At 41.1% G+C, this 137,246-nt stretch overlaps 3 protein-coding genes and 5 long non-coding RNA genes across 14 annotated transcripts; 3 read left to right on the top strand and 5 right to left on the bottom strand.

Moving 5' to 3' along the window:
- The first annotated feature begins 6,541 nt into the window (after window positions 1–6,541).
- Window positions 6,542–30,160, top strand: bend3 (BEN domain containing 3). Of its 2 annotated transcripts, XM_020700261.2 has the most exons (5): window positions 6,542–6,747; window positions 26,658–26,712; window positions 26,804–26,985; window positions 27,076–27,107; window positions 27,219–30,160. In XM_020700261.2, the coding sequence occupies exons 2-5, from the start codon at window positions 26,661–26,663 to the stop codon at window positions 29,284–29,286; spliced, it is 2,334 nt and encodes a 777-aa protein (XP_020555920.1). In that variant the 5' UTR covers window positions 6,542–6,747; window positions 26,658–26,660; the 3' UTR covers window positions 29,287–30,160. The 2 variants fall into 2 exon arrangements, with proteins under 2 accessions (XP_020555920.1, XP_020555919.1); XM_020700260.2 differs by having other exon boundaries at window positions 6,548–6,747; window positions 27,076–30,160.
- Window positions 30,161–38,657: 8,497 nt separating this feature from the next.
- On the bottom strand, window positions 38,658–40,652 carry c22h6orf203 (chromosome 22 C6orf203 homolog). The gene is made up of 4 exons (XM_004084824.4): window positions 40,546–40,652; window positions 39,435–39,879; window positions 39,148–39,220; window positions 38,658–39,061 (listed from the first exon to the last, which is right to left on the bottom strand). The coding sequence occupies exons 1-4, from the start codon at window positions 40,547–40,549 to the stop codon at window positions 38,879–38,881; spliced, it is 705 nt and encodes a 234-aa protein (XP_004084872.1). The 5' UTR covers window positions 40,550–40,652; the 3' UTR covers window positions 38,658–38,878.
- A 13,848-nt stretch (window positions 40,653–54,500) lies between these two features.
- Window positions 54,501–57,927, bottom strand: LOC101173529 (transmembrane protein 151B). Its single transcript, XM_011480691.3, has 2 exons — window positions 57,303–57,927; window positions 54,501–57,065 (listed from the first exon to the last, which is right to left on the bottom strand). Exons 1-2 carry the CDS (start codon window positions 57,378–57,380, stop codon window positions 55,656–55,658), a joined length of 1,488 nt encoding a protein of 495 aa, XP_011478993.1. The 5' UTR covers window positions 57,381–57,927; the 3' UTR covers window positions 54,501–55,655.
- An 8,892-nt stretch (window positions 57,928–66,819) lies between these two features.
- Window positions 66,820–68,967, top strand: LOC105357653. Of its 4 annotated transcripts, XR_002872684.1 has the most exons (4): window positions 66,820–67,017; window positions 67,535–67,641; window positions 67,737–67,835; window positions 68,579–68,967. It is a non-coding gene; the product is annotated as an uncharacterized LOC105357653 (long non-coding RNA). The 4 variants fall into 4 exon arrangements; XR_002872682.1 differs by having other exon boundaries at window positions 66,820–67,641; XR_002872683.1 differs by having other exon boundaries at window positions 66,820–67,641; window positions 67,764–67,835.
- Window positions 68,968–73,634: 4,667 nt separating this feature from the next.
- LOC110014764 lies at window positions 73,635–78,543 on the top strand. Of its 2 annotated transcripts, XR_002872681.1 has the most exons (5): window positions 73,635–75,273; window positions 75,346–75,434; window positions 76,625–76,703; window positions 76,773–76,872; window positions 78,243–78,543. It is a non-coding gene; the product is annotated as an uncharacterized LOC110014764 (long non-coding RNA). The 2 variants fall into 2 exon arrangements; XR_002872680.1 differs by having other exon boundaries at window positions 73,635–75,434.
- Window positions 75,474–76,913, bottom strand: LOC105353703. The gene is made up of 2 exons (XR_908423.3): window positions 76,804–76,913; window positions 75,474–76,726 (listed from the first exon to the last, which is right to left on the bottom strand). It is a non-coding gene; the product is annotated as an uncharacterized LOC105353703 (long non-coding RNA).
- An 8,537-nt stretch (window positions 78,544–87,080) lies between the features above and the next one.
- On the bottom strand, window positions 87,081–96,846 carry LOC105357949. 2 transcript variants are annotated; one of them, XR_002872670.1, is made up of 3 exons: window positions 96,733–96,846; window positions 88,090–88,176; window positions 87,081–87,305 (listed from the first exon to the last, which is right to left on the bottom strand). It is a non-coding gene; the product is annotated as an uncharacterized LOC105357949 (long non-coding RNA). The 2 variants fall into 2 exon arrangements; XR_911738.3 differs by lacking the exon at window positions 96,733–96,846 and having other exon boundaries at window positions 88,090–88,266.
- On the bottom strand, window positions 89,036–89,363 carry LOC110013884. The gene is made up of 2 exons (XR_002289026.1): window positions 89,284–89,363; window positions 89,036–89,176 (listed from the first exon to the last, which is right to left on the bottom strand). It is a non-coding gene; the product is annotated as an uncharacterized LOC110013884 (long non-coding RNA).
- Window positions 96,847–137,246: the final 40,400 nt, after the last annotated feature.

Genomic DNA, 137,246 nt, shown 5'->3' on the forward strand with positions numbered 1-137,246 from the left:
CATCCATTTTAGAAGAACATAAACACTCACCTGAGCACAGGTGTTAGCTCAACAGACTGAATGACTGAAATATTTCACACTAGTTGGTTTTAAGGCATAAGTATGCGTGTGAACACTATCTGTTTTGTGTACATGTCGACAGGTGGACATTTTTGCAACTAACAGGTGTGTTTATAACATTTGAGTGTGTGTGTGGACAGGCTCCGCCCTTTTTTTTTTTTGTTTTGTTTTTACATTTGAACCTTACCATAATGATTAACAACCAGTAAACTTGTTGCTTTATGCTGCTTCATGGTCTTATCCCCCTTCCCCTCCTATTATCACCCCCTACCCCCCCTCTCTCTAACGTCCCTCTCTCTTCTTCCCCTCTTTCCTTTTCCGTCCGGTCCAACACCAAAGATTTTCAGACATGATTGAAATTAATAAAGTTTGGCCTCAATTACAAAAGGGGTTTATTCAGACATACCTTTGGTTTGTCTGAAGATTAATAACCCCTCTTGTTAAAGTAAAATATGTCCAACCCAAGAGGCCCTCAGCTCTCATCTGTCTGCCTAGCTGTTGGACAGGACAAGTTAAAAAAAAAAAAAAAAAAAAAAAAAAATGAATGGGCCGAAAATCGCGTATGGGGCCGAACAAAATGTACGTCAAAACACAGCTGCGAAACCAAAACACACGTGTTGGGGATATCCCAAAGAAGTTTTCCCACGATATGGGAAAACAACACTTTTGTTTGAGCGATTTTCACGCAATTGCACACACTTGCTGCCAGCTCCAGTCTTCAAAGAGCACAGAAGTGTCGTTGACCTTTGACCTTGGGAAAAGGCCGCCATCCTGCATTTTTTTAAAAATGCCCCTTTAGCGCCACATACAAACGAAAACTCTTCCTAGGGATTTTTTGCCATTGTCTCGTAACCTCTCAGGCATCCCCAGCAAGGGGATGTGGACAAAATGTTGGAATTACAAGTTGTAGATTTTGAACGGCGTGCGCGTGACGAGCTAGCAACCGTTGCCATCTTAGCTAGCTTGCACATTTTTTTTCGGAATGTTGTGAAGAGGGAAAATGCGATTCCCTGGCCCACGCTGAACAAAACGATGTTACGCACGACAAGATCGATAAAGGAATGTGGATGTGGTAAGCAAAAAAAACACTTTTGCTAAGGACAAAAAAAGTTTACCATTTCCGATTAATCTGAAACTGACTTCGATCTATTCCTCCTCCTGAGGCAACCAAAACACAAAATGGTTGCTATGGAGATAAAATCAACAGAAAAACCGCCATTTTGAAAAAAGTGGTTTTTTTAGCTCTCACCAATGGAGCAATGTGTTTTTCTTAGTCAGTTGATTATGCCAGTGGCGGTTCTACCCTGAATTACTCCCCGGGCGAGACCCTCCTCTGCCCCCCCCCCAATAGAGTCACTTTGTCCATTTATTGTAACTGAAAATACAGTTAGGAAATATTTAATAAACACAAATAATCTGAAATAAATATTATAAACTACAAATCACACAAAATAAAATAAATGTAACTGCAGCACTAAGAACAGAAAACACTAACTAAAACCTAACCTTTGTGGCCTTCCTGATGCAAGCTTGTCAATAACGTCATCATATGAAATCTGCTCCCCCCCTGAATGATTGATACTAACAACAGCAGGTTAGTGAGTTGCTCCTGAGACATTGGTGATCTCAGGTATGACTTGATCAACTGGAGTTTTGAAAAGCTAACAGCAGCAGCAGCAGCAGCAGCAGCAGCAGCAGCAGCATGCTACCATCACAGCTTATTTAACATTATGAACTAATATACAACAATAAAACACAACAAAAACTTTTTGTTACAGCAGAGCAGACAGACACACGAATCATAACTAATGTTACAAGTTAAGGCAGAGCAAACATTTAAGAATAAATATCTTAAAAATGACGTTATTTGCAATATTTGGGCCTACTTCAGTTTTGGTCATGATAGACCAAACAAGAGATTTTTCCTCTGCAACGTTTTTGTTGTTGTAGGGCAGGTAGCATTCGAATTTAGAAAACGTGCATCTAGCTATGCGATAATACCCTTTTCTTTGTCTCTTTTCTCCTCTTCTTCTCTTTTCTTTCTAAATTGGGCACCAGCTTTGACCTTTTTTCTCCATATTTCAGATGTTTTTTGCATTTAGCATAAATGTCCTGACATAGGTATCAAGTCTGTCGACTAAACCAACTGTCATCTAAGTGAAGAATTTTTTTTGTTTTCCCATTTTTTATTTGGGCATTTCACACAAAAATAACCAAAAAAGCATGATTTTTTTATACCTTTTTTATACCCGCAGCCCCCCCCCCCCCGTTCGTCATACATTTCCAGAAGGAGCGCGTGCAGCTGCACCCAGGGGCGCCAATTCGCTACATGGCGGCGCAATTTTTATTTTTATTTTTTCATCAAGCACTGAGCCGCGGCCCGCGACCGTTGCCCCCCTGGAAGAAGATCCAGCCAGGTTTGCGCATGCGTTTTGCGCTCCGTGCTCACCTCTCAGCCTGCATCCTTCACCCCGCGCCCCCTCCCTTTTCCTTCTTCACCCCGCGCCCCCTCCCTTCTCCTTCTCACACACATTTGCGTCTACTTCTCAAAGACCGCAGGGAGCGCAGCTGCGGGGCGGGGGCGCCGCCAGGTTTCAGGCTGTTACAAACTCTGTGATATAAGTAAACCAATAGTGATGCATAAAGTATTTTACAAGAGCTGAGCCGCTGGCGCCGCCCCTCCGTCATTTTTCCGCCCCGGGCGATCGCCCGTATGGCCCGTGCCTAAAACCGCTACTGGATTATGCTGATAGCTAAGCTAGCACTTTTAGCTAATAGTTAGCATAACTAGGATAGTTAGCATAATTAGCATCTTAAACAATGTGTTTTTCTAAGTCAGTTGATGATGCTCATCGCTATGCTAGCACTTTTAGCCACATTAGCATAACTAGCATAGTTAGCATTATTAGCATTTTGAGCAATGTGTTTTTCTGAAAGAGTTAATGATGCTGAGCACAATGCTAGCACTTTTAGCCACATTAGCATAGCTAACATAGTTAGCATGATTAGCATTTTGAGCAATGCGTTTTTCTAAAAGAGTTAATGATGCTGATCGCAATAGTAGCATTTTTTGGCCAAATTAGCATAGCTAGCATAGTTATCATAATTAGCATTTTGAGCAATGTGTTTTTCTGAGAGTTGATGATGGTGATCGCAATGCTAGCACTTTTAGCCACATAAGCATAGTTAGCATAATTAGCAAATGCAGCGTTGACTAGCCTTGTTCAAAGTTGAACAGTGAGGGCGGTGAGGACGGCGGTGGTGCATAAAGTTGGGTGTGGAAGGCGGGTTGCGTCTGCGGGCCATACAACGCCGCTTGTGGCTTTAATTACTCTTTAATCCACACCCAGCAGCCAATCAAAAATCGAGTATTCACCCGAACATGGCATAAAAACAGTTAAAGTACAGTACATATCACTCTGCCTAGCTGCATACTATGGTAACCATTACGTCCCAAGAATCCATCAAGCGGTGCATCTCCATAGTTTACCAAAGTTGTATTAAAACATTTGGACAGATTTTTGAGCAGCGTGTACCACAGAAAACCAATTTGAAATAAGTAAGTGCAGCTAGAAATTATACTCAAAGTGCACCGGATTTTAAGGCGGAGTGTCTGTTTTTCTTTTTTTTTAATTCAAGGATTTTAAGGTATGGTCCAGAAAATCCAGTAAGGGTCACTTAAATTGCTCTTATTTGATTTAGTTTGTTACATTTATGATTTTTTGTCTAAGGTGCACAACAAACGGTTAAATAAACTGTATAATTTTTGTCGTCACTTCTGACATCACATCAGACTACCTAGTACTATAGTTTATGCATTGAAATGATCCGATGTAGCACAGGATGTTTTTTATTTGAAAAGGGAGTAAACTTCTCTAAAGTTATAAACAATTTAAAAATATTTTTAAAATGGTCTTTCTTCACTTATATGAAAAAAACAATACTTCATTTATATTTTTCATAATAGTAACAATAACATAAATACAAATAAGTGTATTTTTTTTTCCTAAAGGATGAATTAAGACTCTGTGGCTTCTACTGGGTTTGTTGTCAATGAGAAATCAAACCGACTGGCTCTTTAAGTGAATACATTTTAACATAAACTACATTTGTAAATGGTAGCTTAAAATTTAACAGAAAAACAATGGTTTGGTTGAATCTGAATAGTTTGCATTCCATAAAGATAGACCAAGGCTACATCACATGCAAAATTAAAAGTTAATAAAATTATGTTTATGAAAATTAACTTTTGATTTGAAGGCGTCAAAAACGCATGCTATTTGAACCTTTGTCCACTTGGGGACATTGTTGAACCTCCTTCATCTAGGGTGCATAAAGTTGAATATCTTTTTGTTTTTCCTAACTTTTTTATTCATTCGGGAATGGAATAAAAAAAAAGAAATGAAGAGAATCTATCATTTTATTATTTGGCAATAGATTAAAAAAAATAACAAATGAAGAGATTCTATTGTACGACGGAGTTTTAGGGCCACCAAAAAAAAAATTACGAGATTTTAAGTCGTAAATTTATGAGAAAAAAAATCATAAATTTACGACATTAAAGTTGAAGTGAGCATGTAACAGAGCGGCAGCAAGTGAACGCCGCGCAGCAGCAGAGCAGACCGACCAAACTTAGTTGATCAGGTGAGCTGCATATTTATTGATAACGTTCCAAATGTTTGGAAACTCATTAGTTTGATTTACAATTTATTTATTGATGGGTTGTTTCCAGGATCTCTGCAGGCCGATGAAGCCATCGGTATCCTTGCAGCTGTTCACTTGTATCATTTCTTCCTCCAAAAACAAGACCTCTACGTCTTTGTGATGCTTCCGTCTGAGGAGGAGCACTTTTTGGCATTTTCAACGGTCTAATGCTAATATAACACACTATTTTCATTCCTCTTTGTTGTTTTATGTTGAAACGGGACGTTTCCTCTGGAGGAGGCATATGTAACACTGTTTACTTCTGCATTGGTGTTCAGATGACACGCTGTGTCTGTCCATCATTCTTTGGCCATGAGGGCGGTTGATTACAGCAAAAGGCCCAACGTCTTCTACCTGCGGACTGCCGACTGGAGGGTCTTCCTGTTTCAGGCGCCGAACGCAGAGCAGATGCAGTCCTGGATTACACGCATCAACGTGGTGGCGGCCATGTTTTCAGCTCCCCCTTTCCGGCGGCGATCGGCTCTCAGAAGCGTTTCAGCCGCCCCCTGCTGCCGGGCTCCGGGACCAAACTATCTCAGGAGGAACAGGCGAAATTCCACGAGAACCGGTTTAGAGCGGTTTCATTCCGAATTCATGAAAGGTGACTGATGAACTTCATTCTTCATTCTTATGACCATTGTTCTTGTCATACATCTTCATTGTCTTTCGGCTTTTCCCATCAGGGGTCGCCACAGCGAATCATCCTTTTCCACCTCACTCTATCATGAACATCTTCTACCCTAACAGCCAACTTCATGTCCTCTTCCATCCATATATCTTCTCTTTGGCCGTCCTCTTGCCCTCCTGGAAGGGAGCTCCATCTCCAACATCCTTCTACCAATATATCCACTATCCCTCCTCTGAACATACATATTTATTCTATTTGTTTTGAACAATAAAGTTAAAAATAAAAAGTGAATGAAAAGGAAAATAAAGGCTGCAGCGGTCCTCTACACCCAAACGTGTCTCTGAGCTCCTTATTTTACATACCTTTACCGAACCCCGGAAAGCCTGCTCCACTGAAAATAATCTGATTTTGAGTCGCCAAAAGGTTCAGAATCTCTGTTTTTTAAACCTATCCAGAAATAATGCTTCACAAAAGGCTCCACATATTTCATCTTCTAGCTAGGCTCCGATCATGAACGGAAAACGTTGATGTTTCCTCTTTAATCTATGACTTTTTTATCGTAAATTTACGAGATTTATATATGAGATATAAATACATGAGATATAAACTTGTTAATTAATGAGTTTGTGAACTGGCCCTAAAACCCTGACCTACTATTGTTTTAATGTACAAGAAAAAATAAAATCTTGTCTGTTTAAAAATTCAGATTATGATAAAATTAAGAAAACAAATGGATAGGATGTAATTTAAAAAAACTCAGAAAATCTAGAATTTGGATTAGTCAAAAGAGAATAAAACAATCAGCTCTGTGTAAATATTATTTAAATAATCCTGCATAATTATTTGGGTTATTTTGTTCGCCGGTTCTTTTAATTTTTAAAGTAAATATATAAAGATTTATTTAGCTTTTAAATGCAACCCAATAAATCCTCTAGTATAATGGAAGTTTAGTAAAAGCTGAGTAAAAGCCAAAAGTCTTAATAAATCATTTTTATTACGACTTTTTAACCCACGTGACTTGTAATAACAGTTGACCAGGGTTAATATTTCATTAACTGGATATATGGAATATATACAAAATACAAAATATCGGTAGTAAACACAGACATTTACAATTTTTATTTAAACGTAACCTCCACCACCCCCGAGTTGTGCGGAAGTGACACAGCAGGCGCGCGCTTCGTCACGTCACGTCACGTCACGTCACGCGAGACACCAAAGAAGAGGAGCGAGAGGAAGAAAAAAGTAAAGGAGAAGAAAAACATCAGGCAGGTAACAGCTACCTCCAAACCACAGGCCGCAGACATGTACAGTGCCTCCCTGACGGTCCTGAAGGAGGACACAGACTCCTGAAGGTGAGCCTTGTGCGCTGGTCACGCGCGTTACCGTTAATTTGCCCTGTGTCATGGGGGGAGCTAGTCCACGCAAACATATCGCCTCAGTACAATACACAGTAAATAAGAATTTTTATTTTCCAAGTCACTCACAAGTTGTCAACATGCGGGGTAGTTCCGGGCTCTTTAACTAGCGACCCTCGGCGGGGTTTGCTGTTTCGGTTGAAGGGTTCAGGGGCGGAAGAATGAGGAAGTAGCCGTTCATGAGCGCTGGAGGGAGGGAGCTCGGAGGAAACTCGCAAACTACTGTCAGCGTCCGTGGAGAATCGATGTGCATCTTATTTATGCTGACAGATAAAAGTACAAGGCCATGAAGTACTATTTGCGTTTTTTAGCTGTTCTCAGGAACGTGTCTGAGCGCATGTTAGGTCAAAGGCAGAGCATCATCTGGTCACGTTGTGTTCACACTAGCTGTGACAGATAGGCAGTATGTTGACAGTAACTAACACATAAAGACATTAGCAGAAGTCACACTGATTCTTTTTTTTATAACCACATCAAAAGTACTTGTAGTATTGTGCTTTACATATAATAAATTAAGTATTGTTTCATCCACATTTCTTTTTTTTTTTTTTTTTTTTTTTTTTTTTTTTAACTTGTCCTGTCCAACAGCTAGGCAAACAGATGAGAGCTGAGGGCCTCTTGACATATTTTATTTTAACAAGAGGGGTTATTCATCTTCAGACAAACCAAAGGTATGTCTGAATAAACCCCTTTTGTAATTGAGGCCAAAATTTATTAATTTCAATCATGTTTGAAAATCTTTGGTGTTGGACCGGACGGAAAAGGAAAGAGGGGAAGAAGAGAGAGGGACGTTAGAGAGAGGGGGGGGTAGGAGGGTGATAATAGGAGGGGAAAGGGGGTAAGACCATGAAGCAGCATAGAGCAGACAGGTTTACTGGTTGTTTATCGTTACGGTACGGTTCAAATGTAGTACAAAAAGGGCGGGGCCTGTTCACACACACTCAAATATTATCAACACACCTGCTAGCCGCAAAAATGTCCACATGTCAACATGCACACAAAACAGATAGTGTTCACGAACGCATACCTATGCCTTTAAACCAACTAGTGTGAAATCTTTCATTCATTCAATCATGCAAACTATTAGTGCAAAGGTGAGCTAACACCTGTGCTCAGGTGAGTGTTTATGTTCTTCTAAAATGGATGGTGGAATGTGAAAAGAAGGAGGAGGAGCGCCCAGCCACCCCCACACCCATACCCCCGCCGCAGCAGCAGCGGCAGCCGGAATTCCCCCAACGCCACACGGGAACAGGCAGGGAACAACCGCCCCCCGGGCGACCAAGACCGCCACCCAGGCCAGGGCCAGCCGGACCGCCGCGAGGCCCCCAGAGCCAGAGAGCAGGGAGGCGCAGAGGGAAAGAGAGCGCCGCCCCAGCCCAGCCAGGAGAGCAGCCCCCCGCCGCGCCGGAAGAGCCCAACGCAGGGCCCCACCGGAGAGGGACGCCCACAGCCCCAGACGAGCACCCCACCACCACCCAGGAGTTCCGGGCATCCCCCCGCCCCGACCCCAGGTACGAGCCAGGACCCCCCAAGGGAGACCCGCTCCGCACTTTTCATCCACATTTCTACTTTTAAGGCCCGTTCACACCGGGACGAATTTCGCCGGCGATTTTCGCCGACATTTAACTGTTTCGTGACTAAACAAAGGGCACCAATGAGAGTGTGCACACCAACGCGAAAAAACGCCATACGTCAAAGCGTCAAAAAAAAAAACGCCTCGGGTTCGTTTATTTTTTTCGACGCGTCGAAATCTATTCGACCAATGAGAATGGCGCTTTTGCACACGTGTCTGGAGCTTCTGAAGTTACAGTAAAACACAACTTGGGGGTGCTCAAACACAAAACTGCCTTGCTGAGCACACATACCAGCGAAGAAGATAGACGCCAAGTAGCGTCTACACTGCCGCGAAGAAATAATGACGGACATTCTAAAATATCCCCGAACCAAGCACCAGTTGGAGCTACTGGTGCTTGAAATATTCATGTTTTCTTTGTATTATTCTGACAAGCGCGTAAATACTTGCTCTCTTCTTCTGAGTGAAAAGCGACTTTAAGAAGCGTAAAGTTGCGCAGCGCCACCTTGTGTACAGGAGTATTTCTGTTTACATTAAGCGCCATCTAATGTCAGGGAATGAAATTGCATGTTCGCTCGGCTCATCGTCAGCGAAAATCGCCTGGGTGTGAACACAAAAAACGCTGGCGAATAACGCCTGGCGAATATTCGTCCCGGTGTGTACGGGCCTTTAGGCTGCATTAAAAGGTTGTTAAATGAACAACTCAGATATGTTTAGTACAATGGCCCTGAAGTGCAAATCACACCAACAAATCACTCGATGCAGAAAAATTTTAAAGGTCACAATGACAATCAAAAAGCAAAACTACCGTAATAATAAAAAAAACACCATAGCATAGTAGAAATTGAAAGAAAAAAACAGAAACCAAACACAATTTTAAAAAAATGAAACAAAATTAAATAATATGTTTCAGAAATCATAAGTAATTCCAGAATTCAAAGTTATATGTTGTCCTTTTGTTTCATTTTATTTGTCTAAAACATTCTTTTGTTTTGCAAAAAAAATGTTTCTTTTTTATAAAAATCGGAAAATGTAGGTAATACGGCACATTGCTGATTGAATGATGACGTTTGTCTATCATTTCAACAGAAAATTATTTGGCATGAAGTAAAACTGAATATGCTCCGTACCAATCAGATGCAGTTGCAAAACCTCAAGTGTCATAAATAAAATGTCATTATCCATTCTGTGATGTCCTGTAGTACATACCTTTTCTGGTTTCTTATTGTTTTTTTCAGATTTCATTTGATTTCTGGAAATTACTTTTGTTTTCTGGAATCTTTAATTTTTGTTTTGTTTATTTTTTTGTAAATGCATTTTGGTTTCTGGAATTTTGTTTTAATTTCTAAAATGTATGTATATTAAAATTTGTTTTGCTTTTTTAATAATAATAATTGATACTTTATTGATCCCACAATGGAGATTCACCATCCCCTAGGGGAGCGGTGAGCTGCAGCATAACCGCGCCCCGGGAGGCAGTAGCGTTAAGGGCCTCGTCTAAGGGCCCTCACTGGGTGATGTTCATTCCTAGCCATTGATATGGTAATTGACCCAGTACCATTGTTTATCCCCCACCGGGAATCGAACCCTGGATTCCTGCATTGTAGCCTCTCACCTTACCAACCGAGCTACCCAGCCACTAACATATTATTTTATTGTCATGATCTTTTAAATTTTATTTTAATCTTTTAAGAGTACACAAAATATGATGCTAAAACAACATTTCTAGTCAGCCTATGTGAACATAATCCACAATTGGCATAAAAAGGAAGTGCAAACTAAAGTAAGGAGAAGAAGAAGAAAGCAACAAAAAAACGGAGGGAAAAAACATGAAAATAGGGGTAATATATACATTAAGGCATCTATATTTTATCTTGTAAAAGTTTATTTGTCTAGAAAAAAATGTAAGAATGGTTGCCAAATCTTTCTGAACAGTACTGGATTATTTTACCTATCAAATGGTATTTGCTATATTTTAGCCACAGACCCAGTTTCTTTGCAGCCAGGATACCTTTTATGAGTAGTTGTTTCTGGGAAAGGAATAAGATTTTAAATAAGCAGGTGATCCAAGTAGTGCCAGTGTGCTCTTCAGAGGCACATGGAGTGGGGACGACTGGGCACTCTCCCTCCTTCTTTTCACATTCCATCATCCACCTCAGAAGAACAGAAACCCTCACTGGAGCACAGGTGCTATCTCACCTTTGCACAAATAGTTTGCATGAATGAATTAGATGTTTCACGTGTTGGTCTGAACACATACATATGCGTGTGTGAATGTTAGTTGTTTTATGTCCATGTTTACTTGTTTGTATATGAACATTATTGGAGCCAAAAGGTAGGTTTGTAACACTGATATGTGTGGACAGGCCCCACCCCTTTGACATGTCTTCTACATCTAAACCTGACAGTAATGATTATAAACGTACAGTAACTTGTTGCCTTGTGATGCTTCAGTATTTACTTTTGTAATCACCCTCCTATCTCCCCTTCTCTAACAGTCCTTTCTCTTCTTCCCTTTTTTTTTCTAAATAGAGTTTAGTGTAAATTACAAAAGGGGTACAGCACGAAGAGATCATTTCTCATTAAAATGCAGGAAAAAAACTGTTTTTTCTTTAGAAATGCATTTAGCTTTTAGTTCACTCTGTGTTAATACAAAATGATTGAGAGACTTGCTGTCACATTTGAACGTTTATCAGAGTTATTGAAGCAGGAAGTCCGAATCTGTGAAGACTTTTCTAACTTTACCAAGTCCTGTAAGTGCTGCCCTCTGATTGGTTGACTCCGCCTCCTCTTACCCCCCCATGTCCATTTTCGGACCCAGATGAGTTTTGACACAAGTTTCTCGCAAGGAATGTGTGAGAATTCAGAGTGCAGTTGTAGCGCACTTGTGATTTGCGCCAGCAGATTCGAGCACACGCAGAAGCACATTTGAGCAGTTGGAATCACAGATTTGAAGTTGGAACTCTAAATGAACTCGTGCAAATGGAAATTTGTCAGTTCACAGCAGAAGATATTTACACACAGATGCAGATTTTTGATGCACAAGTATTCACATTCTATATTACAAGTTCTCGAATCAAATCTACAAGTGCGTTCTTGAACACAATTGTGTGATTGGGGTGATGAGCGGGTGGATAGACTCCAGAGCTCTGGAGCTCTGGGGTAGAAGTTGTTTCTCAGACTGTTCATGTGGGTTCTGATGCTCCTGTATCTCTTTCTAGAGGGAAGAGGTACAAACAGTTGGTGTCCCGGGTGGGCGGGGTCTGCAGCTATACCACCAGTCTTCTGTCGAACCCGGCTGTCGTACACTGAGTTGAGTTGTGGGAGACGTCCTCCCACAATCTCCTGTGCGGTTTTCGCCGCTCAGGCCAAGTCCTTCCTGTCTTGAGCGGTGCATTTCCCGTATTCCACTGTAGCACTCAGACAGAGGATGCTTTCTATGGTTGCTCTGTAGAAGTTCCCCAGAAGTTGAGATGAGAGTCCAGTCCTTTTTAGCTTCCTGAGGAAGAAGACATATTGACATATGTGACATATTTTCAGCTGTTTCACACTTTTTTGTTATGCATATGATTCCACATGTGTTAATTCATAGTTTTGATGCCTTCAGTGTGAATCTACAATTTTCATAATCATGAAAATAAAGAAAACTCTTTGAATGATAAGGTGTGTCCAAACTTTTGGTCTGCAGTGGTTTATTTTTTTGGTTTGTTACTCATTTTTTCAGATTGGAGTTTGACTGTATGAATGGTTTGTGTTGCTTGTTCACCTCAGTTGATTTGCTAATAGTTTTTTCGTTTTATCTCCAAAACAACTGAAAATATGTCATATTCTAGGTTCTTCAAAGTAGCCACCTTTTGCTTTGATTACTGCTTTGCACACTCTTGGCATTCTCTTGATGAGCTCCTAGAGGTAGTCACCTGAAATGACCTTCCAACAGTCTTGAAGGAGTTCCCAGAATGCTTAGCACTTGTTGGCCCTTTTGCTATTCACTCTGCGGTCCAGCTAGGGGTGTGACGATCACCACATCACTGCACTTTTCTTTTCTTTTGAAGTTCTGCATAATGTGCGTGATTAGAACTATAATAAACACATTAAACACATTCATCTTTTCTGATAATTTACTTTTTCTGCTAGTCCTGTGTTCAGACTTCAAGGGCTTTTGTGGGAAACATTTTATTACTGTACTCCTTCACTCCCTGCGCCGTGCCTCTCACTCCCTATTGCCCGCAGTTGTTACTGGTAGATGCGGTTTTCCTCCCACTTGGGTGGATTTGATGTTGATTTTGCGGAGAAATTTTGATTTGGGCAGTTTTTGCGTCAATTTGTCAGGTTTTAGTTAGCTTAGACTTGTAATATAACTGTCTTTTATTTTGAGAGATATTTTATTTGAAAAATTATCGGATCTTCTTGGTTACATTACTGTCACTTGGGTGTTAAATCAGTCCAGTGGTGAGTTTAACAGAGTAGGGGGAAAAAAACTATTTCTGATAGCCTGGCTTCGAGCCCAGCTTCCAGCTGTTGAAGGATCTTGAGCTTGTGCGCCTCCGTTTTTCCAGCCCACCCAGGGCTCGACATAGCCATTTGTCCGCTGGCCCGGTCCAGCTCGCTCGAGCAGTATGGACCACAAGACTTTATTTTTCACTTGTCTGCTCGGGCCACTAAAATATCTAACGGTTAATATATTTTTCACCTTTTTCAATAAAGTATATTTTGCGAAAACGTGTAGATCAGGGGTGCTCATTACGTCGATCGCGATCGACCGGTCGATCTCCAAGGACATGAGTGTAGATCGCGGGCCAGAAAAGATTAAAAAAATAAATAAAAGTACTTCTTAAAAATCCACCAGCCACTCAAAATCCTCACTGAGAAGTACGGGACTTGATTGACATGCAGAACGGCCAATCAGACATCCTCTTATACGTCATACGTCACTGCACACGCGTGTTTAAAAACACTGAGCGCAAACTCTGTCATCAGAAAGTCCCTTTCTGCCCTGCGGCACGTCAAATCCCCGGCAGAAGATCACTCCGGACAACCGGAGTGTTTTTTGAAGCCGCCCCGCGTTTCTCCTCTTGCTATCAGCTCTGCAGTTCTCGTCCGATAAATACGAGCTCATTAAGGAAGCTGTTTTTTCCGTGGCATGCGCGAACGGCGCCAGCAGCGCCTTTGAAATGCCATGATGCTCCCCGCATTGCACGGTTTACAGCAGAGCATGACATACGATGGTTGCTGCTTTCTGTCTTGGTAATAAAACGCCTCATCTGTTAATACAAAAGTATCTCTGTGTAATCTTACTGTGTAGTTCTTAATCATCAGTATATAAACAAGAATGTTCAAATAAACATGTAACTAATAAATATAACTAACATTTACTAATGGTATTTAATATATATATATATATATATATATATATATATATATATATATATATATATATATATATATATATTTTATAGGTAGATCTTTAAGACATTGTCCATTCAAAAGTAGCTCACACGCCAAAAAAGTGTGAGCACCCCTGCACTAAGCTTTAAGCTTAATTTCAAAGAATCAAATCAAAATTTTTCAATTATTTAATTTAATTAAGTAACTAAAGTAACTAAAAAGTAAATGTAACTTTGCAACTTTAAACAAGTAACTCTGCAAATTTGAACAACATAACATCCTTAATTATAAAGATCTAATAAGTAAATGTAACTTTGCAACAGTAACAAAAAGCAGAACCTCAAGGCAGTCAGAGGAAAAAAGTAAATAAAACATGCGGTGCTTGCTGCGTCCGCCTGCGGCGTCCGTCGTTTGGGGTCGCGCTGTGCGCGGTGTCGGGCCAGTAACTTTCAAAAACTACTGGCCCTCAGGGCCAGTGCAAATTTCTGGGCTATGTCAACCCCTGCCACCTGTGTTTGACGTTTTATTTTACTGAATCTTTACTTAACGTGTTTAATGTGGTGTTAAAAGGAGGTTCATGGAATTATTTAATAGTTTTAATAGTGTTTTTGTCTTTTTGTTTCTCCTGTTCCTCATGGTGTCTACTTGATCGAGCAGAATACAATTCCATTTCAAACGGACTCTTATTTGAAATGAATAATTTTGTGTTTTAGTGGTTAAATGGGGCATTTGTTCTGCAGAACTGTCAAACTTAAAAGAACTTCCCCAATGATGGTGCATTAGAGAGCGAGACATGGGATTGAGGAACTACAATGACAAATATTGTGTTTACATGAAATTTAATAAGTATATCAGCAGAGTTTCTCAAAACTTGGTTGCCTGCAATGATGTTTTTGGTTCAGCAGAAGTCAGTATCAAGTGACACAGTATCGACACAGTATCAATACAGTTTGGACAATGTGCCGAAATGATTCACGAGGCCTCATCTACCCATCTCTAGCAAATACTGACAGATACCTACAGCGCCCTATAGCGGTTGTTACTATTTATTTTAAAAAATTCAGTTATAAATCTCGCGTTAGTATAGATCAAAACGCCTCCAAACTAAGCAAAAAACGTGACAGTAGTTGGAAAGTGTGGGATCAAATAGGAGTGTGACCATCACCGCATCCCACTGCCGTGGAGGGACGAAGGAGAGATCCTCTCCAGGGCCGTTGGGGGATCTTCTTTCAGTGTTCATTTCCCCGTTCGGACCCTCAGAGCCTCCACAGCGGGTTAATAAAAAATCAATCACCGTTCTTCTGGGGAAACCTTACTGTTCTAACTTATATCAGTAATACCAAACATGAACGCGCACCCCCAACAGTCTTGTGCTGCACACGCTCCCTCCTCCTTCCTATACACACACGTTCTGAAACACTGGTTTCAGCACATACACATAGACATTCTACAACACCTAAATAGTTAGTTAGTTAGTTGTTACTGTTATTTGTTTATGTGTTAATAAAGAAAACTGTGTTCTAATTTTTCATTTCCATTGTATTCATTTCTGTTACAAACTGCATGCGTTCTTGAGTGTGCCACTCGGCCGCTGGGGGATTTTGGGTTTAGCGGGGGGTCATAACTGCGACACCGTTTCACCGTTAAAAAAAAGAAAATATATATTTAAAACATAAAATGTAATAATTAAAAAAAGGGGCTTATACAAATATACACCCTGGCAATCCGAAGACACATAAACCCTTATTATAATAGGTAAACCTGTCCAACACAAAAGGCCTTCAGCTCTCATCTGTTTGCTCAGTTGTTGGACAGGAAAAATTAAAATAAATAAATAAAGAACTAACAAGATGAGTTTTAAGTATTTTCTTTAAAACCTCCACAGCTGATGAAGCCCTCATGTCCACAAGCGAGGCTCACAGTGCTGAAATATGGCCTCGCCGTTGGTTTTTGCACTGACTTTTGGGACCACCAGCAGACCTGCACCTGAGGGCTGTGGGATGGTCATAAACTAAGTAAATTTGATAAAAATGAAGTACCAATTCCATTTAAACTTTTATAAAATAACAATAGAACCTTAAAATCAATCATAAAGCTGAGCAAAGATTTCAAATATGGAGTAATGTGCTCCTTCTTCCTGGTCCTTGTATTTTTTACGAATCAGTTTCCTCAATAAAAGTAGCGTAGAACATTAAAAGATTCTCCAAAGCCCGCTTTCAGTGGAAGGCAGTGGCGGACCATGCATTACTGTTATGGCCCATTTGATGTCTAGGGGTACATAGAAAATGGCCGTTCACCCCTACAGCTTCTCTTGAACAAAACTACACAAAAACCACAAACAACTACAAAGTGCCACACAACAAAACAAATGATAACAACAAATGATTTAATGGAGTATACATGGACAAAACATACAAATGAACACATGATTCAGATATTTTTTTAGGCGTTCAGAGAAAGGCCTTGAAGGCCCTGACGCCCCACCACTGGTGGAAGGGGTGTGGGCTTCTAATGAGCCCACTCCTAATTGGAGAGAGCGGTTGCTATAGAAAGATAGATGGGCCAATCACAGCTTACTGAGGACATCTGGTTCCATGAAGGACATATTGCGGAAAAATGGCAAATTAATTCATTTTCTATAGGTGACTTCACATGGGATTCGCATTTTTATATCTTATACGGTCAATGGTCTTAACAGAGACTAGGACCTACAAAGGCATTTCAAAGGAAAAAAGATCAGGCTTTTGTTTTTTTGTTTTTTTTATTGAGGGTGGCTCTATCCGACAATGAGAGCCGGCAGGGAGGCAGTTGCCAAGGGACGGTCTACAAAGCGCAAGCTCCGGGGAAAAGTTATCAAAAAAATCCATAGTCTTTCAAGTAGGCCTGCGCAATATACCGCAAATTTATCGTTATCGCGACATTAAGCTGTGCAATATGCATACCGCAAAAGACGGCGAAAATCGCAATAAATGGTTACCTTAAATCTGCTATAACAATCTCATGGCAGCTTGAAATATTGAACAAATGAAATAAATCCCTTTATGCATTTAACCAATCAAAAGGACCCGTTTACGTTGTTGATCAATCAGATGAGCCCTTTTATGTTTGATATTTGCCTCCTACGTCGACGAGGGTCATTTGGAGTATCATTTTTAAACTGTTGCAGTGAAATGGAGATGATGTTTTTGGTTGTTTTGCTGTTTGTTTATATACCGCGAATTATATCGTTATCGCAATATTAATCACCAATATCGCATATCGCGAGTTTTCCTCATATTGTGCAGCCCTACTTTCAAGGAAACTAAATTAATAATGTTACATTGTTACAACTCTTCTTCATATTGATGCTACAATAATTTTAACATTTTTTAAAAGAAAGTTATTTTCTACAAATTTTTAATGGAGACATGAATTACATCTGATCAAAAAGGTTCTGAAGATCCTAAAGCTACAGTCACATGACTAAGTATCACCTATTTTTACTAGTTAATAGTTGACTATTTTTACTAGTCAATAGTTGCACTATTTTTACTTGAATCTTCAAGCTACTTCACAGAAGTGCTCCTTTTTTCAATTTCATTTATGTATTTGTTCCTTTAAATGAAAATTATTGATTGTCCAAAAGGTTTTTATGTTTGTCTTACAATATTGAAAATGTTCATGATTGGAAAGGAGCATAATTGAATAATACAATTCTTATAATTGTCTGCTCCCTTTTAAACATTGCATCATATTTATATTTCTCACACCATCACCTGTACTCAGATTTTACCATATGCAGTTATAAACACAGTAAATACATTCCATTCATTTAGTACATACAGTCAGGACCATAAATATTTGGACAGAGACAAATTCTTTCTAATTTAGTTTCTGAACATTACCACAGTGTATTTTAAATAAAACAACTCAGATGCCATTGAAGTGCAGACTTTCAGCTTTTATTCCATGGGTTGAACAAAAAGATTGCATAAAAATGTGAAAAGCTAAAGAATTTTTTAAACACAATCCGTTCATTTCATGGGCTCCTAAGTAATTGGACTAATGAAATAACTGAAAACAAAATGGTCATTCCTAATATTTGGTTGAAAAGCCTTTGTTGGCAATGACAGCCTGAAGTCTTGAACTCATGGACATCAGCAGATGCTGGGTTTTCTCCTTCTGAATGCTCTGCCAGGCCTTTACTGCAGCGGCTTTCAGTTGCTGTTTGTTTGTGGGCCTTTGTGTCTGAAGTTTAGTCTTCAACAAGTGAAATGAGGCTCAATTGGGTTAAGATCAGGTGACTGACTTGGCCATTCAAAAATATTCCACTTCTTTGCTTTAATAAACTCCTGAGTTGCTTTGGCTCTATGTTTTGGGTCATTGTCCATCTGTATTATGAAACGCCGTCCACTCAGTTTGGCTGCATTCACCTGGATCTGCACAGACAGTATGTCTCTGAACACCTCATTGATGTGTCACATCATCAATAAACACTAGTGTCCCAGTGCCACTAGCAGCCATGCATGCCCAGACCATCACACTGCCTCCACAGTGTTTTACTGATGATGTAGTGTGCTTTGGATCAGGAGCTTCTCCACGCCTTCTCCAGACTTTTCTCTTGCCATCATTCTGGTAGAGGTTGATTTTGGTTTAATCTGTCCAAAGAATGTTTTTCCAGAACTGTGCTGGCTTTTTTAGATGCTTTTTAGCAAAGTCCAATCTAACCTTCCTATTATTGAGGCTTATGAGTGGCTTTCATCTTGCAGTGTACCCTCTGTATTTACTTTCATGCAGTCTTATTTTTATGGTAGACTTGGATATTGATATACCTACCTCCTGTAGAGTGTTGTCCACTTGGCTGGCTGTTGTAAACGGGTTCCTCTTCACCATGGAAATGATTCTGCTATCATCCAAAATTTAAATTCAGACACCTGTTCTATGTTTTTGTTGTTAATTGGACAAAATCACTTCAATGTTAAATACCATTAACTTTGTTTTTGTTAGATTCAAAGGTAATTTGTTGTAATCAAACCACATTTTAATTCTTGTCATTATCTTTTCATTATTTACAACCTAGGTTTTCAGATTATCCCCAGAACAGAATAAGTTAGTATCATCAGCAAGTAAAACAAACTGTAACAACTTGGAAATATCACAAATATCATTTAAATATAAAATAAAAAGTTTAGGTCCTAAAATTGAGCCTTGTGGAAATCCACAAATAATATTCATGAGATCAGACTTATTCCCTCCAAACTGCACGTATTGTTGTCTGTTTTGTAAACAACATATGCATATAATGTATATTTTGATTGATTGATTTATTTATTTAAGTGTCATGCACTAATGTGCCCAGCACACACGGGCTTATATGACACTGAAAAACAAAACAAAATACACAATGCATAAAGATACATCCCCATCACAAAAAGAAAAAGGAATCCAATAACCAATAACCCCCCTAATCAGAGTCTAACAGAATACATAGTGTCCATTCTTATTGTCCATGCTTTTGACACAACATTTGCCAAACGAAAGATTTCATTTTCAAAAAGCCAACGTAAAATTTTGTCTTCAGATAACCAAAACAAATCTGGACATTTCTTTTCTATGACGTCATACATACAAAGTCTCTGTTTCTCATACAAAGGGCAATAAAACAAAAAATGAAATTCATCCACCACCACTAGCAGCTCACAGACCTCACAGAGTCTTTCCTCCTCAGGAATGCCTTTAAAACGCCCTACTTCCACCTGTAGGGGGAGCACTCCTGCTCTCAGTTGAGCACATAAGGATCTTTGTCCTCTTTTTAAGTTATATATAACATATGGCTCAGCAGAAAATGTGTCCTTAATTTGCAAATAAGTTCGTAATTTTGGTTTTTGAAGCAGTTTCATTTTCCAGTCTTTTTCATAATAACCAACTAAAGTTTCCTTAACATTATCTATCTTACATTTCAAACAATTAAAAAATAATGATTGTAGGTTCACAGACGACAGAATGTTCAACACATCTTTACACCAGGGATAAATATGAGCTCTATCCCAATCAAATACTTTACGTGCAAGTCTCTCTGCAGGTAAAGTCACCAGCCGGTTCCATAATCTGAGAACTTCTGCTCTTTGTTTGATCACACAAGGTTCCCACCCCATGTCCCCCTCAATGGCGGCTTTAGTGGTGAACCTGTGTACACCCAGAAAATATCTCATTGTATTGAACCTTATCACACTCAGGAGCGTCTTCATAACCCCAGACTCCTGGAGAATAAAATAACACAGATCCCACCATGGCATCGTACAATTTACCAAACGTGTCAAAACTCAACTCAGGACAAACCTTCATCTTATTTATCACTGCACCAAGCGCCCTCCCAGCAGAATCTGATAACCGCTGCTTCCCTTCTGAGAACATCATATTTTTATGAAAAACAAAACCAAGATATTTATAGGTATCAGTAAACATGAGAGTAGTTTTACCAAAATAAAACAGAAAATTACTTTGAGGTACTAAAGGCTTTCTAAAATGAACGATTTGTGTTTTATCACTATTGATAGTGAGTCTCCATTTGTTACACCAGTTATTCATTGTATTTAACATTCCTTGTAATTTTATTTCCTCATCCGCTATCAAAATAATATCATCAGCATAAAGTAATATGCTCAAGTTCCAGTTATTGATATCAATACCCAAGTTAGTTTTCTTAATTTCTTGAGCTAAATCGTTGACATAGATAGAAAAAAGAGTTGGTGAAAGAACATCTCCTTGTTTAACTCCAAATGGTGTGGAAAACCATCCTGTTTTTAGGTCATTCACCTGCACACAGGCTAATGGAGCCTTATACAGAGCTTTAATTGCTTTATAAAATTGACCATTAATACCATACATAAGTAATTTATATTGAAGAAGATCTCTGTCTATCGAGTCAAATGCTTTTTTTAAATCCACAAAACAAACAAAGGTACTTTTACTTTCTTGCAATCTAGCTCTCACCACCGAGGACAGAACATAAATATAGTCAATACACGCTCTATTTCTCCTGAATCCATTCTGCTCCTCTACAAGGACTTCGTTTGTTTCTAGGTATTCAGATAACCGATTATTTATAACACTAGAAAACACTTTATACACGGTACTCAGTAGGCTAATGCCTCTATAATTCAGAGGGACTCTTGGGTCTGCTTGAGGGGATTTTGGAATCGGCTTGATGATCGATTTATACCAAATAGATGGTATAAAGCCATTCTTAAAACAGAATCTAAAGAGAAAATGTAAAGTAGTTAACAATTTGGGACACTTAAGAACCTCGTTTGATAGTTCATCCACACCAGCAGCTTTATGAAGTTTAGTTTTCTCAATGACTTTTAGAACTTCCTCAATTGTAATATCTTGATTTATTTTGTCAGAGTAGTTCAGAGAAATTTTTAAACTATTGTCTTTTTGGATTTGCACATATTCAGAAAAAACTGGTCATCAAACAAGTGGGAACTACTATTACAGGTAAACAAGTTCTTATAATCTGACTCCCACTTGTTTAACACTTGCTCTGCTAGAAAAACAGATTCTCCAGAGTCTGTTAAAATCTCATGCGGAATTGGCCTTCTACTTTTAGGTCCTAGTTTATTTATTTCCCTCCAAAATAACTGTGATTTATTATTTTGCAAATGCAGTTGTAGTTGAAGAGCTTTACCCCCTCCTGAAACGTCTTTTAAATAATTTTAACTTCTTATCAAAATGACTCTGACAGTTTTTAAACACAGAAAGAAGCTCTCTTTTCAGAACCATTTCTTTGCATTTTAAATACTTTTTCTCTGATAAACACAGTTGTTCCCATAGACTCTGCAGTTCATTGTTCCAGTAAGGTTGATTTCTTTTACATATTCCTTTATTGCTTTTATATTTCTGTTTTGGTCTATTTTTATCCAATTCTTTACACAAAACATCACAAAACCAGCCATAGCAATGGTTTAGATTTTCCTGTGTTTGTCTACCTTCCCTCAGCTGAAGACCAATTTCACATAGAGACTCACAACAGACTTCTGACTCCAGAAAGTGAACAGGCAGTTTTCTGATTGGCTTTTTATTTTGTAAACCAGCTTGCATATTATTTGAAAAATTTGTTTCAATAGTTTTAAAACGCAAATAGAGAACTGAATGATCGGGGAGTTTACTTCTGTCATCAATGAGGTTCATCAGATCAGACTTGTTGCTTTTTATCAGCTCCAGAGGGGTGAGAACTTTAAATTCAACACACTCGTTTAAACCAGTGTGCGGGGTGACAATGTAATCCACCACAGCTTTACCCTTAAAAGACACAGAGGTGAAGCAATCATTCTCTGGATTTACCCTCCCATTCAAAACACAACATTTAGAGTCTTTAAGAAATTCAACAAAAGCGTGTCCATGATTGTTTAATATCGTGTCTAACACAACTCTTGAGGGAATATCATCCTCATCCACAAAATCTTTTAAGCATCCTATACGACTGTTCAAGTCTCCACATATATAAACAGAATCAGCATCAGATGCATAAATTAGTGAAAGTAAATGGGCAAAAAAAAAGATCAGCATTGCGCCCCCAAGTAGAGGTTTCAGGGGACAAGTAGCATGAGATTACTTTAAACGAAAATTGTGACAAACCATGTTCAAAACGTAAAGACAGAATCCCATCATAGGTTTTATCAATCCTCAAAGAAAAACTGTCCAAGAGAGTATTTTTCACAAATATTCCCACACCCCCAGATGCTTTAACAGCTTTTCTGTGCACAATCCGATTGTGTCCAATCCAAGTAAAGCCATCCAGCTCCGGTATCAAATTGGATAGATGAGTCTCATTTAAAGAAATAATATCAGGCTCTAGCGACATGAGAATATGCGCTCTTAGTTCACAGTTATTCAGCGTCCAGCCGTTCACATTCCAGTGAACTAAAACAAATTCAGTACTTACAGGCTGAGCACTGTCTCGTCACACTCCTGCCCCACGCTGCACTGGACTGCTTGACGTTTGGGCCCGTTTAATCAATCGCCCATTTCCAGCCACATAGTAGTCTTTAGCCATCGGGATTTCGCGCAAAAGGGTGCGCAAATTTGTTTCCATGAGTCTCTCCGCGTGAGACTTTGCAGATGACACATAAACTCTCCTGTAGTTTCCATGATCTTTTAGCTTTGACTTCAAACGAAGAACAGCCACTTTATCCTCCACCGATGCGAGCTCCACTTTCACCAGGCCTGGTTGCCGTCCTCTCTGCCTTACGCGCTCCGTGGCTACCAGCGTTGGCACCGGGTCACAGTGCAATCCATCCTGCAGCAGCTCCTTCACTTTAGCCTCGAGATTTTCTCCATCCGCTTGAGGCAGCCCGACAATAATCAGTGACACGTCTGGGTCAAAAGATTTTCCCCGCACTTCTCTGTTCCTCATTTTAGTTTCAATATCGTCCATTCTGGAACTCATAATTGAAACTTCCAGATCCAGATTATTGCGCACTTCCTTCACCCCCTTCTCCAGCTCACTTTTAAATGCAGCTTGTCCGTCAAAAATGATTTTTTCCAAGCTTCCCCGGAGGGTGTTCATTTTTATATCCATCTGTGTTTCAATATTGCTTTGCATATTGTCCATTTTTGTCTGCATTTTATCCATTTTGTCATTGAGTGCTCTCAGTTCATTCATTAAGGCGTGCTCACCGTCGGCGTCTTTCTTACGATGACGTGTGTTATCTGCCATTTGGGCTTCAGTCGTCCACAAATTATTGCATCCAAATTAAGACTTTTTGAACAGAGCGACAAAGTTCTGTTCAAAGTTCAAAGTAATCTTTCAAACCCAAAATCAATCTCCTCGCTGCAGCACCCACCCACAGGCCCCAGCGCTCCAACTCCTCATTTGCCTTCCTGCTCCTGTGGCAGTCCTGGAGCTGCTGTGATCAGTCATGTATAAATCAGGATAGAATGATTTATCGTGTCAAAAGCCTTCTTTAAATCAATGAAAAAATCTATTGTGTATTTCTTTTTGTCAATTGCTTTTGATATTTCTTCAACTATTTTCATTACAGCCAAACCTGTAGACCTATTAGAATGAAACCCAAACTTATTCTCACTTAACAAATTTTTTTTTAATAAAGCTGTCTAGTTTGTTCACAAACAACTTTTTTAAAACTTTTGAAAATTTGGAAAGTAATGATTCTGGTCTGTAATTATTAAAAGTATGTCTGTCTCCATTTAAAAAAAAAAAGGAATACCTTTAGCTATTTTCATCCTCTCTGGAAAAATTCCCAATTTCAGTGAAAGATTAATGATATGATGTAGTGGTTTGACAATACAATATATTGTCATTTTTATTATTTTCATATCAATCCCATTACTGTCCTTTTGAGGTCTTGTTTTTCAGTTTGTATACTGTAGTCAAAATGTCATTTTCAGTCACATTGGATAAATACATAGATTGGGAAATTTTCAGTCATTCCTTCATTTCATTCAGTCAAACAAACCATTTAGATGTTGAAAAATAGGGGAATGATCCCTGGATTTTGCCCCTGGTTGGATCTCCCAGTGTTGGAGTTAAACCCGGTGGACGAGAGGGTTGTGTCCCTTCGCCTTCTGGTGGGGGACAGGCCTCTGGCAAACAGCACTTTGAAGTACCCGTCCTTCTTGGTGTCTCTCGAAGGGGTATAGGAAAGTGCCCTAATGAGGAACTCACTTGTCTTCCTGGGGGATTTCTATGCCCGTGTGACCAAGGAGGGGCGGGATTGGTAGTAATGGCCTTCCAGATCTGAACCTGAGCCACCGCTCACCGCTTTTGTTGTTGAACTTCTGTGCTCGTCATAGTTTGTCCATAACAAACACCATGTTCAAACACAAAGGTGTCCATCAATTCATGTGGCATAAGGACACCCTAGTTTGTAGTCGTTTCAGGTGACCTTTGGCCATGTATCTTGAACACTCTGGTAAAAAGAGGGGCAAAGCTGTCCACCAATCACTACCTGTTGGCGAGTTGGATTTGCTGACAGAGGAGGCCGGAAAGACTTGGCAAACCTAAATGTACTGTGAGGGTGTGCTGGGAACGTCTGACTGAGCTCTCTGTCAGGGACGTCTTTAACTCCCACATCCGGGAGAGCTGTGGCCCGGGCTTTTGTGAAGGCAAAAACTAAGTCCTGGGAGGAGTTCGGTGAGGCCATGGAGAGGACTAACTGTTGGCCTCGAGGAAATTCTGACAAACTGTCTGGTGTCTCAGGAGGGGAAGCAGTCTTCTGCTGGCCCTGTTATTAGTGCAGGTGGGGAGCTGTTGACTTTGACTTGGGACATTGTGGGGTGGTGGAAGAAATACAATGAGGGTCTCCTCAACCCTGCTGACACATCTTCTCTCGAGGTAGGAGAGGCTGAAGACTTTAGGGTGGGGCTGTCTATTACCCGAGCTGAGGTCACTGAGGTAGTCCACAAGCTCTTTGGTGGCAAGGCTACTGAATAGATGAAGTTCGCCCAGAGTACCTCAAGTCTCTGGATGCTGTAAGAGTGTCTTGGCTGACATATCTCTGCAGCACTGTGAGGCAGTCGGAACTGTACCACTGAACTGGCAGACGGGTGGTTGTTCCAGGGAATCACTCCTCAGCCTCCCTGAAAAAGTCTATGCCAGGGTACTGGAGAGGAAAGTCCATCCGATAGTCGAACCTCAGATCCAGGAACAACAGTGCTGTTTCCGCCCTGGTCATGGAACAGTGGAACAGCTCTACACCCTCTTTGGGGTGCTGGAGTGGGAGTTTGCTTATCCAGTTTATATGTTTTGTGGATTTGGAGATGGCTTTCGAACATGTCCCCAGTGGTGTCATGTGGGGGGGCTCTGGGAGTATGGGGTCCATGGAGCCTTACTAAGGGCTGTCCTGTCTCTGTATAGCCGGAGCAGGCGCTTGGTTCACATCGCTGGTGGTAAGTCACACTTGTTCCTGGTACATGTTGGACTCCAGAAGGGCTGCCCTTTTAGGTTCTGTTCATAATCTTTATAGACAGAATTTCTAGGCACAGCCAGGGGGCGGAGGGGGTGTGGTTTGGGAACCACAGGATTTCCTCGATGCAGAAGAGTGAAGATTAATGGAAAATTAGTGAAGATTGGAGTTTAAGATTGACAGGCGAATTAGAGCGCCGTTTGTGTAACGGCCCTTGTAGTAAAGAGAGGGCTGAGCCAGAAAGCAAAGCTCTTGATTTGCTGGTCGATCTTCGTTTCGAGTACTGATGGCGTACCATGGGCTCTTGGTCGTAACAGAAAAAACAGGTACTAAATACAAGCAGCAGAAATTAGCTTCCTCCATAGGGTGGCTGGGCGCTCCCTTAGAGATGGGGTGAGAAGCTCAACCACCCAAAGAAACCTCAGAGTAGAGCCGCTGCTCCTCCACATCGAGAGGAGCCTGTTGACGTGGCTCAGGCATCTATTCCAAATGCCTCCAGGAGGCATGGCACTGGCTGAAGGCCCAGGATCCGCTGGAGAGACTACGTCTCTCGGCTGGCCTGGGAACTTGTTGGGGTCTTCAGAGGAGCTGAAGGAAGTGGCAGGGGAGAGGGGAAGTCTGGACATCTTTGCTTATATACCTTTGCTGCCCCAGCGACCCTGTCCCGGATAAGCGGAGCAGGATGGCTGGATAGATGACTGAGACAGTCTGGATGTACTTATTAAATGTGTTCATTTTTTAATGTGTTAAAGAAGTATCGGGTCGGGGCTATCTATCGGCAAATACTCAAAATCCAATGACTCGGAACTTGATCAGGGCCACCCAAAAAACCTGATTGGGACATCCCTGATCATGCAGTCAGACTTTAAACTTTTTTTTTCCTTTGAGGGGGTGGGGTGAGGGTCTCCTTGTGTGTGTTTGGTTTTTAGTTCCTTTTGTTTTACCTACAGAGATTTCACACATTTCTCATTGACTTTTAGGCTATGAATTCCTGTGAACATGGGGAAATTTCCGATGAAGCCATGCTTGATAAAGGTGAGTTAATCTCATTGATGAAATTGTTGTTGCCAGGGCAGTTATTTATAGTAAAAATAAAAAAATAATACAAATATATCATGATTTCCAGAAAAAAACAATGTTCAAGAGGTTAAGGAGGAGATGGAAGATGTTGCGGTTTGTGGACAATCACAAGATGATAAAGAAGAAGGAGCTCCTGCTACTACAGAGGTCAATAAAAGGTCATCTGCTGAATTTTGCTCTGATACACATCAGTCCACCAGCAGCAAAAGACCTAGAGTCTCTAGTGAGGTAAAACGAAGCCAGTTTACAACATTTAAATTCTTATATTGATATGTGTTTAGTAATATTTGCATAATTTAATTCTTTTTGTTTTCTTAGTCGAGGAAACGCTTTATAGGTGATGGCAGCAGGTACGAACCCCTTTGCCTTACCACAAGTGCAGACAAGGAGGGTATCCAGGAGAAATCCAGCATTTCATACAAAAAGCCTCTTTTTAGCATCTTGCATAAAATTTCTGACAGGAGGAACACGCCGAGTCTGGAGCAGCAGGTCAGTCACGGAAACCTGAATCAACTCAACCTAAGCAGCAGCATCCTGTCGTCCAACCTACAAACTCCAGAGCAAAACTGCTCAGAGGAGACCTTCCCAAACACACAGTCAACTAGCCACACCTCAAAAACAGACTCCAGCCTTTACCCGCTGATTGAGAAAATGTTTTTCATTCTCAATAGCTTGAATTCAAGCATGACTCAGCTGCATAGTAAAGTGGACTTGTTAACCCTTGAAGTCATGCGGATAAAGAAGCAGATCAAACAGACAGAGATGGTGACAGAGTTCCAGCCTCCCCTTGAGTATCAGCTGACGCATAATGAATTGAATCAGCTGATGGAGCAGACAGCCAGTCCAGGAGAGCTCAGCTGTCAGCTGCTCGTCCATCTTTTCCCAGAGTTGTTCAAAGCCAGGGAGTGCTCTCATGAGTGCATGGCAGGCAAGAGAACCCTGGAATCTCTCCATCTGCAGCTGATTCGTAACTATGTGGAGGTATGCTACCCCTCTGTCAAAAACAACAACATTTGGCAGGAAGAATGTCTTCTCCAGATTAACGACTTTTTTAATCGCTTCTGGGCGCAGAGGGACATGGAGAGCGCCCGGCTGCTCAGGAAGCATACAGAATTGGGCGCTGGGACAAAGGCAGACCATCCTCAATCTCATAGTATCAATGAGCAGGATCAGGGGGAGCATGGGTCTGTGGACAACCAGCAGGACTCCCTTGGGAGGTCTGACATTGGATTTAGCACAGAAGAACTGGACGAGCTCTCCTCCCCTGATGACTTTGTCATCCTACTCGTGCACCGTCTTTTCCCTGAGGTTTTTGAAGAGGCAAAAATACCAGAAGGCTGTAGTAGTTTGACCAACATGGGACAAGTGATTCTGGAGTCTGATAAGATGGAGATTTTAAGAAAGTACATGGAAACCTATTTTCCTGATGTGCCTGAGGAAAGCTGGCTTCAGGTGTGCATTCAACATGTAGAGTATGCTCTGGAGGGTCCCCATAGCAATGGTAATGGGAGTGAAACGGACAACATGAATGATGAAGGCTATGATTTAGCCAGCCTTCCCGATGAAGATTCTATTCTAAAGGTTCCAGAATATGACAGGCCCAGTCGCAAATCCAAAAAGTCGCTTCTTCCACTAGTGGATTTTGACAGTTTGGAAATTCCCTCGCCTGATTTCCCGGCGCCACAGGAGTACATGTTGACAAGAGAGCAACTTAAGAGCAACTATGAATGTAGCTTGTCCATTGGTAACTTTGCATCCAGACTACTTGTACTCATGTTTCCTGAACTTTTTACCCACGAAAATACTAGAAAACAGTACAACTGCAGTGGCTCTCTGGGAAAAAAGCAGCTCGACCCGGTCCGTGTAAGTCTGATCCGTCACTACGTGCAGTTAGTCTACCCACAAGCAAAGAATAACAGAGTGTGGATGCTGGAGTTTGTGGGTAAGTTGGATGAAAGGTGCAGGAGGCGTGACACAGAGCAGAGGAGGTCGTACCTGCAGCAGCGTAAAGTTTACAGTCACGAATCAGAGCAGGACTTTCTCTGTCAAATGAGCCGCCTCCATCCAGACAACCCGAAAGAGGATCCCGACATTCACTCCTTACCCCCTGAGAAAAGCAGCAAAGACTTTTGTAAGATTCCCCTGGAGGAGCTGACTGTGTCCAAACCAGACTTCCCTGTTCCGTCCACATACCTGCTGTCAGACACAGAGATACGAGAGATTGTTCAGCAGAGTCTCTCTGTGGGTAACTTTGCCGCCCGCCTGTTGGTGCGCCTTTTCCCTGAGCTCTTCACCCAGGAGAACCTGCGCCTACAGTACAATCACTCAGGAGCTTGCAACAAAAAGCAGCTTGACCCTGTCCGACTGAGGCTCATCCGTCACTATGTGGAGGCAGTGTATCCCGTGGATAAGATGGAGGAGGTGTGGCACTACGAATGCGTGCCGAGCATTGATGAACGCTGCCGGCGCCCCAATCGCAAAAAGTGCGACATTCTTAAAAAGGCCAAACGGTCCAGCACCATGTCTTAGTTCCAGGACGTTACACTCTTTGTCATGAAGCAACTAAACAGAAGCTGAAGCTTTTTTCTTTGATCCTACCTTTGATTTTATTCACTGGCTGCAGCAGCAGATGTTTTACATTAGGTAGTCTTGTTAACGTTAGACCTAAAACTCGTCTTATTTATAAGTCAAACTATCCTAGCTCGTCTAACTAATTTTGTTCGTAAATGTTGCAGCCTTGAAAATAACAATAGTAGCTAAAAGCATAGGTCACACAGTTTTCTATATTAACAGAGTTTAGCCACAATGTGAAATATTCCCATTGCAGTTATCAATGTAGCATTGTGCCACTTGTGTTGATGCTATTGTACTTCCAGCTGAGTCCCTGATTATTTGTACAGGAACATTTTAAATGTTCTTTCTGTCACAAGGGGTTTAAAATGACAAGTTTATGTTAAAGAACTTTCAAACAAATCTTTAAGACACAAGTGTTTTTTCCACCTTACTTTAAATATGAATTGATTCAAAAGTAATAGTATTTTAAAAGAATTTATTGAAAAAAATAAAGCATTTCCTTTTGTAATTCCCGAAAGCTTTCCTGTTTTTCTAGGATTTTTCTAATTCTGAGTCAAACACCATAAAAATATTAGCAGTTTGACTCTTCATATTATTTTCTGTTAAAAAATTTTAAGTAAAATAGAAAAAATATTCACATAAGTCATATCTTAATTGGCAGATTAAAAATCCAATATGGTGGCATATAAAGGCAAAACTAAACATTGTCCTAGTCCGGATGTTTATGGACCACTGTATGTTAAGCCTTCTTATAGAAGTTTGTAATATAATTTAACATGACAGTTGATCATGGTAGCATTTTTCTAATAAACCACATTTGTGTAAATGGTATGTGTGGGATTTGTTCTGCCTGATCTGACATTTGTGGTTGAAGATTTATGATTTGGACCTAATTTATGACTCCTAAATAGGCAGCAGGTAGACTTTCTTCTGAATCTAAATGGTTTAAAGGAAAAGATAATGAGGTGCAACATGAGATGAGAAATACAAAACTTTGGTTTTTTTTCTTTTAAAGCCACAAAGATGTAAAGATGTGAAAAATATGTATGTATTTTTGCAAATATGCATCCTGTAATCACGACCTTTATGGCAAAAAAGTCTATGCTCTGTCACAAATTCTGCAAGTTTTCTCACCTAAAAAGATTAGAGGTTAATAACATTTACTGGGAGAGACAATGCAAGAAAAGAATCCTGAAAATCACACTGTATGCTTTTAAATCATTTATTTGTATAATGGTGCAGAAAACAAGCTTTAATTTTCTACCAACAACAAGATTTCTATTCCTCACAGACCTGCTACTACTTCTTTAAGAAGTTCTTTTATCCTGCACTGGTCACCTGTAATTTGAATTAGTTATCTGTATGAAAGACACCAGTCCACACCCCCTAAACAATCAGACTGTAACTGTTCCACCATAACCAAGACCAAAGAGCTGAAAGGACACCTGACAAGATACAAGACTTGAACAAAAATGAGATAAATCAAACTACAGTTAAACAGCTTCATGAAAAAGAACCAACAGGTGAAGCAATTATTAGAAAATAGAACATATATAGACCCGTTTAAATATCATAGAAAACTTTATTCATTTTCATAATTCCAGTAATGTAGACACGAGTGGGTCCAAGCCAAGGTATCATTGCCGGTCCCAAGACTGGATAAATACAGAGGGTTGTGTCAGGAAGGGCATTTCATGTAAAATCTTTGCCCATCCAAATATGCGAATCAGACTTATGATATCCGTACAGCATCTGTCGAGGCCCGGGTTAGCAACGCCTGCCATCGATGCTGTTTATTGACAGGGTGCTGGTGAATGAGTGTATGTGGAAACATAAATAAACTGTTAGAGCCATTTAAACATTCTACAACGTTTGTACTGGATTTTGTAAAAGAATAGGTCAACTCGGGAGCCCAGCAGTTCTATTGGCTGAGAGAAACAACATTGTTGATGTGCCTTGTTCTTGTTAGCTTAGTGAAGCTATAGAGCTAAGAGAGCTCAGTAGTTTTTGACCAAACTTTAACGTTTATATGTTTTGTACCATAATTTGTTTTTTGTCACAATGCATTTGGAAAGTAAACATCTAAACATGAAGATCTTGAACTGTGGAAGCTCATTTACAAAAGAAGCGTCATCTATAGGCTCTGACTCTACAGCTTAAGTGTGCCTTTCAGAAATTACACGTAGCCACACTTACACAAACGACTCAAATCATTACAACCAGAAGGTATACAAAGAAATCCAAATCCTTTTGACTTCCTATGCCCAACTCCTAAACAGAAAGTTAAGGCCTTGGCCACCATTTTGTTCTTTGGGCACCAGGAAGAGAAGGTGGGGAAACATGACTAAATTAAACGAGTGTAAACATTTGATGGTTGTGTTTTAGATACATGATGTGTCTAAAAGTGATGAGCAATTACAGAGAAGTGACAAATAGATACAACTACTTTGTCCCCCTTTTAAAAGTCGTTATTCATCCAAGTCACGGGACAAAAAGTCTGTCACTATGTTCTGGTGTCCCGACTTGTACTTTACTTGAAAACAAAATGGCTGGAGACATAAATACCATCCGATGATTCTAGCATTAGTGTCCTTCGTCATGTTGTTTTTGCTTTTCAAAAATAAGCTGGACACCTGGGGGGTATTCCAGGAAGCTGGTTATGCTAGCTCCCACGGTAAGTTTGAGGCTAAGGAAGTTGATAACCTCAGTTTTCGGTTCCAGAAATGGAGGTATGTTTCAGAGTATGTCAAGTTGCCTGGTCGGGAGCAGGTTTAGTTGAAGGTTAGTTTGTTTACATAGAGGTGAAGCAGCATGGCGTGTCCATTTGAAGATGATTTAGTGGATGAAGAAACTCAGATAATACTTTTTCCACCGTGAGAGGGTGATAAGACCACATATGAATGCTGGAAAATTAAACTTTTTTACTTTGATCTAACTTAGTTATTTGCTTCAGTTAAGATAAATATTTTTTTTAAGTCAGTTTAAAAATAACACGTAGTTATCAGACAGTTATTTTACTTTCATTCAAATTAATTCAATTAAGTAGGTGTAGCTTTGGTGCTGCTGTTAGGTCGGCACCGCAAGGGATTGTGGGATACCATTTCCTTTGCCTGTCTGGACGGATTTTGGTTTAAGTGTGGCTTTTTGACCAAATGTGTTTAGTTGTTTAGCTGTTTTACTGTGTTTTGCCGTGTTTTGCTGAGTTATTTTGTCCTACTGTGCTTATGTCTCTGCACCATGAGTGAGAGTGAAGGAGAGGATGATGAGTTTATATAGCACCCCTACCGCTTATTGCTGTAATGACAATGACGGAGAGTTCTTTAATGAATTTGTGCGCATCTTGCATTTTTTTTCCGTCCTTTTGATTGAGCATATCTGCCGGCTCATACTTAGACATATGAAAGATCAAGAAATATAATTAATTAAGATGGAAAAAATATTAATTGAATTGGAGTAATATGACATTTAGTTAGATAAACACATAAATTTGAGTTGTATAAACAATTATTGAGTTTTATAGACGTAAGAAATTAGGTTGATTAAATTTAACTCAATTATTTGTCACCAATAGAAGTAGTTCATTCAACGTGGCAAAATTGGATAAGTTATATATATGTATGCGTCACAAGGAAAATGGAAATAAGATCAGAAACTCGTGCGTTTACTTTGTCTGTTGTTCTACTACAAGCAGAAACTCTTTCTTTTGATGATGCAGCCGTGTTACTTTTTTGATGGATGTATAATCTTCATATGCCGTCATCAAAATCTCAGACTCCGTCTCACTAAAGTATAGCGCTCTCTTTGGTTCACCACGCGTTTCCATGGTGACTCTGGAAATCGGCGATCTATTGAGAATGTCTTTATGTACTTGACATGCACGTGCATTAACCCAGGGTTACTAAGTCGAGCGTAATTACGCCAACTCGTATCCGGTCTTTTGGAACCGACATACCCAGAGTAAGCAAGTTCAGGCGGATTTCAGCCAGAGTTCAGGCTTAAGGTCAGGCTAGTTTAAACATGCTTCCTGGAATATCCCCCTGGGATCATTTTTTGTCAACAAGTTTGTTTGTGTTTGGTTTGAGGTCCTGTGATGTAGAAATTCACAGTCTAGGTGCTCATCAGTGTATTTTGTTGGGCAGCTGAAGCGCTGCAGTATGGGATCTCTAGTGAATGTGAATATCAGCGCTACACTTCGACGGGCTATTGATAACTATAATATAAAATGATCTCGCGGGCTGGATTTAATTACATGGCTGGCCGAATGTGGCCCTTGGGCCTCGGATTTGACACGTGATCTAATGTAAGGACAAAATGGGGCAGGAGAAGATGTCTTCAGCCAGTGACGTGCATACAATAAAAAAGATGTATATACTTTTTTAACCCTTGTGCTATCCTAGGCACTTTAACATTGGGAGTTGGGTCATCTAGACCCACTAAACAGTGCTCTGAACCTTTTTTCTTCAATGATTTGTGATCTTCACTGGTGTCCATGGATTCCATGAAGTCTTTCTACCTTTATCTACCTTTGCCATGGTAGGGAGAACACGTCAATGGAAGGGTGGGGTCATCTAGGATAGCACAAGGGTCATGCATATCCTGACTAAGCTGCAGCTGATGCACGTGCTTTGCTGATTCAGTTTTTCTATTATCATAAAATATGCTTTATTTTTAATTACTTTGGGGGTTTTTTCTCGTCAACCGTCTGGTTACATTGGTGCATGTTTGTGACCCATTTATTTCGTCTTTTTTTTTATCCAGTATAATGAGCATTAGAAATACACTAGGTGAGGCACGCAGCACGCGCTCCTCATGGCAGAGGGCACAGGTGATCCCAAAAAATATGACAATAATAGGGGTAGCAAGTCAAGTGCAGCCGTCCAGGGGCCTCATTTATAAAGGATTTGCGTCAGAAGTGGTGTACGGATGAAACATGCGAACGCACAGAAATATTCGGATTTATAAAACCGTGCGCACGCACATCCTACGCATCTTTCCCTTAATAAATCACAACCAATTCTAAATGTAGCGCAGCTTTTGCGGCTTCATGACACGCCTATAGTTGCCCATAAATAGTCCGTGAAACGCCCAAGAAATTAATATTCATTGATTGCGAAACCATGGCAAACACAGAGAGGAAATCAAAAAAACGTAACTTCACTCAATGTGAAGTAGAAGTTATCGTTGGCGAGGTGGAAAAGAGGAGAAAAATGTTGTTTGGAGGGCACAGTGTGGGCATTACTAATGCCAAAAAGGCACTTGAGTGGCAAACGGTGGCAGACGCCGTAAATGCTGTAGCCTCACAACCTCGGACCGTGGCCGAAATAAAAAAGAAATGAAAGAAATGGTCGGACATTAAAGTCGAGGCGAAAAGACGTCTAGTGCTCCATCGCCAGGGTGTGTCTGCCACGGGGGGGGGGGGACCTCTTGATGAGAGACTGGCGGCTATTAATGGGGAATCCCTTTTAAGTGGAGTGGTGACTGAGGCGGAGGGGGACACCGACGCGCCAGATGCACCGGGTGACACAGGTAAGAGAAAATAATAAAATGAATGCAGTCAAGTCACATGCAGGCTACACAATTACAGTTTATTAATATAGAACAATTTTATTTTAGTTGCTGGGTGTTCCAGCGGGGCCAGTGGTTACGATGTTGCAGCTGAGCAGCCGTCTGGCCCCAGCGTCTCCAAGGCACGCGGCTCTCAACCCTCCAGCAGTGGACGTGTCCTCACCGATGCAGTCCTTGAAATGCAGAGGGAAGTCATTAGTTCAATCAGAGAGGTGGCCAAGGAGTTGGGGCGAAATCAAGACTGCCCTGACTGAAATAAACTGCACGATCAGGGAATCTTGAATAAATAATATTTTCCACACCTTTTGTTGTTCTTTACAAGCGACGCATCACTTCCAAACGCTGGCGCACAGCAGCAGCATTTGGGTCAAAATGGTGGGGATGGGGTTCAGGGTCGGGGCCAACACAGCAATCGGCACCAGGGGGTAGAGGCACGTTATTAAGCTGTGCCACATTGTGTATCACAGCACATGCCAGCACGATTTGGCACACACTGTCACTTTCACTTGTTTCTTCCATCTGCTGACGGTTTCGCCATTTCTCATTTTACCCGTTTTTGTGCGTACGCCTGGGTCAGAGCTTGCGTGAAGGACCGCACATTTTCCCGTCAAGTTTGCTTTTTATAAATATCAACTATTGCGTAGAGAGTGGCGTACGCCTTCTTTTGTGCGTACGCAACGTTTATAAATGAGGCCCCAGTTCATTCATTTTCTACCATTTCATCCCTTTAGGGGTCACGGGGCTGCTGGAGCCTAAGCCGGCCACTTGTGGGCGGAGGCAGGGGGCACCCTGGACAGGTCACCGGTCTGTCGCAGGGATAGCCGTCCAGTTATTTTTTAATATTGTTTAGCATAATTTTAGAAATGGAGGACTGAGATTTTTAGACACGTCATTGGCAGTGATTTTAATTGAAAGACTTAAAACTGAAAAAGTAAATGAACACTTTTACAAACAGGTTGTCCATGTGTTTCTTCAGAAGGAACTGCAAATGAATTTCATTTATGAGTAAAAGTAAGTCAATAAAAACAATTTTGGTGATATTTTTCTATGCTACAGTTTGAAAATAAAAAAATGTTGAAATGAAAATTTAAACAACACACTTAACCCTTGTGCTATCTTAGATGACCCCCCCTTACATTGACGTGTTCTCCCTACCATGACAAAGGTGGATAAAGGTGGAAAGATTTCATGGACACCAGTGAAGATCACAAATCATTAAAGAAAAAAGGTTCAGAGCACTGTCTAGTGGGTCTAGATCAGTGTTTTTCAACCAGTGTGCCGCGGCACACTAGTGTGCCGTGGGAGATGGTCAAGTGTGCCGTGGAAAATTGCCCTCATTAATTGATCTAAAAACATTTCCCATCTCCAGGAAATCAGCTCTTTGTTCATCCAAACAGGTCCTGATAAAACACTGAGTAGTTAGGAATATGAAAGATCATAAAATACTTTTTACTTTGTGTTTATTTGATTCTATTAAAGACATTTTTATAAGAATGACGGTAACGCGATTTAGCTGCAGCTATAACTGTTATCTGAAAAGTCCCGCAGCTTTTACTGTTTCCACGACTCCACCAATCATTCTTGAAGGCTTAATCACATGTCATCAGTCTGACCAATCAGAAGTGTTTAAAGTATTCACTTCCTTGTTCCAATTTAGCTCATAACTCACTCAGTTCCAACAAAAACACCAGCTAAAGCTCGTCTTTAGCGGTGTAGCTTTCCACAGAATCCGGTATCAGACCGTGGAACAAGTGAACAAAACCATGAAGCTCAGAGACGCGAGACTTTCTGCCGTTTTCTGGCAGTTTTCACACTACATCTCCCATGATGCATTGGCTTAAAGGGACAGCGCCTCAGCGTACAATGAGTCGTCCTTGTTACACGTCTTGAAACCACAACGAACATACAGTATACATACATGTATGTAACTTAAGTTTTATTACATCTTTTAGAAAAAAACGTCTGCAACTTCCTGCTTTTTCTGCCACAATTATTAAATGCACGTCAGATTGCCGGGGGGGGGGGGCACTGTAGATCAAAACAGACTGTGAGTTTCTGCTTTTTTTTTTTTCTTTTTTTTTTGGAATGCTGGTGTGCCGCGGGATTTTTGTCAAGGTTAAAGTGTGCCGTGGCTCAAAAAAGGTTGAAAAACACTGGTCTAGCTGACCCAACTCCCAATGGTAAAGTGCCTAGGATAGCACAAGGGTTAACTGTTGCCAATCAAATGGTCAATAAGCTACCCTGTAGGGTTGATTTGTTTGTAAATCTGACTGATGATGTCGGTGCCTCACTAGCCATGCACCTCACCGCACGTCACTGGCTTTACCGGATTATCAAAATATCAAGATTCAAGAACCTAGCAGACATTAAGAAAGAGTGGAATGAGGTGGAGAAAAAGCTACAAAAACCACCACATGCACATTTGGGAGGTGGACTACAACTGTCAGGCTCCTTAGGTCAAGCCACTTCTAAATCTGGGTCGACGGAGGAAACGTCTCAACTGTTTCTTGATAAGAAGGACTGGACTGTTAGCCAGTGGTCCAATGTCCAATATTCTGATAAAAGTAAAGTGTGGCTTTCATTTGGGAATCAAGGTCCAAGGGTTTGGAGGAAGACTGGTGAAGAATAGAACCAGTGGTCCAGAGTGAAATCTCCACAGTCAGTCATCATTTGGGCAGCAATGTCCAAACTCTGCTTTGTTCAATCCAAAATCACTGCAACAGTCTAGCACAGGAGTGGGCAAACATTTTGAAAGAAGGGCTGAACCAGGTGCAGACACATGAAGTGTTTTGGTAATCCACCTCAGAAGGGAAATACGTTACATGGAATCTAGATGAAAACATGTTTTAATTTTGATTGAAAATTTATACATACTTTAATACAGAGGACATTTTTAAGTTTTTATTACCAAATGTGTGCTTTTTGTTTTCATTTTAGTGCCAATTGCACCAATGGCTTAATGTCTCTCAGGGAAAATGCAGATTTAGAGAAATGCTGCATTCATGGAATGATCAGAATAATGACTGCCTGCATCTTTCTGCACGAAAACAAAGATCAAAATATTTGTTATCTACCATCTATGAGAAGACACCAGAAATACATGAAAAATTAAATATTAAGGATTAGCAATATCATTTATTAAAGTTTTGCGGGCCAGATTAAATTGTTTAACGGGCCACATTTGGCTGTAGTAAACCACCCCTGGTCTGGCAGAATGTTTTAGAGGAATGCACGATTCCTTCTGAAGGATCTTACTGGAGATGCAGATTAAATCTTCCAGCAGGACCTGGCCCCTCTGCATACTGTTGAAGGTGGATATATCATTTTTTAAATATTCTTGTTTTGATCAATTTGATCTGTCTTTATTTCTTTTTTGTAAACTATGATTTCTTCAACATTTTTGTAATTTTCTTAAAACCTGTTTTATTGGTTATATAAGCTTTAATGCAAAAATAAACAAATACTTGAAATAAATTCAACAGTGGGCCCTGAATTTGTAAAGAAATAAATACATTATTCCATGTTATAGTTTTTGGAAAGGGTCTGTATGTTGTAAGACCAGTTTTTTAATGTTTAATTGATTAAGTTAAAGTTTTAAGATAACTTTCTGTTGAGTTCTTTTTCTTGGGCCCAGTTTGTATATTTTATTTCATATTTTCATTTTTAAGAATTTATTTTTTCTCATTTGACTACCCTGTCCCTGACACACCATGGTTAAGTTACTTTGTAAATAAAACCTCTCTAATTAAATTAAATTAAAACATGATTCAAAATGAACCTTTATTGAGACAATGTCATAAACCAAAAGTAACCACCACAAGATCTAGTCCCCACCACTTTTCTTAAACTCTGATCATCAAGATATCCAATAGTTACTGGAAGTCTACTTGCAAAGAGATAAGAACATTTAATATTGCTTGGTGATTAACTAGAAATACACTTTTTTTCCACCCAGATAAACTCCCCTATTCTCTGATAAAGTTTACTGCTTAAAAGCATCATTTTTGGAAAGCTCAAGATGTTTCCAGCGCCTAATGGAAACTTTATACTTTTCATTATTAATGCTTTCATCAACAACCTTAAGAAGAACAACTCTCATGAGCATAACCATGTTTGTTTGTTGGTTCTCTGACAGCACAAGGTCCAAGGAGTCCCCAGCTTTAACCTTAAAATAAAAACAACAAAACACATTGCAATAAATCAAAGCAAAAACTATTAAATTATAAATATTTTACAGTAAGGAGTACATACCATTTTACTTTTCTTCATGAGTTTATGACCATTTAATCTGAGCTTGTTGTTGTAGAAGGCATCTTCAATTTTGCTGTGACAACAAAAAGAGGATTGAAAAGACAGTTTCAAAGACAAAGATGTTTTCTGCTAAATCTTTGTGTTTACATGAAAAATCCTGGCAATAATACACTGCTAACTTTGGATTTCTACACCACCACTTGGCTCAACATTTACTGTTTTAGAAACTTTATATTTTTGCGAAGAAACTTTGATAGTGAGATCTCTGCACTGACTCATTTACTCACTTGCGCGCTATGTCCAGGCCAGCTTTCATGATAACATCAAAACGGAAAGATCGAACATGTTTTTCTACATCCTTAAAGTCTTTTGGTAGATTTGGGTCAACGTTGTCATAATCTCTGTCCTCCTGGTCATCCTCGTCTTCCTCCTCATCTTCATCCTGTGCAGCTGCAGAGGAAGCTTTCTTTTTGTTGCTTTTAAACCTCAGATGTTGAACCGACGAGCTCCTGTCAGCATCTCTGAGGTGAAAGACGAGTTGGTGACCACTGTGTATGAAGGGGGCTCCTCGGGAGCCCCACAGCTGCAGAGTGTGGATGGCCCTGGGACACCAGTGAGTCTGCCTCAGCCCATATCCTGCCGCCACCAGGTGGCGAGGGTTGAACCTTCCCAACTGCCTCATGACAAGTACCTGTGCCACCAGGCTTTGCATTCTGGCGCTCCACCTAGTCACTGTAAAAATGCAGCGATAAACATTTTTTTATACATCTATAAACAGCAATAGGTGTATTCAGCCCAAACCTGACCCAAACCTGATTTGAGTTATAAAGACTATGACGTAAAACAACAAAGTATGTTAAAGTAGATTCAACTTTATCAACATAATCCAAAATAAAAGACAACATATTTAGGCTGACCGTCAAAATAAAAGCTTACATTTTATTTAAAGCTCAACAAACAATTGTCCAGTTTTAAAACTTTTTAAAAACAATTATTACACCATTATTTAAAAAAAACAACGTCAAGAAAATAGACATTTTAAAATTTCTATTATGTAGCTAAAATTGATTTCTAATTATTATTAACAGGCTAAACTGGACAACAAAAGACTGACATCAGCTTGTGACATATGACATTTATCATTAGTTCCAGTTCTTGGCGGTTTTTTTGTTTTTTGATCTGATGCATTTTATTAAAAAACGAATTCTGTGTCAATTAGAAGAGGGTCCAACAACAGGAGGAGCTAATATGCGCGAATACGTAGCATAACTTTAGTCAGTGCGCTCGTGAGTCGAAGCAGATCAAACGTCCTGAGCTGAAAACAAAGCGCAGCCACTGTATCCGCCTTTCAACGGACCAAATGCCTTAAATGTGTTGTTTAAGAAGTTCCGGACCTACCCATTGATAACCTTTCATAGCTTCCCTGCACTCCGCAGGCACCTCAGTCTTCTTCTCGAGTTATTGTGCGGAGCAGTCGTGAATATACTGCCCCTACTGGATTGGAGGGGAATTTTGTCAACATATCTTCATGGATATAATAATTACCAAAAAAAGGAATACAGTTTTTTGAAACTAATAAACGATTGAGGTCAGATTCTCCAAAGCCCGCTTTCAGTAGATAGGGTGTGGCCTTTTAATATGTTCATTCCTGATTAGAGAGAGTGGTTGCCATAACCCTTGTGCTATCCTAGGCACTTTAACATTGGGAGCTGGGTCATCTAGACCAGTGTTTTTCAACCTTGTCTGAGCCACGGCACACTTTAACCTTAAAAAAAATCCCGCGGCACACCAGCATCCAAAAATTTAAAAAAAAGTCTGTATTGATCTACAGCCCCTCCGCAATCTCACATGCATTTTTGAGATAATTGTTGCAGAAAAGCTGGAAACTGCAGCTGTTTTTTTCTAAAAGATGCAATAAAAGATAAGTTAGAAGATTTAAAAACAGTTTGATGTGTGTTCGTTGGTTTCAAGACGTTTAACAACAGATCTCTGTATGCGCCGTCACTCTCACAACCCAATGCATCATGGGAGATGTAGTGCATAAAACGGCCGGAGATCGGTTTTCGGAGCTTCATTGTTTTGTTCACTTGTTCCACGGTCTGATACCGGATTCTGTGGGAAGCTACACCGCTAAAGACGAGCTTTAGCTGCTATTTTTTTTTAGAACTGAGCGACTTTACGAGCTAAATCGGGACAAGGAAGTGAAGACTTTAACCACTTCTGATTGGTCAGACTGATGACATGTGATTAAGCCTTTAAGAATGATTGGTGGAGAGAGATAAAGGGACGGGACGTTTCCAAAATACAGCCGAAGGTGCAGCTGAATCGCGGTACCTTATCAAAATGTCTTTAATAAAATAAAATAAACGCAAAGAAAAAGTAATTTATGATCTTTTATATTCCTAACACCTCAGTGTTTTATCAGGGCCTGTTTGGATGAACAGAGAGCTGAAATCATGGAGATGGGAAATGTTTTTAGATCAGTTAATGAGGGCAATTTCCCACGGCACACTTGACCATCTCTCACGGTGTGGGTACCGGATGTTCTCGGGTTGCCGGATGTTCTCGGGGTCCTTCGGGGTCCTTCGACCAATGATGACGTCACACTATTTGATTGGCTGTAAGTTGCCACGACCAATGAGTTAACGTCGCTAAGTTTTTTAAAAAACTTTATTGACAATTGCGGTATCATACATTAACAATGACATTAACGTTAACAACGAACAATTACGATGTAATCAATATTGCCTCGAAGATCAGTCACCATTGCCAAATATAAAATATTGACATAGAAAATAAAGAATAGAGGGGAAAAAAAGAAACAATGAACATAACACACAAATAAATAAAAACATAAGTAAAATAAAATAAAGGAACATAGAAAAAAATCTAAGTAGTCTAATACTAGTTAAGTTAGGGGTACTCGTGAAGTTTGTATTTCTGAACAAAACTAAGCAATTTCAAGCCATTCTTCTTTTTCATATAATGAAGTGATTGAAAACAAAAACAGAGCTCTTTATTAAATGTTATAAAAGTGATTTGGTCTTCAAAACTTGACCTCACCAAGATGGCGGTGCTCTCCTCCCATGAGGAACCACGTGATGTCTCCTCTAGTGATATAACTCATTTGAAGGACCCTGAAGGACCCCGAGAACATCCGGCAACCCGAGAACATCCGGTACCTACAACGGCACACTAGTGTGCCGCGGCACACTGGTTGAAAAACACTGATCTAGACCCACTAGACAGTGCGCTGAACCTTTTTTTTCTTCAATGATTTGTGATCTTCACTGGTGTCTATGGATTACATGAAATCTTTCCACCTTTATCCACCTTTGTCATGGTAGGGAAAACACGTCAATGTCAATGGGGTCATCTAAGATAGCACAAGGGCTAAAAATGTAGACGGAAAATTCACAACTTATCGAGGATGTCTGGTTCCAACATGGATATATTGCGGGAAAATGGTGACTGAATTGACTTCAATTTGGTGGAACTGTAAGCAAGGCATTTTCTATAGATAATAACATTACACACAATTCATCCAGTTATATATTTACTATACATTTAGCGTGTAGAAGGAAGTATCTGCTGGCTTCAAGAAGCCAAAATCATATAGACTTCTACTGATAAATAGACAGTCATGAATTATTCATTCTATTTGTCAGAATAACCATTCTTGTCTCTCATAACTTTTTATTAACATCTTCTTGCTAATTCTAATTTTTAATAATTTTTCCTTATCAAAAGTGATTCAACTCAGTAAAAGCAGGTGGGCCCCACTGGCCCCCATCTCGAACATTTGATTGACAGTTTCTCCTGAGAAGGTATTAGTAGAAGGGGTGTGGACTTTGAACGAGCTTGCTTATGATTGGCAACAGAAGTTTGATTTTTTTTTAGAAAAAAAAGTCCATGTGGAGAAACTCTCTCCCCGCGAGACGAGTGTGGTGAGTCGACTTGGCGGCGCGTAAGCACTTGAACAAACATTTTCGATCTTGCTTCATTTTTCCGCCATATTAAAATATTTCCAGCAAACTAACATAACCTGTTGAGAGTATTAGGCTTCTGTCAGCCTGGAGGACCTGGAGAAACTCATTGACGAGTTTTACTATACCTGCGTCATGGTGAAACCCAAAACTGCCACCACCACCCCCTGCCCCACCAAGCGTGGATGGCCTGAGGACTCTCCCAGGGCTGCAGCAACTGCAGCAATTCATCCTCGGTAAGTATTTATGTATGCACGGAACGGGCGCGCGCGCACACAAGCGCACATGGGCGTGCACATGCAATACCGCACACACACGCCGACATACTGCAAACACCTCACACAGGCTCTCATTAGACGCATGCGACACGCACCTCACATAGCCAGAAAACGTTCACGCGCACACATGCACAGCGCTTCTCTGTCACGTGCAGCGGGTTTGCAATGCGGGCACGCGCACAAGGACTGGCACACACGCATTACTTAGCTTTACACCTTTTCAGTCAGAGCAGTTATGAACAGTCTAAATCGTTAGCTGGAATGTGCGTGGACTTGGCTCTGGGCCAAAGAGATTGAAAGTGTTAAATCACCTGGATGGTCTAAAAGCAGATATAGCTCTACTGCAGGAGACCCATTTATCGGATTCATTGAATCACCTCCTGTGCTGCTTACAATTTCCAGTCATATATTCTGCCAGTTACAACTCCAAACAACGAGGAGTTGCTGTTTTAATTAATAAAAATCTAAATTTTACTCATAAGGATACAGTTACTGACCCAGAAGGCAGATTTGTAATCATCAATATATCCATTCAGAATAAGGACTTTTGTATAGCGAGTGTTTACGGTCCTAATGTTGACGACTCTTCCTTATTTCACAGATTTTTCACCTCACTCTCAGTTCACTCTGACTCCACAATCATTATCGGAGGAGACGTCAACCTTGTTTTGGACCCTGATCTTGACAGACTCAGCACAGCAGCAAACCAGCGTACATGGCGGTCTGCAAGTATTCTAAAGCAGTACATGAATGATCTGGTTCTCTGTGACACGTGGCGCTCATGTCATCCAAGCACTAAAGGGTTCACCTTTTTCTCTCCAGTTCACCACTCACACTCCCGTTTAGACTATTTATTAATCAGTAACTTTCTTTTAAAAAAATATTCAAAGCTCCAATATCCATCCAATTATTATCAGTGATCATGCACCAGTCTCTGTAAATATCTCTAGGGAAAAATCCACACCCTCTGGTACAACCTGGAGGTTTAATACGTCTCTGTTAAAGGACCAGGAATTTCTTGAATTCTTTAAAAAAGAGTGGGCAACCTTCTTAGACTTCAACAATACTCCAGACATCTCACCATGCCTTCTTTGGGAAACAGCAAAGGCAGTCATGAGAGGGAAAATCATTTCTTATTCAACGCACAAAAAACGTAAAGAGGAAAAAGATTTATTAAAATTAGAAAATAAAATCAAAACCCTGGAGACTGCTTATACTGCTTCTGCACAGGAACACATTCTGGGAGATCTGAAAAATTTAAAGCTGCAGTTAAATGACATCATTAATAAACAAACACAATTTCAAATACAAAGGCTATGACTTGAAAGATTTGAAAACTCTAATAAATCTGGCAAATTTCTGGCTATTCAGCTTAAAATTAATAGAGAAAAATCATCAATAACCTCTATTATGGACCAAACAGGAAATGTCACTCACGACCCGGTCAAAATTAATAACGCATTTGAAAACTTTTATAAAAACTTGTACACATCACAGATCAATCCGTTAGAGCAAAGTATTGACTCATTTCTTAATAATGTAAACCTACCCAGATTAAATGAGGATCAAATCACAAACTTTGACTCTCCGTTCTCGTTGTCTGAACTTCATGAAGCTCTGTCACTTATGCCTAATGGTAAAGCACCAGGGCCTGACGGCTTTCCTGCTGAGTTTTATAAAGAATTCTGGGAACAACTGGCACCAACATTTTATAAAACGGTCACATCTATTAATGAGAGCCAATCAATGCCACCTAACATGAACTCAGCCAACACAATCCTTCTTCTAAAACCAGACAAAGACCCCACTAGTCCTTCAAGCTATCGCCCCATTTCTCTAATCAATGCAGATGTAAAAATTATCTGCAAAGCACTAGCACAGAGAACAGAAAAAATCACCCCTCACATAATTGACTTCGACCAAACTGGATTCATCAAAGGCAGACACTCGGATGACAATGTCCGTAGACTAGTTAATATAATAGACTTTGCCACCATTGAAAACCAGGAAATGACGGTACTATCGCTGGATGCTGAAAAAGCCTTTGACAGATGACAGAGTAGATTGGAAGTTCCATATTGCTGCCCTCCATAAGTTTGGGTTTGGAGAATCATTCATCAATTGGATCAAAATATTATATCACAACCCCAATGCATAAGTTAGAACTAATAAACAGACTTCAAACTGTTTTTTTCTTGGAAGAGGAACCAGACAGGGTTGCCCACTCTCTCCTTCTCTTTTTGCTATATTCATTGAGCCTCTAGCTGCAGCAATAAGACAGAATGAGAGCATTATAGGAATATAAACCAAACACAGCCATCATAAAATTAGTCTCTATGCAGATGACATATTACTGTTTTTAAGGAATTTACATTCTGTAAATGAAACAGCAATGATCATTAATGAATTCTCCTCCATATCAGACTATTCCATTAATTGGAATACGTCTGTTTTATTACCACTCAACAGGAATATGGAACAAAGGCTCACAATTCCACTTAAAACAGGAAATATCAAATATCTGGGTATCTACTTTTCCCCCAAACTATCAGAACTGGTGCAGCTAAACTACACCCCATTACTGAAAAGCATACAGGACGATCTAACACGCTGGACCAACCAGCCTCTGTCCCTTATGGGCAAGGTAGCCATGGTTAAAATGAAAATCTTACCCAAAGTTAATTATCTCTTCTCAGTGATTCCCACACAACCGCCATTAAAATGGTTCAAAACATTAGACTCATCCATATCAAGCTTTTTATGGAACAATAAACCTGCAAGAATTAGTCTAAAAACTTTAAAATCTGCAAAAAGCTGTGGAGGATTAGAATTACCTAATTTCCACAAATACTTTTTTGCAAATAGATTACAATAAATCTTAAAATGGTTAAAAAATAATCCAGAAACCAACTCATGGTTAGACTTGGGTTAGACTTGGCGTTATGTGGAAAGATCAACCTGTCAGATCTACCATTTATTAGCCAAACAGTTAAAAAACAGGATTGTTTCAAAACTATTAATATAAACGCCACTTTAACAGCCTGGTGGGAATTTCTCAAAATATCAAAATTATCACTTCAACCGTGCAAAATGACACCCATCTGGAAAAACCCGGACATCCCGGACAACAAAAAAATGATTCACTTCCCAGCTTGGCAAGCAGGGGGCATAAAACAACTAGAGCACATAATTATTGATAGAAGATTCATAACTCCCCAGGAACTTCAAGACAAACATGGAATAAATAACTTCTTGGAATATCAGCAACTTAAATCAAGTATTACTAAAAAGTTTAAATACAGAGACAACGATTTAAAGCTACCAGATGTAGTTACCACTCTGATTAATTTTTCAATGAATAGAACTTTCTCCAAAATATACAAACTTTTATGTAATTTAGATAACAATATCTCCCTTCCAACAACAAAATGGGATGCAGATTTGAACATCAGCACAGATGAAAGCTTCTGGTCAGAACTTTGTCTAAACACCTTTAAACTGACAAAAAGTCCAAATTTGCAGCTAATCCATTTTAAAACTCTACACAGAATTTACTACACTGGACAGAGGATGTTCAAGATGGGTCTCAGTAACTCAGACATTTGCGAGCACTGTTACAGTAATCTACCCGACAGCTACATGCACGCACTGTGGTTCTGCACACCTGTCCAGGCTCTCTGGCAGCAGGTATGTGCCGATTTATCAGTCTGGTTTAAGGTTTCAATCACGGCCTCACCGTCACTTTGTGTGCTTGGTGACATGAGGGCCATCGATATAGAAGGATTGGCATCTATCATTTTCATAACTCTTTGTATTGCTAAAAAAACTATTTTAATAAATTGGAAAAACAAGAAAAATATAAGTACAAGTCAACACAGAAATCTGCTGTTTGATCATATCAGCTTGGAAAAAACGTCATCCCAAAGTTCAAGTAACTTTGAAAGAATTCGGTCTCTCTGGTCTCCCGTGGCTGACTCCATGACTTAGGGGGTGGGAGCCTGGTCGTCGCTGCTCCTTGCCCTTTTGCCGTGGTTTGGGGTGGGGGTCGGGGCCTCCAGTGCCTGGCAGGGGCGGTGGGGGCTCCGTTGGTCGGGGGGTCGGGTCCGGTGCCTGGGTGGGGCGCGGCGTGGTCCTCTGGGCTTAAGTGTGGGGGGCGTGTGTGGGGGGGGGTGGTGGTGGCTTGGCTTGGGGGGGTGGTCCCTTTGCCTGTGCTGGGGGGGTTGGCGGGGGGCCCTGCTCGGGGGGGGGGGGCAGCGGCGCTGGGCGGGCTGACCATCTACACCTGGGGCTGGGATCGGTCCTTCCCTGGCTCTGGGACAGGACGGGACAACCCTCTTGGGGCCCCCGGTCCCTCTGGGGATTATCCGCTTCGGCTGCTGGGTCTGGGGTGGGGTGGGGTGGGGGCTTGTCAGCCCTGTCCTATGGGGGGGGCGTTCTGGGGGGGGGGGGGGGGCACTATTGGTACGGGACATTGGGGGGTTGACGGGTCGGGGTCTCCGCTGAGGCAATCGGCGGTTGCCCCGGCCGGTTGGCTGCCTCGGTCCCGTCGAGTCCTGACCAGAGCTATTCTAGGGCCGGCGCTTGGGGGGGGGGCTTGGGCTTGCTCCGGAGGGGCGGCGCTTTCTGGCTCCTATCTCTCTGTGTGGGGTGGGTGGTGCTGGGCCTTGGGTGTCGGCGCCTCGGGGGATGGGGTCCCCGGGCTGGGGTGGCCTGGCCCCAATGCTGGGGGGGGGGGGCTGGGGGACGGCTGCTTGACCACCGGGGGGACAGTCTACCAGCTGTCCCCAACCTACCCCCTTCCTCATATAACCTCATATTAGGGTGAAGGGGTGGGGGGTTTAGCCTGCGATGCGCCTTGGGGGGGGGGAGCTATTTGGCAGTGGTACCCCTACCATGGTTGCCGTATGGAGTGGGCCCCCCCTCTTTCGGGTTTATTTGCAACTTAAACATGCTTGGACATCACTGCCAGCAAGCAGCGGATGTCCTCCTAGCACCCTACCTGCCAATTTTAACCGCACCTTAGACATTTAGGGCCCCTTGGTGGGGAGGGTGAGGGGACATCACTGTGAGTAATCAGGAGATGTCCCCTCAGTGCCCTACCCGCCAATTTTAACTGCACCCCCCTTAGTACACACACCCCTCCCCCCTCAAAATATACACTCCAACATATAACACACACACATGCACACACACATTTTGCAAGGAAGGTGGGACCTAGGACCATCTGTCCCCTACCCCTGCCCTGGTGGGGGGTACGGGTCCCTTGGCGACGGCTGCCGTGTCCCTTGGGTGCCGGTCTCCTCGGCCCGGGGGTACTCTCTCCGGGGGGGGGGGGGGGGGGGGGGGGGGTTCACATTACACCTGAGCCGGGGGTGTCCGTGTCCCTGGGGCTGGGTTCTGGTCCTTGCCCCTGGGCGCTGGGCCCCACCAAACTTCCAACAGTGGCCGAGCCTGGTCGGGCCATGTTTTCAACACCCCTTGTGGGCCCCCCTTTTTCCCCGGGGTGCTCCCCTCCGGGGTGGGGCTGGCTGGCCCCTGCCTTGCTCCTCCCTTTGACCAACCGTGGGCCGGGTGGGTGGCTGCCTGGAGCGCAGAGCGGGTCTCCCTTGGGGGGTCCTGGCTCGTACCTGGGGTTGTGGCGGGGGGATTCCCGGAACTCCTGGGTGGTGATGGGGTGCTCGTCTGGGACTGTGGGTGCCCTTTTCGGGTGGGGCCCTGCGTTAGGCTCTTCCGGCGCGGCGGGGGGCTGCTCTCCTGGTTGTGTTAGCTCACCTTTGCACTAACAGTTTGCGTGATTGAATGAATGAAATATTTCACACTAGTTGGTTTTAAGGCATAAGTATGCGTGTGTGAACACTATCTGTTTTGTGTACATGTTGACATGTGGACATTTTTACAGCTAGCAGGTGTGTTGATAACATTTCAGTGTGTGTGTGGACAGGCCCCGCCCTTTTTGTACTACATTTGAAGCTTACCGTAATGATGAAAATGATTTTCAAACATGATTGAAATTAATAAAGTTTGGCCTCAATTACAAAATATGTCCAACACAAGAGGCCCTCAGCTCTCATCTGTCTGCCCAGCTGTTGGACAGGACAAGTTAGAAAGAAAAAAAAAGTGGGACAATATTTCTCGTGTGGTGTCTGCAGCGGGTGGGAAGAACATGAAATCCCAAGACATGAAAAAGACAAACAGAATAATTATTAAAATCAGATTTTTTAACAGCTTGTTGAATCGGATCCGTGTGTTCCTAGTTGCCGTGTGTGCCGACAGCCAAAAACGTTGCGTTCTCACTCTGTTCTAGGTTGTGGAGAAAAATAATGAAAATTAGCAAGTAGATCCATACTATGGAGTCTGACACTCACATGTTTTTGAAGATGAGGAGGAAGAGAAAACTCCTCATTGTTGCTCATTTTTTGTTTATTTCTTGGCATAATTTTTGAAACTAAAATCTGCTATTGGCAGGATCAACCATGAGCTTTAGTGTGCAGGAGTCAGGCTTTCTAATAGGAGGCGAGCATTGACTGTAAATACTCTACATGCGGTTTATGGTGATGGGCCCACATGTGATTCTTCTTTGTCACCACAATTGCCTCTTTTTTTTTCCATTTTACACGTTTTTGCGTGCAATATTGCCACCAACTGGATTCGTGAATGTATCCTGAGATTATCAAATTAAGGCTCGCCATGTACACTTTTTTTAATTTGGGAGAAGATTTTCAAGATATTTTGATTTTAGTATGTGTATAATCTTGTTTAAGAATTTTATTCTTCAAATTTCCAGATAAGAGAAAGTTAATCAATTTTACCCTCTGAGTATGAGAGACATTTCATAATTAAAATTGCAATATCTAGAAATCTTCTCAATAAATTGCACTTGAATGCGAATTTTCCGAAAGATGAGGTAAAAATTAGTCCAATGAGGAAGACAATATGCAAGAGGCAACAGGTAGCATCCCAACTGAAATCGGTGATTTGGGGCCTGCAAATACAGTGCCACATCAGGTGAAATATCACTGCTTTCCATCATGGATGTTTGGACAGCCAGAAAAGAGCATTTCACTCAATGTGGTTTATAATATTTGAGAGGCTGGAATACTGTTTTTATTTTGATTTGGCCAAATACCTTTAAAGGCCTAAACAGATTGTAAAGGAAGAGAAAAAAAAGTTGCAGCTGAAAGAGAGATGAGGATTGGAGGATGGTGACATAATTAAAGCAGGAGGTGGAGGGAACAATGGAGAGATAGAGGGAAAGTGAGAGAAGGAAAGAGCCAAAAATGAGCTCTTTAAAGTTCTTCTTCCATCTTTCATTCACTATTGGGGAACCTGTGAACACATTTCTGCTGCATGTCCTTCCTTGTTTCTCTGCCTCACCAGTGTAGATCCACCTTTCCCTCCTTTGTATCGACCAGCTATAAAATGTCCTTCTCCACCCTTTGTACTGCATCTCCACCTTCATTTTCTCCTGCGTGTCGCTGTACTCCTGTCTGTCCTCTTAACTTCTTCATTCCACCACCAAGTCTGTCTGTTCCTCATTCCAGATGACACACCAAGTACCTTCCTTCCAGGCCTGTGATCACTTTAGCTGTCCAGTGATCTGTCTGGCTACACTCTCCCCAGGCACCCCTTTGCAGTTACCGAATTCTTTCCAATTAAAAAGTCTGCACAAGATGCAATAAACTTTGTAGCTCCCACCACTCTTATATATCAACCTTGGGTGTTTTAAACACGATAGGAAAATCGTGGTGTAAAACCATATGGTCTCTTAAATACACAGGACATCCATCTCTCTTGTTTCCATCATGCCGTCTCTTCATACTTAGTTCATACTTTCAATAATCTGGTGAAATAGTATTTTAACATTTTGCAGCTAATGGGAACTTCCTTCAGTCACATTTTTTTTATTTGCTGTTGAAAAAACCAAACTAAATAAGTTATCTGGTTCCTCCTTTCTCTGTGTTGTGCTTTAGCTCTTTATTCAAAGCCCCTGACTGCAAATGAACTACATACGGATTGAATAAATGGTTAATGTATTTTCAGACTGTTATGAATTACTGGCAGAATGCAGCAGTGACGGTTTTAACAAAATTGGCAAAAATTAATATTTTGTTGTTACTTTGTCTGATTTTCGTGGTGTCTAGTTTGAAGTAATTAATAGTTTTTTCATTAAATGCCAGTTTTCTTTAAAAAAAAAAAAAGAAAAGAAAAGAGCCACATAGACTCAATGCATATAAAATACCCCCAAAAAACTTGCAAATACATATATTGTTTTTTTTTAAAAACAAAGAAAAAGAAAAAAATCTAAATTTCTGCTTTAATTCTAAAAAACGTATAGTTTTGCATGGGGTGCAGTCCAGTTGCAAATAAAAGGATTAAATTGGTCTGACTGCATTGGATTAAAGAATAAGGTTCAATTTTGCAACCATGAGAGCACTGGTGGAGGCAGAGGTTTTAATCACACCGTGGGGACCACAGGACATTTATTGCAACTTTAGTTTATTCAGCTTATACATATTTTAAACACATCTTAGGAGCTGCAAAGTTAACACATGACATGGTGGTTATAATGGCATTAAGATGTTTTTTTCTTTTTTAGAAGAAGCTTATTTTCAGGTCTGAGCATTACCATATAAAGAATTAACATCAGGAATCAGTTTCTTTACAATTCATGATGTCTAGTATAATGTCCTTTGTATAATGTGCTCAGAAAGCAAAACATTCTGAGCTCTTAAAAGAAACATCCACATGTCACCCTTGACTGATCTGTACCACTTTTAATTAACCTATTAGTCATTGTCCTACTGTTCATTTCAATTTTTATTGCATTTTTTTCTTGTAATGTATTTTTATTTCAGTTGTTTTAACCGTATTTTATTTTGTATTGGTGCCCTTTGGCCCAGGTCTCCCTTGAAAAAGAGATGTAATCTCAATAGAATTTCCTGGTAAAATAAAATAGAAAAGAAAACAAAAAAAAACCATTATACTGAGCCCTTGAAAACCAGCAAAGAATGAGATGAGCTCCAATTCATATTTTTTCTTTAGATAAGAAAAAAAATCAGCTCTGTAAATTTTGTTAAATGCGCATGTGCATCAGATATTTGCATATACTGTCCGTAAACTCCACTGAAAGAGGTTGAATTCCTTCAAAAAATCAAATTTTAACCTCAAAAGTCTCCTTCAGTAGCAAGCTAGCACATCCCAGTGTGCTCTTTCAATATTGTATACATGTTCAACAGACAACAGACGGAGAAAACACAGTTTTTACACATTAACATGATCGTTATTCTGCTATCACAGATCAAGGTTATAATAGTTTCGGATTTTTTATTAGTTTTAGTTTTTATTTCGTTTTGAATTTTTGTTTTTAAATTTATTTAGTTTTAATTAGTTTTTAGAGGCAGCTTTACTAGTTTTTATTAGTTTTTATTTTTCGAAATTGCTTCGTTTTAGTTTAGTTTTTATTAGTTTTAGTTTTTTCTTCTTTTTTTTTGTAAATTAGGATATTTGTCAGGTGCATGATTCAAAATCACCAGAATAAGTATTGTATAATAAAACTCAATCAAAGATACATTTTGAAACACTAATTATTCAGAGGACACAAGGACAACCATCCTTAAATTAAAATACAACAGCCGATAAAAGCATTACGTGACCTGCTCTCGCTTCTTTTTCGGGGGAGGGCGGGCGACAGGCTAGCTTGTCTAGGTACTGTTGATTTGTGTTTTTGTGTGCGCCTTTTAAATGTACTTTCAGATTCGTAGGGTTTTTCCCTTTGAGGAGCGTTCCACAAATTTTGTCTCCAAAGACTTATGTATTAACAAAGACGAAAACGAAGGATTTTTTGGGGTTAATATTAGTTAGTTTCAGTTCGTTTTATACACACAACAAACAGTTTGTTAGTTTTCGTTTTTTTAAAACTCTCGTTTTTATTTTTATTTCAGTTAACGAAAATGTTTTTTCAGTTCTAGTTTTAGTTTTTTCGTTCGTTTTCGTTAACTATAATAATCTTGTCACAGATGCATAATGAACGTACAATACATGTTTCTCTGCTGGTGGTTTACATTCAGTTATGTTTCATGATTTTTTTTTTAACACAGAATCTCTGGAGGAAGCGATCATGCAAGTGCTGTCATGGCCTTCTTCTCATTAAAATCCTCTTCCACTTTCCGTCCAGGTGTTTAACATCCACAGTCTTATTTTCTTGTGTTTAATGACTTGAAACTACCTTTGTAGCACAGTTGCCAGTTGTCTCGTGGCAGTAGGCAGAAGAAAAGTTGGATTTAAGACACAGTTTTCAATCTTTTCATATTCATATCTTTTCATATTCCTCATATTCCCTTCTCAATGAAGGGTTGAGTTTTCCAAATCTGTCCAAGTAAAGGTCAACATGGCAGCCTTTGTTTTAAAGATTTGCATTTAAGGCAAAACGTTTGAAGGCTAAAAAAGGAAACAAGTCTTTAAGAAGATCGAAGAGAAGCTCCGACAGGTCTGCTTTGGGTGCTTCTTTGCAAAACTGAAAACTCTTTGTTGTACTTCTCCAACATGTGTTACAGATGTTTAAAGGAAAAGCTGCTCAACTTTAACAGTGATTTGCAAATGCTTGTTTTGAGTTGCCACGTAGGACTAACAGTCAAAGCAGAAAAAAATCTGTTGCTGAAGAAGGAGAAAGAGAGATACAGAACACTGCACTAAAGGTCTGGCATCAGCGGTTTTCATTTGATCAAATGTTTAAACATTTTAAACATTTTTTTTTAAGTTTTACTTTTTCTAACAACCTGATAGAAAGCTCAACTTTCCATGTGTTAAAATACAGTATGCTAAAACAAAAAAGTGCCTTCACTGCTGCACACAGTAAGAGTGACAATTTCTTTTTCAGATTTCCCTGGGATGTGAAAAACTAGTGCATAAATACCATTGACTGTTTATAAGAACTGAACTGACATTGTGAGGACCCATCTTCCCTGGCATTTCAAACAGGAAGTACACACCGGCTACAAGAAATAAAAAATCAATAGACTTCTATTGAGAAATAAACAGCTATTACTCAGTCACTATTTGTCAGAATAACCATCCTTTCTCCACTTCCTATTTTTAACATGTTCTTGTTAATCCTAACTTTTTTCCATGATATTTTTTCTGTAAAACAACTTATTTTAGTAATAAACTGACCAATCAGATGCCTTAACAAAAGCATGTGACATTACATTGAACGTTCGAAACGTTTCATTAACAAATTCTCCTGAGCCCATTTTCAGTGGAAGGGGTGTGGTCCTCCAACAAGCTCACCTCCTACTTTGGTTGCCATAGAAGCGTTGACTAAAACTATCCCTGACCAATCACTGGTTACTGAGAATGTCTGGCTCCAAAATCACAGCATCCAAATTGACAAAAAAAATTGATGTTTGACTGAATTGACTTCATTTTGTTGGAATCGGAAAAAATACTTTTTCTATGGGTGATGTCACACTCACTCACTCCAGTTCTCTTAAACAGTCATTGATTGATGCTAACTAGATTAGTGAATATAGACCACAATGCATAATGTTTGAAAAATGTGTCATTAAAAGAAAACTAATTGTTTATTTTTTTTTAAATCATCCAAGTTTTCGTCATCAGAACATAAATGACATAAATAGTCATTGTAAAATGTTAGTATTTATTAGAATTTTATTTTGGCAGATGGGTGACATCATTTTTGTCGGTCAAATAAAAAAGGAGTGAGCTTTTGCCTAAATTAAGTTAAAGTCCAGGGCACTGGATAGTCCTGCACTACATAGCCTCGTAGTAGGGAATTTAAACATATCCCATTAATGCTGTACTGGAATTTCTGGATATGAATAATCGAGGTGGAACCATTGCAGTTGATGATGAGGTCAGCTCCTGCTTCATATGCCCAAAAAGCTGTTGTGAATGAAAATGAGATGTTTGCTCCTTCCCACTGTAAAGAACCTTTAAGGTAACTATCATTTAAATGAGATCTCTAAGTTAGGGTGTACAGCGTAACAGTCTTAGTATCCTTGGTTTCACCAAAGCCTGACAGAAAGAGATTGCTTTATCCACAAAAAGTCTTGTAGGAGTCATTAATGTGACTCCCACATTAAGGATTCAGGGAGTTGTTTCTTGTGAATGTAGATTAGAAGTTTGAATGTGGCTTTCAGACCTTTAAGCATTCTCTGTATCTGTGTGTCAACCTGCTACAGAGGTTCTGTATGACCACTTCTTTATGACCACAGAGATTCTGTGGTCATAAAGAAGTCTCCACGCAGGCTCCATTTCTGTGGAAAAATCTGTGATTTTGGCAGTTCTCACTGCAGTGGATAATGAGAACCGGATAGCAGTGAGCGTCTTGATAGTCTGGAGGCTCCCCGTCATCTGTAGTGAGACGCTCAGACAGAGAGTGGGTATTTTCACTGGGACTCTCCTGGTCATCCAGACTTCCGCTCCTCCAGAAACAGCTGTGCTGGGACCCGTAACGGCACGCCAAGGAGAACCGGCTACCACTGAAGGGGATGCGAGGGCTGGATCTATTGCACATGCTCAGGGCACTCCTGGAGAACACGGATGAGCAGCTGATTGCTCGGTGACAGCGCTCACAATTCTGACGAATTCCATTAAAACTGGATGGGCACTGGGCCAGATCCATTAGGCCAGCTTCAGAGTAGCTAGGAACCAGTTGCTGGTTGGAGCGAATGTGCCATTCCAGCTCTGTGCTGTCAATAGTGTTTACACGGGGGATCCGGGGCCAGTAAGGCCTATCGTCACACTGGGTCACGGGGATGTAGTCGTGTCCAAAGAGCTTCTCCACACGATAGTGAACATATGCAGTGCGGTACTCATTAAACACTCTGAGAGGCCAGGAGAAGGTGAGGAATGAAGCAAACCAGAAGATGTAGTGGGACAGATACCAAGGTTGGTGCTCTGGGTCAGACAGCACCATGACATACTCCTTCAGATCAACATTTTTCAAATGCATGCCCTCTCTGGCTTCCATGTAGTCGTCGAGGCCCTCGTTGTCAGTAAAAAACTGTGCTCTCTGAGTCAGGTAAGAATTCTCAGACTCCACATTGGCAAAACTAAAGCACTTGGTTAACCGCATTTTTGTAAGGGGAGACTTCTCTAGACCCAGCAGCTGTTTCGAAACATCTTTGACCCCACAGTGGCTGTAGTCAAACTCAGCCTCCGCTACATGTGTGTTGACTCGCTCGTGGTACACCTGTGTACTCGTGTATGCATCCCCATTGCGATAGCGGGTGACCTGTCGGGTCCTACGGACGTAGTGGTAGCTGATTGCCTTCCACCAGATGCAGGGCTTGGCCTGCTGCATCCTCTGGATGCACTCACAGATGCCCTCCATGTCCACTTTGTGCTGCAGCTCGTCCTTCACATGACAGTGCCAGCACTCCACTAGGTAGACCAGGTAGAGCATGCCCAGCAGGGCCAGGGGTATATAAATGTAGCCATCAGAGCAGGGGCTGTCATGGTACATCATGGATTTTCCTTTGAAGGCACTGTCAAAGCTAAGGCGTGTTACCTTGGTGACATGACACCAGATCATCACCCCCACACAGCCGTACATGAGAACAGACAGAAGGAGGCATTTCCAAAAACTCTCCCGGCAAAAGGATTTGCTCAGAGACTGCCTCAGAGGTCTTTGCTGATGAGAGAAAAATGAAATAAGATTATTATTTTTGTCATGAATATAACTCTAAGGCAAAAAAAAATCTTTTAAGAGTCTGTAGGGGAATAGATTATGTTATTTAAGCAAAAATGTGTCTGTGATCATGGATTTCCACAAAAAGGGCAAGGCAGACATGTCTGCAGTGTCTGTTGGCGCACACATTCAATCATTGAAGCTCTGCAAAAAAAGGAATTTGGATAAATGTCCCGTTACCTCGTCTCTGGCATCCTCCTCGAGAACGGTGGTCGTGCTGCTTTCACTGGCAGTTGCCACCGACGCAGGAGGAGACATGGTGCCTGGCAGATAATAGGGATAATGACAAGGGGTGGAGTGGAACAAGATTTTCTGTAGTATTCTCCGCAGCTTCTTTCACCCGAGTGGAGCCGCCGCTATGCCGTTCAGGAATATGTTTTTTATAGGGGAGTCGAGGAAACCCGATTGGTGTGGAGACCTCCGCTTCAGCTGTCGGTGCCGCGGTAACGTGGAAGGGGAGGAAACGGCTCCATCTGCGCGTAATGACCGGAGGAATGTGCCCCCTGCCCACAGGGACCCCCGCGGACTCGTGGAGGTGTGCGGGTGGTGACGGTTCGCCAAAAGCTGGTGCGGTCACTGTCCTTGGTGCTGAATGAGGCATAATGCGCCGCTTAAAGGAACAATCTAGTTCCATCCCAAAACGTGTTTATTTCCCTACGTTTGTCCCTCTGGACCAGGGGTCTGGAACCTTTTTGGCCGAAAGAGCAATAAACACTTCATATTTGTAAATGTTATTTCGTGAGAGCCATATAATATATTTAAACTAAAACTGAAAATACAAGTGAATGTGGGCATTTTATGTAATTTCAATATTTTTAAAGTACAATAAGTCAGTGGATTCTTTTTAATAACATTGTTATTGTAACGGACTGAGTTGAACTGGGTGGCTGTTGGGTCTCGTTCTAAGTTCCGGAGTTCACTGAACGCATCAAGCAGAGATGCTGATTGGCCCTCAGTTCTGTCGCTCAGCCTGTCGTTGGGGGGTTTGGACCAATGGGGTTCAGCTATGGGCCGAATAAGGAAATAGGAGGACTTTTTATTTTTTTTTTATTTTTTTTTTTTATTGAACAATTGCAACATACAAAACAAGAAAATACAACAATTATGCACATTTAATGTACAATAGAATTCTGAATACAGAACAAACATGTTGCATTCTTTAAAAAATACTAATTATTAATAATAAACACAAAAGGGAATAAGAAATAAAAAGAAACAAAAAAATAAAGAGAAAAGAGAAAATGCGAGAGTAAATCTATGTCAGCACTCCAAAAGATTTACAGATGCTAATTGTTTTTTGAGCTTTTGTATTTTTTGAAGCAGAAATTAAGTTTAAATAACGCTGCAGTTCCAGTTTGAACACAAAGAAATCCGGTTTTTTATTGGAAAATTTTCTTTTGTGTATATGAAATTTAGCGATAAATAATACCATGTTTACACAAAAGAAAGCATCACGGTCTTTGACATCAAAGCTATGAAAACCCAAAAGTATGTTTTTATAATAAAGTTGTATGTCAGCAAAAATAGAATCGGTGATAAATTTGTGAATGTTTTTCCAAAATCTGTATGTAAATTCACAAGACCAGAATAAGTGAGAGCAGGTTTCAGGTTGTTTCTGGCAGAAAGTACAACTGGTGTTTATGTCAGCCTTAAATTTAGTTAAATAATGCTTTGCTGGATAAAATCTGTGTAGGAGTTTAAAAGAGATTTCTTTGACTTTATTTGTTAAGAAGTATTTTTGTGGTAAAGACCAGACTTTTTTCCAATCAATGTTAGAAGTGAAATTAGCCCAATAATAGATAGCTGATGGAACAGAAACTAAATTATCTTGAAACAAAGCTCTGATTTTTGAGTTCAACTGTTTAGCGGAAGTGAAGCAGAAATTACCCAGAGGAGATTTGAGCACATCAGGAGGATGAAGAGTCAGAGGATGAGCGCTGTAGAAACCCCTGAATAACATGCAAAGCGCAGACGGGACGGCATCAAACACTACTGCAAATTCTTTTGGAGTTATTGGTACTTTATACTGCTTTGTGAAATCTGAGTAGTTATATAATAATCCAGGTTCTTTGAATAATTGATTGAGGAAAATTATACCATTATTAAACCAATTATTTAAAAACAGAGTTTTCCTTTTATAGACAATATTACAGTTATTCCAGATAATACAACTCTGTGGAGAAAAGTTGTGTTTGTAGATCAGAGCCCAGGCTAAGAGAACCTGTTGATGAAAATTTGACAGTTTCAAAGGGATTTTTGGAATACTATAGTTACAGCATAGCAGAAAGTTAAGGCCTCCTACCTTTGAAAATACAAAATGTGGAATAAAGTTCCAGATAGATGTGGGGTTATTAAGATATTTCTTAATCCAGATTACCTTGAGTGTATTGTTAAGGGCAGTAAAATCAATACAATTTAAACCGCCTTTATCAGAGGTATTTAAAATAACAGATTTTCTGATATAGTGAGTTTTATTTCTCCATAGAAAGTTATATAATATTCTATTAATTGTATTGCAGACTGTGTTATTAACCTGTAGAGATTGAGCTGCATACGTCAAACGAGAGATTCCTTCTGCTTTTGTAAGCAGAACTCTGCCCTTCAAAGACAAATCTCTTTGCAGCCATTGGTTTAGGTTTTTTTTGGTTTTATCTATTATTGGAGAGAAATTTGTAGAACATTTGGATTGCATATCTTTAGTGATTTGAATACCAAGGTACGTAACAGATGTTTTTACAGGAATACCTTGGATAGATGTAAGCAAACAGTTTTTAACAGGCAGAATTTCACATTTATTTAAATTAAGGGTAAGTCCTGAAGCTTTAGAAAAGGATTGGATAATATTAATCGCCACAGCTACTTGTGAAGCGTCTCGGAGAAAGAGAGCAGTGTCATCTGCTAGTTGACTTATGAATATTTCCCTCTCAGCCACAATTAAACCTTTTAATGGGCTGAGTTTGATATGTAGGTTGAGGAGTTGAACAGAAAGAAGAAACAGATAGACTGATAAGGGGCATCCCTGCCTTACCCCACGTTTCAAGAAGAATCTAGGAGAAGTTCCGCTGGCGAGTTTTATAGAACTATTACTATTGACATATAAAGTTTGAACAGCATTGCAGAAGAATTGACCAAAACCAAATTTATTTAAAGCAGCAATAATGAAATTGTGTTCTAAAGAATCAAAGGCTTTATAAAAGTCTAGAAAAAGAATGAGACTGTCATCCTGCACGAGTTCTGAGTAATCTAGTATGTCTAAAATTAATCTAATATTGTTTGAGATATGACGATTCTGCATAAACCCAGACTGATTTTCATCAATAATTGTATCTAAGACTGGCTTTATTCTATTTGCAAGAATCAAAGCCAATATCTTATAATCACAATTCAATAAGGTGATTGGTCGCCAGTTATCTAAGGAAAGAGGATCCTTTCTCGGTTTAGGGATCAAGGTAATCAGTCCCTGAGATAACGTGGGAGGGAGTGCACCCTTGTTAATGCTTTCTTCAAAAACTTTTAATAAAAATGGGGCTAAATTGTCAGAAAACTGTTTATAGAACTCGGCAGTAAGGCCGTCTTTTCCAGGAGATTTATTTATTTTCAGATATTTTATAGCATCTGTAACCTCATTCAAAGAGATGACATCATCACAACAGACTCTGTCCGCTTCACTCACTGGAGTAATATTATTGACAGTGTTAAGAAAGGTAAGGGCAGATGTTGAACAATAGTTGGAAGAATAGAGTTTACTATAAAAATCAGAACAATATTTTGCTATGGTACTTCTATCATCAGAAATGACCCCATTAATATTTAATTGTGAAACAGAATTGCTATTGGACTGGTATTTCTCTAGCCTGAAAAAATAGGCAGAGTTCTGCTCTCCTTCTTCAATCCACCTTCTCCTAGATCGGATAAACGCGCCTTCTGCTTTGCGTTTATAAATGTCATCTAACTTGTGTTGTAAGTCTATTAAAGCTGTTTTATCCGTTTCATCTAGGACATCTGTTGGCTTAGATGTAAGAAGAGCAATCTTCTGTATTACATCTGTCTCAACAGCTCTTCTTTTTTTTGTTAAGTCAGAGCTATATTTTCTAAAAAATTTACCAAGTTCGTATTTCAAAAGTTCCCAATTATTACAGAATGAGTGTTCAGCTAGTGCATTGTTCCAATAAAGTTTTATTAAGCGATGAGTTTCAGAAATCACCTCCAGATGCTCAAGAATGGTACTGTTTAACTTCCAGTATGAAGCTTTAGTGCCAGAGGAGCTCGACAAAGGGACGGTTAGATGAATTGTTTTGTGGTCTGAAAGCGGTGTGGCATGAATATCTGTTTTAACATTTTTTAAGTCTTTAGAAGTAAGCCAGAAATCAATGCGTGAGTGTCTGGTCTGTGATTTGTTACACCATGTATAAGCTCTTTGGTTTGGATGCGAGTCTCTCCAAGAATCAATTAAATCTAAATTTTGTGCAAACAACTTTATAGGAGAGTTAGAGTCTGGACTCCTGGGAGGCCATCTATCCATAGAGTTATCAAAAACTGAGTTAAAATCCCCTCCAAATATTATAAAAGACTTTGGGTATTTAGACAGCCAGTGCAATAAACGTGTTTCTAGTCTATTGAAGAGAAGATTATTTTCTGTTTGAGAGTTGAACCCGTACACGTTGACTAGAATAAAGACGGAATGGGCTACTTCAAGTATCATAAAAATGTAATGACCATCTTTATCGCTGTCAGATAGCAAAACTTTTCCATTGAATCTGTTTTTGAGAATGCAGACACCAGCAGCTCGCTCTGTACCATGTGACATCCACACATCATTTCCCCACTGTGACCTCCAGAAGGATTTGTCTTGTTCAGTTGAGTGGGACTCTTGGATAAAACAAAAATCTGAATTAAACTGCTTACAAAACAAAAAAATGGCTTTACGTTTAACATTGTTTCTTAAACCTCTCGCATTTAAAGAAATAATGGATAAAGACATGAAGTTGAAATAGAAAAAAAGAACAAAAACAAAAGATATTTAGACCAAAGAAGAAGAAAAAAGAAGTTGAGTTAAGGATTTTTGGTCGCTTAGGAACAGAAAGAGGATAAGAACCTGCAAACCATTACAAAAAAAGCTGTGAACTAAGACCCTAACAATAATTATTTCCTTATGAAATAACACCAAAGTGATGGGCGTTATTAGTCCCATCTTACTCATAAGAGTAAATGTTTTAAGAAAAAAATAAATAAAAATAAAACCCACAATGCTGATACTTGATTCACATTTAAGTATAATGTAATACTTAAAATAACATTATAATGTTATATCAAAAACAAAATTAAAGCAAGATAAAAATTAAAATAAAAAGTAGCAGCTTGAATGCAATAGCTTATGAGCTCAAATAAAATCAAATTTTAAGCAACAGTATCATTTTTGATAAATGTGGAAAATAGCAAAAAACGTTCAGATCCAGCTTTCACATCTGCAGCCTTCGTTAAGGCGGCAGGATTTCTTTACCATTCACAAAGGCACGTCCTCCAACAAAGAACACCAGCTTGTTCTCCCTCCTGGCTTTCTCCACAGTCGGTTTCTCCGTTCGCGGTCCTCAGCAGACAGATCCTCCGCCATCCTCAGGTTGTGTTCTTTCAGGAAGGCAGATTTCTTTGCAGCGCGCCAGACAGCATCGCGGTGAATCCTCGCAGTGAACTGGATGATGATCCCTCTCGGTTGGTTGTTGTTCGGTCTCTTCGGGCCGAGTCTGTGTACCGTATCCACAACATCGGGGAGTTTGTCTTTTGCCTCCGGTAGAACAGACTGGCAGATCTGGATCACTTCTTGCCGCACGTTCTGATTTTCTTTCTCAGCCAAACCGCGTAGTTTCAGATTCCAGCGGCGGGAGTAGCTTTCCAGCTGGGAGATCCTTTTTTCCTGTGTTTCCACGATTGTTTTATATTTCTCCAGTTGTGCCTCAGCGTGGACCACTCTGTTCTTCATGTCACTAATTTCAGTACAAACGACATCAACGGAGCCTTTTACAGCTGAGATTTGCATGGAGTTCTCCTGCACAGCTTTTTTCATCTCAGAGATCTCTCTGGAGTTGCCGCTAATTAACTTTTCCAGAGTGTCTGACCTCGAGTTTATCAATTGTGTGAGTGACGAGAGTTGAGAAAGAACAGCCTCTGTCTCCGTTTCTGTGACTTTTCTCAGCTTACCAGCTGGGGAAGCAGTGGGTGTGCAGGGAAGAGCAGGGAAGTCTTCTTCTTCCATTAGGAATGGTTCCGAAACTGCCTCCATGTAGTCATGCATTGAGTCAATTAATTTGACTTTAGCATCAGTAGTCTTACTCGACGCAGACGGCTTTGCAGGATGGCTAACGTTAGCAGGTTTGCTAACAGAGCCAACACTCGCTAGCGATTTCTTGAGTTCCGTCTTTCTCTTCTCGGCTTTGCTCATATTGCTTTGAGAACTATGCAAAAAGTATAAAAAAATGTAAAGAGGTAAAAAAAAATCAAGAAAGGGTCTTTGCTCACCGTGTATTATTACAAAAAACAGTTAGGTTTGCAGAGCTCAGCCAAACACGACTGTTCAGAGCGCCATCTTGGTCACCCCTCAATAGGAGGACTTGTACTGGGGAATATAAAGAAGGGGGGGAGCGCTGTCGGCGGGACAGATTCAGGAGTTGCTGATTAAGTTGTACGGCGTTGGTTACGGCCTGCAGTAACCAGAATAAAGAACCTTAAAAGAGGTTAAGTCTCTGTTCCTCAGTGTGGGAAAGGGACGCTACATTATGCTGTTGCTATTAAATAATGAGTATTTTTTTACCATTAATGTGACTTCTGGTGCTGCATGGTTTTGCTGATGGTCTAGTCTGGTTGATACTTGGTGAGTTTAAGTTTCATGCAGGTGTTGAGACTTTCATCAATTAAACGTGATCGTAGGTTGGTCTTATTGTTCTTTAGATGTGAGAAAGACTGCTCACATGCAGACGTGGAGCCAAATATTGTCAGTAAAGCAATACTCACACGCTGCAGTGTGTGGTATGTGACGGGCAGCGTGTTCTGATCAGTGCGCGTCTCACCTTGCTGACTGCACACAGTACCCCTCCCCTTTTCCTGCTCAAAGACGGGAGCGCGCAGCTGTAGGGACGGCAAATGAGTTTCAGGGTTTTACAAACTCTGTGTTATAACAGATAATAGCAAATTGATAGTGGCGCAGATTTTTTTTCTCCAAGCACTGCTACTACTGCGCGCCCCCCTGGCATCGCATCGCGACCGAGAAGGATTGGTCTAATGAAACTGTTTTTAAAATATAATTTAAGATTTGTCTGCGAGCCAGATGTGGCCATCACAACAGCCAGATATGGCTCCGCGAGCCATGGGTTCCCGACCCCTGCTCTGGGCACACGTTTTATAAAACGTCTTGTAAAACGTAGCAGTTTTATAAAAACTGGCTTTAAATTGTGGTATAGCTACATTTCATTTTCTTAATTATTTTCTACAAGCCTTCTCAGGATCACGTGACTTTTGATTTTCTGTCTACCCTGAACATAAACACAGCGGATAGTCGCTATTACATCTTATTTTGTGGGCTAATCTTTATTTGGATAACACTTCTAGCAAGAAATATAAACTTTACTTTCATAACATCCATTCATTGTAGACATGCAGTTTGTTGATTGTTTTTTTCGTTCAATTTTACCTCAAAAGGGATCTGAAATCGTAGAGAAGCCAGATTTGATCTTTTCCATTCATATCGGCTGGCTTTCCTTTTTTTTGAGTAAAACACCTTAAAATAAGATTGATTGCGGTTTAATTACTTTTATTAACACGTAGGGACACATATATGGGTCTCATGTTTCTTGTTGCTGTTGTGGCAATCACTAGTGGAACAGCCTTTGAATGAAAATTGACAACAACCCAGAAGGATGTTGAATTTAGGACTGCTGTCAAGCCAGCCGTGATTCGAATCTGCGGTGTCAAATCAGCCGCTCCTGAATTTTAGTGCACCAGTATTTTCAGCCTTACGGTAACTGAGCGAACACGGCTGAAATCCATTTCTGGTTTTATTTCTGGTTTTGAAAATAAGTTTAAAAAACCAAAATCTCAAATGAATGATTGAAATCAAAGAAATACATTCTATTTGTATTTTAATCAAATATACATTTACTATGAAAAAAGGCTGAGATAAGATTGGGTGTGTATAAACATACTCCCAACCCTATCATAGCTCGTTTATTTTTGATAATTGCAACTGTATTTTAATTTTTCCCATGTGGACATGTTATGATATATGATTTTTGAGACTCAGTACAAAGAATTCATAATGAAATAGAAGTGTAGACTTAATTTAAAGGTCCAATACTGTTTGGTATTTGTGATTAAATGTTTAGGATCCTTAAATATTATTTCTTCATAATCTGTGATAGTAAGTAAGCAAATAAGTAAGTTTACTTCTCGACTTTGTTGACTAATCACACACAAAATTAATATTAATATTAATATTACCGTTTGACATAATATTGCTTACTTCTGCCTGACATGTTATGCTGTCTTTGAGAAACTGTTGTAAACTGGATTTTTCAAGTTTCGAACAGTCTTTTTTTTTAATCGATTATTCAAAAAAGTCCAGAGGTAAAATATACTACAAACTATCATAGATTATGAAGGAATAACATTTAAGGATCTTAAACATTTAACCCTTGTGCTATCCTAGGCACTTTAATATTGGGAGTTGGGTCATTTAGACCCACTAGACAGTGCTCTGAACCTTTTTTCTTCAATAATTTTTAATCTTCATTGGTGTCCATGTGTAGACGCCTTAATGCCAGAGATGACCATTTTGCATTCAGTGTGTTATTCAGTTTACAGCCAGTAGGGGGCGCCGGGGTTTCACTCTGTGGTTCACTGGTGGTCACGCAGCAGATGCATGTCAGTCTCAATTTTGGAATGGAGTCAAACAGTTTTTTGACCTCGCTAAGTTCTTCTCGGTAATTTACATATTTTCTTTATATTTATTCAGTTTTCCTAAGGGAAAACTGTGGATTATTGTTCACTTTTCAACCTAAAGAAAAGGAATTAAAGATTTTTCTCTTTTACTTTTGGACTGTGGATTTTTATTGGATCGTTGGAGAACGAGGAGAGCTGCAGGAGCGTCAAAACTGATGACTTAACACTGGAACTATACATTTTAGTCAAGAAACTGGCTCTTTATTGCTGTATTGGACAACAACCCAGTCTCATCCTAAAATGTGTAGTAGCTACATTTGTCCACATGGAAATGCGTGAGAGTTTTACAAAAACGCCCCCTAAACTGTGAGGGGGATACGTTTCATTTTTCTATTCATTTTCTACGAGCCTTCTCAGGATCACGTGACTTTGGAGGTTTGGCCTGCCGTGAGCAAAAAACATGGCGGATGCACGTTTTTTTTTCGGTGGAATATCCCATAAAACAAGATATTTTGAGGACTAATTTTTATTTTGACAACATTTCTAGTGAGAAATATACCATTTTCTTTTAAAATATGCTTTCATTTTGGACATACAGTTTGTAGTTTGCTTGTTTCATTCAACTTTTTCTTCCAAAGGCTCTGTTACGTTGGAGAAACACGTTAACTTTCATTCATATCTGCAGACGTGCGCGTGGGTCACGTGACTAATATGATTCTCTTTTTTTCCGCAGAAAATGCCATAAAATAAGAGTGATTGTGGACTAATTTATTTTTGAAAACATTTCTAGCAGTATATATCCCCTTTATTTTCGTAATATTGCAGACATGAAGTTGTTTGTTTGTTACGTTCAACTTTTCCTCAAAGGATCTGAAAGCGTCTGATCTTTTCCATTCATATATGCGGGCTGACGTTGGTCACGTGACGTGCCTTTCTCTTTTTTTCCTGTGGAAAATCTCGTAAAAAGGTACGTTGCGATTTACTAATTTGTTTTATTTACATTTCTAGGGACCCGTGTATAGGTTTTCTCGTTCCGTGTTGCTGTTGCGGCGATCAGGCTTTGATTGACATGTGACAACAAACCGGAAAAATGTTGAGTTCAGGGACGGACCAAAGAGTTCTTTAAATTGATTTTTCTGCATTTTAATTTATTTACACTACGAGTCTAATGGTGTGTGATAAAAAAAACTATAAATATTATGATAAATGAGATGAAACAATTATTTTGATGGAGTTTATAAAATATTAGGATCTATTATATTCTTTTTTCTTTAACTGTCAATTTTTTGACGTATCTCATATATTATAGTATTACAATGAAGTGCTCTAATTTATCTGTTAAAAAAGGTTTCATCACTGTTTCCTGTAGTAATTCTCAATAATGTTTTAAATAGGATATATTAAATAGGATATATTATCTAAAGTAAACAGGCTTTTAAGCCTTCAATTTGCCCCAATTGACATGAAGTGCGCATTTCGAAAAGCCAGTGAACGCAGCGTCATACGGGCACCCCCACCCCACTCCCCCGGAAACCCCCGGGATGAACCCGCAGGAAGGCGCGCGGCTGAAGAACTCTTGGACAGCTGGAAGGTGGGCGATGCTTTGAACTTTTCTCTGTAGAAATGTAATGTTTAGATTTGGAAAACCAGAGATGGGTTTTTAGTAAAAACGTGTTGGCTGTTTAGGATAAACGTCCATCTTAAATTGAAAAGGCCGCAGGATCACGGTGAAGGCCTCTTCTGTATAAAGGACGGGGGCGGAAACGTCACGTGGTCTCCGCAGAGGTAAGTTTCCTATTGGGTCATTTAGCCAGAAACGGGGGTCTGCAGCCCTTTAAACAGCTAAGAGCCTTTCAAATGTCTCACTGTCCAGAGCTCAGTAGGACACACAAGGTGTCTCTTCAGCCTTTAGAAAATCAAACACTCATTTGCATTTATGTTATTTTGGAAACTGGATAACTACTGGGGTTTACAAAAGCTTTTTTTTTACACATTGTAGATTTTATGTTGTTAGTACATCTCAGCCAGTATTTCTTTAAGGGCCTATATCATGCAACATCAACGTTTTAAAATTTTAAAGTGTATTATAATGTTAATTCCTCACAAAAACTAATCCACAGCAGTATTTTGATCCATTCACGCATCTCTCAGCATTCCTCTGAAACCCTCTGAGCACCAGCCCCTCCCAATTCACAATAAGAGGGTCCTCACATTGTGACGTCATCATAAGTGAGGAGCAGCCTCTTCTAGGAAGAGCCTGTGCAGCTAAAACCGCCTCCAGGCTAACAGACACGCCCACTTTCTCAATGGAGCTAGTGGTGATCAGCAAAATGCTTTCATTGCACAATATTCACATCCATCCATGGACACCAGTGAAGATCACAAATCATTGAAGAAAAAAGGTTCAGAGCACTGTCTAGTGGGTCTAGATGACCCAACTCCCAATGGTAAAGTGCCTAGGATAGAACAAGGGTTACACTTTCTAAAGTTGTTGCATAACTGATCAAGCATGATGTGATGGGTTGCAGGTTATGGTGCCATGGTAAAGAACTAAAGGCTCTATGATGTCATGCTGCTGACCAAACTGTGGTTGGTGAAGTCCAGCAGCACTGCAGGTCCTTGAAGTGTGGTTGAAGAGCTCTCCTCCCAGCTTTTGGAAGGTTCTGCCCCACAAAGCCAGGAGGTTTCTCTTTGTGATCTGCATGGATGTCCAGGGCTTGTGGCATTTATGTGTTTTCTTCTTCATTTCATTTTTAGGCAGCACAGAGTCATTGATGGAGAGAGAACATGAGGGACTAATTGTCTGCTGATGAGGAGACTTTCTGCAGTTCAAGCCCCAGCTCCACCCCTAAAAAAAGGCTTATATAAAGGAAAACCTCATTTCAACTTTGTACCAATAAATGACTTTTAATTGAAATGAGAGATTTTTTTCTGAACTGCACCAATGAAGGGTTTTTCAACCTAAATTTCAACAATTACATTGTTTTTTACCTCCGTTCAAGTTTCTACAACACTAGCTAAACATTTCAGTGCTCACACCTGTGCTGAAGACACTTCTCATTTTAACTCAAACGTTTGGCCTTTGATTTGTATGTCCAACACCTTAGAATGAAAAACTGACCTATTAAACTCATATAATGTGCTATGCATCTCCAAATCCTTTGTCAGGGTACAGACTACATTTTAATTGTAGCAAGACTGAAGTAAAATGTAACAAAATGACAATGAGTTATCTTAAATTCAGTGATGAAAGTCTTCCGGGAATTCCCGGAAATCCGGGTTTTTGAGCAAACCGAACGTACTTTCCGGGAAATAAAGACCTGATCTCTACGGACAAATCGCTTTCCGGATTAAAAAATGGTCTGAAATCAGCTAATTTTAGCTTTATTTTCTATATTTCTCCGCAGATCGCTTCCTCTATGGTCGTGGCCATCTCTCGTCTTCCCGGCCTAATTGACCAATGACGGGACGTTTTAGTTGCTTTCGGATGCGTCGATGGGTCTGATTGGCTCTGTCTGCACCACGTGGTCAGCGTGACTTGCTTCCCTAGAGACCAAAACTGGCGGACCCACGCTAAACTTTCACAAACACATCTGAAGAGTTTGCGATCAAATTTGTGTTAAAATAATGGCAGGCATCGTCATTATTGAGCGTGGTCACGACCTCAGTTGTGAGAAGACGATAAAAAACAAATTGAAGTGGTCTTGGCTGGAAAAAAAAGATTTTTGAGGTAGTGTAGGTCAAATACTTTTTTGTGTAAAATAATCTCAAAACCACATTTTGAAATAATTTCAATTTTAGTTTTGAGTTTCAGTTTTTATTTTGAATACATTTCTTTATCTAATTTATTTGTATTTCCTAATTACCATGATTTAGTTCAGTATAGTTGACATTAATTATAAGTATTTGATGGTTTGGACCCGCACTCCCTTAAAAAATAATGTTTACAATGTTTAGCTTAGTTTGTATGTTTGTTTTGATATTTCCCAGATTACTTAGTATTGGTGTTAAAGAATTGATGTATTATGTTATAGAATTAAAGTTTAAAGCAGATCCCATATTTTGATGTAATTATAGTTTGAGAAAACAGTGCAAGTGGATGTTGTACATCAGTCATTTCTAAAGCAGAAATAATGTATAAATAACTGAGGTATTTTCATAGAATATCATAGTTACTGGTGTTCTTTTTGCCATTTGGGGCTTTGATGTTACTATATTTTAGCAATTGTATGTTTTGCAGCTTTAAGGAAAAGCATAGATTGTAGGATTGTCTAGCCACAGGGGTTGCAAGCCAGTTGCCTCTGTGCCGGTCCCAAGCCCGGATAAATAGAGAGGGTTGCGTCAGGAAGGGCATCCGGCGTAAAAATTGCCAAAATAACCATGCGAATCATCCACAACACTTTTGACATACCGGATCGGTCGAGGCCCGGGTTAACAACGACCGCCACCGATGCTGTTAACCTACAGGGTGTCGGTGGAAATTTGACTACTGTTGGTCGAAGAAAGAGGGGAGGCAGAAGGGTCCGTGGCCAGAGAGAGAAGGGAAAAGGCAGGAACATAGGTTTGAGAATAGGGACTCTTAACGTTGGCACAATGACAGGGAAAGGCAGAGAGCTGGCAGACATGATGGAGAGAAGGAAGGTAGATGTACTGTGTGTGCAGGAGACAAGGTGGAAGGGCAGCAAGGCACGTAGTATTGGAGGAGGATACAAACTGTTCTATCATGGTGTTGATAGGAAGAGAAACGGGGTAGGTGTGATTCTGAAGGGGGAGTTTGTAAACAGTGTTCTAGAGGTGAAAAGAGTCTCAGACAGGATGATGAGCCTAAAGTTAGAAATTGAAGGGGTGATGGTGAATGTAGTCAGTGGGTATGCGCCACAGGTTGGCTGTGAGTTAGAAGTGAAGGAGAGATTCTGGAGTGAGCTGGATGAGGTCATAGAGGGTATCCCCAGAGGAGAGAGAGTTGTTATTGGAGCAGACTTTAATGGCCATGTTGGTGAGGGCAATAGAGATGATGAGGAGGTGATGGGCAGGTTTGGTGTGAAGGAAAGGAATCTGGAGGGACAGATGGTGGTGGACTTTGCGAAGAGGATGGAAATGGCTGTAGTCAACACTTACTTCCAGAAGAGAGAGGAACATAGAGTGACATACAGAAGTGGAGGTAGGAGTACTCAGGTGGACTACATCCTATGTAGACGAGGTCATTTGAGAGAGGTTAATGACTGCAAAGTGGTGGTAGGAGAGAGTGTAGCCAAACAGCACCGCATGGTGGTGTGTAAGATGACTCTGGAGGTCAGGAAGAAGAAGAGAGGGAAAACAGAAAAGAAGACCAAGTGGTGGAAGCTACAGAATGAAAAAACTTGTGAGGAATTTAGGCAGAAGTTGAGACAGGTCCTGGGTGGTCAGGATGAGCTTCCAGATGACTGGGAAACTACAGCAGAGATTATAAGGGAAACAGGTAGGAAGGTGCTAGGTGTGTCATCTGGAAAGAGGAAAGACGGTAAAGAGACTTGGTGGTGGAATGAGGAAGTACAGGAATGCGTCCAGAGGAAGAGGTTGGCTAAAAGGAAGTGGGATGTAGAAAGGACTGAGGAAGGTAGACAGGAGTACAAGGAAGCGCAGCGTAGAGTGAAGAGAGAGGTGGCAAAGGCCAAACAGAAAGCTTACGATGAGCTATATGACAGGTTAGACACAAAGGAAGGAGAAAAGGACTTGTTCAGGCTAGCCAGACAGAGAGACAGAGATGGGAAGGACGTGCAACAGATAAGGGTGATTAAGGACAGAGACGGAAAGGTGCTAACAACCCAGGAGAGTGTACAGAAAAGATGGAAGGAGTATTTTGAGGAGCTGATGAACGTGGAAAATGACAGGGAAAGAAGGGAGGAAGATGTGGTTGTTGTGGAGCAGGAAGTAGCAGAGATTGGAAAGGATGAGGTTAGGAAGGCTCTGAAAAGGATGAAGAGCGGAAAGGCCGTTGGTCCTGATGACGTACCTGTGGAGGTATGGAAGTGCTTAGGAGAGACAGCAGTGGAATTTCTAACGAGTTTTTTCAATAGGATTCTAGAGAGTGAGAAGATGCCTGAGGAATGGAGGAGAAGCGTTCTGGTTCCGATCTTTAAGAACAAGGGTGACACGCAGAACTGCAGCAACTATAGAGGAATAAAGTTGATGAGCCACACAATGAAGCTGTGGGAAAGAGTAGTGGAAGCCAGGCTTAGGAAAGAGGTGGAGATTTGTGAGCAGCAGTATGGTTTCATGCCCCGTAAGAGCACCACTGATGCCATTTTTGCTTTGAGAATGTTGATGGAAAAGTACAGAGAAGGTCAGAAGGAGCTGCATTGTGTGTTCGTAGATTTAGAGAAGGCGTATGACAGGGTGCCGAGGGAGGAGCTGTGGTACTGTATGAGGTCGTCTGGAGTGGCAGAGAAGTATGTCAGAGTAGTTCAGGATATGTATGAGAGAAGTATGACGGTGGTGAGATGTGCTGTAGGTCAGACAGAGGAGTTCAAGGTGGAGGTGGGACTACACCAAGGATCAGCTTTGAGTCCCTTTTTGTTTGCTATGCTGATGGACAGGCTGACAGACGAGGTAAGACAGGAATCTCCCTGGACAATGATGTTTGCGGATGACATTGTAATCTGCAGTGAGAGTAGAGAGCAGGTGGAGGAACAGCTAGAGAGGTGGAGGTTTGCTCTGGAAAGAAGAGGCATGAAGGTCAGTCATAGTAAGACAGAATACATGTGTCTGAACGAGAGGGATCAAGGTAGAAGCGTTAGGTTACAGGGGGCTGAGGTGAAGAAGGTGCAGGAGTTTAAGTACTTGGGGTCAACAGTTCAGTGTGATGGGGAGTGTGGAAAAGAGGTGAAGAGGCGAGTGCAGGCAGGTTGGAGCGGGTGGAGGAAAGTGTCAGGAGTGTTGTGTGACAGAAGAGTGTCAGCAAGACTCAAAGGAAAGGTGTACAAGACAGTGGTGAAACCAGCTCTGCTCTATGGGTTAGAGACGGTAGCAGTGAGACAGAGACAAGAGGCTGAGATGGAGGTAGCAGAGATGAAGATGTTGAGGTTCTCCTTAGGAGTGACCAGGTTAGACAGGATAAGGAACGAGTACATCAGAGGGATGGCTCATGTTGCCTGTGTTAGCGACAAAGTCAGAGAAGCCAGACTGAGATGGTTTGGACATGTTCAGAGGAGGGATAGTGGATATATTGGTAGAAGGATGTTGGAGATGGAGCTGCCTGGCAGGAGGGCAAGAGGACGGCCAAAGAGGAGATACATGGATGTCTTGACAGAGGACATGAAGTTGGCTAATGTTAGGGTAGAAGATGTTCATGATAGAGTGAGGTGGAAAAGGATGATTCGCTGTGGCGACCCCTGATGGGAAAAGCCGAAAGAGAAAGAAGATAGATTGTAGGATTGTGTTACTTTGAGCAATTTTCCAAATTCTTTTTTGGGACCAGCAAGTCCTTAATGGAGAGTCAAACTAGGGGTTTGAATGACAAATCATGATGCTCCAATTAGTCTTAGTTTCTTGATAAAGAAGTGAATAACTAGCTGCCAGAATGCACCAGAATGCATCTAAGACCACGTATTTTTCCAAAATTTCGCTCTGTGCCCGCCATATCGCTCAAAGAAAAGTTCAGGGATTTTTTTCTTTACCTGACTTTCATCACTGTAAATTAGGGGTAAATGACATGAGAAATTAAGAATATTAGAAGTGTGGAGTGATACGTGTATTTATCAGTATGTTAGCTGCAGGAAGGGTGCTGTCCTTGACACGTTCCTTTACTCAGACAGGATGACAGGTAGGGAAGGGGGTAGCCGATGATCTGCTCCAGTATCTTCTGCACTGAAGCTTCTGCTGCTCTTCTTCAGTTTGATCTGAGAGCCAGACCATGATGCAGTTGGACTGGCTGAACGGTTGCTAGCAGCTTCAGACGTGCTGATGTGCCTTGTTGATAACGTCCTGGATGTTAGGAAACCAAGTTAGATCAGCTGAGATGGGGATGCCAAGGAAAGGGAAGCTGTGAACCCTCCTCTGTGCCTACTATAGTCCAAAATGACTTTCATGGTCTTTTATTTGCCGATCAGCCTTACACTATACAGTTTCCGCACTTGTCTACAAAGTTCACCTCAGTGACCTTTAATAAGTCTTTGTTATTGGCAAGTTAATTACTTATATCCAAGACATGGAGATGTGGGTCCAGTATGAGCAGGATTTGGGAAATGGCAGTTGCCAAGAACTCACATGAAGTTTCAAGGTTTTTCCCTTTATTTGGAGGAAAAAAAGTTTTTGTCCTTTGTTTGTTGTGCAGAATTGCAAACCTAGAAAGAAATCAAGTTGAAAGAATTTATATAAATGTATTTGCCCTTCTTTTGACCCTTCTACATAATGAATATTTGGTGGCTGTTGCTTGGCGACTGTGAGATCTCTCCATAGGATTGACATGGGCTGGGCCTCTCAATGACCTTGATATGATTGTTCTTCAGCCATTCCTTGGTTGCCTTGGCTGTAGGTTCTAGGTCACTAACCTGTTGGAAGACCCATCCATGACTGATTTGAAGGGTCCTGGCTTAAGGAGGGTAGGAAGTTCTCACTCAGGATTTTCCATTAATGGCTCCATCAACGTGGTGACGTAGCTCTGTGCAGAAAAATAGCCACAAAGCATAATGCTTCCACCTCCATGTTTGACAGTGGGGAAGCTGTTCTTGGGGTCAGAGGTAGCAATTCTCTTCCTCCAAACCCAATGGTTGAGTTGATGCCAAAGAGCTCAGTTTTGAGCCAAACATTCCATTATGCAGAATAAACTGATAAAGCAAACCCTATTTTTCAGTGTGTGATTTTCATTTTTTCATAAATCTTAGGACAATTTAGATGATAAAAGTAATAAATATATGAAAACAGTATAATACAGTAAATATGTAAATATTTGATGTGATGAACAATGCTTATCTGATTTAGACCCAACATGGAATATTTTATGACAGACACACATCAAGTTGTGTTATTTAATGCTCGTAATTTAGACACAAATGATAGAAATGTTTTATATGTCAAAGAGGCCATGTGAAAATTTTAGTGCAAATACGCATGCGTGCGCGCCGTGCACATTAAGCCATCCCACCCCCACGTATCCGCGCGCCAGTCGGTGGGTGTTGGGCGTCAATAAAGGTAATCTGGTTGTCGCGCGTTCTGCATCTCTGCACGAGCTAAAGAAGTCTCAAAGGTAAGAAATGTAAACACAAGAGGCAGTAATGAAAATACTTTATGGTCATCTGAATGTATTTTCATCTGACAGATGAATGCCGCTGTTGTTATCACTGTGACGGACGAGCGGTGCTGAAAAATACGGCCTCCATCGAGAGACTGAACGTAACACGACTGCAGGTTACTATGATCGTCATAGAAAAATGTATTAATTATTTGTTTCGACTGTATAGTTATTGTGGTGGAGCAGAGGAAGGGAGGTTTGTGAGAATCGGGGTTACATTAGCTAATAATTATGGCAGCGCTCGCGCCACCGCCGGTTTCCCGGCAAAAAAAGGAACAGTAATTTACTGATATATTAAGTGTTATGATTGACCTATTTAGGGTTTTTCTCCAAATTTACACAAAAAACGTTGTAACAACGATCATCTGGACTTGGTTTTGTAAATATTTTAAAACAGTCTCTGTCTCAGAGACCTGGACTGACTGACTCCTCCCCCCTCACGTTCCAAACAGGAAAGAGGTGATTTTAACTGCTTAATCCTTTGGTAGATAGATATCCTTCTCTAAGCTCCCCCCCAACCAACCAAGCACGAGCCCTTTCTGCCATTTGTGACGAAATCTGTCTAGCTGATGTTTGGCGAACCTTTCATCCCACTAACCATGAGGTTACTTTCTACTCTCCTCCTCATAAATGCCGCACTCTTATTGACTATTTTTTTATTACAAAAGTTCAGGTGCAACAAGTCTCTTCTTGTGAAATTGGAAATATTTTGGTTAGTGATCATGCAGCGCTGTATCTAGAATTGACAGTCACCTGTATTTCTTCGAGGAGTAGGAGGTGGAGATTTGATGTGCACATTTTGAAAGATCATACATTTACATCATATTTTACTAAACAATTTAAAATTTTCTTCGATATCAATTCAAAGTCTAGCAATAATCCCTCATTGCTATGGGAAACATCTAAGGCGTTTATCAGGGGCCTAGTCATTGGCTATTCTGCATCTAAAAAACAAAAACAGATGGAGCAACAACAAAACTTGAAAGAAAACTGCAGGATATTAGGAGAGTGTTAACTAAATCATCTGATTTGCGTGATGCTGTCGAGGCGACGAAAAAGATCCCACTGGGCCGAGGACATGAGAGTGATGGCCTCCGCTTGACGTGTAAGAAGATTTCCTTGTATGGATAAGGTGTGTTGGAGCCCTTCAGGGTCAGCTGGGTCAGGAGTTTGGCCAGTTCGTTCTGTCATGGTATGACTATAATTCGGAGTGACCCAGATGCTGTAACCCAGAAGGAGACTCGGACATTAAGGTGAGTTTAGAAGTTTTTATATAGGAAGGTGAGTTTTGGCTTATTTCCAACAGAGGCGCGGCGGCTGGCTGGAGGAGAGCAGTTGCAGGATTCCAGAGGTGAGACGGCGTGAAACCAGAGGACTGCGACCAGGTGAGATCCAGAGTAGATTATTCCTGAGGCAAAGACGAGGCAATAAGTAACACAGAACTTGGTAAACAGAGCAAGAACATGAGCGAGCCTGACTATGCACCGTGGGAGGTAAAACGAACTGGCACCGACTGAAGATCCAGGAGATCCTTAAGAAGGCAGCGGTGATGAGGTAAGTGGTGGCAGCTGGTCGCATCCAGAACAGAGCAGACGGGGGAGGGGGAGAGTAGCTGGCAGAGGCACCATGTCAATGAGGTTCAGTCATGGATCCACTCTCCTCCCATTCAATCTCTGGAACCAGCATACCCTGACAAAAAAAAAAAGAAACTGTTTTTGAATAGCGCTGTTTTTTTTTTTTTTATGTTTTAGATTATGTAGGCACAGTGACCTACTAATAATTACTTATATGTTGCTGGCAGGCAGACCTCACATCTCCATAACTGTTTTAAATTTCTAAACAAGTGATCCTTGACAAAGTAGTGAGATAAGTACATCTGATAGCTCATAATGCCATGCATTGCGATGCATTTTGAACTTGCAGATGTGCTATTTTTCCTACTTGATTTAAAAAAAAACAATTTAGGGAAATTGTTTGGACCACAAAACAATAACACTTTTCAAAAATGTGCAATTCATTTTTGATGAAAATTCATTGTAGTCATTGTGATTTCATTATACTGTTCTTGATACTTTCCACCTTCGTCGAACTGCGAACAAACCAGTGGTCCAGTACAGTGAGATTAAATAAAACATTTACCCGGGGATCAGAAACAGGGTTCTGGGTCAAGCCCAACTGCCACAGCTGATTCTTTTTAATACAATGCAATGAGGACATTTAAAGAAAAAAGGAGCAGTTTTTATTTTACATTATTACTATTTTAAAGTAGAACTCTAATGTATATAAATGCTTTTTTATTAATTTGTTTGGCATATTTACTGTGTTAGAGTTCTGATGATTGTTTTGAGTGGTAAACGTTTTTATTTTATTTATGAAACCCAGATGGAGTTAATGGAGTGCTCGTCATGTTTTATGTTGTATATATTATTAATGAATTTATTTATTTATTTTGAAGTGCCTATTTGCAAGTAAAGAAGCCGGGGTTATGGTTAAAATACGTGCGGACAATCCAGCAACGTGCCTCTTCAACATGAATTTCCATCAGTTTTTTTGCTTGGTCGCAAATAAATAAGTCCAAATAATAATCAGCCTAATTTGTTTTTTTGTTTATTTAAAATTATATAAATCTTTTCTAATTTTGTCAATAAAAGGACAAAAGGGGTAGATGATGGATGCATGTCCAAGTTTTATTATTCATGTTCTAGAAGTTGTTAGATATTGATTATTTGATGCTTTTGTGCTATGCGTTAAAAATCAATGTAATATTGTAATTATTCATGAATATTTGAATGGTACTAATATTTCCTACAAAGGATAATTGACACTAATCAAATTAAAAACAGTCGTCCTGTAAGCACTGAGTGAACAAACTGTAGCCCATTGTCTATCACTGTTTGATTGAACCTTCTCTACTTTTCTTGCAGGGGGGGGTCATGGCCTCTACGCTGGATTCCAAAAAAGAGACAAAAAAAACCCCGACCTCAACCCCCACTCTTAGTCAGACATGTTTATTTTTTTATTTACAATAATAAATAATATACTATGTACATTTATTTTGTTTTACTTTTTTATACTTAGTTTCCTTATTTCCTATAATATTTATTAGTAGTTGTTGTTTGTTGATGTTAGTTCTTTTTAGCCCCTTTTATGTTAAAATAGACGTAAATGATCCAGATGCTGATATTCTAATATATAGACAGATTTATGAATGAATTATTCTCAACAGAAGTTCAACAAAGGCGTTTCCGAGAATTTGGCAGCACATCCAACTGGCCTCACAACCGCAGACCACGTGTGCACACCAGCCCAAGACTTCCACATCCAGCATGTCCACCTCCAAGATCTTCTGAGACCAGCCACTCGGACAGCTGCTGAAACAATCGGTTTGCATAACCACAGAAATTCTGCACAAACTGTCAGAAACCGTCTCAGGGAAGCTCATCTGCATGCTCGTCGTCCTCATCCAGGTTTCGACCTCACTCTAGTTCGTCGTCGTAACCGACTTGAGTGGGCAAATGCTCACATGCGATGGCATCTGGCATATTGGAGAGGGGTTCTCTTCACGGATGAATCCCGGTTTACACTGTTCAGGGCAGATATGGCAGACAGCATGTGTGGCGTCGTGTGGGTGAGGGGTTTTCTGATGTCAATGTTGTGGATCGAGTAGCCCATGGTGGTGGTGGGGTTATGGTATGGGCAGGTGTATGTTATGGGCGAAGAACACAGGTGCATTTCATTGATGACATTTTGAATGCACAGAGATACCGTGACGAGATCCTGGGGCCCATTGTTGTTCCGTACATTCAACAACATCACCTCATGTTGCAGCATGATAATGCACGGCCCCATGTTGCAAGGATCTGTACACAATTCTTGGAAGCTGAAAACATCCCAGTTCTTGCATGGCCAGCATACTCACCGGACATGTCACCCATTGAGCATGTTTGGGATGCTCTGGATCGGCGTATACGACAGCGTGTTCCAGTTCCTGCCAATATCCAGCAACTTCGCAAAGCCATTGAAGAAGAGTGGACCAACATTCCACAGGCCACAATAGACAACCTGATCAACTCTATGTGAAGGGGATGTGTCCCACTTCATGAGACAAATGGTGGTCACACCAGATACTGACTGGTTGTCTTGGTCCCCTGACCCCCTCAATAAAACAAAACTGAAGATTTCAGAGTGGCCTTTTCTTGTGGCCAGTCTAAGGCACACCTGTGCAATAATCATGCTGTCCAATCAGCATCTTGATATGGCACACCTGCGAGGTGGGATGGATTGTCTTTGCAAAGGAGAAGTGCTCACTATCACAGATTTAGACAGATTTGTGAACAATATTTCAGAGAACTGGTTATTTTGTGTATGTGGAAAATGTTTCACATCTTTGAGTTCATACCATAAAAAATGGGAGCAATAACAAAAGTGTTGCGTTTATATTTTTGGTCAGTGTAAAAGCAAGATATTCTAATGAAGGTAAAGTATAATTTAAGTTGCACACTGTCATGGCTAGCAGGTTGAGGCAGACCCAGACGCTGGAACCCGGAAGGATACTCGGCAGACAGATGGTAAGTATAAGAAGTTTTAATGTGAGGAAACAGGATTTGTAGGGCAGAATGCGTAGAAGATGGTTGGAGGTTCTTGAGGGCGAACACCGTGATCCAGAGGTAAGCCAGAGAGACGTCGAGACAGGAAACAGCGAGAGGTAAGTTCAGTCCTAGTGTTCCAGACGAGAGCAGGATCCTGAGTAATAGGCAAAACGAGGTATTAGTCGAGGAAACGAGAACCAGAGCGAGACAATGCATGAATTGGCCAGAGAAGCACCGTGGAGTACAACGAACTAGCGACGAGTACAGGTCCTGGTTCTCCTTAAGAGCCCGGCCCCTGATGATGATGACGAGGCACAGCTGGTGTTAGCAGGTGGACCTGAGGAGGAGCCGGCTGGGGGCACCGTGACACACACAACTGAAATGTAATGTATTTAATGTGTTCATTGTGAATAGGAATTACTTTTTTTTTTTTTTTTTTTTTTTTTTTAACTTGTCCTGTCCAACAGCTAGGCAGACAGATGAGAGCTGAGGGCCTCTTGGGTTGGACATATTTTACTTTAACAAGAGGGGTTATTAATCTTCAGACAAACCAAAGGTATGTCTGAATAAACCCCTTTTGTAATTGAGGCCAAACTTTATTAATTTCAAACATGTCTGAAAATCTTTGGTGTTGGACCGGACGGAAAAGGAAAGAGGGGAAGAAAAGAGAGGGACGTTAGAGAGAGGGGGGGTAGGGGGTGATAATAGGAGGGGAAGGGGGATAAGACCATGAAGCAGCATAAAGCAACAAGTTTACTGGTTGTTAATCATTATGGTAAGGTTCAAATGTAAAAAAAAAAAAAAAAAAAAAAAAGGACGGAGCCTGTCCACACACACACTCAAATGTTATAAACACACCTGTTAGTTGCAAAAATGTCCACCTGTCGACATGTACACAAAACAGATAGTGTTCACACGCATACTTATGCCTTAAAACCAACTAGTGTGAAATATTTCAGTCATTCAGTCTGTTGAGCTAACACCTGTGCTCAGGTGAGTGTTTATGTTCTTCTAAAATGGATGGTGGAACGTGAAAAGAAGGAGGGAGAGTGCCCAGCCATCCCCACCCCAAGACCCCCACCGCACCAGCAGCGGCAGCCGGAATCCCCCCAACTCCACACGGGAACCGGCAGGGAACAACCGCCGCCCGGGCAACCAAGCCCGCCACCCAGGCCAGGGCCAGCAGGGCCGCCGCAAGGCCCCCAGAGCCAGAGAGCAGGGAGGCACGGAGGGAAAGAGGGCGCCGCCCCAGCCCAACCAGGAGAGCAGCCCCCCCGCCGCGCCGGGAGAACCCAACGCAGGGCCCCACCGGAGAAGGACGCCCACAGCCCCAGACGAGCACCCCACCACCACCCAGGAGTTCCGGGCATCCCCCCGCCCCAACCCCAGGTACGAGCCAGGACCCCCCAAGGGAGACCCACTCCGCACTCCAGGCAGCCATCCGCCCGGCCCACGGTTGATCCAGGGAGGAGCGAGGCAGGGGGCCGCCGCCCCCGCCCAGAAGGGGGGAACCCCGGGGAAAAAAGAGGGCCCACAAGGGGTGTTGTAAATATGGCCCGACCAGGCTCGGCCACAGTTGGAAATTTGGCGGGGCCCAGCACTCAGGAGCAAGGACCAGAACCCACCCCCCAGGGACACGGACACCTCCGGCTCAGATGTAATGTGAACCCCCCCACCGCGCGGAGAGAGCACCGCCAGGCCCAGGAAGCCGGCAATAGGAATTACTTATACACCAAAAAGATGCTCTGTCCAGATGTTTGTGTATTTATAGTGTAAGTGTCATTGAAAGAGGAATGTTGACGGACAAAGAATTACCAGTTAAATGATGAATGATGAAATAGTCAGTTATGACTAGTGAGATAGAGAGAGACAAAGAGAGAGAGAGTGTGTGTGTGTGTGAGATGAGAGAGAGGTGACTGTGTGTGTGGAGGGGGTGTCTGACCTCCAGGGTAGTCCTGGAAATACTTTCCTGGAAATAAGCACAAGTACAATACTTGCTGTACTATTGTAGGGAGAGGAGTGTGTTATGGAAAATAATACGGCTTTAATTGCGTGTTTGTGTGTACGTCTTGGCAGGTCAGTGTGTGGTGTGGCTCTTTGACTCTCACAGTGAAAAAATTCGGCTCTTGGTGTCAAACTTGTTCGCCACCTCTGGCCTATACAGTCAATGAGTGAAGGATGCCATTATGTACTGTAGAGCTTTGCTTTCACTTGTACCTGTCCACGTTGCGGGTCAACATTGAGTGCGCAAGAACGGAGGCCATTTCCCAAAATGCATCTCACCAATCGTGTCCCTGTAACTGAAGTGTAACAACGAGACCAATAATTGTTTTTTCAAAGTGTATGCTGGGTAGGTTTGATGCATGACGGGTTATTGCATGTTTGTAATGTTAGGAGCTAAGAGCTAAGTCCGGTAGGCGAAGCAGCCAGCCTAATCTTATGATATTTTTCGGATTTTCATCGACACAATAATAGATCGATCATTCTTGCTTTTATTTTTACCCCTATTGAATGCTCACAGAGACACGGAAGTAGCGGCAGAAAGCGGCTTTTGCAGCAAGATGGACGGAGAGCGTACCAGGATGAGAACATGATGATTACTGATCGTAGGGCTGGGCGATATGGCCTAAAAATAAAATCTCAGATTTCTCCGATATTTTTTAAGATTTCCGATTTTTTCCCGATCCCCCCCCACACACACACACACACCCTACTTAAGGAAAGCAATAAGTACAAATGGCAAAAAAGTTCAAGCAAATGTTGCTTTTATTTAATCAAACCCAAGACAAATGTAACCCCCATTTACATGGGATGAATAATAAATAAATGAACACACTCTTGGAATCAAAGTTTAGTAGAAGATTTTTCTTCTTACTCCCTTTTTGGACTTGTGTTTAAAAAATTTTGTCTTGTTTTATATAATTTTTGTCTTGTTTTTGTTTAATTTCGTTATTCTAAACTTGTTTTCACTTATCCAAAATAAAAAGGTTACTTCCTTACTTAAAGTCCCAGCTGTGTTTGAGTCACACTTTGTAGTCTGAACTAAAAGAAGACAAACATTCATCGTGAGAGTAGCACCATTTTCTAAAAGATTAACAATACAGCTCATATCTGGGGTCTAAGGTTTTAATTAAATTAATAAACCCCGTCTTCTCCACGGAGATGATGATGAAGCAGCAGAAGTCACGGTCAAACCCCACCCCACCCCCTCGCGGCCGCGTCGCAAATGAATATATCGGTAAAAGTAATAATTACAACGCAGTAACAAGTAACTAACTAACTATACAGGCGTTGTAGAATCAGTATGTGTGTGTGTCAGGGCGCGTGCGTGTTTAAGAGGACTGAGCGTGTGCCACACGAGCGCGCGTGACAGCCCTTGACTCCGATGGGCTTCAGGCAGCGTGGGGGGGGGGGGTCTATTCCTCCACGTCTGTGGCAGTAAACCCAGACCAGTTCCAAACAACAGATGATTTTATTCCTTTCTTGGGAACATACTTCTATCTGTCACCGGTAGCCATGCTGTCGCTAGCTGCTTCGTGTGTCGATTGTCGTGTGTCGCCGTGTGACACTAACGCTACGGAAGCTCTGGGGAGCCAAAAACGCGCCACATAAAAACTCGATTTAGTTATTTTTTAAATTGCCCGTAACAAAAAATTCGAATTAATTCATTTGATCGATTTTTCGCCCAGGCCAACTGATCGATGCTTTTGTGCTTTTTAAAATAAATAAATCTGATCTCGCACACCCTCCGTGTCTTCAATGCAATGTAATGAGACACACACAGATAGAAATGTGAAGGTATCTGTAAATCTATGACGTGAATAGCAGGATAAAGTTAGTTAGCATGTAACCTACTAGCCTTCCAATGTAAAGCCACTGCTAAACTAAAGAGTATGTTAATAAAAGACCTGAATAATATTATTCTTATTCGACCTTAAACTACTAGATCAGCTGGCTGTCTGTCAACCTGCCAGTCAGCTGCCCGAATGCCGGCATGACAAGGAAAGAGCTCTGCGCCGGAGCTACGTCCGGTGAATCATACGGCAAAGCACCAAGCCTAGGTATCGTAAATCTTATGATATTTTTCTTATATTCTTTGAGACAATAATAAATGGATCACTCTTGTTTTTCTATTTCCTTTCTTGAACGAATGTGGGTCACAGAGACATGGGAGTTACCGCTGGAAGCGGGTTTTGTGGCCGGACAGAGAGTATATCCATGTCTGAATGACTTATGACGTGAATAATTATTCTGTTCGAACGAATTAATTATGTCGTTCGCACGAGTTAATCATTTCGAGGGGCTGAAATAGTATTTCGAGGGAATGCAATAGTATCTTGTGGGAACGCAATATCATCTTGTGGGAACGGAATAGTGTTTCGTGGGAACAAGATATTAATTTGTGGGAACAAGATATTAACCTGTGGGAACGAGATATATTTGAACTTCTTTATTGTCAGGACAAGGGTTCCGTAGATTTGAGAGCCAACTGGGGTGTGTAAAATTCTTTTCCGCCTACATTTTAGATCGTCTAAATGTTTTTCTTATGTAAACTTTTTGTTCTTTTAGGCCCATTGTTATTGTATTTTGTGTCATATACAAAATACAATAATGTACAACATTCATTTGTTTTTAGAATCCTGGAGATGGAAGATGTTGAGCAGGAAATTTGTGCCAGCACCAGAGTCCTCCAACAAGTCTTCTGGCAAAGTAGATGAGGAAGGATCATAGTCTGCCGTCGTGGAGTTTTGCTGAAAGGACTGAACATGTTCCATGCATCCATCTTCTTATATCCATCCAGAACCGGGTCGTGGGGGCAGCAGTCTAAGCAGAGATGCCCAGACTTTCCTCTCCCTGGCCACTTCCTCCAACTCCTCTTGGGGGACCCAAAGGCCAGCTGAGAGACGTAGTCTCCCCAGCGTGTCCTTGGTCATGCCCAGTGGGACATGCATGGAACACCCCCCCAGGGATGTAGAGAAGCAGCGGCTCCACTCAGAGCTCTCTCCAGGTGAGCGAGCTTCCTGAACATGTTCCTTTTAGAAATATTCATGATTCCTCATATTTGCAGAAACGGGTTTCTCCACAGAACGTGCAGTTCTTCTGCTCTGATGTAGTCTACGAGTTCTGGCCGCATTTGGAGAAGGTTGTGCGCCAGTGTCCTGAGATGCAGGACCTGTTGGACATGCGTCCTTTTCAAGCTCACACTTGTGAGAGGTGGTAATTATCAAGGGCTAATTTCTCATTATTCCTGTTGGAGTTTTTTTTCTAACCTCTTATGTTTCAAAAGTTAACAAACATACATTTTGTTTGAAATGAGGAGGATCTGAGGATGTAATCAATAAGAGACAACATTAGGGAAAGGGACTGAACCGAGTGAACAGCTTCCTCTCTTCAGCAGACACATCTTCCGAGTACATATGTGTCAAAAACAACTTTTCACAACTCAACGATTCCCCCCCCTTTGTTTACATCTGCAAACCACGTTCCAAGGGGCGCGGGGGAAGTCTCACGATATTACATCACGAGAAGTGGAAAGTCTTGCCGTTGATATTCCCTCCTTCAGCTCCATGGAATGCATTGCCTGCATGCTTCCTGGTCCCACCCAAACTGTTCTGGCTGTGGTTTATCACCCTCCCAAGAAAAACTCTGACTTTCTGGATGAACTTGGAACTCTTCTCTCCCATCTCTCATCCCTCTCACCCAATGTCATAATGATGGGTGATTTTAATGTTCACTTTGACAATAGCCTTCTTCCTCTCACCAGAGACTTCAGCTTATGTTTGGACAGCTTTAACTTCACCTAGCACGTAAGTTCTCCTACTCACTCAAAAGGACATATTTGAGATTTAGTTTGCTGCTCTGGATTAACCCCCACTAAATGCTCTGCTGATTAAATTCATGTAACTGATCATTTTCTTGTGTGATTTAACATCTCCATCCCTTTATCTGTCAATAAACCTACCCGTCTCATCTCTTTTTGTAATGTCAAAAATATCAATGTGAACGCACTTTCCTAACACACCAACCCTCGTCTCCTCTTACAACAACCTTCTTTCTGATTCTCTCAACTATCTTGCTCCTATCAGAACTCGCCCTGTCTCTTTCTCCAAATCTACTCCCTGGTTCACCCCTGAGCTCCGTCACATAAAAACCAAAGCTCACCAGCTTGAGCGACTCCATAAAAGTATTGGCTTAACTGTTCACAAAGAAATCTATACTTCACATCTCACTCAGTGTAAGGACCTGGGGCCTCATTTATAAAACTTTGCGTAGGATTTGCGTCAGAAGTGGCGTACGGATGAAACATAGGACGTGCGTACGCACAGAAATATTTGGATTTATAAAACCGTGCGCACGCACATCCTACGCATCTTTCCCTTAATAAATCACAACCGATTCTAAATGCAGCGCAGCTTTTGCGGCTTCATGACACGCCCATAGTTGCCCCTAAATAGTCCGTGAAACGCCCACAAATGAATATTCATTGATTGCGAAACCATGGCAAATACCGAGAGGAAATCAAAAAAACGGAACTTCACTCAATGTGAAGTAGAAGTTATCGTTGGCGAGGTGGAAAAGAGGAGGAAAATGTTGTTTGGAGGGCACAGTGTGGGCATCACTAATGCCAAAAAGGCACGTGGCAGACGCCGTAAATGCTGTAGCCTCACAACCTCGGACCGTGGCCGAAATAAAAAAGAAATGGTCAGACATCAAAGTCGAGGCAAAAAAACATCTAGCGCTGCATCGCCAGAGGGTGTCTGCCACGGGGTGGGGGGGTGGGGGGTCACCGGAGCCGACCCCTCTTGACGAGAGACTGGCGGCAATTATTGGGGAATCCCTTCAGTGGAGTGGTGACTGAGGCGGAGGGGTCACGATGGGCCAGATGCACCGGGTGACACCCCCCCAAAAGCTCCAACAGGACGGCTCGAGGAAGTCGGAACCGGCTCATAAGACACTCGTCCTCGTTTGCCAGCAAGTCTTCTTGCTGTCTAAAGATGCGTTCACTCCGAATTCTTCCATTTGCCACATCTTCTAAGAGCGCAAGATCAGCCATTGTGCGTGATTACGCATTGTGATGGGGCATTTTATTTCCCTCCATTTAATTACATCTGACAAGCAACAGATGTCGTTAATGATCGACGTTTTTTTTTTTTTTTCCCTTGTGTATCAGCCTTTTTTTTTTACACTTTTCCCACATAAAACTGTCTTTTCTTTGGCTGCCCTTTCCCTACAAACATTAGCACTCAAAAATGTTTTGGGAATGTCGCCTATCACAAGCTCATCTTCCACCACAGCTGTACTGAGCGGACAGAAATGCACTGAACTTGTATTGTTGTTGCTGACGGTCAGAATGCCAACAGAGGTGCTGCTGATGTCTGGCTCTGGTGACTCTTTAATCTGAAAAGGAAAAAAAAAGTGTAGTATTAAAGAAAGAATTGATCGTTTGAGGGGAGGAAACTTTATGCAAAAAGTACAACCTGAAATTTAATGACATTGAGAAGGTCAGAAATTACACATTAAGAAAATTATTGTTGATTTACATTAATGATTTCAAGGATTGTAGTCAAAGCAATAAAGAATTTACACATATTTATCAAACTCACTACAGAAATAATTAAATGCATTGATTAAAAAGACAGAAAATAAAACAAAACATAAAAGTCACTTAAATCACATTTCCTTAATTAAATACAGTGATCATTAACTAAAGTCACATAGAGATTGATTTATTGCTTGAAAAGGATCTGGAAGAACAGAGCTTAGATAATACGAAATCAAATGAAATCAAAATATGACTATTTGTAAGAGTCCTCATGATTCCATAAGGCACAAAACAACAAAAGCTTTTGTAACATGACAATCTGAAAACAGGATCACATTTATTCGCCCAAACCCCACCCCTCCCTCCACCTAATCAGTTTCACCAACATCACTCTCAGCTTGTGCTAGATGGTCAGCACCTTTCAGGACACGTCCAGGAATTCCATCCGACCCAGCTGCTTACAGGAGCACAGATGAGCTGGAGTGCAATATTTTTGGAGACTATGTGCTTTGTCACATAACATTTCTTTGGCACGACTTTCTGGTTAAGTTATATTGCCTACACAGCTGGAGTATTAACCAGCACACTGTCACTGGTACTATTTAGTGAATAAACCATTATCCATCATAAAGTACTTACATTCCAAACTTTGAAGAATTGTGGGTCTTCCTCACGTTTGTATATTAGAAGCCAGTACAGGACAGGAGTACCTTTGACATCAGCAGTCTGGGGGGTATTCCAGAAAGCAGGTTATGCTAGCTCCCACGGTAAGTTTGAGGCTAAGGAAGTTGATAACCTCAGCTTTCGGTTCCAGAAATGGACGTATGTTTCAGGGTAGGTCAAGTTGCCATGGCAACTCATGCTCTGAACATAACCTGGTCTGGAGCAGGTTTAGTTGAAGGTTAGTTGGTTTTCAGAGAGGTGAAGCAGCATGGCGTGTCCATTTGAAGATGATTTAGTGGATGAAGAAGCTCAGATAATACTTTTTCCACCGTGAGAGGATGATAAGACCACACATAGATGTTGGAAAAATAAACTTTTTTACTTTGATCTAACTTAATCATTTGTTTCAGTTAAGATAATTAAAAATCTTTTTTTTTGTTAAGTCAGTTTAAAAATAACACGTAGTTTTCAGACAGTTATTTTGCTTTCATTCAAATTAATTCAATTAAGTAGGTGTAACTTTGGTGTTGCTGTTAGATCGGCACCGCAAGGGATTGTGGGATATCATTCCCTTTGCCTGTCTGGACGGATTTGGGTTTAACTGTGGCTTTTTGACCAAATGTATTAGTTGTTTAGCTGTTTTAACTGTGTTTTACCGAGTTATTTTGTCCTACTTTGCTCAGTTCTCAGGACCATGAGAGAGAGGGAGGGAGAGGATGATGAGTTTATATAGCACCCCTACGGCTGTGTAATTTGTTAACAATGTAGGAAAATTCTTAAATGAATGAGCGCACGCAGTATGTTCTGTTTTGTTCTTTTTATTGTTATAAAAATGAGGATCTGCCGGCTCAAACTTAGACATATGAGAGTTCAAGAATTTTAATTCATTAGGATTGAAAAAATATTAATTGAATTGGAGTAATATTGTCATGGCCTGTCAGTTACTCCCTCCTCCCCCCTCCTTCCTGTGTTTGACGCGACCAGCTGGATCCACTTACCTCATCTACACCTGCCTTCATAAACTCCTCCAGGATCATCAGCCGGTGCCAGTTCGTTGTTCCTCCTATGGTGCATAGTCTGGTCAGCTCACGTTTTTGCCTCAAGTCTCGTTGTCTTAAGCTCATGATATTTCTCGCACTGCCTCAGGACGTAAACCTTCTGGATCCTCACCTGGTCGCAGTTCTCCAACGCTGCAGTCACGCCGCTTCAAGAAACCTCCAGCCAGCCGTCTCTCCTCGCCTTGGTTCATACTTCGCCTACGCCGTCTCTAGTAGCCTCCAGCCAGCCGCCTAGCCTCGTCTTGGTTCAGCCTCGCTCCCGCCGCTGTTCCCCCTCAAGGAGATCCCAGTTCAAGGTTCCTCCAGCCAGGCCACGCTCTCTCTTCCTAGAAGGAAGTCCTGTCAACTTCTGGTTCTGATTAAACCACTGAAATCTTACCGTTGTGTCAAGCCTCTTTCCGGGTTCCAGCATCTGGGTCATTTTTGAACTCTCGTTCGAATCATGACAAATATGACATTTAGTTAAATAAATATGTAAATTTGAGTTGTATTAACAAATATTGAGTTTTATAGACGTAAGAAATTAGGTTGAATAAATTTAACTCAAATGAATTACTTCTATTGGTGACAAGTAATTGAGTTGGCAAAAGTGGATATGTTTTATATATATATATATATATATATTTATATATGCGTCACATGAAAATGGAAATAGGATCAGAAACTCGTGAGGTTACTTTGTCTGTTCTTCTACTACAGGGGTCGGGAACCTTTTTTGCCGAGAGAGCCATAAACGCCACATATTTTTAAATGTAATTTCGAAAGAGTCATACAATAATGTAGTGTCCCTTTCCCACACTGAGGCACGGAGACTTAACCTCTCTTAAGGTTCTTTATTCTGGTTACTGTCAGTGTTGCCAGAGTCACAGTTTTCCAGCCCAAAAGTCATCTAAAAACCGCCAGACCCCGCAAAAACCCGCCCAACGGGGGGGGGGCAAAAATAAGATCAATATACAGCCTTTGTAGATTTTTTCCCCTACTGGACTGATTAAGTACCCGATGCGGTGATTTTTCAAAATAAAACATTTCTCAAAATCAAAGATAGCTCAGACTACTAATAAAAGGAGTACAGTGTTGAATATTTCTTCAGCGGACCGGCCTTCTTCCATTCATTTTCTTAACCCGCTATAACCTATGTATAACCTCTTCCATCATTGTGCTGCGCTTGCGCCAAAGCGCCCCGACTACTACCGTGTCAACCTGCTGCTATGATGACCGTATTTAGCGCTCTCTGTGTTGGACACACTGGAGGAGCGCGGGGGGAAACAACTCTGAGCTAAAGAGGATATGAACAGGTGAATAGGTGGAGCGGAAAAGCAGGTAGAGGGGCGGGGGAGGGGCTTTGGCTTCAAACTGTCAGAGAGATGGAAACATGGGCGTCAGATTCAGACGCAGCTTTCACTGCGGGAGTTGAAGCAGAGACTTTCTGGGACGATCTCATTGTAATATTGATGAGTCAGGACGACCTCCGATGTTTGAACAGGCTTTAATTATCACAGACTCGCCATTCACCATGCACTTCAGCCACATGTACAACACCGCCTCCTAGTGTGTGTCTCGCGATAACAAACAACTCGCATACGTCACATCCCCCTTTTTAACAAGTAATGAAACAAATAAAACATTTGTATTATACAAAAAAAATATAACATCCCAACCCATAACAACATTTCCTTAGAATGCTAAGTAACTGAAATTTACTCTCTGTATCTAGCAGGTAATCTCACTTGTCTGCCAGATCTGGTTCTATAAAAGATAGATTGGTCAGGAGTCTCATTGTCATGAGCATCAACAGTCTGTTCATTGTCATTGGGTTGCTCAGTATGTTGACTCTCATCATTGTTGTTTTCCTCATTCAGACTCTGTCCCTCTGCTGGTGGAAAGGTTTTCTCCTCCGTTCTCCTCAGATGTTTCCTGTTTCTTCTGTAAAGTCTTCCATCAGGTGTACGAACCACAAATGAACGTGGTTGCTCATGCTTGTGGAGAACCACTGCAGGCTGCCATGTTGTTCCTCTCTGCATCCTTACATTCTCACCCGAATGCAAGTCTGGAAGATTTCTTGTCTGTCTGTCGAAGTAAAGCTTTTGCTTCTCCTGTCTTCCTCTTAGGTGTTTCTGTGCTTGAGCTGATCCCTTTGGAGTGAGTAGAGAAGTGGAAGTTGGTAACTTTCCTTTGAGTCTTCGTCCCATTAGCAACTGCGCCGGGGATAAGCCTACACTTTCCAGTGGTGTATTGCGAAACTCCAGGAGTGAAATATAGGGATCTCCTTTTCCATTTTCTGATTTCTTGAGCAAATTTTTGATTGTTTGTACTGTTCGTTTTGACTGACCATTGGACTGGGCATGTGTGGGACTAGATGTGACATGCCTGAATTCCCAGCTTTCAGCAAAGTCCTTGAACTCAGCACTGTCATACTGAGGTCCATTATCTGAAATCACAACATCAGGTATCCCGTGCCTGGCAAATATTGATTTCAGAGCCACTATGACACTGTGACTGGTAGTGTCTTTCAGTTTCATGATCTCTGGAAATTTAGAAAAGTAGTCCACACATAACACAAACTTTGCTCCTTTGTAGTGAAATAAGTCTGTGCCTACTTTCTCCCATGGTCTGTCTGGTACTGGGTGTGATAGTAATGGTTCTCTTGGATTACTGTTCTTGTTCTCGTTACAGACTGCACACTTTGACACTGTCTCTTCAATGTGTTTGGACATGTTTGGCCAATATAAAATGTCTCTGGCTCTTTCTTTGCACTTGACCATTCCCAAGTGTGATTCGTGAATTTTTTTCAAGCATTTCTTGTCTCAACCTTTGTGGTACTATGAGCTTTGATCCCTTGAACATCAGTCCAGCTGTGTATGTGATCTCTTCCTTGAATGTCCAATATGGCTGAATGTCTTTGTGAACAGCATGCCGCTCTTTTGGCCATCCTCTCTGAACTCTCTCTTTTAGATGTTGTAGTTCTGGATCTTCTGCTGTAGCTTTCTTAAACTTATTCAGCTTTTCCTCTGACATTGGTAGTTGAGGTGTAATCGTGTTTACCTCCAGCTCTTTTCCCATCAAATCTTCCTCTTTTTCTCTTAAGAATGCTCTGCTCAGTGTGTCTGCAATATGGAGTTCTTTGCCGGGTTTGTATGTCACTTTTAGGCTATATCTTTGCAATCTCAGGAGCATTCTCTGTAATCTCATGGGTGCTTGGTGCAGAGATTTCTTAAAGATGCTCTCCAGTGGCTTGTGATCACTTTCAACCTGAATGTCTTTTCCATAAACGTACTGGTGAAACTTCTCACAGCCATACACAATTGCTAGCAGCTCTTTTTCTATCTGAGCATATCTTTGCTGACAATCTGTTAGTGCTCGTGACCCATAGGCTACAGGTAGTCCATCTTGCAGTAAAACTGCTCCCAAGCCTTGTGAACTTGCATCAACCGAGAGTGTCACTGGCTTGTTGACATCATAAAACTTCAGAGTTGGAGCCTTGGTGACGAGCTGTTTAAGATTTTCAAAGCTCGTTTTCTGTGCTTCTTCCCAGTGCCACTCTATGTCTCCGTCAAGCAGCTGTCTCAATGGTGCACTGATGTCTGACAGGTTTGGTATGAATTTGGCCAAGTACTGGACCATTCCTAAAAACCTCTGTAGTTCTTGTTTGTCCTGAGGTGGGGGTAGCTGCATCACTGCTCTTACTTTTTCTTCATCTGGTTTCAGTCCTTTATCTGTGAGTGTGTGTCCAATATATTTGATTTCATTAGTTCCGATGAAACATTTGTTTCTGTTCAGTTTCAGGTTGTATTGTCTTGCTCTTTCCAGCAGCTTTCTCAGTCTGTCATCGTGTTCCTCTTTCGAGTCGCCCCATACTAGCAAATCGTCTATGATGTTTACAACACCATCCAGATCCTCAATCATTTGTGCTACCGCTCTCTGGAACACTTCAGGTGCTGATGAGATGCCAAAAGGTAGCCGTAGAAACCTGTAACGACCGATGGGTGTGTTAAATGTACAGAGCCTTGAGCTTTCATCATCCAGCTTGATCTGCCAAAATCCTTGGTTAGCGTCTAACACAGAGAAGTATTAGGCGTTTGGCATACGAGACACAACTTCTTCCACAGTGAGCAATTAATAATGTTCTCGTTTAATTGCTCTGTTCAAGTCTTTTGGATCCATGCATATCCGAATTTTCTTGGGTGTAACTACAGTCACCATGCTGTTAACCCACTCTGTTGCCTCTGTCTGTCTTATAATAACTCCCATGTTTTCCATTCTCTGCAGTTCTTTGACCACTCTGTCTCTCAGGGCTACAGGAATCCTTCTGGGTGCGTGTACGACTGGTGGGTCTATTTGGATGTGATGCTGACCTGGCAAACAACCAAGACCATCAAACAAATCATTATAGTCTTTGAGAATTTCTTGTTCTTTTCCAACTGCATATACTCTCTGAAGTAAGCCTATTTTTAAGCATGTAGTTCCTCCAATTATAGTGCTCACATCTTCCTGAGTGATTTCAAACTCAATCTTGTGCTTTTTTCCTTTGTACTCACAGATCAGTTGTTTCTTGCCTATTGCTGCCACCTTGTGACCAAAACAGGGAACTAGTTTTGTTTGACTTGCTTTCAATGAACCTGCAGCTTCAAGTGCAGTGAGAGTTTTCACAGACATAACATTACAATCTGCTCCTGTGTCCAGCTTACATGACACCAGTTTTTTGTTGATCTTGAAGTTTTCTGTCCAAATCTCATTGTTTGTATCTCCAGAATCCATTACAGAAATGACTTTTTCCTCTGTGTATACTGCTCCCAGAAACATGTCATTTTCACTTTCTCTCTGCTCCACTGTATGCACTCTCTTTCCTTGCTGCTTCCTTTGAACTTGTGATCTGCACATTTTAGCAAAATGATTCTTTTTCTTGCACAAATTGCATGATTGTCCAAATGCAGGACATTTTTTAACTGCATGCTTGAGTCCACATCTATTGCAGTTTATTTCTTTGAACTCTGCTTTCACAGGTTTGAATGCTCCTTTATTTTCTTTTGTCATCAGTCTACTCACTTCTGCCTCTTCAGTGAGAGCTTTCACCTGGCTGGTCGTTATTTCACTGGCACGGCAAATATTAATGGCCTTTTCAAGTGTCAGATCTGCCTCTCTGAGTAATCTGCCTCTCACTTGGTCATTCGTAATGCCACACACAATTCTGTCACATACCAGGGAATCGTGTAAATCTTTGAATTCACAGTCCTTGGCTTTGTTTCTTAAATCTGTGACATATGCATCAATGGTTTCTTCCTGTTTCTGCGCTCTTGTGAAGAACATGTGCCGTACGTAAGTTACGTTTTTTCTAGGTTCACAATAGTCCTTAAACTTCTTTTTCAGCACTTCAATTTTGTCTTTCTCGTCGTCTCCAAATTCAAAAGTATTGTATACTTTTACCGCTTCATCTCCCGCGACGTGAAGAAAAGTTGCACATTGCACCTTCTCGGACTTTTCCGCGATGCCGCTGGCGATACAGAAGAGCTCAAAACGCTGACTCCAGTTTCTCCAGTTTTCTGCCAAGTTTCCTTGCAAACTTAGATTCGGTGGTGGTTGAAACTGCGCCATTTCCTCTTCTTTCTGAATTCTTTTCTTCTGACACCATGTAATATTGATGAGTCAGGACGACCTCCGATGTTTGAACAGGCTTTAATTATCACAGACTCGCCATTCACCATGCACTTCAGCCACATGTACAACACCGCCTCCTAGTGTGTGTCTCGCGATAACAAACAACTCGCATACGTCACACTCATGAACTCAAACATGGAAACATGATTACCAAGTAGAACTCTCCACAATATTAAACCTGATCTCTCCACATTCTCCGTGTCTACCATGCATCGATACACACAGACATGCAGCGATCAGACCATAACGTTAGCTCGTAGCTCCGCCCACACGCGACCGCGGTGTCAGCTTTAAAGAACGCAACTTCTAAGAGGAGGGGCGGGGCGGCAAACCCCCAACAACAGGTTAGATGACAGAACCCATTAAGCGTCTCTACCTGGTGCGTTCAAGGATCTTCAGAACATAAGACTTCAACAGCCACCCAGCCTAAAGTAGTCCGTTATTATGTATTCATGAGTGGAAAAAACCCGCCGAACAGACCCTAAAACCGCCCAAATTATGCATACCCGCCCAAAGCCATTTTTACCCGCAAATTTAGAACAAAAACCGCCCAATTGGGCGGAAAACCGCCCAATCTGGCAACACTGGTTACTGTAGACCACAACAAACGCCGTACAATTAATTCAGCAACTTCTGAATCTCTCCAGCGAGATGAGAGCGCTTCTCCCAACTTTATATTCACCTGCTCCCGATCCAGCCCTCCCATTTCCCTTATTTGGCCCATAGCTGAACCCCATTGGTCCAAATTACCTAACAACAGGCTGAGCGACAGAACTGAGAGCCAATCAGATCTCTGCTTGATGCGTTCCAGAACTCCAGAACTTATAACGCGGCCTAACAGCCAAGTTAAACTCAGTCCGCGACAATATGTTTAAAACTAAATATACAAGTGAATGTGTGCATTTGATGTAATTTCAACATTTTTAAAGTACAATAAGTCTGTGGATTCTTTCCAATAACATTGTTATGCTGTTGCTAGGAAATGATGAGTATTTCTCGTGGTAGTTTTTGCTGATTGTCTAGTCTGGTTGATGCGTGGTGAGTTTCTGCTTCAGCAGGCGTTGAGACGTTAAACGTGATCGTAGGTCTGAATGTTCTTTAGATGTGACAAAGACTGCTCACATGCATACGGGGAGCCACGGTGAGTGACAGGCAGCGGGTTTTTCATAATTTACAATCCCTGCGCGATTCACCTGCTGCCGGTCCCCACAACCCCTCACCCCCACCCTCTGCTTTCTTCCTCACACATCCAGTCTCCGCAACTGCGCGCTCTTCCTCAGAGACGGGAGCGCGCAGTTTTAGCCACGGCAATTCACAGATTTTCAGCTGGCACAAACTCTGTGAAATAATAGATAATAGTAAACTGAAAGTGCTGGCGCAGATTTCTCTCTCTAAGCACCGCTACTACTGCGCGCCTCTGGCATCGCATCGCGCCGAGGACTGGTCTAATGAAAAAAAAAAAAGTATAATTAAAGATTTGTCTGCGAGCCACATGTGACCATCAAAAGAGCCATATATGGCTCGCGAGCCATATGTTCCCGACCCCTGTTCTACTACAAGCAGAAACTCTTTCTTTTGATGATGCAGCCGTATTACTTTTTTGATGGTTGTATAATCTTCTTACGCCGTCTTTAAAACCTCAGACTCCGTCTCACTGAAGTATACGCTTTCTTTTTTTTCACCACGCGTTTCAATGGTGACTCCAGAAATCGGCGATCTATTGAGAATGTCTTTATGTACCTGCTGTGCACGAGCATTAACCCAGGGTTACCAAGTGGAGCGTAATTACGTCAACTCATATCCGGTCTTTTGGAACCGACATACCCCGAGTAAGCAAGTTCAAGCGGATTTCAGCCAGAGTTCAGGCTTAAAGTCAGGCTAGTTTAAACATGCTTCCTGGAATACCCACCTGCTCTTGCTGCACAGAGACATAGGCAAATTAATATGGAAAACATATTTCAAATGACTGCACCCTTTGGTCTGGCTCAGTTCAGTTCATCTAGTCTTTAATTATCTTAAAATTGTACAGTTATTTCAAAAAAATACACCAAACATAAGATGACATTACATTTATATTTTTTACAAATGCATTGGGATCAACGTTGATGTTTTTTTCTTCAGTGAAGTAAACATTTACAGTCATTCACTGAATTAGAAACGCTCAGTAATTAATATGAACCGATCCAAGTCAGCCCCTTCTTTTAGCTATACTAATGCATAATGTTGATCATGCCATGTAGTTACACCTCAACTGTTCATCATAGAGGTGCAGAATGTCGCATAGAGCCTTCCGGTTCGTGCTGCCTTCTGTCTCAACAAGATCAGCATCCTCTGCGTCTGTCTGTCCAGGTCAAAATAAAACTGATTTCGCAGGTTGACATTTGTGATGCGATGAAACTCAGCTCACATTTACAAAAAAAAAAAAAAAAATGTTAAACACATTTTTATAGCTTTTTCAAGCTACTGGTAGCTTGGAAAAACCGCTGCATTTTACAATAGCCTCAATACTCTGTCCACAATATGTAATTTAGGATGCATATTAATGGTTTTTTAATATTTGTGCATTAGCTAGAATATTTCAAAAGATTTGTTTTAGGAAGAGACAAAACAGTTATATTAAAATATTTGACATTGTGAAACACAAATCACAACCAAACCATGGGCCAAAATACAGTTTTTGAGTATCAAGCAAACTTTATGATACATGTAGTACTTTAACTCGAGCCCAATTCAGGACAAAGTTATAACTGCTACATAGCATTAAGGTAGCTTGAACATTTTTTACTTATTTATAATTAATTTAATTTGTCAATAAGGTCAAATGTTGTCCATAGCCGAAGGATTCATTGGACTGGGAGCTGCTCGTGTCTTAAATATTGCAGCCATGTTAATTACAATCAAAACTTACCTCCGCTCTTATTTTTCAAACGCATCGCCGGTTCACTAAAAGAAGATACAAGAACTCGTTAGCGTAAGGCAGCTGGCTTAGCCCACATTTGCATTTATTAGGTTACTATGTGAAATACAAGTTACACAAAAACATAACGATTACCAAATTACAGAGCCTGTGGTAAAAAGTAGTAGAAAAAAAAGGCAATTCCAACAAAGAAGCAACGAAAAATATAATACAGAGGCGAAAGTCATAAAATAAAGTAAAAAAATAAAATAATACGACTTACCTAGACATATGTGAGTTATCAACTTGTTCCAGATGCCACTCGCATCAGACCTCCGCCATCTTGAAGACTTCTGTGGCTGAGTTCACGTTCATGGGCGTACGTTATGACGTCATCACGTCTCATTACTCATAAGTTTTGACTCCAAGGTTTCATTTACTCAAAATGTTTTAGTCCAATAAAGATATAAATGTGGCAAAAGTTGAATCGGCTTTTAGGTTTTAAGCTGACTCAACTTGTTTGTTACTTTTGAGTTCAGTGATAATAAAACTTTTGAGCTCATTGGACTATCCGGGTTTACAGTGTGCATTAATGTCCAGGGCTTGTGGCATTTATTTTCCTCTTCATTTCATTCTTAGGCAGCCCAGAGGCATTGATGGAGAGAGGGAGTGGGACGTGAGGAACTAATTGTCTGCTGAGGAGGAGACTTTCTGCAGTTCAAGCCCCAGCTCCACCCCTAAAGGGCTTATATGAAGGAAAACCTCAGTTCAACTTTGTACCAATAAATTACTTGTAATTAAAATGAGACAATTTTTCCGCATCGCACCAATGAAGGTTTTTTCAACCTAAATTTCAACAATTACATTTTTTTACCTCCGTTCAAGTTTCTACAAAACTAGCTAAGCATTTCAGTGCTCACAGCTGTCCTGAGGGCACTTCTCGCCTTACTCAAATGTTTGGCCTTTGATTTGTGTGTCCAACATCTTCAAATGAAACACTAACATATTAAACTCATATAATAAATGTGCTATGCATATCCAAATCCTTTGTCAGTGTACAGACTACATTTTAATTGTAGCAAGACTGAAGTAAAATGTAACAAAATGACAATGAGTTAAATTAGGTGTAAATGACATGATAAAATTAAGAATATTAGAAGTGTGGAGTGATATGTGTATTTATTAGTATTAGCTGCAGTGCAGCAGGTGCAGTCCTTGACACGTTACTTTATTCAGACAGGATGACAGGTAGGCAATGGGGTAGCCGATGATCTGCTCTGGTATCTTCAGCACTGAAGCTTCTTTTGCTCTTCTTCAATTTGATCAGAGAACCAGACCATGATGCAGTTGGACTGGCTGAGCGGCAGGTTGCCAGCAGCTTCAGACGTGACCTGATGTGCCTTGTTGATGATGTACGGAATGTTAGAGATGGTGATTGGGAGGCCCAGGAAAGGGAAGCTGTGAACCCTCCTCTGTGCCTTCTTAAGTCCAAGATGACTTTCATGGTCTTCGATTTGTGCCGATCAACCTTACACTATACAGTTTGCGCACTTGTCTACAAAGTTCACCTCAGTGACCTTTAATAAGTCTTTGTTATTGGCAAGTTAATTACTCATATCCAAAAGATTGGAGATGTGCATGGTGGGTCCAGTATGAGCAGGATTTGGGATATGACAGTTGCCAAGAACTCACATGAAGTTTCAAGGCTTTTCCCTTTATGTGGAGGTAAAAAAGTCTTTGTCCCTGGCTTGTTCTGCAAAATTGCAAACCTTGAAAGAAATCCACTTGAAAGAATTTATATCAATTTATTTGCCCTTATTTTAACCCTTCTACATCATGAATATTTGGTGGCTGTTGCTTGGCGACTCTGAGCTTCAGCTCTCTCCATAGGATTGACATTGACTGGGCCTCTCCATGACCTTGATATGATTGTTCTTCAGCCATTCCTCGGTTGCCTTGGCTGTAGGTTCTAGGTCACTAACCTGTTGGAAGACCCATCCATGACTGATTTGAAGGGTCCTGGCCTGAGGAGGGTAAGAAGTTCTCACTCAGGATTTCCATTCATGGCTCTATCAACGTGGTGATGTAGCTCTGTGCAGAAAAAAACAGCCCCCAAAGCATAATGCTTCCACCTCCATGCTTGACAGTGGGGAAGCTGTTCTTGGGGTCAGAGGTAGCAATTTCCTTCCTCCAAACCCAATGTTCGTTAGACAAAGAGCTCAATTTTGACCCAAACATACCATTATGCAGAATAAAATGATAAAGCAAACCCTATTTTTCAGTCAGTGATTTTCATATTTTCATAAATCTTAGGATAATTTAGATAATAAAAGTAATAAATATATGAATATAGTATAATGCAGTAAATATGTAATTATTTGATGCGATGAACAATGCTTATCTAGACCCAACATGGAATATTTCTTGACAGAAACACATCAAGCTGTGTTATTCAATGCTCACAATTTAGCCACAACTGATAGAAATGTTGGGTTAATACGCCAAACCAGCAATGTGAAGCTTAAAGTGGAAATATGCAAGCGTGCGCGGCATGCACACAAAGCCACCTCCACCTGCACCCTCATGTATCCGCGCACCGGTCGATACGTGTTGGGCGTCAATAAAGGTAATCCAGTTGTCGCACTGTGTGCATCTCTGCTCGCGCTACAGAAATCTCAAAGGTAAGAAATGTAAACATGCAAAACAGTAATGAAAATACTTTCAGATGAATGCAGTTGTTGTTATTGTAAATACTGTGACTGGAGAGCGGTGCTGAAATATGGCCTCCATCGAGACTGAACGTAACACGACTGCAGGTTACTATCATAGAAAAATGTATTAATTATTTGTTTCGACTATATATCTGTTGTGGTGGAGCAGAGGAAGGGAGGTTTGTGTGAATCGGGGTCACGTCGTGTTTTTAGCTAATGGCAGTGCTCGCGGCCGGTTTCCCGGCAAAAAAAGGAACAGTAATTTACTGATATATTAAAGTGTTATGATTGACTATTTAGGGGTTTTCTTCAAATTTACTTAAAAAACGTTGTAAAAACGATCATCTGGACTTGGTTTTGTAAATATTTTATAACAGTCTCCTGAAAACATTGACTGTATCAGAGACCAGGACTCAGTAACTCCACCCCGTCATGTTCCAAACAGGAAGTACCCACTGGCTCCAAGGAGCCAAAATCCTATAGACTTCTACAGAGAAACAAACAGCTGTTACTCAGTCATTCTATGGGTCAGATTAACCATTCTTGCTGTTATGCCCTTTTAAACATGTTTTTTCTAATTCCAGTAATTCGTTGTACAAAATTTTTCTTTATCACAAGTTATTGAAGTTATAGACTGACCAACAGATGCCTCAGTAATAGCATGTGCCACCTTGAATGTTCGTTAGACAAATTCCACGAAGCCCATTTTCAGTGGAAGCAGTGTGGACTTCCAACAGGCTTACTCCTGATTGGGCGACAGTAGTTGCCATAGAAACATTGACTCAGATCAATCACTGTCAACTGGCTCCAACGTGGTGATGTCTGTATCACAGAAAAACAATGACGGAATTGACTTTGTTTTGATGGATCCGGAAGTAAATGGGTGACATCACACTTGCTCAGACTATTTCTCTGATACAGTCAAACTGCTTTCTTCTAGAAATCATCTTAGATAAGAGGCAAGACATCCTCAGCTCAAAACCAAGTCTTCATGACCTTTTTTATAACTTTTCTTTTTAAAATTCAGAACTAATAACCTGCACATTTTCACAAAACATTTAGACCATTGACATTTAATATTGTGGCAATATTTTCCCCAAATCTTATCAGAATAGGGAACTGGAGACAAAAAAAATCAGCTTTTCTTATTTTCAGCTGAACGTGCCACGAGGCTCGACAGCTTCTTCCGTCAACTGCAAAGCGGTGATTGCTGTGGCCGCCAAAACATCCAAGTGTAAGGCGCGCTACAAAGATTTCAGGCCGAAAGAGAAAGCCTCACATGTGATACAGTGTCTGTATTGGTATGTATTTACCATCTGTGACTCAGAGTCATAAACCAATTGTTGATCATTTTACAGTGTTCTATGATGATCTAAATTTTGACGATGACGATATAAAAATTGCTGCCAAACCTGCCAAAAAAATGGCCTTTTACCACACACGTTGTGCCCCCCAAGTGGCCCCAAGTTCCATGATTAAGCACAAACGTGCTTTGCCTGGATGAAGGCCTTGTATCAGGTACTGTTAATAATAATTTTACATTCACCTCAGTCTGTTGTTGTAACTCATTATTCATGGAAGCTTGATGACACAACATTTTCACGCAGATGCATGAACTGTAGTTTGATTAGAAACTGTCATTTGTGAACCGTCAGCAGAACTGGTCATGTCTCACCAAAACAACCACACTAATCATTTCATTATTTCATCCATTAAGGTTGGAAAAACCAGCAGCCCTTCTGTGCTTCAGCTGTCCAACCATCAACCGTTTCAGCTATTCATCCTTCCACCACCTCAGCCACCAATCTTTCCACCACTTCAGCCCCACAGCCGTCCACCAGTATGCCAACTTATGACATTTTACCATCCTGGTACATTCTTAGTTTTCTGTACAGGTAGCAAAAATTACATGTTTTCAGATATTCCTATGTTTTTTTATCCTCAACATATGATTCTCCAAAGAAATTTGAAAATACAGAAAAATTCATCTGGTTGTTATTTTTACACTTTTTCCTCAAATCTTTAATAAGAAATAAATAATTCAGTACACATTTTCTTATGCTTTTCTTTTAATTTGTTGCTCGCTTTCTTTGCATTTACAACAGTAAAAAATAATATGACAAAATACTTGCAGAATTTGTAAAGATTTTGATTTTGTATGATTGATTTGTATAATTTCGTATAATTTATTTGCCTTTTATTAGTCTTCTATTATAAAATAACTATGCATTATAACTTTTCTTTAATAAACATAATAAACAATCTTAGTTTAAGGAATAACACAAAGAACTTTACAATAGTCCTCTTAAACATCTCTATATTGTGCACAGTTGCACAAAAGCTGCTATTCTGAACTTTTTTTTCTGTACATCATTTGCAAGTTTGAAGAGTTTGACTAAGTACAAGTTTACACTTTCTCCTCTTTCAGAATGCAGGCATGAGATTGGAGGAAAAGACTAATATGCAGTGAGGAAATTCAAAGAAAAAAAGCAAAAGGATTTTTTATATTATTACTATTTTAAAGTAGAACTTTAATGTACTTTAAAAGAAACAAATTAATTAATTAATTTGTTTCTTTCTATAACTGAGGGGTACCAACAATTTTGTCCCCCACTGTATAATAAAGCTGCAAAAACCGATGTCCGTACAAATAATAATGGGGTTTATTGTCCCAATTTTTCTTTGCTTTTTACCTCATCACAAATCTAACACGTAAATGTGTTTTTACAACTTAAATGAACAGGGCCAGACCTAAGGCATACACAAAAAAATGTCAGGAGTAAATTCTATTAAATTCTGCTCGTAAAAGGTATTCATCATCCTATTAAGCGGAAAAAGATCTTGAGCTCCTTCAAAAAAGAAAAAGTACAGATAGCTTTCCTGCAGGAAACAAGAAATTTGGTGGACAAGGAACATATGAAGCTGAAGAGGGATTGGATAGGCCGAGCACACTCCTCCTCCTTTTCCTCCAACAGCAGGGGAGTCGCTGTTCTGATACATAAATCTGTTCCCTTTGTAATGGGGACCTGTAAGGAAGGCCCAGAGGGCAGATATATCTTGCTACATGGATCCATTCAGGGTGTACAGTTGAACATGATGAACATATATGCACCAAATTCCACCACTCTCTTCTTTTTGGACTAAAATTAGATCAGAATTTGCAGAATATAAATGTAAATATAAAAGTCTTTGGTACAAGTAAATACATGTGATATAGGTTCTATTAACTTAAGCAACCACGCCCCAGTCTATTTAGACTTGAACATAAAAGAAACCACACCGGCATCAATAAAAATAATAATAAAATAATAATTGATACTTTATTTATCCCACAATGGGGAAATTCTTTTCCGCATTTTGACCCATCCCCTGGGAGGGGCGGTGAGCTGCCAACCCCTTCGGTTGTTGGACGACCTGCTATAACGCCTAAGCTAAACTGTTGCCCGCTTTTCCATCATAGGTGGCTTTTCCATCATATATTTTATTGATAAAGATTATAAGGCTGCACGGTAGCACAGTGGTTAGCGCTCTTGCCTCACAGCAAGAAGGCTGGGGGACATGAAAAACACAACATCAATGGGGACTTTTCTTTGTGGAGTTTGCATGTTCTCCCCATGCATGCGTGGGTTCTCTCCGGGATCTCCGGCTTCCTCCCACCGTCCAAAAACATGCTTCATAGGTTAATTGGCTACTTTAAATTGTCCATAGGTGTGAGTGCCAGAGTTAATGGATGTGTGATTGTGGACATTCTACCCTGCAACAGACTGGCGACCTGCTCAGGGTGTCCCCTGCCTTTGCGCATAAGTAGCTGGGATAGGCAACCATCCCCCTCCCATGGTTGCCGTATGGAGTGGACCCCCCCTCTCTCGGTTTTATTTGCACCTTAGACATGTAGGGCCCTTGGTAGGAGGGGTGCTTGGACATCACTGCCAGCAAGCAGCAGATGTCCTTTTAGCACCCTACCTGCCAATTTTAACTGCACCTTAGACATTTAGGGCCCCTTGGTCGGGAGGGTGATGGGACATCACTGTGAGTAATCAGGAGATGTCCCCTCAGTGCCCCACCCGCCAATTTTAACTGCACCCCCTTTGTACACACACCCTTCCCCCCTCAAAATATACATTCCAACATAAACACACACACATGCATACACACACCCTCACTTACACACACGCACAGAGTCATTTCACAAGGAAGGTGGGACCTTGGACCATCTGTCCCGTACCCCATCCCTGGTGGGGTGTGCGGGGCCCTTGGCAACTGCAGCCGTGTCCCCTGGGTGCCGGTTTCCTGGGCCCGGCGGTGCTCTCCCCGTGCAGGGAAAGGGATCCCTGAGCTTTCTGGCAAGCCCAGAAGCCGGGGATCATATCACACTTGGGTGTCTTTGTCCCTGCGGGGTGGGTTCTGGTTCTTGCCGCCGAGTGCTGGGCCTCGCCAATTTCCATCTGTAGCCGAGCCTGGTCGGGCCATGTCTACAACAACCCTTGTGGGCCCCCTTCTCTCTGGGGCCAGCCTCCCTCCTGGGCGGGGGCGGCTGGCCCCTGTCTTGCACCTTTCTGGACCATCTGTGGGCCTGGTGGGTGGCTGCCTGGAGCGCAGGAGCTGGTCTCCCTTGGGGGGTCCTGGCTCGTACCTGGGGTTGGGGCGGGGGGATGCCTGGACCCCCTGGGTGGTGATGGGGTGCTCGTCTGGGGCTGTTGGCACCCTTCTCGGTGGGGCCCGGCGTTGGGCCCTCCTGGCACTGCGGGGGGGCTGCTCTCCTGGTTGGGCTGGGGCGGCACTCTCTTTCCCCCCATGCCTCCCTGCTCTCTGGCTGTGGGGGCCTCGTGGGGGCCCTGGCCTGGGCGGCTGGCATGGCCACCCGGGGGCGGTGCTGCCGCGTGGCGTTGGGGGCTTCTGGCTGCGGCGGGGGTCTGGGTGTGGGGGTGGCTGGTTGCTCCCCCTCCTTCTTTTCACATTCCATCATCCATTTTAGAAGAACATAAACACTCAACTGAGCACAGGTGTTAGCTCACCTTTGCACTAATAGTTTGTGTGATTGAATGAAATATTTCACACTAGTTGGCTTAAAGGCATAAATATGCATGTGTGAACAATATCTGTATTGTGTACATGTTGACATGTGGACATTTTTGCAGCTAACAGGTGTGCTTATAACATTTGAGTGTGTGTGTGTGTGGACAGGCCCCGCCCCTTTGAGATTTTTATTCTATCTGAACCTTACCGTAATGATAAACACCCAGTAACTTGTTGCTTTATGCTGCTTTATGGTTTTACCCCCCTCCCCCCGCCTATGATCACCCTCCTATCCCCCCCTCTCTAACATCCCTCTCTCTTCTTTCCTTTTCCGTCCGGTCCAGCACAAAAGAATTTCAAAAACAATTAAAATGAATAAAGTTTGGCCTCGATTACAAAAGGGGTTTATTCAGACATACCTCTTGTTTGTCAGAAGATTAATAACCCCTGTTGTAAAATTAAAATATGTCCAACACAAGAGGCCTTTAGCTCTCATCTGTCTGCCCAGCTGTTGGACAGGACAAGTTAAAAAAATAAAAAGTAGCCGGGATAGGTTCCGTGCCCTGTGACGCCAAAAGGGATCAAACGGAATAAAAAATGAATGAAAGATTATAAGAAAAGGCTGGAGGAAGAGTTAAAATTAAATTTTGATTAAAATGATAATAGCGACACAAATCCTGAATTTTAATGGAAGGCGGCAAAGGCTTATATCCGTGTATCCACCATTTCATATAGAGCAAATGGGGAAAAAAAATTTTGATGAAACAAAATCAGCTGGAAAAAGACTTAAAGGTAGCAGAGATGGCACATAGATCTAACTCTACAAAAAATAATTTGATTAAAGCACAAGCAGTTAGAGCAGCTTTGAACTCTGCCCTTAACAAAGGAAGCTTCTAGGTCATTGTTTTCTCACAAACAGCGTTTATAGTACAGCAACAAACCCAGTAAATATTTAGCATGTACAGTGATCCCTCGCTATAACACGGTTTACTTTTCACGGTTTCGCTACTTCACGGATTTGCATCATGCACTGTGTTCTGCATTCTGATTGGCTAAAAAGTCACTCCGCTTCTTCTCTACCTGTGCGTCAATAACGTTGCAGTTTATGTACATGTACGTAAATCAGCTTAAAAAATTTACATTACGTACATGCAAATCATCTTGCAATTTCGAGTTTCTCTAAAACCCATAGAAAAAAGAGCGACAACAACTGCCTATCACTATGTTCTTCTCCTGAACAAACACACCTGCACCGCGGGCTTCAAAAGAAAAAAACGATGCAGAGCGGAGTCAGGATGCAGCGGCTCAGTCTGAAGAGCAGTGAAATACACCTCAGTCACTATTTGTCCCACTGTACTTTGTATTTTTTTTATAATCATTTTAAATTTTCTCCCGTATAATTCAATTACTCGGGTCGCAGTGGGCGGGGCTAATCTCCGCGATTTGAAGCCTTCTGTTCACATCAATGATTCAAATTATTATTTGACAGTACAGTACAGAAGTTATTTGTTGAAAAAAATGTTTCTAAAGTACTTTTATATGTGAAACAAATGCTTGAGCCTGTAAAATGGTTTGTTCTTTCTTTTCAATGTATAATAGAGTATTTAATTGTATAATACTTGTTAAAAAAATAGAGGTTTCTACTTCACGGATTTTGCCTATTACGGGTTCTTTTTGTAACGTAACCCCCGCGAAAAACAAGGGTTCACTGTATACTTAATCAGACAGGTACTCAAAACACCTTAGTGACAATCAGAGACTCTAAAGGAGCAAGACACTATGACAGAAACAGTATTAGCTCTGTAATTGTCTCCTTTTACAAGTCTCGGTAAAACATTATATTAAAATTCCTTAACAAGCTTTGTTAACGCATTATCAAGTATAATACTAGTATTTTTAGGGTGTTAGTAAGACATTTATTAGTACAATATAGTACTAAGGTTAATTAAATTACTTAACACATTTACAAGCATTATTATTGTTTTTAAGATGCTAATGATACATTTATTGGCATTATAGCTTATTGAGATTTATTAACAACCTTTGTTAACAAATTTAGAGAAGTATTATTATTGTTTGGGGTTCTAGTAGGACATTTATTGGCATTCATAAGTTTTATTAACTAACTTAACACATTAATAGGCTTTATTAATGAGTAAGATGCTAGTAAGATATTTAGCAAGCTTGCAATAAGATTGAAGCGGCTTTAGCTTTTTATGTGCATTGTAATGCTCATTGTTTAGATTTAGTTTTAGTAGATTGCGTTAAGTCCATAGGTGAAGCATCCTGTTTCTTTTACTCATTACAGAAACTATATGTTATTGGGTCAGGATCCCATGTTCATCAATGATGGCTAATTCAGCATATGTATCAAGGGCCCCCTAGAGAACTGCCAAGGCTTAAAGAAGCAACATGGCCTTGTAGATACAAAGAGGGAGGTGGTGACCATTGTGTTGACGCAAGGGGTTTGCTAGCGCAAATAGATGAGAGGTTTGCTGACCTTCTTGTAACATATACTCGTGTTTTTCATTAAGTTCATTATCTGTCAGAATGTCTACAGTCACCCAAACTAAATTTGGGGCCTGCAGTATGGCGTTTCATCTCTGCCATAAAGTGAAAGGGCGTCAAGACAACTGAGAGGGCGTATTCAGGAACTGAGTGAGTGAACCTTACAACCGCGCAGACACAATCTAACCGATCGACCCCGCATTTTTAAACTACATGGCTCCAATCCTAACAGAGCGGGGATCCGGCGAATTGATCCTGCCAATTCTCATTTGCGCCCCCATCAGGATTTACGCTCAGTGTTAAGCCTGCCAGTGTTAAGTTTCTGTCACTTGGGGGGCGGTGTTCAGGAGTGTTTGAAAAAATATATACCCGAATTCCCTTTAAAATCTTAAATTAAGCAGTAACACTCTTAAGTTCTCCAAACTGGCAAGGCAGTGGGGCGGGACCTTTATTTCTCAGAGGCTCTGAAAGAGAAAACGGTGGATGAAAACGTGAACGAATGCACATAAAGATCAAGGTAAGAAAGTGCAGTGGGTTTTTTTGTGCTGTAAGCTTTTCTCAAGTAAAAATCACTTTTTTAAATATGCATGTACACTTCAGTTAGCCAGAGACAGAGCTGCTACGCAACTCAAAGTACAGGAAGTGTGTATTAGCATGTTGTTAAGAAATGCTAACAATGTAGCAGCATGTCTGTCATGGTTTTGGTTTCTTTGTATTGGTTTTTGCTTTCTGTCTTGTTCTGTCATGGTTGAGTTCTGTTTCCTGTTTTATTTCGAAAGGTTTCCTGTTTTGTCATGTTCTTGAGTTTTACTCCCTCTGTTCTAATCTGCCCTGATCATGTTCACCTGTGTCTTGTCATTCCTGTTTGTATTTAAGTCTTGTCTCTGCCTTCCTCTTGTGCTGATCCATTAATGTCTCATGTAATGTCTGTAACGTCCTTAATGTCTCTCATGTAATGTCCTTAACGTCATTATGGTCTTTAACGTCCCTCACTCCCTTCATGCCATGTTTTCATGCCATACCACAGTAAGTTTAGTTTTAGTTTAGTTACCCTGCTCTAAAGCCCCTTTTGTTAATTAAATCCCTTGCCTTGGCACTGTGTGCTCCCGTCTCTGCATTTTGGGTCCTTCACGCTACCACAGCCCCCCCAACCTGACAATGTCACCCATGTAGTATAAAATTAATCTTTTCTCAACTCTGGACATATTCTAACTTCTTAAGTTTTTCTTTTATTCAGCTGAAATCCCTTAATAACTGAACAACTGATCTTGTGAGATGGCAGAGCAAGTAAGTCTTTAAACCAACTTCAGTAAGAAGTTTTTGTTTATATTGGTTACTGTGGTTTCATTTACTATTAGTATGCCAGCTTTGCAATGAATTTTTAGTTATCATGAATTTATATCAATATTTTTTCCCATTCTTTTGTCCAGTGTTGATTTTCATTTTGTTTTTTGTCAATAGAACATTCTCAGACAAGAAATGATTTTAAGACTGATCAGTAAATCAGAGTCTGGACTGTCACAACCCCTTGACTTGGACCTTCTGCTGTTCACTTGTAGGCAAGAACTGTACCTCTGGGAAGCACTGTACAGACATGTAAATATCCAGCCAGAGATTGCCCAACCTTTACAAGAGTTCCTCTGACTGGTGTTGGACCAAATTGATTGTAATAATGTGGCACTGACCACAGTTGAAACTGTAAGCGGAGCAAGGGGGCGCCCCATGTATGTGGTGGAAAAGGAGAGACTGGTTGAACTTATTGCATTAAATCTTCCCGTGAAAAGCATAGCAAAATTACAGGGGATTTCAACCAGAACTGTCCATCGACGAATGACCGAATTTGGCCCGTCTGTCAACCAGACTTATAGTGATCTTACAGATGAAGAGCTGGATGATTCCATCCAGGTCATAAAAACTGAAATTCCAACAGCAGGCAGCATCGGATGGTGAAAGGAAGGCTGAGGTCAATGGGTATCAATGTGCAGTGGAGAAGACTTGCAGCATCAATGCATCGTGTGGACTCGCTAGGAATTCTTTCCAGACTGACTGGGCTGTGTTGTGCGGAGAACTTATTCAGTCAGAAGACCCCTTTCGCTGTGGCATGTGGAGACTAACCACAAGTTGATATGGTCTGTATGCTTGTGTGTGTGTTTTTGTATTTTTTGGAGGGGGGGGGTAGTAAAATAATGAGTAATCTTAATTATATATGTTACCATAAAAATGCTTTTCTTAATGCCACCAGGTACAACATTGTCCTTTTTTTAATCAGAATAAAACTGTTATCACTGAAGTATGAGATATAGCTGCTTTTATAGGGAACATACGCTGTGATGGAATTTCTCTTCTCAACTGTTATTGGTCCTTGGTACTGAAGGAATTTATATTTTTTGGTAATTTCATTAGGGTTGTCAGTCTTAAATTTTATTACATTGAAGATAAGTCATTTGCTGAAGTGTGTGCTTTTACATCCTTTGAACCTTGAAGAAGCTTCCTTAAGTTGCATATATGAGAGGTTTCAGGAATGCAGCTCCAACCTCCAACCCCCTTCAGGAAAAAACAGTCTTTGATCTTCTAAGACCATCTGGAAGCCTTAACTGTAGATCTGACATGGACCAGAATTAAATTATCTCCAGGATTCAATTCTAATCATGGGAAGCCCTGAAGGTGCCAACTCTCATGAGAGGGACAAAGAGTTGGGACTGACTGCCTGTGGAGAAGGATCCGGGCGACTGTGCTGGACCCCCATGGGGACACAGTTGGTGGTCGGACAGAGGTCCGTCTGTGAAATAACCCCCCTGGACGTTTGAAGCAGGAAGCCAGGACCAAATGCTGACTCCTAACATGGACTGACAGAAGTAGGCAGGTTCCCTGCCAGCCAATCAGAGCGTCCAGAGGAGGAGTCTGGACGCCATGCTGTGTTACGAAGGAGGAGGCTGAAACCGACATGATAAAACAGCTGGACGGAGAAGTTTTCGTTGTTCCCAACAGGCTGACACGTTAAGACGTTTGTAATTTGGCGCTGTGTAAGCTCTGAAACTTTGGGAACCCAGATGATCTGTTTTATTTTGTCTTACTCTGTTTTTAGAAATATTGTTAGGGAAATAAATTTGTTAAACTTAATCCGGTCGAATCCCGTGGTTTTCTCCTTCTCGACTTTATTGAACATGCAACAAGGAAAGTAATCTCAAAGCGACAGATTATTTTCCAACAGTATCCACAAGCAAAAATGGCATCAGTTAATTCCAGCAGCTTTCCATCATCTGAATTTTGTACCTCAAATGGTAAATGTATCATTAATACTGGCTTACAACTTTGTTGTACCCCAGTATTAATGATACATTTACCATTTGCCAGTACTTCAATCAAACAACTTGTAGATTTCCTTCAATTTCTGTCAAGTTGTACTTCAATTTCTGCAATTTTAACCTCAGAAATTGTGGAAAATGTGTTGAGTTGACTGAAAATGTATCTTCAACACAGATCAGTGGAAAATAGTATTTACTTAATTTACCTTTTTCTATTTTATCATGATCATGACAGGTGAAGCTGTGCCTCACTTGCTTTATCTTACTGCAAGTCACTGATTGGTGGCTATTATGGAAATATAACACAGAACTAATCATTTCCAATACTGCATTACGCAGTGAGGGGGAAAAACAGTTCTACCATCTGGATAGAATGAAAAACACTGGTGACAGTATTGAGAGGAGGACAGAGATGCATCTACATATCTAAGTAACAAAAAGTTGTTTGATTGTGAGATATTAATTTTTGTGAAACAATAGCAATCAGCTGTACATACAGCAGAACTATTATGACAACTACCGTCGGTTTATGGCAGAGATTAAACACCATATTGGTACCTCAGCTTTCAGATTGATCAAGTCCTGAGCTGTAACCTCATCTGGTGGAACGTCAATCTCCATCTCCCCATGGCACAAGAAATCGTAGCACCATGTTTTAATGAAGTTTGGTGCAGGACCTCCTTGGGCCAAACTTGTAGCCAAAATGTCCCCACAGGTCCTTTTATGCGACAAAAACACTGTATTTAAACAACTTATAGATTGATTAACTTTAATATAGGCTATCTTGGAACATACTTGAAATTCTCGTCTTTCAAGTATTTGGGGATTTTGCCTTTTTCTCCATTTCCTTCAAAGTACTTTGCTTCGTTCTTAAAAAATTACTGGCTTGTGCAACTTTCTTGAAGAAAGTAACGAAGACAATAAACCTACAGGAGCCATGCTAAAGCTAACACGCTAACCTGCCCATCTTTGATTATGAGTCAAAGATGGGCAGGTTAACTAATGTCACCATTGGCTAATGAATCTGTCAATCAAACTCATCAGCAAAACAGGCATGCTCGCTTTCAGCCAATTGAATGGCCTCTTAAACTTTGCTTTCACACAGGTGACGAAAAAAGCCCCGCCCATCTTTGATTCTGTACCGGTCGGTCGTTAGCGTCTTAGTGTATCAGACATCCTCGTCGAACTTGAAAAGAGGGTGGATGCTTCCATGACATTTAACATCTCAGTAACAAGGAAAGACCTGTTTCAAACGGGGATGAAGCAGTGGATAAGACAAAAAAAAGCCTCGCCAAAGAATCTTCTCCGTGTTTCGTTCATTGGTGAACATGGAATAGATGAAGGTGCTCTATGAAAAGAGTTCCTTACTGGTTTGTTTTTCAGTACTCACACCTCAAGTCATGAAGTAGCAGTACACACAATTTCTCAATTAAGTGTTAGATTGCATGTAACTGTGTTTTTCCTTTGCACAGAGATGGTGCGTGAAAATGAATCAAAGTACTTTGAAGGAAATGGAGAAAAAGGCAAAATCCCCAAATACTTGAAAGACGAGAATTTCAAGTATGTTCCAAGATAGCCTATATTAAAGTTAATCAATTTATAAGTTGTTTAAATACAGTGTTTTTGTCGCATAAAAGGACCTATGGGGACATTTTGGCTACAAGTATGGCCCAAGGAGGTCCTGCACCAAACTTCATTAAAACATGGTGCTACGATTTCTTGTGCCATGGGGAGATGGAGATTGACGTTCCACCAGATGAGGTTACAGCTCAGGACTTGATCAATCTGAAAGCTGAGGTACCAATATGGTGTTTCATCTCTGCCATAAACCGACAGTAGTTGTCATAATAGTTCTGCTGTATGTACAGCTGATTGCTATTGTTTCACAAAAATTAATATCTCACAATCAAACAACTTTTTGTTACTTAGATATGTAGATGCATTTCTGTCCTCCTCTCAATACTGTCACCACCTTATTAGACTTATTGTACAAATAAATGTCTTAATAACACCCTATAAATTAATTTATAATGCTTGTTAATGTGTTAACAAAGCTTGTTAAGGAATCTTAATATAAAGTGTTACCAAAAACTTTTATCCCCGCCTATGAAGGAAATCTCCCCACAAACACTTGCGTGTGCACAGATTTCATCCTTGGTAAAAGGTTGACAACACAGTGGACAAGAAACCTATGAAAATAATGAGTCTAAGTTATGATCACTTAGTATTTAATTGTTGCACTTGTAGGCTGTCAAATAAACATAATAATGGTACTTTATAATGTGTACTGTGGTGTGCTCACCTTACTCTCCAAAACTTGTGTCGGCATTTCTAGTGGGATCTGTAACGGTTGTTTGTATAAAACATGATTCAACACTACTTACTAATCAAACTTCCTTGTAATTTAGCTTGTACCATACAAACTTTTGTAATGGACAAATGTAACTTTTTTTGGTGTCTATTTCATCTATCTGGAAGAGAAAACCCAAGGAGTGGGAGACGAGCATAATTTGAGGTGCTAAAGAAATTTTAGGAAAGCATTCGCAATATCATCTGCGACATCAATTTTGCTATGATCAAAGAAATGAACAATTCTAGACTTCACAAAATTAACAATTATAATTATATTAAAAAAAATAAAATTAATAACTCACCACATCATCATCCTCATCAATATATTTGTCTTCTACAGGTACTGTCTGTTCAAATTAATGTAAGATAGTGGAATAAGATAAAAAGCATTGAACAGTGCCTTAACTTGAATCTATATAAGTGGAGATATTTGCATACCTAATGATTCTAGATGATGTATTAGACAAGGTTCTGCCAAAGCAGCTTGGATAGAATACAATTCAAAAGTAAAAAGTATATGCTTTTATATGAAGGTAAATGCCTTCCTTGTTGACTAAATGGTCACTGGGCCTCATTTCAAGGGTTACGTATTTTGACCAGGTTCAACAAGAGGAGGCAGGGGCTATCTGCTGACCCATTACAGAGAATATATCTATTAGCTGGTCCGAAAACCTTTTTGGTGTTTCACAGAAGGAACTAGAGGAAGGCATAGGAAAAAAGACACATGGAAATCTCAGCTAAAAATGCGGTCCCAATATACTTGAAGTGGGACAATGACTAAAACATATGACATGTTCGTAGTGATACAAACAAACATCAACATTAAGGCTTGTTTCAGATTGTATATTTTACTCTGACAGCCATACCTCATTATTGCTGTTGAAGCTACAAGTCCTTGACATGTAGCCCCAGGAGCTGCAGTGGCACATAGCTCTGACATGAGAGGCACCGTGCTTTTGGCATGGCCTGGAACTCAGGAGCAGACATGGGCAGTGGAGTGGAGTCAAGAGTGTGCTGGATAGGCATAATATACAGCCAAGACTTTCCTGTCTTGGTAATGCTGGTCCCAGTGTATCCCTCATTGTCAGGTGGTACAAGGATGAGTTTCTGTTGGCCTAATTCTCCTGTTTCCATCAACATTAAAAATCATCAGCTCTTTGTTCAGAGAAAAATTCTCAAACATACCTTCATCAGTAACTAAATCAATTCAAACTGAGATACATTTAAAAAGAGACAACAAAGTTTTACCCATGGCTTTGTAAAGCATCCATGCCCCTTCCAGTTAACTCATTTTGGGGTACACCTCACACAGAATGTCTGTGACCTGTGGGTGCCAGTAGTAAACATTTTAATCAAACATTTTTGCCCCACCTGCACCTAAATCCACTTTTAGTAGTTTGATGTGAGGTAACGTACCAGCTTATGGCTAGCATCCTCTGAAATATTAATGGTTCTTTTTCCCAACCCAGCCTGTAAGAGCATGAGCTCCTCTGAGGGTTTGTGAGTTTTTTCCGAGGCACTCAGCAATAGGCAGAACTGGACAGAGGACGTTTTGCTGCAGAGCTTTTTATTGGTCATCCTTAACTGGGGTCTTGCATTGGTCCTTTGTTTAAACAACCCGGGGAGACCTCTAAAAGAATTTTGGGGGGGGGGATTAAAGATGTGTCATGTGTACAACTAAACTTATCTCTTAGGGGAGCGGCAGTGGCTCAGGCAGTTAAGCAGGTCGTCCAATGTTCGAAGGGTCAGCGGTTCGATCCCCACTCCCCCCAGCCAGCTGTCGTTGTGTCCAGTGTGGCTCCACTGGTGTCTGAATGTGTATGAATGTGGATGTCCTGGTGATGGTCAGAGGGGCTGTAGGTGCGAACTGGCAGCCACGCCTCTGTCAGTCTGCCCCAGGGCAGCAGTGGCTACAACAGTAGTTACCATCACCAAGTATGAATGAGGAGTGAATGAATAACAGACACATTGTAAGCGCTTTGAGTGTCTGGAAAAGCGCAGATAAATCTAATCCATTATTATTATTATTTTTACTTACCACTGATCTCTCTAACAATAATAATAGTGATAATAATAACAATAATAATAGTAATGTGGCACTGTAATTTAAATCACAAACCTGATTTACCTTCAGTTAAAACATTTACTCAATTGTATCGTAACTAATTTATTTCAAGTTTATTTATAATGCACTACCAACAACCTCAGTTGCCCAAAGAGCTGTGCAGCATAAAAACAAGAGAAAATCCAGAATAAGCAATAACACAAGCAGATCTATCTTAATAAGAATTATAGACATATTTTTTGACTAACAACATCCAAACCTGGCCATGCTTTGCTGCACAGTGCTGCCTGAAGGTCCCTGTGTAGGTACTGCCAAAGACATCTGTTGGTAAATGGCATATACTTATATAGCACTTTCTACCCTCTTTCGAAGGCCCAAAGTGCTTTACAGTCACAGTCCCATTCACCCATGCACACACATTAGCACACACATTAGCACACACACATTCACATACTGATGGCGGCTCCACTTCCGAACACTGGCGCCAACCTCCCAACCGGAGGCAAGGTGGGGTTCAGTGTCTTGCCCAAGGACACTTCAACACATGGGCGTGCAAGGCGGGAATCAAACCTGCAATCTTAAGATCATGGGTCGACCGCCCTACCGCTGCACCAGGGCCGCCCTGTTGTGATGGTCTCTCTGATGTCTCATGCCTGGAGTCCCTAGCTGCCTGTGCGGGCTGCCCCTTAACTTAATGAATAGCAGCTCTGTCTCGGGCTAACTGAAGTATACATGTATATTTAAAAAAGTGATTTTTTGATGAGAAAAGCTTACAGTAAAAAAAAAACCCACTGCACTTCTTACCTTGATCTTTATGGGCGTTCGTTTACGTTTTCATCCACTGTTTTCTCTTTCAGAGCCTCTGAGAAATGAAAGTCCCGCCTTGCTGCCTTGCCATTTTTGAGTTACAAATCAGATCAACCGGAAAGGTTTCCGCCCCCAAGTGACAAACACACCCCTGAACACCGCCACCCAAATGACAAAAACGCCCCCTTAACACTGAGCGTAAATCCTGATGGGGGCGCAAATGAGAATTGACCGCGCCAGATCCCCGCTCAGTTAGGATTGCAGCCGTGTAGTTTAAAAATGCAGGGTCGATCGGTTAGAATTGCGCCTGCGCAATTGTAAGGTTCACTAACTCAGTTCCTAAATACGCCCGCTCAGTTGTCTTTACGCCCTTTCACTTTATGGCAGAGATTTAATTCCATAATTCCATACTGCAGCATCTCTTGTAGATTCTCTTGATGACATATTGCAGAGCTTTAACACTAGAAGTCCTGAGGCAGATCCATTTGACTATTCTACCTATAAATCCTGCCAGTTGGTCGATTGACTAAAAGACTTTCATCCTAAAGCAGCTGTGAAGAGCTGCTTTTCTGATGTAAATAAGGCAGTTACTGGTGCACCATAGATGGGGCCATGCTGAACAACTTCAATGAAACTTGTTTTTCACTTTGTCATCTTGGGGAGAGATCAACACACATGGGTTTTTTCCTTCACTGAAATTTATTTAAAGAAATTGTACAAAAACTGACTTTTTTACACATATGTACAAATTAAAAAATGTCAATGAGTACATTTTAGAAATCACTCACAATCCTGGCACTGCCATGGTATGTCTCTTCTGCATTTGCCACATGTGTATCTGTAGCTTGGATTTCAAGTTGCAAGCCACCCAAAACTTGATCCCAAACTTGGAAACAGCAGCGAGTCATTAGCCGCAGTTAAATGGGCAAAAAATCTTGATCGGATCAATGGTCTGGTTAAAATCCAACCGTGTACATGGGTACGGAAGACCTTTTTCAGATTAGAACATACGTTCACATGGGTCACACTTTTGGTCAGAATAAATCATTTGGGCATGCGCAGTAGTGTTGAAAATAGCGGAAGCGGAAATGAGTCCAGTTGTAAACAAACAGCTACCACAGACATTTATGCAGCAGTTCGTTAATATACGAGACGATCTTCCAAACTTGCTTTTACTATTGCCATGAATATTATGAAGCGCCTGTTTGCTCATCATGTTGTTTTTATTCTGTGTGGTCAGTGCTTTTTTTATGGAAGACCGTGTAAGCCTCTCCCAGGAGAAGGCTAACGCGCGCTAACAACATCAGCCTTGTTTGATGAACATAAATCCATGTGGGAAACGTTGCAATCAGCATCTTGGCTGCACATAAAAATGTGGGAATAACATCAGCCTTTTATTTTCCCGGGACACGACTGGAAACAGAAATCTACGTGATTGATTGAACGGTTTATTAGCACTAAGAGGCATTTCTGCTTTGAAAAGCTCACACACCGTCCCAAAGCCGCTGTGTGAGCTGGCGGCCCAAGCTCTGCTCAGGGACACAGTTCTCCTGAAGCCGGCAGCCGCTAACCCAGAGCGGCGGGACGGATCGCAGTCTGAATTCTCCCACACATAACAAAACACACACGTAAAAAAGCATCTTCCCTTCCCCTCAAACACACAATAAGTCCGGCTGCTCTGCTCAGAGACACGTTCACTTGGTCCATCACACCCAAACCTGGAGGCAGAGCTCGGGTGCCGGGTCCAGACGTCAGGGGGCACGAAGCGCTCCTCCCAGCATCCCCCTCGTGAGGGGTGTAAGAGAGGGGAGAGGCGTTTTGCAACGGGCACCCGCAGGGAAGCGGGCGGTCCTGTTTCAGCTCAAAGTATTTCTCTCAGCGAAAATTGTCTATGCATGACGTTAAACCAGAGCAGTAGTGACACACGATCGGAATGAACTGTTTACATGCACAACGATCAGATAAACGATCGGCATAACCCACCTATCTCGATCTGAAAGAAATTTTGATCCGAGTCTGATCGGGGCAGACTATTCCGAACAGCGTGTTTACATGACGCATTTTTCTTCCGTTCAGGCGTTCTTTACGATTACTTTTGCCCATGTAAATGCAGCTTTTGATGGGAAAAGCTGTTCTTCAACAGTGATATGCCGACCAGGGTTGTAGGATGTGATGCAGTTGGTGACAAATGATCCCCACACAGTGGAAATTGCAGCAAACTTATCAGTCTTTGCTGGCTCACTGCGTATCATCACAGCGTAGGTGTCGCATGATGTCTTGGAAGCGCTTACGGGACGTAGTTCCAATGATTTGTGGGTTTCCCAGGTTTGCTGACCAGCATACATACATTTAGAGTGTTTATACTGTAATAAAAAAGGCTCTCATGGGATCAGGTGGTAAAATACGTGGGTTTTTTGGCTCTCTCAGTCAAAAAGGTTCTGACCTCTGATCTATGGCGTAAACTTCTACTGGGGTGAAATGGAGAAACTCCCCCACCCTACAGATCATCACAACACAATCAGTCTTCTCTCCCCACACAAACAAGCAACCACCCCCACCTCACAGTCCCCTGCCCATTCCTCAGGTAGTGGCCACATTTACAAATCAAATGATGATAATTTCAGTCAACTGAGTAGCCAGTTAGCTTCTCTGTGGCTAAAGGAGAGCCTGCCTGTCAATTAAGTCAAGTACTTCCCAGGGAGGATTTTGATTAGTTAACGGATTTTTTAGAAATATATTTTTATTTTTTGGGTTTTTATCTTTGCTGACCTGAGATCTACCGAATAAACAAAACACTAAACAATTCTCGCCATACAACCATTATTTATTATGATATTTGTCATTTCACTCATCAAAATTGTATTATTTGAAGACAAAATCCATCCTCCTCTCTTTTTTCAAAAACAGTTCGATCACCCTTTCATGTAGACTATCGTGCTTCAGTTGCATCAGGTTCTTTTCTATGCCATCCAGGCCAGTGCTGAGAGCTGAGTCTGTCCAGTTGTGTTTCTGCATGGGTTTTAGCCCTTATGCTATCTTAGATGATCCACACTTACATTGATGTGTTATTCTTACCATGACAAAGGTGGATAAAGGTGGAAAGATTTCATGTAATCCATGGACACCAGTGAAGATCACAACTCATTGAAGAAAAAAGGATCAGAGCACTGTCTAGTGCAGGGGTCGGCAACCTTTTTTACTCAAAGAGCCATTTGGGACCGCCCCTAATAAAAAAGAAAGCACTCGGAGCCACAACCCGTTTTGACATCATTATATATATTATGCATGTATATATTATTCAAAGGTGCTCATTACGTCGATCGCGATCGACCTTCAATGACATGAGTGTAGATTGCGGGCCAGAAAAGATTTTAAAAAAAAATTACTTCTTTAAAATCCACCAGCCAATCAAAATCCTCACTGAGAAGTAAGGGACTTGATTGACATGTAGATTGGCCAATCGGACATGTCTGAAGCATACACCGCTGCAAATGCACATTATGTTCTTTAAAGGATGATACCGTAGCCGCGTGTGGCAGGAGCTACTGGTTCTGGTCTGATCGCTGCATGGAGCGATGTGTTTATCAATGCATGGTAGACACTGAGAATGTGGAGGGATCAGGTTTATTGTTTTGAAGAGTTCTACTTGGTAATCATGTTTCCATATTTGAGTTCATGTAGTTGTATAGTTATGTAGTTGTAGATTTAGATAAGTTAATTCTTCTCTAAGATTTCTGGTAAATCGCCTGTCCGTCCTGGGGGAGGATCCCTCCTTCATGTGGGCACCCCTGAGGTTTCTTCGTTTTTTCCGGAATCCGTTTTTTTTGGGAGTTTTTCCTTACCGCGAAGGGGGGTCTAAGGGCAGGGATGCCAGTATAGCTTAGTCAGTTTGTTAGTTCATTTTCGTATTTTTCTATTGAACTCTTTGTATTCGTGATCCTTTTGATTTCATGTTTTACTTCGAAGCCCATCGAGACGACTGTTGTTGTGATTTTGGGCTATACAAATAAAATTGAATTGAATTGAATTGAATTCATAAAATCATCCCAGAGAAAGTCTCTGCTTACACTCCCGCAGGGAAAGCTGCGTCTCAATCTGACGCCCGTGTTTGCATCTCTCTGACAGAGTTTGAAGCCAAAGCCCCTCCTCCGCCTCTCTACCTGATTTTCCTCTCTACCTGTTCACCTGTTCACATCCTCTGCAGCTGAGAGTTGGTTTCCCCCGCGCTCCCGGTGTGTCCTACACAGAGAGCGCAAAATACGGTAGTCGGGGCGCTCCTGCGCAGCATAAGGATGAAAGAGCCGGTGTAGGTACCGGATGTTCTCGGGTTGCCGGATGTTCTCGGGGTCCTTCAGGGTCCTTCAAATGAGTTATATCACTAGAGGAGACATCACGTGGTTCCTCATGGGAGGAGAGCACCGCCATCTTGGTGAGGTCAAGTTTTGAAGACCAAATCACTTTTATAACATTTAATAAAGAGCTCTGTTTTTGCTTTCAATCACTTCATTATATGAAAAAGAAGAATGGCTTGAAATTGCTTAGTTTTGTTCAGAAATACAAACTTCACGAGTACCCCTAACTTAACTAGTATTAGACTACTTAGATTTATTTCTATGTTCCTTTATTTTATTTTACTTATGTTTTTATTTATTTGTGTGTTATGTTCATTGTTTCTTTTTTTCCCCTCTATTCTTTATTTTCTATGTCATTATTTTATATTTGGCAATGGTGACTGATCTTCGAGGCAATATTGATTACATCGTAATTGTTCGTTGTTAACGTTAATGTCATTGTTAATGTATGATACCGCAATTGTCAATAAAGTTTTTTAAAAAACTTAGCGACGTTAACTCATTGGTCGTGGCAACTTACAGCCAATCAAATAGTGTGACGTCATCATTGGTCGAAGGACCCCGAAGGACCCCGAGAACATCCGGCAACCCGAGAACATCCGGTACCCACACCGGACTCAGGTTATAGCGGGGATAGAGCGGGTTAAGCAAATGAATGAAAGAAGGCGCTCCGCTGAAGAAATATTCAATATTGTTTTTCATTAAATGTACAAAAATGAAACACTAATAATACAGAAAAAAAAATCGTTCTTTCCTTTTAACATATATAAATGATCTAGTACATATCGTGCAAAACAACCAAACCTCTGACGAAGATCATTACAAAATTTTCAAACTTATTTTTATATTTTGTTCAAAAAAGCAAATCTTTCAGTTTAGAGCACATGCGTCAAGGCCCGTGGGCCAAATGTGGCCAGTTTTTAATTTCTTAAAATGAAAAATATAAATTGGTGAATATTTATTCCTATCTAGGGGAAATTGCACTTGAAATATATTTAAACACTGTCCATTTAATCTAACCTGACAGAATCAAATTTAACAGGATTTATGCTAAAGTAACAAGCAAACATATGTTTTCTATGCAATTGTAATTGTCAATTTAAAAAGTTATAATAAATAAATAATAAGTTATTTCACATTAAAGAATAGTTACGTTTATTTTTCATTACATTTAGTTACATGTATACGTTATATCTGGCCCTTTGAGGACAACCACTATGCTGGTGTGGCTCTCAATGAAAATGACCCCCCTGGTTTAGAGGTTTAATGTTTAGGGAAAATTGCCTCAAGACAGCCTTACCTGACGTTTTTATTGATTAATTTTGGCCCACTCATGTTGATTTTTATCCCACGGATTTATAAACTACGCTATAAATTTCCCAGTAACATAATAAGATTTTCAATTGGTTTTTATATAACTATCATCCTAGTACGACGGAGTATTAGGGCCACCAAAAAAAAAAAAATTAGAGCCACCAAAAAAAAAAAAAGTAAAATTACGAGATTTTATCTCGTAAATTTAGGAGATAAAAACTCGTAAATTTACGACTTTTTATCTCATAAATTTACGACTTAAAATCTCATAAATTTACGAGAAAAAAGTCGTAGATTAAGGAAAAAACACCGAAGTTGTCCGTTTATCGGAACCTAGCTTGAAGATGAAGTATGTGGAGCCTTTTGTGAAGCTTCATTTCCGGATTATTATAGGTGTAAAACAAAGAGATTCTGAACCTTTTGGCGACTCAAAATCAGATTATTTTCCGTGTAGCAGTCTTTCCGGGGTTCAGTGTCAGTAAAGCGGAGTTTAATATGTAAAATAAGGAGCTCAGAGACACGTTTGGGTGTAGACAATCGCTGCAGCCTTTATTCTCCTTTTCATTCACATATCCTGAAGTTCATCTGTCTGATTACGTCATGAACCTGTCATCCCAACACCAATGCGGAAGTAAACAGTGTTACAAACGCCCCCTCCTGCAGATGAAATGTCCCGTTTCAGCATAAAACAATAAAGAGGAATGAAAATAGTGTTTTATATTGGCTTTGGAACGTTGAAAATGCCAAAAAAAAGTGCTCCTCCTTTTGTGTGACGGAAGCGTCACACAGACGTAGAGATCTTGTCTTTGGTGGAGGAAGAAAGGATTCAAGCAAACAGCTGCAGGGACACCGACGACGGCTTCATCGGGCTGCAGAGATCCTGCAAACCAACCATCAATAAATAAAACTTTAATGAATCGGAAATCAAACAAATGACCTTCCAGACATTTGGAACGTTATCAATAAACATTCAGCTCACCTGTTCAATAAAGTTTAGTCGGTCTTCTCTGCGGCTGCACGGCGTTCACCTGCTGCTCTGCATGCTAACTTCCACTGTAATCTCCTAAAATTACGAGTTTTTTTCTCCTAAATTTACGAGTTTTTATCTCCTAAATTTACGAGTTTTTATCTCCTAAATTTACGAAATTAAATCTCGTAATTTTACTTTTTTTTTTTTTTGGTGGCTCTAATTTTTTTTTTTTTTGTGGCCCTAATACTCCGTCGTATCCTAGGCTGTAGTAACAAACTAAAAAAAAATTCTGCTCTCACACATATAAAATGTGTTTACCAAAAATATACCAACTTCTCTTTATTGGGTCTGCTGTCCAAAGAACTTCTTATTAGATATTTGTTCTAGTTCATTTAACATTTTATTTAAAAAGCAATTTAAAAAAGGTTTTTCCAAAAATACACTGCTTCTAAACACATGTGCACTTTTACCCTTGTGCTATCCTATGGGGTCAAGATGACCATTGACGTGTTCTCCCTACCATGACAAAGGTGGATAAAGGTGGAAAAATTTCATGTAATCCATGGACACCAGTGAAGATCACAAATCATTGAAGAAAAAAGTTCAGCGCACTGTCTAGTGGGTCTAGATGACCCAACTCCCAATGTTAAAGTGCCTAGGATAGCACAAGGGTTAAGCTGAACACCTGCTGATAATTACTTAAGAAAAGTGACTGGTTGCACCTGGCAGCTCATTAAAAATGGATAATAAGATAATCCGATAGTCTTGTAATTTTTTACTAATAATATATCAAAAATTCTAAAGATCAATGTCTATTGATCAAAGTCTTGATAAATAAACCTCCAAAACAGAAAGAGAGATTTTCTTTATTATATGTTTGCTTTAGCATAAACTAAAAACGTACAAAATTTTGTCATTTTTCATAAAATTATGTAAAAGTAACAGCCCACCTGACACAGGTAAGTACTGCCATTTTTAGCAGAATAAGAGCAGTTTGAGTCAAAACTTTTTATAAAATTAACCAGCTGACTTTTTGTTCTGTAACAAAGATTCTGCAAGTAATTGTAGTGTGGATTATTCATAAAAGGAAACTTCGTCATTAATGTGCTACAAACCAGATTGTTTTATAGTGAAAAAAATAATTGGAAGTGATTAATTGCTGGCTATCTTCTGTCTCTGAACTTTTAAGTTTTCAAATCAAAGGTGAGACAGTGGAGGGGGAAAACCCCAAAACCTAGAAACAGGACATGTCTCGAACCAGGAAAAGATCATTAAAACCAAACAAAGAAAGCCAATGACTGGGTGCAAACTAGGAGTGTAACGGTAAATCGATAATAAAATGCAGATACGTGAAATGATCATCCTAAAAAAATTCTGGATTATCTGAACTTTTTCTTCTCATCATCACTGTTTCTCCCATGGCTTCCTTCTCTGATAACGGTAGGAACCCTAAAAAAAAATGTCTGCATGTTAGTTTGATCGATAGATTTTACTCTAACAGACAAGGCTGACAAAGGTTTGTCATTTGCTGTGGAGGTACTTACTGAATACATGTTGGACAGGTTGTTGAAGAGCACTTGGCCAGCGCTCACCTTGTTCCTCACTCCACGTATGGTCCCGTTCTTACTGCAGATATTGATTCTCTTATTGCAAAACACCATCTCTCTCTTGACACTGGCATACAAAAGCAGGTCGTCAGGTTCACAGCCATTCTCGTCTACAGTTGCCTCCCCTGCCGCTAAGCCATTCAGATGAGGGTTGGCCTCGCTGGTGTGCAGAGAGCTGCTCTGCTCTGCCTCCGGGCTGCTGTTGCTGTTAGAGTCCACTGAGTCAGAGCCCGAGCTGCACCAGGCCCTGTCATCCTTGAACACCTCAGCCAGGACCCGACCGCTGTTGGCAGATGCGACTCGAAACCTGACGGTTTTCCCAGTTTTGTCTCTTTCCTGTTTCATTCTTGGCTCCTCCATGGACACATATGCAAGTCTCACAATGTTTACATTGGAAAACAATGATGACTATGGCCTAAGCCATAGTGGTACTAATCCATGTAGCAATAATATCCTGCTGATGTGTCAAACTGAGCCAGAAATACCCCGAGTAACACACTAACATTCACAAATGCTCAATAATATATAGACTTCTGCCATGGCAACAGCTAAAGAATGCAAACAGTAAGTTGATATTGAAATGTTTAAATATTGATCAAGGTTGGTTTTCAAGCAGCACTTGGCTTGTATCTGATCCTGTTGGATCATGAACCATGCATGGAGCAAGGACTCACAGAGAATACCCCAGATAACTTTCTTTTTATTTTTTATTTTATTTTTAACTGAGAGCTGAGGGCCTCTTGTGTTGGACATATTTTACTTTAACAATAGGGGTTATTAATCTTCATACAAACCAGAGGTATGTCTGAATAAACCCCTTTTGTAATTGAGGCCAAACTTTATTAATTTCAACCATGTTTGAAAATCTTGGGTGTTGGACCGGACGGAAAAGGAAAGAAGAGAAGAAGAGAGAGGGACGTTAGGGGGGGGGGGGGGGTTAGGAGGGTGATAATGGGAGGGGAGTGGGGATAAGACCATGAAGCAGCATAAGGCAACAAGTTTACTGGTTGTTTACCATTACGGTCAGGTTCAAATGTAGTACAAAAAGGGCGGGGCCTGTCCATACACACACTCAAATGTTATCAACACACCTGCTAGCTGCAAAAATGTCCACATGTCGACATGTACACAGAACAGATAGTGTTCACACGCATACTTATGCCTTAAAACCAACTACTGTGAAATATTTCAGTCATTCAATCATGCAAACTGTTAGTGCAAAGGTGAGCTAACACCTGTGCTCAGGTGAGTGTTTATGTTCTTCTAAAATGGATGGTGGATGGATAGATAGATAGATAGATAGATAGATAGATAGATAGATAGATAGATAGATAGATAGATAGATAGATAGATAGATAGATAGATAGATAGATAGATAGATAGATAGATAGATAGATAGATAGATAGATAGATAGATAGATAGATAGATAGATAGATAGATAGATAGACTTTAATAATCCTGAAGGAAATTTTAAGTGGCCAGCTGCCCATACTTAAAAGCACAATCATTCCTAAAACAGATAAAAACACAATAAATAGATAAAAATATAAAAGGATAAAAAGAATTAAAGCAAGTATGAACAATTCCCAAAAACATGTCAAGTTTACCAGAAATTCAGCTTAATCAAAATCAGAAGCAAGAGTAAAAGCCCTCAACACAGAGTGTTGTGCAGTCTGATGGCTCATTGGACAAAGGACTTTCTAAGGAATGTGAAAAGAAGGAGGGAGAGTGCCCAGCCATCCCCACTCCAAGACCCCCGCCGCAGTGGCAGCTGGAATCCCCCCAACGCCACACGGGAGCAGGCAGGGAACAACCGCCCCCCGGGCGACCAAGCCCGCCACCCAGGCCAGGGCCAGCAGGACCGCTGCGAGGCCCCCGGAGCCAGAGAGCAGGGAGGCACGGTGGGAAAGAGAGCGCCGCCCCAGCCCAACCAGGAGAGCAGCCCCCCCCGCCGCACCGGGAGAGCCCAACGCAGGGCCCCACCGGAGAAGGACGCCCACAGCCCCAGACGAGCACCCCATCACCACCCAGGAGTTCCGGGCATCCCCCCGCCCTAACCCCAGGTACGAGACAGGACCCCCCAAGGGAGACCCGCTCCGCACTCCAGGCAGCCACCCACCCGGCCCACGGTTGGTCCAGGGAGGAGCAAGGCAGGGGCCCACCGCCCCCGCCCAGGAGGGGGGAACCCTGGGGAAAAAAGGGCGCCCACCAGGGGTGTTGTAAATATAGCCCGACCAGGCTCGGCCACAGTTGGAAATTTGGTGGGGCCCAGCGCTCAGGGGCAAGGACCAGAACCCATCCCCCAGGGACACGAACACCCCCGGCTCAGGTGTAATGTGCCCCCCCCCACCGCGCGGAGAGAGCACCGCCTGTCCCAGGAAGCCGGCACCCAGGGGACACAGCCAAGGGGCCCAAACCCCCCACCAGGGAAGGGAACGGGCCAGGGACAGATGGTCCTAGGTCCCACCTTCCTTACAAAATGTGTGTGCGTGTATGTGTGTTTGAGAGGGTGTGTGTGTGCATGTGTGTGTTTATGTTGGAATGTATATATTGAGGGGGGAGGGGTGTGTGTACTAAGGGGGGTGCAGTTAAAATTGGCGGGTAGGGCACTAAGGGGACATCTCCTGATTACTCACAATGATGTCCCCTCACCCTCCCCACCAAGGGCCCTACATGTCTAAGGTGCAATTAATCTCCAGATAACTTTCAATGACCTTTACAGCACGCTGCATGGTGGCAAAGTGGTTGGCACAATTGCTTTACACTGAGAAGATCCTGGTTAAATCCTGGCTGAGTCCTTTCTGTGTGGGGTTTGCATGTTCTTCTTGTGCAGGTGAGGGTTTCCTGCTGGCACATTTTCCATGATGCCTATGGAATTACATAAATGCCAATAACTGAAAGGGCGTAAAGACAACTAAGCGGGCGTATTTAGAAACTGAGTGAATGAACCTTAAAACCGTGTTGAGCAAATTCTAACCAAGCGACGCCGTATTTTACAACTGAACGGCTGAAATCCTAACTGAGCAGTGATCCTGCTCGGTCAATTCTCTTTTGCGCCCTCACCTGGATTTACGCTCAGTGTTAAGGGGGCGTTTTTGTCACTTGGAGGCGGTATTCAGGGGTGTGTTTGTCACTTAGGGGCAGGAACCTTTCTGGTTGATCTGACTGGCTAAAATTTGCATGCCAAGCAGCGGGGCGGGACTTTCATTTTGGGGATTTAATAGAAAAGGAACGGTGGCTGTAATGTGGATTAAAAGCACTAAAACGGTAAAAAATGCAGTTAATTTCACAAGAGAAAAACTTAGAGCACATAAAACTTTCTTACCTTAGTTTTGAGTCGTTGGTTAATGTTTTAATCCACGTTACGCGTTTTTTTCTATGAATGCCTCTAAGGGGGGGGGGGGTGCGAACGAGTTTGACACAAAGAGCTGACATTTCTAACTGTGATAGTCAAAGAGCCACACCACACACTGACCTGCCAGATACACACACACAAGCACACAATTAAAGCAGTTCGGTACTAAAGCTAAAACCATGTTATTTCTCATAACCCCGTCCTCTCCTTACAACAGCACTGGATTAAACAGCGCCGTTTCAGTTTAGTGTTTTTACTGTATTTAACGTTAACACATATACCGGTGAAACGTGCACGCTGATGTGTGTTTGAAAAAGGCAGCTGTTCTCTCCTCTTTACCGAAGTCACACAACAACACATTAGGGCCGCTCTGTACATTAAGGAGAAAATGTAAGACTTTCACCTTATGGTTGTGAAAGTACTGAATATAGAAAATATGATAAAAGGCAGAGAGCCACATGCAGCTCAAGAGCCGCCTGTTTACCCCCCCCCTGCACTGAAAAATGAAGGTCCCACCCCTCTGCCTCACCGATAAGCCATGCAAATTTCAGCCAATCAGATCAACCACAAAGGTTCCTGCCCCAAAAGTGACAAAAACGCCCCCTTAACACTGAGCGTAAATCCACATGAGCGCGCAAAAAGGAATTGACCGTGCAAGATCACTTCTCAGTTAGAATCGCGCCTGCGCGGTGTGAAGGTTCACTCACTCAGTTCCTAAATACGCCCGCTTAGTAATTTGTAAATAATGTGTAATTTCGTAGATGCCTTTCTACATGCGACACCTGAGAGACTTTATGAGCAGAATCGAAACAACGAAGTGAAAACTTTAACCACTTCTGATTGGTCAGACTGATGACATGTGATTAAGCCTCCAAGAATGATTGGTGGAGACAGTTGAAGGGGCGGGACTTTTCAGAAAACAGCTGAAGCTGTGGCTAAATCACGGTACCGTCATTCTTATCAAAGTGTCTTTAAAATAATCAAATAAACAGAAAAAAGTATTTTATCATCTTTCATTTTCCTAACCACTCAGTGTTTTATTAGGGCCTGTATGGATGAACACAGAGCTGAAATTTTGGAGATGGGAAATGTTTTTAGAACAGTTAAAATGGGTAATTTCTCATGGCACACCTGACCATCTCCATGGTGTGCCGTGGCACACTGGCTGAAAAGCACTGGGGTAGGGAGGTTAGTGTTTAGTCATCGGTTTCCCCTTTCTTTCATTCACAGGTAAGATTTCAGAATTCAGTTAGTTGGGGTTTTATTTGTTATTGTGGCCTTGGTTCACCCTAAAGCAGGGGTGTCAAACTAATTTTGGTTCAGGGGCCACATTCAACCTGTCTGATCTCAAGTGGGCCGGACCAGTAGCGTAAAGGCAAAATAACAGCTTTGTTTTTGTTTTTTTACTCAATTGGAAAACATGCCTCAACATACATGGTGGCCTAATCATTTTTTATTACACATTCATTCACAGAGGCCAATGGATCTTAAATAAAGTTAATTTCACTTTAAAAAATTAAACTTGCAAACATTTGTGAACATAAGAGTTTGGAGTTAACCTCCTTTCTCCCCTGAAACGTCACCAGACCGTCAATATCAGGATTCAAATCCTGTGCAACAACACATTTACTGTCATTCAAGTGTGCAAAACACAATGAAATGTCCATTATTATTATTATTTATTATTATAAGAATCTTTTCCTGGTTGCTGCCTGAATTTTGTGATAACACCTGCCTTCTTCCTGACCTTTGATGGGGCACCATCAGTGACCAAAATTACTTCATGTGACCAGTTCACTTCAACATCGTCCAGCGCAGTAACTAGAGAGCTGACTATGTCATCAGCTGTTGTTGTGTCCATCAAGTTCAGAAACTCTGCTGTGACGTCTCTTTAACACCTCTAATAAATATGCACAATTATATGTGATGTTGGTGCTTTCATCAATAGTGACTGAAAATACAATAAATGACTGGATTCCTTCATATGGCTGCCCATGTTTCCTCAGAGATGTTGGATCTGGAGTCGTAATTCTTGACAGACTCATGTTGGCAAAGGTCGACTGCTTTTTGGGAGCAAGACTTCTGCAGCCTTCAGCATCAGAAAATGGTTTGGATGTTTGCTCCAACTTGTTTGCAATAAGGTAGCTAGCTTTCACTGCTCCATCACTGACGTCACGGCTGCAGTAAATCCAGATGGTTATTTATCGAGTAAAAGGAGCGCGTCATAGAAACCTTAAAGTGACAGACAGCAGTACCCACAAGCAGAATTATGATGTCATTAAATGTGGTTTATTAAACATTCGATCCATTTCCTCTAAGTCCCTCTTAGTCAATGAGTTAATTAATGATAACAACCTCAGTCTTCTAGCCTTAACAGAAACAGGATGACTATGTTAGATTGAATAAAGCAACCCCCCCACTTATGCTAACTATCAGAAATCCAGGATTTCAGGGAAAGGAGGGGGTTTGGCAGTAATATCACAGTCTAGCTTACTTCTCAGCCCTAAAGTTAAAAATGCTTATAATTCATTTGAAAGCATCATATTGTCTATAAATCACCCAAACAGGAAGACTCGAAAACCTGTTTCATTCATAATTATTTATCGCCCCCCCGGCCCATATTCAGAATTTTTAACTGAGTTTTCCGACTTCCTATCGACAATTGTCTTAGATTCTGATCAAACTATAATATTAGGGGATTTTAATATTCATGTTGATGACCCCAGTGACTGTCTAGGAAAGGCTTTTGCAGCTTTATTAGATGATGTTGGTTTCACCCAAAGTGTGAATGAACCCACTCACTGTCATAAGCACACCCTGGACCTTGTTCTAACCCATGGTATAGAGATCAGCCAGCTGAGTGTCCTTCCTCTTAACCCCATCATTTCTGATCACTTTATGATTACCTTCCAGTTTACATTAGAACATGCAACCGCCCCAGCGAATAAGAAACAGAAGAACCTTAACTGACCGTTCTGTGTCTGAGTTTAAACACACAGTTCAGCCAGTACTTAGTGATATTCTGAGAAAATTCTCTGAGTCCAGCTCCCATAGTATCAGTCCTAGTATAAATGACCAGTTTGTTAATGATGCCTGTGATGGCTGCCTACGCTGCCACACCATCAGGGCAGTAACCTCCTGCACCACACACTACATATATCTGTTCACTTTATTTGTTTGCATCTACTTTTAGATTTCTTTTTCAAAAATAACACACATAAAGTCATAAAGTTTATCAACATGTTTCAGTTTACTTTATTATAATTTGCTTTATTAATTTGATGTTATGCTTTGAGTCACCAGTGCTAAAGGGAACCATTGCTGCTGCTGCTGCCATCTGCTGCTGGAACAATCAAGTCAGGCCTGACACAAGAATGCATGCCAGTCAGCAGAGGCCTTATATTCAGCAGGCAGCTAATTGGACTGAACCATCACCCAGTGGACAAGGAACTCTTTTTGTGTTTCTTTACTTTAGTTTCCATTTTGATGGTCCTTAGTTTCATTCATTGTGTATGTTAATTTATCACATGTTGGACATTAGTTTAGTTTGTTCTCTGTATTTTGTCTTAGTCTTTTTAAGTTCCCCCTTGTGTGTCTAGTTGGTTTGATCAGCCACTATATATGTTCCCTTGTGTTTGCAATTAGAAAGGTCAGTTTAATTATGATGGTTTGTCTGTTCAGTTGTCCTCTTTTACATTTAAAAGCTTGAGTTAACTTTATTGCTTTGACCTCTTTTAAGGGGCCCATTTACACATTTTGAAAAATAAAATTAAATATTTTTGTTTAAATTGTTTGCTGTCCTTGCCTTCTACTGCTCGGTCCACCACAATGCCTTAGAAGCCCTTAGGAGTACAATTGATGTTGTTGCCCCCCTGAAACCTAAGTTTGTTAGACAAAACCGAGTAGCACCGTGGTTAACGCTGAAACACGTTCTCTTAAACAAGAAACCCTCAAGTTCGAGAGGGAATGGCGCCGCTCCGGTACAGAGCAGTCTCTGAATACCTGGAAACATAGCCTATTAAATTATAAAAAAGCTCTGCGTAGAGCTAGAAGCCAGTACTATTCAACTTTAATATCAGAGAATGGAAATAATCCAAGATTTCTTTTTAGCACTATTGCTAAATTAACTCGCAGTCAGAGCTCAGTAGAACCACATGTTCCTGTTTCTCTCAGCTCTGATTTTCTTACATTTTTCGATAGTAAAATCTCAAATATTAGACATAAGTTAAATCAAGTTATTCCTACTATCAGCCCAGAGCAGGCGGAAGCGGTAGAAGTGGAAGCATCCATAGAAACCTCTGTAACATTAGACTGCTTCACTATTGTGGATCAAGTGGAAATAGCATCAATTATAATCTTCAACTTGTCTGTTAGACCCAATTCCCACTAGACTTTTTAAAGAAACTTTTCCCCTAATTAATGATTCCATATTAACAATGATAAATACCTCTCTGGAAATTGGTTTCGTGCCACAGTCTTTTAAATATGCAGTTGTTAAACCTCTTCTGAAAAAGCCCAGTTTGGATCCTAGCATGTTGGCCAACTATAGACCGATATCAAACCTCCCCTTTATTTCTAAAATCCTAGAGTTGTAGTTAAGCAGCTTTAGCGCCACCTACAGGACAACAGCCACTTTGAAGACTTTCAGTCGGGGTTTAGACCTCACCACAGTACGGAAACTGCACTAGTTAGAGTCTCTAATGACTTGTTATTGGCCTACTTTCTATTCTGGTCCTGTTAGACCTCAGTGCAGCCTTTGACACTATCGACCACGGTATTTTACTCCATAGACTAGAGCAGGACATTGGGATCAGAGGATCTGCTCTCCAGTGGTTTAAATCCTATCTGTCCGATAGGTACCAGTTCGTTAATGTAAATGGACATTCCTCTCAGTGCACTCGAGTTAACTATGGAGTCCCACAGGGCTCAGTCTTAGGACCCATCCTGTTTACGCTTTATATGCTACCCCTAGGAAACATAATCAGGAAACACAGCATTGATTTTCATTGTTATGCCGATGATACGCAGTTGTATTTATCCATGAAACCTGACCAGAATGAGGATATAGTGAAACTGAACGCCTGCATCAGAGACATCAAGACCTGGATGACAATTAATTACCTCCTCTTGAACCCAGAAAAAACTGAGGTCATTATACTAGGTCCTAAAAACCTCAGAGATCTCAGAGCCACCAAGCCCCTGTTTTATGGAATAAGCTCCCAGTTCATGTAAGAGAGGCCGATTCAGTTTCTACATTCAAAGTTAGACTGAAAACATTCCTCTGTGGACAGGCTTATTGTCAGACTAGTTAGTATTCAGAGATTATTTAACTTAATGTTAATGTGTTTAAATTAAACTTAATAACAATAACTTTTTGTTTTAAAAGGTTGCTAGAAGTTGAAGCTGGGGAAACTATGGTGCACTGGGGTTCTGTCCTCTTTTCTCATCTACTTCTACCCATCTACTTCTGACCGTTTACCTCGCCTTTGCTCCTGCTCCTTCACCTGGCTGTGGATCCTGCCTCTGGCTCGTCTCCGCTCTGTACCTGACCGAGTACCTCGTCTCTGCTCCTACTCCTACACCTGGCTGTGGTTCCTGTCTCAGGCTCGACTCGCGCCCCTGACTGTCCCCCCAACCACGGCTGGATGAAGCTCGTCTGCTGGACTTTATTTATGTAGTTGTAGTGTTAGATAAGTTAATTCTTCTCTAAGAGTTCTGGTAAATCGCCTGTCCGTCCTGGGGGAGGATCCCTCCTTCATGTGGGCACCCCTGAGGTTTCTTCGTTTTTTCCGGAAACCGTTTTTTTAGGAGTTTTTCCTTACCGCTAAGGGGGGTCTAAGGGCAGGGATGCCAGTATAGCTTATTCAGTTTGTTAGTTCATTTTAGTATTTTCCTATTGAACTCTTTGTATTCATGATCCTTTTGAGTGCATGTTTACTTCGAAGCCCATCGAGACGACTGTTGTTGTGATTTTGGGCTATACAAATGAAATTGAATTGAAATTGAATTATTTATCGGTCCAGCTAATAGTTGCTATATCTTCTCTTTTCTTAACTGCAAATGTTAAAACTTTTCTTTATGGTGAGACTCACAGTGGAGCTGAATGTTATATTCTTTCAGCACTGCAACCTGTTGATGACATACCAAGCATGCAGGTTTGCATTCAGCTCTGTGAACAAATAAAGCGCTTTCCATTTTTCCTGGAAAGCTCAGGACTTCACTTCAAACATTTTTTTCCTTTTGACAACATTTTGGTCATTAGGGTGTCACTACTGATCATTCTATTAGCAACAAAACAATGTTGAGGCTCACAGGGAACCAAACTACTGTCTACCCAGACACAGAGCTGTTAGGTTTCGCTTTTGGCACATGCATGTGTTGTTTCACCTGTTTTGCTTTTCCTTTATTCCCCCTAGTGGCGGAAATGCGCATTTCGGTTATTTCTTGAAAAAAATCATATCATGGCAAGTGCCACAGGAATGGACTAGAAACTTGCTTTCTTTTTTAAACATTCGTATGATTTTTACTCTTCATGTGTGGGCCGGACTAAACCAACTGGTCGACCGGATACGGCCCGCCAGTTGGCTCCTTTTTTAAGTTATTGTTGTTTCGTAGAAATAGAAATATCTTTATTGTCATTGTACATTTACAACGAAATTACAGTGCAATTTTTTCCGGTGGAATAAAATAAAAAGTCAAATAAAAAAAATAATAATAAAACTGCGAAATAAGACAATATAAGATAAAAAATATAAAAAGGAGGTTACACCTTCTCCAGCTATTGCACGCTTCCCTAATAAATTAACTTTATTTAGCAGCGTTTAAGGCCACGATGGCTCTTGGATAGAAGCTATTTTTTAATCTGTTTGTCCTTGTTTTAATTGTCCTGTATCTTTTGCCTGAAGGCAGCAGTTCAAACAGATCTCCAGGGGAGATCCAGCTGCTCTGCTCAGAGACACAGTTCATTCGGTCCACCGGCACACGAGCCAGGACCACGCAGGGTCCCGCTCCTCCCCGGCACCCCTCTGGTGAGGGGTGTAAGAGAGGGGAGAGGCGGAGAGCCAGCGGGGCAAGAGCCAGCGGGGCAAGAGCCAGCGGGGCAAGAGCCAGCGGGGCAAGAGCGGAGCGGCGCTTCGCACCGGGCGTCCGCAGAGCAGCTGGTCGGTCCTTTTTGAGCTCCAAAGCGTTCTCTGGAGCGAAACATCGTCTATTCATGACTTTAACCAGAGCAGAAGTGACACACAATCGTAATGAACCGTTTACATGAACAACGATCAGATCAACAATCGGCAATCACCAATCACCTATCTCTATCGGACAAAAAATTTGATCCGAACGAGTCTGATCGGGGCAGTGTATTCCGAACTGCGTGTTTACATGACGCATTTTCCTTCCGTGCAGGCGTTCTTTCCGATTACTTTTGCCCATGTAAACGCAACTATAGAGGGGCATAACTCACGGCGACATGTTGCATGTCTGTAAAGCTCTCCAGAACATACTCTAACTATTAGCTTAACATCAACCATGTTTTCCATGATTTGGCAACAACTGAAGCAGGTGCTCGCTTTCATCACATCGCTTTCACTGAAAGGGAATGTTCTATGTTATGTTATACAGATGAGGGAACGTTTGGAACGGATGAAAGCTAGCCCGCTCTCATATGTCAGAAGCTCAGCAGTATCAGAAGGGGTGGTGTGACAAATTAGCCCGACAAAGGTCTTTAATCCTGGGCAAAGGGTCCTGGTACTGTTGCCAAGCGAAGGCCGCAAATTACTTGCAAAGTGGCAGGGTCCATTTGAGGTTCAGCAGAAACCGGGACCATCAACATACAGAGTGGCAACCCCTGCGCAACTCCGTTCCAACAGGGTGTTGCATGTCAACCTCCTGAAGGAGTGGGTGGAGAGGCCCACAAAAATTGCTCTATTAATTAGAGGGGTGCAGGAGGAGGAAGATGGGGAAGAACAGTATCTGCCAGTGACCTCCTCAGTGGACTTAGATGTCAGCCACCTGCCCCAGGAAAAACAACTTCAGGTGAGAGAACTGACTAACTCAAAAGTGTTTCAAGAAAATCCAGGGAGGACGAATATCGTCTCCCATGACATTGTATTAAAAGAAGGAGCATCGGTGAGACGTTTGAGTTACAGAGTCCCAGAGAGGTTGCTGGACCCACTGAAGGAGGAGGTTAACCTAATGTTGTCCCTTGGAATTATTGAACCCTCAAAGAGTGAATGGTGCCACCCACTGGTCCTGGTTTCAAAAAAGGATGGAAGCATGATGTTCTGCATTGATTTTAGGTATTTAAATGCAAACTCAAAATTTGATTCCGACCCCACTCCTAGGATTGATGACCTAGTGGAATGGCTGGGAAAAGCAAAATACCTTTCAACTATAGATCTCTGCAAAGGATACTGGCAGGTCCCCCTTACTAAACAAAAAAGCAAAAACATTTTCAAACCTTTTATAAGACAAATCTTTTTTTTAAAACCCAAAGTATATTTGTGTGTTTTATTGTATGCGTCTTTTTTTAACCATCTTCTTTTTTTCGGTTATGTAAACAATTTGTTTGGTCCCAACAGCTATATTATATTATATTATAATTGTGTGTATATGTTCTTAAATGTTAATTAAAAAATGTTATGTTTGGTGTTACTGATTATGATAAGAAGCTATCTTTAAAATTACAATTGATAAATTTCCTAATTTTATTAACAAAACACTAACAAAGAAGAACATTCATAAAGTTAACTTTAGCAATAGAAATCTAAATTTCTTTGAACTAATTGCTCAAATCAGACAATATTTAAACACTATGTCACCCAGTACAAAAAAAAGCAATTACAACCATCACTGGCACTGTTTCAGCTTTACACAGTAACAGTATTACTTTAATTTGTGTTGTTTTTTTTTTACTGTTGAAACCTCTTTGTTTTTTTTTGTTGTTTTGTTTTTTATTGGGTGTGGGGGGGGGGGGTATGTACAGTTTGTTTGTTGTTCTATACTGTATTTCATGTAAGGGTTCTGACTAAAGTTTTTTTTTTATTCTCAAGGGCCTGCATTACTACCGTTCCAATCTCAGTCCATAACATTTTAGAATCCTTTGTTAGGAATACTTGTTTTTCAGGACAGAAGCGCAATAATAAAACCCTTCATAATTTATTCCAAAA

This window comes from Oryzias latipes, chromosome 22, assembly GCF_002234675.1.
Source record: "Oryzias latipes chromosome 22, ASM223467v1".
Classification (NCBI taxonomy): Eukaryota; Metazoa; Chordata; class Actinopteri; order Beloniformes; family Adrianichthyidae; genus Oryzias; species Oryzias latipes.

Excerpts from the sequence above, each read along its gene's own strand:
- c22h6orf203 (XM_004084824.4), bottom strand. Across the intron at positions 39,221-39,434 it reads GGCCTGGACATAGCGCGCAA|CAAAATTGAAGATGCCTTCT; the intron begins GTGAGTAAATGA and ends TTGTTGTCACAG. Across the intron at positions 39,062-39,147 it reads TCATGAAGAAAAGTAAAATG|GTTAAAGCTGGGGACTCCTT; the intron begins GTATGTACTCCT and ends TTTTATTTTAAG.
- bend3 (XM_020700260.2), top strand. The coding sequence starts at position 26,661 with ATGAATTCCTGTGAACATGGGGAAATTTCCGATGAAGCCATGCTTGAT. Across the intron at positions 26,713-26,803 it reads TGAAGCCATGCTTGATAAAG|AAAAAAACAATGTTCAAGAG; the intron begins GTGAGTTAATCT and ends CATGATTTCCAG. Across the intron at positions 26,986-27,075 it reads GACCTAGAGTCTCTAGTGAG|TCGAGGAAACGCTTTATAGG; the intron begins GTAAAACGAAGC and ends TTGTTTTCTTAG.
- LOC101173529 (XM_011480691.3), bottom strand. The coding sequence starts at position 57,380 with ATGTCTCCTCCTGCGTCGGTGGCAACTGCCAGTGAAAGCAGCACGACC. Across the intron at positions 57,066-57,302 it reads AGGAGGATGCCAGAGACGAG|CAAAGACCTCTGAGGCAGTC; the intron begins GTAACGGGACAT and ends TTCTCTCATCAG.